Below are 130079 nucleotides of genomic sequence, written 5' to 3'. Positions count from 1 at the left end.
TCTCTGGCAAACGTTGACTGAGAAGAGATGGACCTGGTTTTGGGGAGTCTGGTGGTGTGAAGTTAAGATAGTGTGGAACAGTCAAGAAACCTTGGTTAAGTAATTTGATAGTGGAAGATAAACATGCAAAGTTTATAGAAGTTTTTTAAGTGCTCTTTTTAAAAAAAATTTTAAATTTTTATGCAGTGCCCAGTGCCTCACACATTCTGGGTAAGTGCTCTGCCTCTGAGCCCCAGCCCCAGCCCTTCTAAGTGTTCTTAAAACGGAAAAAAAAGACTGTCAGCTTCATAATAATGGACGATATCCTGTTTGTTTCAGGGAAGAGGGTTAGGGAAACAGATTTGCATTAACCAACCATTTATTACAAACAGCTGTGAAAAACCACAGTCCTTGCAAAACTCTTAAAAAGGGGAAGGTGGGGGAATTGAGATCTTTGTTTTCACACCTAGTCTTCTGCTGCTCAGGAAGGAAGATGAGACTCAGCAGCTCATTGCTTTTCTTCTCTTAGTGGGATTGTTTGCTCCTCATTGGTTTCTTTCAGGATGCTCACTCTGCATCTTAAGCTTGTCAGTGAGTGAATGGACTCTTCTTTTTTTTCTTTTAAAGTAGCTAAATAAGTTGTTTTGTGGTAGCTTTTGAGTGTTTCCTCTGCTAAATATTATGTTGAAATTCCAATGGTCTGGTCGCTGCAGAAAGTTTGGAAGAAAGCCTTCATCTCATTTGCAGATGGCAAGGAGGGAGCCTGCATAGACAGGTCCCAAAGGAAAAGAGCAGCACAGGGGTGAAGGCAGTGGAGCAGGATCTACTTGGCAGGCAGGAGGATCTGTTTTGCTCAGATACAAGACTGAACAGCAGAGGACTTGTGCCTGAAAGAGCAAGTGGTCTCTGGCAAACAGTTGGGTTCTATGGATGTTGGTGTGACTGGCTTTCTGACTCCGTCACTGATGCAGCAAATCAGAAAGTGTTCCTGTGGTTGCTGCTGAGGGCTGGCACCTTCAGAGGAGGGTCTCTAACGGTTTGACATTACTCCCTGGTGCTGCCTGAGTTAGTGTCTGTGAGCAGAATTTGGGAGATTAAATGAGATAACATGAAAAGACTGCAAAAGTGAGATAATGTAACTCCTTAATTTCTCTTTGTATCTCCTCTCTGTTCTTTTCACAAACTGACATGATGTGAAACAACAGGATGTAAATCTGGTCTTCCTGATTTTTAGATTCATGATCTTTTTTTTTTTTTTTCTTTTTTTTTTTTGTGTGTGTGTTACTGAGAATTGGATCCAGGGTTGCTCTACCACTGAGCTTCATCCCCAATCCTTTTAATTTAATTTAATTTTATTTTTGGGGGTGTTACCAGGGATTGAACTTGGAGGCACTCGACCCACTGAGCCACATACTCAGCCCTTTTTTGTATTTAGTCAGGGTCTCACTGAGTTGCTTAGGGCCTTGCTCTTGCTGAGCCTGGCTTTGAACTCACAGTCCTCCTGCCTCAGCCTCCCAAGCCACTGGGATTACAGGTGTGTGCCACCCGTGCTCTTTTATTGTATTTTGAGACAGGGTGTCACTAAGTTGCCCAGGCTGGCCTGGAACTTGGAATCCTCCTGCCTTGGTCTCCCAAGTTGCTGGGGTTGATAGGCGTGCACCATCACGCCAGGCCGTAATCATGGTTTTGCCTGTAAACGACCAGGACCATCGACTGACAGCATCTCAGAAGTCAAGGTTGAAAGGGAGCTCCCTCATCCAGTCCCATCAGCGCTCATTCTGCTGACTTGAGAGGTTAACTAGAAATCACATTTAACGAAGAATTTACACATAACTTTGAAGCAGTTCATAAGTCAAATAAACATACTCTGAGCGAGTGGTGGACTGTCCTTCCTGTCTGCAGCTGTCTTTAGGCTCCACTCTGGGTGTTAGGCGACAGGAGCCGCGGCCGGTGTTTATTTCAGCTGCCTCTGCGTGCTCTGAGCTGGGCAGAGGGACCTGTCTTCATCTGCTCCAAGCAGTAGTTGCCATGTGGCTCTTTGGACCTTGGGAACCCATCTGCTTTCTCCTTCTTCTGTGAGAGAGGACTTGGGCACGCCTGTTCCAACATGTTTAAGCATGTAAGAAGGTGCTGGTGGATCTGGGAAGAGCCCGCGCTCCAAGTGGCAGAACCCTGGGTCAGTCCCCAGTGCCCGCAAGCCACAAAACAAGGGGAGGATGGGTGAGTCAGAGCTGAGTGTGAGTGGAGGAGACTAAATGTTTGCCTGATCACTGTGAATGACCATTTGGATGAAAAATGTTCCATACAGTAGAAGTGTTTCCATAATGTTTTGGTCTAACAGAAGAAGATACCTGTCACTCTCACGTCACCTGTAACACCAAAAATTATGTTGTTCTTCAAGGTGCAGCTGATGTGTCAAAGCAATGGAGTAGAGTTGCTAATTTTTAACATTACACTTGTTTGATTTGGGCATAACTTGTTTGAGGGATGTTTAAATAAAGGAGGTTTGATCGGAAAGTTTGCTTTGTAGGTAAGGACTGGAAAGTAAGCCCAATTGAGACTAGTTTTGGTTTTGAAATGAGAAGACTCTGCCTCCTTTAGTGAGAGCTTATTCCTGGGCAGAGGATACAGGGGGCAGGGCAAAAGCCCAGAAGATTCAACCAAATCCCATTTTCACCTTCGCGAAGGGCTTTCCCCCAGAAAAAGAATGCAAAATCTGAAGCGGAACAGTTGTTAGTAAGGAGACTGCTCAGTCCATGTTCTTCTGTCACCGCTCCCCTTCTTTCCCATGGGAAATGTCTACAGGAGCTGGGTCCTGATGGGCTCCTTTAAAATTGCTCTGTGAAGGACTTCAGTACCTGCTTATCACAACCCAGCCTAACTGTCAGTAGGCAGGATGTTCTGAGTGACTTAAATCAGAGCAAATAATTTTTTTAAAATGCATGTATTCTTTCTGGTATTTCTGCTAAATTGAGCGCATACTCAGAGCAGGTGCAAGATAACTGACTTCTGAGGAGATCTCTGGAAGGAGGGACGTGCTGCCCATTATAGGATGCAGTAGTAGCCACCTAGGCAGATTCTGGTTGGCGGGCAAAGGGGGTAGGAATCAGGAAGCCTGCTTCCCTCCTTTTCAAGACACCTGGCCAAGACCTCAGGCAGGTCTCCGCCTCCCAGCTCTGTCTTGCTTTCATGTGGATGACTTGTCTGCCCTCCCGGGTTTATTCACCCAGCAGCTACCATCACAGCTTGTCAGGGCTGGGCACCGTTAGGTCCCGAGAGTGGTCCTTAAGAGTCTCCGAGTCCTCCGAGGGGATAATGTGTCCAATGAACTTGTTACAGTGGCAGCAAGTGTCCTGCGGCAGTGGGAGTGATGACCCAGGACAGTGTGGGCAACAGGACCCTGCCAGCAGGGGCCCGGTGGGGAGTGGCAGGGGACCCCAGGGGTCGGCGCGGGACTATGAGGTCAGTGTTCTAAGATAACCCATGGAAACCAGACATTAATAAGGAGGAAGCGAATTTACAACTCAAGTTTCTTTGCTTTGAGCTAGAATTATATCAAACCTTAGAAAATAATTATGGTTATTTCTTTCCAGGAATCCTGAATATTTAATTAACTCTTAAAATATTTCCTATAAAGATGGACTATTTCATGAGAAGCAATGTTTTTGGCAAATGAAATATTTGAAGACAAGGGGCAAAATATAATAAGCAAAGGAACTTTGTGGAAAGGTAGAGCCTGGGCTGCAACCGCAGGTGAGGAGGTGCAGGCAGAGCCAGGACCCTGGGGTGCTGCTGCAGGTGAGGAGGTGCAGGCAGAGCCAGGCCCCTGGGGTGCTGCTGCAGGTGAGGAGGTGCAGGCAGGGCCCAGGCCCCTGGGGTGCAGCTGCAGGTGAGGAGGTGCAGGCAGGGCCAGGCCCCTGGTGTTTAGCTGCAGGTGAGGAGGTGCAGGCAGGGCCAGGCCCCTGGGGTTTAGCTGCAGGTGAGGAGGTGCAGGCAGGGCCAGGACCCTGGGGTGCTGCTGCAGGTGAGGAGGTGCAGGCAGGGCCAGGACCCTGGGGTGCTGCTGCAGGTGAGGAGGTGCAGGCAGAGCCAGGCCCCTGGGGTGCTGCTGCAGGTGAGGAGGTGCAGGCAGAGCCAGGACCCTGGGGTTTAGCTGCAGGTGAGGAAGTGCAGGCAGAGCCAGGCCCCTGGGGTGCAGGCAGAGCAGCCCCTGGGTGCAGCTGCAGGTGAGGAGGTGCAGGCAGAGCCAGGACCCTGGGTGCTGCCGCAGGTGAGGAGGTGCAGGCAGAGCCAGGCCCCTGGGGTGCTGCCGCAGGTGAGGAGGTGCAGGCAGGGCCAGGCCCCTGGGGTGCTGCCGCAGGTGAGGAGGTGCAGGCAGAGCCAGGACCCTGGGGTGCAGCTGCAGGTGAGGAGGTGCAGGCAGAGCCAGGCCCCTGGGGTTTAGCTGCAGGTGAGGAGGTGCAGGCAGAGCCAGGCCCCTGGGGTGCAGCTGCAGGTGAGGAGGTGCAGGCAGAGCCAGGACCCTGGGGTGCAGCTGCAGGTGAGGAAGTGCAGGCAGAGCCAGGCCCCTGGGGTGCAGCTGCAGGTGAGGAGGTGCAGGCAGAGCCAGGACCCTGGGGTGCTGCCGCAGGTGAGGAGGTGCAGGCAGAGCCAGGCCCCCTGGGGTGCAGCCGCAGGTGAGGAGGTGCAGGCAGGGCCAGGCCCCTGGGTGCTGCCCGCAGGTGAGGAGGTGCAGGCAGGGCCAGGCCCCTGGGGTGCAGCTGCAGGTGAGGAGGTGCAGGCAGGGCCAGGACCCTGGGGTGCAGCTGCAGGTGAGGAGGTGCAGGCAGGGCCAGGCCCCTGGGGTGCAGCTGCAGGTGAGGAGGTGCAGGGAGAGGAGGGTGCCTGGCAGGAGGGGCACCGGAGCCAGGCTGAAGGGCTTCCTGACCCAGGGAAGCAGCTCTTAGGCAAGCAGTGGGTTCTCGGGTCTCTGCTGGAGGAGCAGAGGAGCAGGGTGCGTTGCAGCCTCTAGGATGCCCTTGCCAGTGAGACTGTTCTCCCCAGGGTGGTGGGATGAAGCAGGAAGAGGTTTAAGAGCAGCTTTGGGATGAGTCTCAAGCACAGGCTGGTGTGTTGCTGGTGAGTGGAGGGCACAGGCACAGTGGCCATCCCGTGACCGTGTGGGTGACGGGGTGCACAGCCGTGCTGTCTGGGAGGAGGAGGTCCTGGTGGAGCAGCTTCGTTCCTGAGCGTGCCTGCTGTGACCGGTCCAGGGGAGGGGCGGGTGGTGCACTGGGACCGTGTGGGTTTGGAGAGGCGAAGCTGTGGGCCTGGACCTCCGGGAGGAAGATGCAGGACGGATCGTGGCGGTCCCTCTGCCATGGACTGCTCCTACAGAGCAGGGAGGAAGGCTGTCCTGAGTGAGGGGCTGGCCAGCCCTGCGTCAGCCTCAGCGTCTGGGGACGCAGACGGGATGGGCGTGGATCTGGCCAAGGGGCTCCCTGAGAGCCTGTGCTGAGAGGAGCTTGGAAGATCCCGAACAGCACTCGCTGTGGAACCATCGGGCCAAAGCCTTGGTGAACCACGGCTGAGAAATGGACGTTTCCAAAGCAGCTACCGAAGAACCTGTTCCGGGTCATGAATTTCTTCTCCTTTTTCTTCTTCCTCCAGCCCCTCTTGGTGTGGACGACCCCCCTGGGGTGTTAGGGTGTCCTCCAGCCCCTCCTGGGATGGGACCTGTGACCTGATAGTTTTGAATGAGCTCTGCAGATCATTCGTGGTCAGGCAGGTTTGAGCTGTACTGGGACGGGGGCGTCGCGGTGTTTTACCCGTGAGAATACAGGTGGAGTGAACCTGGAGAGCCGGCGGGGCCAGGGCGGTGCACCGGGGCCGACCGGGCCCGCGCCTCCCTCCGTGCCCCGCGGGCTCCGTGCCCTGGCCCTTCAGTCCTGAGGAGGCGAGGTTCCCGCTTGCCGGCCTGCACCTCCCTCCGCGCCCTGGCCCTCAGTCCCGAGGAGGTGAGGTTTCCCGCTTGCCGGCCTGCGCCTCCCTCCGCGCCCTGGCCCTCAGTCCCGAGGAGGTGAGGTGTCCCGAGGAGGTGAGGTTTCCCGCTTGCTTCTGCGCCTCCCTCCGCGCCCTGGCCCTCAGTCCCGAGGAGGCGAGGTTTCCCGCTTGCCGGCCTGCGCCTCCCTCCGCGCCCTGGCCCTCAGTCCCGAGGAGGTGAGGTGTCCCGAGGAGGTGAGGTTTCCCGCTTGCTTCTGCGCCTCCCTCCGCGCCCTGGCCCTTCTGTCCCGAGGAGGTGAGGTTTCCTGCTTGCTTCTGCCCTGGGCCTGCGGAGCTGAATGGCGTGCTCTCCCTCTGCTGACCCTGCGTTCCTGCTGACCCTGTGTCTTATTGCTGGCCTCTCGCCCTGCTTTTTTAAGCAATGTCTACTTACGCTTTCCTCAGTCTCTGCCAGTGAGCGTCCCTCTCTTGGGCTGTGATCGGTGGCCCACACGGTGGCCGGTCTGTACTGTCAGCCGCTGCAGCAGGGGATGCTCCCTCGGGACACTGGGTGGGAAGGACCGTGGTGAACTCGAGCTGGCCTGCAGTGCGCAGGCTGGCCAGGTGAGAGGGTGAAGAGGGGTGTGGTTGGACCCGGCAGCTGGTTAGGGGTCCCTGCTACTCAGGTGAAGAGCGGCCGGAACAATGAAGGGAACCCATGCAAATCCAGGAGCCGTGGCGTGAAGACATGACGCGCTGAGTTGCTCCTGCCCACGTCTGTTTTGAACTCACTCAAGCTCGCACCACTGTTATTCTCTCATGTTATCCAAACAGGATGGTTAGTGAAAGCTCGTTTATGTTAAGAAGTGGAATAGTCAGCATACCCTGTGATGGTGTTCCAGTACCCTCGAGTGTGTTAAGAGGTGGTCTAGGTACACGTGGCTCGCTCCTGGCGGTTTTCTTGTTTGTCTCTGTTTTGAAGTAGACTCGTCATTCTTGAGTGGACTTTGCGCTCACGGCTGGCCGCGCTCAGGAAGACGCGGCTGAGCGGAGCACCCCCGGCCCTCCTGTGCGGGTCTCACGCAGACACCTGTCCAGCAACCCTCAGGTTCTCAGGGGGCGACGCCGCCTGACAGCAGCTTCGTTTCAGTGGAGACTTGTTGCTGTTGTTCAGCGGTTTACTGGCAGTTTGAGGTCTTTGACAGAAAACTAGACGTTTCCACCATGGGACTGGGCAGGAGCCGGCCTCACCCCCGGCTGCTGGCTTGCTCAGGTGTGTCAGGTGGCGTGTCTGAGGCTCCTCGTCTTCCTGGAAGCATCCTCCTCCCCCTCCTCCAGTCCCGCGGGTTTCTTTGCACAGGAGTGCGTGTGGGGCGCGGGGAGCTGGCTTTTTCCTGCCTGTCGCCTGAGATCGAAAGATTGTCGAGGGACCAGGGCTTCACTTTTGCGAAGGAGACTAAGAGCTACCTTTAGGAAATTTCAAAGTGAGAATGAGCATGCAGTTGGAAATGAAGTGGTGATTCCGTGTCCCGCTTGGTGGACGGCTCTTTGATGGGCTCCCGTTGTGACTCAGACCTGTCTTTCTGACTGCATCCAGTCAGTGGACGGGAGCGTGCCGTCCCTGTGGTCTGCCCAGCAGCAGGGCCACGCATGCATGGAACTCGTGTGTTCTTTAAGGCAGACGTGTGTGCCAGTGGGTTCCAGAGTAACCGAGCACTCGCCCGCCGTGACTCAGCAGAGGATGGTGGAGGCCTGCTCTGGCTCCCGCTGTGTGAGCGCCGGTCATGTGAAGCCCGTGGTAACCACGCATGATGTGTTGGAAGAATTCTGGGAACCGTCCGGGGTGCTGGCTGGGATGTCAACCTGCAGAAGCTTGTTGGCGACCTGAAGGGGCAGGCGATTAGAGGTGTCCAGCGCCCCCAGGGAGAGGCCTGGGGCCAGAGAGAGAGCCAGGCGCGACCAGCGTTTGGATGTATTTAATGCCACGAGGCTGGATCAGATCACCAAGAAATCACATGTAGGTAGGACCTGTTTTAAGAGAGAAAAAGGATGAAGAGGAACCCAAAAATGAGACCTAGAAAGAATAGCATAAAATTGAGTCTAAAAAAAATAAAAGTCAGGAGCACGGGTATCCTGGAAGCCCCTCTGAAGGTGTGTTTCGTGGAGGGCAGAGGGTCTGGTCCGGTCCCCCAGGTTTTGCCACGGGACTCCGGGGGACTCCTCAGGAACTGCTGGGCAGGAGGGTAGGGCAGCGACCTGTTGGGGTGGTTCAAGGACGGTGTGGCCCAGTGGTGGAGCACCTGCCTCGCACCCAGGAGGCACTGGGGTCAAGCCCAGCACCCCATGAACAACTAAATAAACAAAATAAAGGTATTATGTCTGTCCACAACTAAAGATATTTTAAAAAAAGAAGTGGTTCAAGACTGGAGGGAGGGGTGGACGTAGTGACGGCTCTGTAGCGGAGGCTGGTGGCCTGGGAGAGGGAGGCCCTGGCAGGAGGGCACTGTGGTCGGGCAGAGGTGCCGACAGCCGTGGACCCTGCAGGCCCCTCACTGTGGGAGGGTGGTCGGAGGCCTGGCCCACCTGCTGGTGGACGGACAGATCCCGTTCGGGAAGCACGCTCCTGGGAGTGCCACTCTCCTCGGTCAGAGTGGCGAGCTCCGCGGAGCTGGGGGCAGAAGTTCGAGAGGGGGACTGAGTTAAGCTTGTCCCGGGTCGCGCGGGACACGGGAAGTGTGTCCTGATTGAGTGGCGTCACCGCAGCCTCTTCCAGGTTAGTGGTCAGCATGGACGGCTTTCCACCAGCCACATTCGGCAGGGCCCAGGGTTGAGGCTGAGGAAGCTGGCCTCAGCCAGGGCCGGAGGGCTGCGGGGGAGCCAGGGCAGGATGGGCGAGGACACAGGACCGTGGCTGTGGGGCCAGGAGACGGGAGTGAGCTGGACGGAGGCGTCGCTGCTGGACGCTGCTCGCCATCTCGGAGGGCAGGGAGGGTGCTGCTGGTAGTGCCCTGGTCCACTCTGACCTCCGCAGTGGCTGAGGCAAGGTGGACAGAGGCCGAGAACCCACAGGCCCGCAAGGTGGTGGCAGTAAATGGGCAGCAGACCCCCTGCAGCAGGGGCTGGTGATCTTGGTGGCTCGCGACTCTGGGAGGGCTGGTGCTGTGGTAGTCCGAGCCCGAGGTCTCCAGCGGGGAGTGGAGGACCGGGGCCTAGAAACGGCCGGAGGTGCAGGAGTACACACCTGCCCATCATGCCCGGTCGGGCCTTGGGAACGGAGTGCTCTGCTCCCCAGGGAGGCGGGGTCCTTGGGGAAAGCCCGTTTCTATGTGAGCAGGAAGATCTGCGGAGGTGTGGGAGGACGGTTCAGGGCAGGGCTTTGGGAGGCAGGGAAGGGAGGCGGCGAGGACAGCAGGCTGGGGAGTTCCCATGGGACTCGGGTATGGAGGAGGGTGACTGTGAACAGCCGGAGGGCACGTGGAAGTCGTGCCCTGTCTACAGACCATGGTGGTGGACTCCGGTATGGAGGAGGGTGACTGTGAACAGCCGGAGGGCACGTGGAAGTCGTGCCCTGTCTACACACCGTGGTGGTGGACTCCGGTATGGAGGAGGGTGACTGTGAACAGCCGGAGGGCACGTGGAAGTCGTGCCCTGTCTACACACCGTGGTGGTGGACTCCGGTATGGAGGAGGGTGACTGTGAACAGCCGGAGGGCACGTGGAAGTCGTGCCCTGTCTACAGACCGTGGTGGTGGACTCCGGTATGGAGGAGGGTGACTGTGAACAGCCGGAGGGCACGTGGAAGTCGTGCCCTGTCTACAGACCGTGGTGGTGGACTCCGGTATGGAGGAGGGTGACTGTGAACAGCCGGAGGGCACGTGGAAGTCGTGCCCTGTCTACAGACCGTGGTGGTGGACTCCGGTATGGAGGAGGGTGACTGTGAACAGCCGGAGGGCACGTGGAAGTCGTGCCCTGTCTACAGACCATGGTGGTGGACTCCGGTATGGAGGAGGGTGACTGTGAACAGCCGGAGGGCACGTGGAAGTCATCCCCTGTCTACAGACCGTGGTGGTGGACTCGGGTATGGAGGAGGGTGACTGTGAACAGCCGGAGGGCACGTGGAGGTCGTCCCCTGTCTACACACCGTGGTGGTGGGCTCGGGTATGGAGGAGGGGTGACTGTGAACAGCCGGAGGGCACGTGGAAGTCGTGCCCTGTCTACAGACCGTGGTGATGGACTCGGGTATGGAGGAGGGTGACTGTGAACAGCCGGAGGGCACGTGGAAGTCGTCCCCTGTCTACAGACTGTGGTGGTGGACTCGGTATGGAGGAGGGTGACTGTGAACAGCCGGAGGGCACGTGGAAGTCGTCCCCTGTCTACACACCGTGGTGGTGGGCTCGGGTATGGAGGAGGGTGACTGTGAACAGCCGGAGGGCACGTGGAAGTCGTGCCCTGTCTACAGACCATGGTGGTGGACTCCGGTATGGAGGAGGGTGACTGTGAACAGCCGGAGGGCACGTGGAAGTCATCCCCTGTCTACAGACCGTGGTGGTGGACTCGGGTATGGAGGAGGGTGACTGTGAACAGCCGGAGGGCACGTGGAAGTCGTCCCCTGTCTACACACCGTGGTGGTGGGCTCGGGTATGGAGGAGGGTGACTGTGAACAGCCGGAGGGCACGTGGAAGTCGTGCCCTGTCTACAGACCGTGGTGATGGACTCGGGTATGGAGGAGGGTGACTGTGAACAGCCGGAGGGCACGTGGAAGTCGTCCCCTGTCTACAGACTGTGGTGGTGGACTCGGGTATGGAGGGAGGGTGACTGTGAACAGCCGGAGGGCACGTGGAAGTCGTCCCCTGTCTACACACCGTGGTGGTGGGCTCGGGTATGGAGGAGGGTGACTGTGAACAGCCGGAGGGCACGTGGAAGTCGTGCCCTCTCTACAGACCGTGGTGGTGGACTCGGGTATGGAGGAGGGTGACTGTGAACAGCCGGAGGGCACGTGGATGTCGTCCCCTGTCTACACACCATGGTGGTGGACTCGGGTATGGAGGAGGGTGACTGTGAACAGCCGGAGGGCACGTGGAAGTCGTGCCCTGTCTACAGATTGTGGTGGTGGACTCGGGTATGGAGGAGGGTGACTGTGAACAGCCGGAGGGCACGTGGAAGTCGTGCCCTGTCTACAGATTGTGGTGGTGGACTCGGGTATGGAAGGAGGGTGACAGTGAACAGCCGGAGGGCACGTGGAAGTCGTGCCCTGTCTACACACCGTGGTGGTGGGCTCGGGTATGGAGGAGGGTGACTGTGAACAGCCGGAGGGCACGTGGAAGTCGTGCCCTGTCTACAGACCGTGGTGGTGGACTCGGGTATGGAAGGAGGGTGACTGTGAACAGCCGGAGGGCACGTGGAAGTCGTGCCCTGTCTACACACCGTGGTGGTGGCAGGACTTGGAAGTGGGCTCCCGTCTCTCCTCTCCCCAGAGGGTCCTGGGCAGGGACCGGAGGTTCCTTCAGGGACTTGAAGCCCAGCCTCTTAGGCAGCTTTCTGATGTTGTCCTGTCTACCTTTAAATCGACAGGTCCCTGGTGATCATCAGCACTCTAGATGGTCGGATTGCTGCCTTGGACGCTGAGAATCGCGGTAAAAAGCAGTGGGATCTGGACGTGGGATCCGGGGCCCTGGTCTCGTCCAGCCTCAGTAAGCCCGAGGTAAGACGCTTCCTTCCGCCTCAGCTGCAGGCCTGGTGGTGGCGAGACGGTGCTGGCCTGGCCTATAGCGCTGACCCAGGTTTGAGGCCAGGCTGCTCTGTGGGCGGCACCTGGTGGGCAGTCCTCAGCTCTCCTTGCTTCAGCCACAGCACCTGCTGCTGAGGAAGGGCCGGGCCTCGGGTGAGGAGGTAGAGTGCCCGAGGAGCGCGGTGCGCCCGTCAGCGCAGCGTGCCTTCTGAGCTGTGGCGCAGGCGGCACTTAGCCTGAGGTCCCTGGAAGGAGACAGATGCAGAGTGGGGCCTGAGCTTTTCCAGCCAGAAGTTCGTGCTGCAGGGCGCGTGATCACCGTTCCCCACGTTCCCCCTCAAGCGCGTGTCCTGGTTGTGTCTCTTGAAACTCGGGACAAGTTGGTTTCTTGCAGAAAGTTCATACTTGCTGGTTCTCAGCTCTGCAGCTGCCCAGGTGGTGAGTGCAGATCCGAAGGCACTGCCCACAGCTGCTCCCACGCAGGCTCCGCGACCCCAGGGCTTGGCGTCCGTGTGGGTGCTGGGCACCGCCTGCCTGGAGGGGGTGTTCCCTGTGCAGGGTCAGATCCTTTCAGGAGCCTCATCCCCACCATTTAAATCATGTAAGGAAACCCAGCCTTTGAGCTGTGACTGCGCGGAGACACTGCCCGTTTCACAGAACGCGCTCAGTCCTCAACCAGGGAAGGGCTGCGGGCACGCTCCCGGGCTGGTCTTCTCCTCCAGTGTTAACCAGCACTGAGCTTGGGAAGGCCGAGCTGAGTGGTGCAGGCGGAACTTTCTGATGGAAATGTCACCAGCCACCCGTGTGTCATGACGACTTCCCTGCACCCCAGAAAACCCGCCTGGCCTCTCCTCTGCTGCACCAGCAGAGCCCAGGACAGCAGCACGGCCACATTTCCCGCCGGCTGCGTGCGGAGCCCGGGCTGGTCGCAGCATGCTGACGTGCCTGCTGGGGATAGCAAGCGTCTGTACTCTGAATTATCAGTGCAGACAGAGGTCTGGTTACGAATCACTTAAAGCAGTCCAGTATCGAGTGGCAGGCAGGGGAGTCTGCTGCAGCCGAACCTCGTCCGCTTGCGTTCTGCTGGTTCTGCTTAGGTGTGCACGTTCTGCTTTGTTTTTTAAGCTAGACGTAAAGGCCGGTCAGCGGAATGAGAAGACTGTAAGTACTTACGTCCCAGGTAATTTCAGTGTATTGTGGTGGTGCAGAGCATGTGCATGTGCACAAATTGAAACACACACACACACACACACACACACACAGACAGGTGAGCTGCTGGTCTGCAAAGCAGGACGGGAGTGGCTGGGATAACTCAGCCCGCTGAGTGTGTTGGACTCTAAGCAGCCAGTCGAGCTCAGAGGCTTTCTTACAAAGGGCCAGCGAGTAGCCGTTGGTAAGCTGCGTCCAGCTTCCCAGCTGGGTTACGGAGGCTCTCCTGCCCTCGTGTCCCCCGCCCTCCCATCCCAGCCACCTCCCCCTTGGACGCACGCCTCGACCCGCTGAATCGAGCCTGTTTACCAGGCACGCTGTGCACCTTACAGCTACAAATGGAAAGCTCACCAGCCACTTTCATACAAGAATCCTGAGACCACTTTGCATTTTCCAGATTTAAATTTTCTGTGTCACAGGAAAAATAAATAGCAATTCTGAAGACATCGGCCTCCTGTGACCGCCTGATGGCTTGGAACGTTCCTCCGGGGGCGTGTCTGGGTGGTCTGGGGGCCGCGTTGCCTGGGAGGTTCCTGCAGGCGCTCCAGCCTCCAACCCTGCGCCTGGGTCCCACTGACTGCAGCTCCCGGCCGTCCTCCGGCTGGGGCATTGCTCCCGTTTCGTAAAAGCAGAAAGCTGAGGCTCGAAGCCGGAGGCCTACGATGCGCAGGGACAGCCCGGGCTGGCCAGGCTGTGTGGAGCCGGCCTGCTCTGGAGCCGTCCCACGCGGCCACAGCCCCTTCACGGGCCCAGGCTGCTCAGACCCTTCAGGGCCCTTCTGTGCCCTGAAAATTCATCCAAGGCTCCCAAGAGCTTTTTTATCCATGGATTATTCTGTTTGTAAGATTAAAAATTAAAATGAATTTCCAAAAGATTTACTGATTTATTAATAAATAACATCTGTTACATGATAACATAAATAACATTTTTATCAAGAATAACTATTTTCCAGTATGAAAATATATAATGGGAGAAGTGGGATTGTTTTAAATATTTGCAAATCTCTTTAATTTCTGGTGTAACAGAAGACTAGATTTTTGCATCTGCTTCAGGGTTAGTTGTGTCTCATTGTTGTTCCGATTGAATCATATGAAGGGAAGCTCAGCCCTGAGTGTCTGACGTAGCTGGAGAAGGGAGGAGCGTTTCAGCAGCCTTCTCAAATGGGGCGGGTGGTCCTTTTAGACGCCACCCTGAACAAGCAGAAGCTTCTCAAGGGTCGGTTCTCCTGTGCATCTGCGACTGTAGCAGTGAGGGTTTTGTGCTGTGCTACGTGAGCATCCTCGTCTGTCTAGCCTTTTACTAGGCCTGCATGATTTTCCGGCATTGTTTGGAAAGCACGTGTTCACTGAGGTACATAGATCTGCAAGTGTTGACTGTTTCCTCACAGGGTGTCCAGAGGTCTTGTTATTACTGACTGCACCAGAAGAATCTTATTTATTTTTTACTGTTACGGTGCTGGGGATTGACCCCCCGGCCTCTGCGCGCTGAACAAGTGTCTGTCTCTGAGCTGTGTGGGAGCCCCAGGGACGCCTTGGAGGGCTGAGAGTTCTCAGCTTGACATGGCAGACACAAACTTACAGCAGTCAGAATCGCACGTAAAAACTTGAATGTTCTTTAAACTGAGAGTCTTCTTGATTCATTTCTGAGGAAGTGTCTGCCGTATACCGGTCCCATAATCATTGTTGTCTCCAACGCCTGTCGGGTGCGAGAGGAGCTCCAGGAACAGGATCCCAGCCCCGCCCAGCCCTGCCCAGCTCAACTCTGTCCAGCTCAGTCCAGCCCTGTCCAGTCTCAGCCCCTGCCCGGGCCTGTCCAGCTCAACTCTGTCCAGCTCAGTCCAGCCCTGTCCAGTCCCAGCCCCTGCTCGGGCCTGTCCAGCTCAACTCTGTCCAGCTCAGTCCAGCCCTGTCCAGCTCAGCCCAGCCCTGTCCAATCCCAGCCCCTGCCCGGGTCTGTCCAGCTCAACTCTGTCCAGCTCAGCCCAGCCCTGTCCAGTCTCAGCCCCTGCCCGGGCCTGTCCAGCTCAACTCTGTCCAGCTCAGTCCAGCCCTGTCCAGTCCCAGCCCCTGCCCGGGCCTGTCCAGCTCAGTCCAGCCCTGTCCAGTCCCAGCCCCTGCCCGGGCCTGTCCAGCTCAACTCTGTCCAGCTCAGCCCAGCCCTGTCCATCCTCAGCCCCAGCCCCATACAGCCCCAGCCCCTGCCCAGGCCTGTCCAGCTCAACTCTGTCTAGCTCCGCCCAGCCCTGTCCATCCTCAGCCCCAGCCCCATACAGCCCCAGCCCAGACCTGTCCAGCTCAACTCTGTCCAGCTCCACCCAGCCCTGTTTGGCCACAGCCCTGTCCAGCCCCTGCCCTGCCCTGCCCAGCTGTCTGTGCCCAGAAGCCAGCGCTGTTAGCCAGCACTGCCTACCGTCAGTGCGGACAGCCACAGCGTAAGGGGCAGTAGTGGCTCATCATGAAACTGACCCTCTGCGCCCCTCCAGGAGGACCTCACTCTGAGAAGTGCTGACCCGGCTGTCAGGCACTGAGGACACCTGTGAGGCTGTGAACACAGCAGGAGGGGAGCGCGTGTACCTGAGTTACCTGTGCTCGGTGAGGAACCGCTGTCCACATCCGGGAGTCGTGTTCAAAGCGGAAGACACCATGGGCACGGCCAGGAGCTGCCCTGACCCGGAGGAATAGAGAGAGGACACGTTCCAGACCTCCTGGAACAGGTTCCTGAAGCCCCGGGCCTGCCCGGCGACTGATTTCCTGTCTGAAGCCCGTTGTTGGGCTGGAAGGGATCGCCAGGGCAGGGGCAGGAAGATGGCCGTTGGGGTGCAGCAGTACCTGGGGGGGGACACAGAGACCATGGCTCCCTCGACACCCACCGCTTCCCGTCGCTTCCAGCAAGAGAGGTCTGCAGTTGCTGAGGCGACTTGTCCATCTAAGAGAAGCTGGAGGACGAGGGATTCAGCGTTTAAGGTGTTGATCAAGCAGCTGCTGGAGGGGCCCTCGGGCGTCCACTGGAGAAGCAAAAGCAGCAGGCTGTGTGTCCTCCGTCCTGCAGGATGCCTGGATCCGGGGGCTCCTGTGCCCGTCTCGATGCCTCCGGCACCTCACTCTGTGAGCTGGCTAGATCTTTTCATCCAGTGCAGCTTCGCGCTCCTCCTCTGTAAGATCACAAGGTTGGGCTAGATCTCTAAAGATCGCTCTGAATCAGGTGTGGTCACGTTTCCTAGGGGAGTCTTGCACGGAGCCTCTTATGGGGCTTTTAAAATAAAGAAGGCATGAACTCGTTTGAATCTCCTGGCCCGCTGGCTTGCTCTGACGCCGTTCTGGATCCAGAGGCGCAGGGAAGGTCGTCTGCTGCTTTCCTGGGGTTTCGGGCCTGTCCGTGACAGCTCCCGGGCGGGGAGACAGCTCTTCAAGGACAGGTCTTGCCTCGCGTGGGAGGGGGGGTGCTGGGGCTCAGCTCCCTTGCCACTCTGCTGTTGGCAGGGTGTCCACAGACGCCCTCAAGGGTCTTTGTGCAGAGTGGAACCCGCGCTAGCACGTGAGCGTCGGGGCGCCACGGCCCCAAGGTCCGTCCCTGCGCGCCGCGGATGTGCCCTGGCTACCAGGCCTCGTAATTTCTGTCAGTTAATGGCAGCTAAGGGTTCTGCCTTTCGTTTTCAGCAGCCCCGCTGAGGTGGAATCTGTTCTGCTTTTCTCTGATGCTTTACATGCACGTCCAACCTTGAAGACGCACTGGTGATGTTTGGCTCTGGTTTCTCGGATTGTCTTGAAATTTTGTTTTATAAGGTGTCAGTATAAGTTTTCCTGGGGGGTCTCTGGGTGACCTTTGCATCACACTTCTAATCTGTGTAGATAAAGTCCTTGAACTGCCTCCTTTATGTCTTGCAACACACTTACAAGTGCAGACCTTCTTGTCTCAGAATCTTTGTAAAGAATGCTGTTGTGCGGGTATAACTCATGCTCAGGCGAGACCCTCGTTCTTTCACTAGAGACTCCACCTTTGTTCCTGTTTTTTCTGTTCAGATGCCCGTCTTTCCTCCTGGAAAGAACAAGCCACTCTGCTGGAAGTCCACCCCTGGAGCTTGGGGTGGCTTTATCGGGCATGCTTCTGCTTCCCAGGGGCACGCCTCTGTTCCAGGCAGGTGCACAGGCACCCAGGCCTGTCCCCCGCTCTGCCCCGCACGGTGCCTCTGAAGTGGCCCCTTTGTGTTTGCTGACGTGTCCGTTGGCAGATCTTGGGGTGCTGACTGAAAGAGGATCTGCCGTCACTTTGAGGATTCTCCACCTGTGCTGAAGTCCTTTTGCATTTTTCCATTTGCACACTGAACTGTGTCATCTGAGAGCACTTTATTTTGAAGAATGTCAATTATGTAGCAAGCCAATATTTCAATAATTGCTTGGGTTAATTGCTTTTCTTTTAATTACAGACATGAGACGGTGCTTAGATTTGATTTTGTTTTGTGAGTCCCTTGGCAGGGCTGAGAGCAGAGCAGGGCTGTGACCTAAGCCAGTTTATTCTAGCATGCGCGCTGCCCGGTGGGAAGTCGACTTGACCCTCTGTTTTTGAGAAGCAGAGTCTTCGTGCACATCCTTTGTCTAACTTCACAAATGTGTCTTCATCCAGGCAAAGGCAGAGATGGCTGTTAAATCAGTGTGCTCTCACTGTAGGTGTGCAGGGTTCGTTTCAAAAGCTAGTCTGGTGCTTTCCTCCAGCTCTTCTCTGGGTCGACCAAGGCGAGGAAGGAGAACCGGTGCCCTCCTACCTCCCTGCTCTTCGTTCTTGAGCAGTGATTCCCAGCCTTGAAGATGATACGCACTGGCTGGTTCTGGGCTCCTCCTGTGTCCCGTTAGGCTGTCTCTGGGGATGTGTTCTGGTGGCGCTGCAAGCTGAGCCCTGCTGTCAGGTGCGCCCCCTGGTGGTCAGCCAGACGCCCTTCCCTTCCCTGACCCTGGGTCGTCAGCCTTGTATTCTCCCCATCAGTCATTCTGGCGTTTCCAGGGAAACAGAAACAGTATTTCCACAGCTTTCCTGGACCTGAGTAGCCAATCCTGCCCCTGTTTGTGTCATCGGCTCACCGGGGTTCAGGGCTGCTGTTTTATGTCCCATACAGCATATCCTCTTTGGAGAATTGAAATATGCAGAAATTCACCTGTGACTTCTCTTTGGTGTTGGTTTTCCTTAGTGATTGATGAAGTCTTTCACAGTTCTTCAGAGCTTTGGTGTTAGTATCAAAGAAGCGTGTTCTGGCTGATAAGAGATTTTTTAAAATTATTTTTTGTCGTCAATGGAAATTAGTGCTGAGATTTGAACCCAGTGCCTCACACATGCTAGGCAAATGCTCTACCACTGAACACCACCCACCCTAGAGATTTCCGATAAATCACAACCTGCTGTCCATTTGATATGTCTAATTGTGTATTGGTTTTGAGGCCTTGTTTTCTGCTGTTGAGCTGGGGTCTTGCCGTGTTGCCCAGGCTGGCCTCAAACTCCGTCCCACCCTCCGGCCTCAGCCTCCCAGGACAGGCTTGTTTCTATGTCACGACTCCACAGTTGGGAAAGAGCTGGTTGGACATGACTAAGCTTCCCGTCTCTTCTCCCCTTAGATGTGCCTTTGCAGCAGCTCTTTGAGAACTAAAAAGCTTTAATTATTTCTGAAACTTGGTATGAACGAGCCACGTTTCTCCTGAAGTGTCCTTGTGGATGATAGAGCGAGGCCTGTGGTGAATCACAGGTGGTCAGACGTTTCCAAGTTAGAGCTCGTACTTACCACGCGTGCACCAGAGTGCAGTCACCTTAGGAGTCAGAAGAGCAGCCCCGGCCACGCCTGCTGAGCCCTGCTTACCGTCCTTGGCCTGCACGGTGATGTCCAGCCTGTTCTTAGCCCTTAACGTGCCTTGTGAGGCACGTGTTCCCGTCCACCCCGTCCTTCAGGTAGAAGGCCGGGCTCAGAGTGGAGGAGGTGGGGGAGGTGGAGAGCCAGGCTCTCTGGTCTGCACACCCACCTCCCCTCCCCTGCCCCTGCTCACCGGTTCCCACTCGCTCTGCTGTAGCTGTGATTCTGTGCCTGCTGTATCAGGCGCGCCGTGCGGCCCGGGCCTCACCTGCGTGGTGGACAGCCCAGCACATGGCCCAGGCCCTGCCCGGCACACCCTGAGCCAGCTCATCCCGGGTGGTGCTAGTGTGGCCAGCGAGAGGCCTGTGAGCGCCAGGCACACAGCGTGGGACCACCCGAGCAGAGGGACCAGAGCCCGCCAGGACAGCTGCACACCCTGACTGGGCCCCACCTGTCCACCTGCCCTCCCCCACAGCCCCGTCTCCGCATCTGCTCTCAGGGCCACCTCTGACTGCCCCACAGGTGGGACACTGAAAGGCCAAAGGAGAATTTAGTGGTGAGTGAGGAACAGGACTAGAGAGGAAGATGGCCACTGTCACAGTGACCGTTGGAGCCCCGACCCTTCAGAGTGACAGTGAGCCCCGACCCTTCAGATGTGACCGTGAGCCCCGACCCTTCAGTGACCGTGAGCCCCGACCCTTCAGAGTGACCGTGAGCCCCGACCCTTCAGAGTGACCGTGAGCCCCGACCTTTCAGTGACCGTGAGCCCCGACCCTTCAGAGTGACCGTGAGCCCCGACCCTTCAGAAGTGACCGTGAGCCCGACCCTCAAAGTGACCGTTAGCCCAACCCTTCAGGTGACCGTGAGCCCGACCCTTCAGAGTGACCGTGAGCCCCTACCCTTCAGGACCGTGAGCCCCGACCCTTCAGAGTGACCGTGAGCCCCGACCCTTCAGTGTGACCGTGAGCCCCGACCCTTCAGTGACCCGTGATCCCCGACCCTTCAGAGTGACCGTGAGCCCCGACCCTTCAGTGTGACCGTGACCCCGACCCTTCAGTGACCGGTGAGCCCCGACCCTTCAGAGTGACCGACCCCGACCCTTCAGTGACCGTGAGCCCCGACCCTTCAGTGACCGTGAGCCCCGACCCTTCAGAGTGACCGTGAGCCCGACCCTTCAGTGACCGTGAGCCCCGACCCTTCAGAGTGACCGTGAGCCCCGACCCTTCAGAGTGACCGTGAGCCCCGACCCTTCAGAGTGACCGTGAGCCCCGACCCTTCAGAGTGACCGTGAGCCCCGACCCTTCAGAGTGACCGTGAGCCCCGACCCTTCAGAGTGACCGTGAGCCCCGACCCTTCAGAGTGACCGTGAGCCCCGACCCTTCAGTGACCGTGAGCCCCGACCCTTCAGAGTGACTGTGAGCCCCGACCCTTCAGAGTGACCGTGAGCCCCGACCCTTCAGTGACCGTGAGCCCCGACCCTTCAGAGTGACCGTGAGCCCAGACTCAGTGTGTTAAAGTGGCGTCCAACCCCTGGGTCTCGGGCTCCGGTGGGGAGATGGAGGCCCACGTAGAAGAGGCCGTGTCGTGGGATTGAGAACATCCTCGCCTTGAAAGAAGGGGTGAGAGGAGTACTGAGGCCAGGCCAGGGCCAGCGCTCTCAGGGGAGAGGGTGAAGAGAGGGCTGGGGGGTTCTGGCAGGTGCTGCGGATCTCCAGGCTGGGTGGTTCTGTTGGGTGCTATGGATCTCCAGGCTGGGTGGTTCTGTTGGGTGCTGTGGATCTCCGGGCTGTGTTGTTCTGTTGGGTGCTGCGGATCTCTGGGCTGGGTGGTTCTGTTGGGTGCTGCAGGTCTCTGGGCTGGGTGGTTCTGTTGGGTGCTGTGGATCTCTGGGCTGGTTGGTTCTGGTGGAGTGCTGCGAATCTCCGGGCTGTGTTGTTCTGTTGGGTGCTGCGGATCTCTGGGCTGGGTGGTTCTGTTGGGTGCTGTGGGTCTCCGGGCTGGGTGGTTCTGTTGGGTGCTGTGGATCTCCAGGCTGGGTGGTTCTGTTGGGTGCTGCGGATCTCCTGCCCGGGTGGGTGCTGGTGGGATTTCGTGGGCGCTTGCTTTCCTCCAGGCTTCTAACTGCTGCTCGGTGTGCGTACGTGTACGTTCTTGAACCACGAGCGTGTCCACTGGAGGTCGCTAACGGGCTGTGACAGGTGCGGGCTCCCTGAGACCACCCTCGATGCATCAGTGCTTCATGGAAAGTCTCAGCCAAAGAAAGTGTGAATTCCTTGCATCTGATTGTGGACAAACCAGGACCTGCCAGGAGGCCTGTTGATACCCAGTGGTGAGAGCGCCAGCCAGTACTGGGTGCCTTCTGAAGTGGCTGTGGAGGCTGTCACGGGAGCCAGGGAGGAAGGCGGGAGATCCTGTCCACCAGCCAGGCCAAGGGGAGGAGGGGAGGCGAGCCGGCAGCCCGGCGGGTCCCGCTTCCTGCACCGTGTTGCCCACGGCCTCAGTGTGCAGCACAGCCTGCCGATGGGAGGACCCTCCTAGGGCGGGGGTTTCAGATACCAGGGCGCCGGTCAGGGCTTCTGTGGAGCTCCGTGGGCATGGTTGGCACCTCCCGCATTAGCAAGGCTGGGTTCTTGTTGTTCCTTGGGTGGCCTGATCCTGTAAGGCTGGGTTCTTGTTGTTCCTCGGGTGGCCCGTTGCTGTGAGGCTGGGTTCTTGTTGTTCCTTGGACCCTTGGGTTGCCCGTTGCTGGAAGGCTGGGTTCTTGTTGTTCCTTGGGTGGCCTGATCCTGTAAGGCTGGGTCCTTGTTGTTCCTTGGGTCGCCCGTTGCTGTAAGGCTGGGTTCCTGTTGCTCCTTGGGTGGCCTGATCCTGTAAGGCTGGGTTCCTGTTGTTCCTTGGGTGGCCTGATCCTGTAAGGCTGGGTTCCTGTTGTTCCTTGGGTTGCCCGTTGCTGTAAGGCTGGGTTCCTGTTGTTCCTTGGGTCGCCCGTTGCTGTAAGGCTGGGTTCCTGTTGTTCCTTGGGTCGCCCGTTGCTGTAAGGCTGGATTCTTGTTGTTCCTTGGGTCGCCCGTTGCTGGAAGGCTGGGTTCTTGTTGTTCCTTGGGTGGCCTGATCCTGTAAGGCTGGGTTCCTGTTGTTCCTTGGGTCGCCGGTTGCTGTAAGGCTGGGTTCTTGTTGTTCCTTGGGTGGCCTGATCCTGTAAGGCTGGGTTCCTGTTGTTCCTTGGGTCGCCCGTTGCTGTAAGGCTGGGTTCTTGTTGTTCCTTGGGTGGCCTGATCCTGTAAGGCTGGGTTCCTGTTGTTCCTCGGGTCGCCCGTTGCTGTGAGGCTGGGTTCTTGTTGCTCCTCGGGTCGCCCGTTGCTGTAAGGCTGGGTTCTTGTTGTTCCTTGGGTCGCCCGTTGCTGTGAGGCTGGGTTCTTGTTGTTCCTTGGGTCGCCCGTTGCTGTAAGGCTGGGTTCTTGTTGTTCCTTGGGTCGCCCGTTGCTGTGAGGCTGGGTTCCTGTTGTTCCTTGGGTCGCCCGTTGCTGTGAGGCTGGGTTCCTGTTGTTCCTTGGGTCGCCCGTTGCTGTAAGGCTGGGTTCTTGTTGTTCCTTGGGTGGCCTGATCCTGTAAGGCTGGGTTCTTGTTGTTCCTTGGGTCGCCCGTTGCTGTAAGGCTGGGTTCCTGTTGCTCCTCGGGTTGCCCGATCCTGTAAGACTGGGTTCTTGTTGTTCCTCGGGTGGCCCGATCCTGTAAGGCTGGGTTCTTGTTGTTCCTTGGGTCACCCGTTGCTGTAAGGCTGGGTTCTTGTTGTTCCTCGGACCCTTGGGTTGCCCGTTGCTGTGAGGCTGGGTTCTTGTTGTTCCTCGGACCCTTGGGTTGCCCGTTGCTGTGAGGCTGGGTTCTTGTTCCTCGGGTCACCCGTTCCTGTAAGGCTGGGTTCTTGTTGTTCCTCGGACCCTTGGGTGGCCCGTTGCTGTGAGGCTGGGTTATTGTTGTTCCTCGGACCCTTGGGTCACCCGTTGCTGTAAGGCTGGGTTCTTGTTGTTCCTTGGACCCTTGGGTGGCCCGTTGCTGTGAGGCTGGGTTCTTGTTGTTCCTCGGACCCTTGGGTCGCCCGTTGCTGGAAGGCTGGGTTCTTGTTGTTCCTTGGGTCGCCCGTTGCTGTAAGGCTGGGTTCCTGTTGTTCCTTTGGTCGCCCGATCCTGTAAGGCTGGGTTCTTGTTGTTCCTTGGGTCGCCCGTTGCTGGAAGGCTGGGTTCTTGTTGTTCCTTGGGTCGCCCGATCCTGTAAGGCTGGGTTCCTGTTGTTCCTTGGGTCGCCCGTTGCTGTAAGGCTGGGTTCCTGTTGTTCCTTGGGTCGCCCGTTGCTGGAAGGCTGGGTTCTTGTTGTTCCTTGGGTCGCCCGATCCTGTAAGGCTGGGTTCTTGTTCTTCCTTGGGTCGCCCGTTGCTGTAAGGCTGGGTTCTTGTTGTTCCTTGGGTCGCCCGTTGCTGTAAGGCTGGGTTCTTGTTGTTCCTTGGGTCGCCCGTTGCTGGAAGGCTGGGTTCTTGTTGTTCCTTGGGTCGCCCGATCCTGTAAGGCTGGGTTCTTGTTCTTCCTTGGGTCGCCCGTTGCTGTAAGGCTGGGTTCTTGTTGTTCCTTGGGTCGCCCGATCCTGTAAGGCTGGGTTCTTGTTCTTCCTTGGGTCGCCCGTTGCTGTAAGGCTGGGTTCTTGTTGTTCCTTGGGTCGCCCGTTGCTGGAAGGCTGGGTTCTTGTTGTTCCTTGGGTCACCCGTTGCTGTAAGGCTGGGTCCTTGTTGTTCCTTGGGTCGCCCGTTGCTGTAAGGCTGGGTTCCTGTTGTTCCTCGGGTGGCCTGATCCTGTAAGGCTGGGTTCCTGTTGTTCCTCGGGTGGCCCGATCCTGTAAGGCTGGGTTCCTGTTGTTCCTCGGGTGGCCTGATCCTGTAAGGCTGGGTTCCTGTTGCTCCTCGGGTGGCCTGATCCTGTAAGGCTGGGTTCTTGTTGCTCCTCGGGTGGCCCGATCCTGTAAGACTGGGTTCCTGTTGTTCCTCGGTTGGCCCGATCCTGTAAGGCTGGGTTCCTGTTGCTCCTCGGGTCGCCCGATCCTGTAAGGCTGGGTTCCTGTTGCTCCTCGGGTCGCCCGATCCTGTAAGGCTGGGTTCTTGTTGTTCCTTGGGTGGCCCGATCCTGTAAGGCTGGGTTCCTGTTATTCCTCGGGTGGCCCGATCCTGTAAGGCTGGGTTCCTGTTGTTCCTCGGGTCGCCCGTTCCTGTAAGGCTGGGTTCCTGTTGCTCCTTGGGTCGCCCGATCCTGTAAGGCTGGGTTCTTGTTATTCCTTGGGTTGCCCGTTGCTTAAGGCTGGGTTCTTGTTGTTCCCTGGGTGGCCTGATCCTGTAAGGCTGGGTTCTTGTTGTTCCTTGGGTCGCCCGTTGCTGTAAGGCTGGGTTCCTGTTGCTCCTCGGGTCGCCCGATCCTGTAAGGCTGGGTTCTTGTTGTTCCTCGGGTGGCCCGATCCTGTAAGGCTGGGTTCTTGTTGTTCCTTGGGTCGCCTGTTGCTGTAAGGTTGGGTTCTTGTTGTTCCTCGGACCCTTGGGTTGCCCGTTGCTGTGAGGCTAGGTTCTTGTTGTTCCTCGGACCCTTGGGTTGCCCGTTGCTGTGAGGCTAGGTTCTTGTTGTTCCTCGGACCCTTGGGTTGCCCGTTGCTGTGAGGCTGGGTTCTTGTTGTTCCTCGGGTGGCCCGATCCTGTAAGGCTGGGTTCTTGTTGTTCCTCGGACCCTTGGGTGGCCCGTTGCTGTGAGGCTAGGTTCTTGTTGTTCCTCGGGTCGCCCGTTGCTGTGAGGTTGGGTTCTTGTTGTTCCTCGGGTCACCCGTTGCTGTGAGGCTGGGTTCTTGTTGTTCCTCGGACCCTTGGGTCACCCGTTGCTGTAAGGCTGGGTTCTTGTTGTTCCTCGGACCCTTGGGTGGCCCGTTGCTGTGAGGCTGGGTTCTTGTTGTTCCTCGGACCCTTGGGTCGCCCGTTGCTGGAAGGCTGGGTTCTTATTGTTCCTTGGGTCGCCCGTTGCTGTAAGACTGGGTTCTTGTTGTTCTTTGGGTCGCCCGATCCTGTAAGGCTGGGTTCTTGTTGTTCCTTGGGTCGCCCGTTGCTGTAAGGCTGGGTTCTTGTTGTTCCTCGGGTGGCCTGATCCTGTAAGGCTGGGTTCCTGTTGCTCCTCGGGTGGCCCGATCCTGTAAGGCTGGGTTCCTGTTGTTCCTCGGGTTGCCCGTTCCTGTAAGGCTGGGTTCTTGTTGTTCCTTGGGTCGCCCTTTGCTGTAAGGCTGGGTTCCTGTTGCTCCTCGGGTCGCCCGATCCTGTAAGGCTGGGTTCCTGTTGCTCCTCGGGCCGCCCGTTCCTGTAAGGCTGGGTTCTTGTTGTTCCTCGGGTGGCCCGATCCTGTAAGGCTGGGTTCTTGTTGTTCCTCGGGTGGCCCGATCCTGTAAGGCTGGGTTCTTGTTGTTCCTTGGGTCGCCTTTTGCTGTAAGGTTGGGTTCTTGTTGTTCCTCGGACCCTTGGGTCACCCGTTCCTGTAAGGCTGGGTTCTTGTTGTTCCTCGGACCCTTGGGTCACCCGTTGCTGTAAGGCTGGGTTCTTGTTGTTCCTTGGACCCTTGGGTCACCCGTTGCTGTAAGGCTGGGTTCTTGTTGTTCCTCGGACCCTTGGGTTGCCCGTTGCTGGAAGGCTGGGTTCTTGTTGTTCCTTGGGTCGCCCGTTGCTGTAAGGCTGGGTTCCTGTTGTTCCTCGGGTCGCCCGATCCTGTAAGGCTGGGTTCCTGTTGTTCCTCGTGTCGCCCGATCCTGTAAGGCTGGGTTCTTGTTGTTCCTTGGGTCGCCCGATCCTGTAAGGCTGGGTTCTTGTTGCTCCTTGGGTCGCCCGATCCTGTAAGGCTGGGTTCTTGTTGCTCCTTGGGTCGCCCGATCCTGTAAGGCTGGGTTCTTGTTGCTCCTTGGGTCGCCCGATCCTGTAAGGCTGGGTTCTTGTTGCTCCTTGGGTCGCCCGATCCTGTAAGGCTGGGTTCCTGTTGTTCCTCGGGTCGCCCGATCCTGTAAGGCTGGGTCTTGCCCTTCCCTGGGCCCTCGTGGTGTCCATCCCTGCGGTGGCCTGTGGGGGCTCCCTGAAGTCTCGGGTGGACAGGGAGTGTGCCCAGCAGCTGGGTGGAGGTATCTTCCTCCGCTCCTGGTGGTCTGTTCTGACTCCCGCAGGGTCAACGCCTGGTGGCCCTTCTCTTACCCCATTTCCTTCGTTCCTTTTGACTCTCGGTGCTGCCTAGCTTGTGCCTGAATTGACTTCGGTCCCCTCAGAACCAGCCGCCGCCCCTTTCCTGGCCTCTGGGGAGCGCTCTGGTCTCGGGCTCCTTCTGCACCCAGCGCGGGGCCTCCACGTCTCCTGCCAGGGGCCAGCTGGCCATGTCCCCCGAGGGCTGCAGTACTCGGAGCGGGGCGACAATGGTGAGGGCTGAGGCCTCGAGGCCTCCTCGGCGTGTCCTGGTGGAGTCCAGGACTGACCAGCGCTGACCACGGGCTGCCTGCTCCAGCAGCCGCTCACTGGCACGTCCTGGGCACCACCCTCCCTGTGGGTCCTCCCGCCTCTCTCTGCGCCTTGTCTGCCAGGATCTGAGCAGCCTCCTCCCACCACGCCCCCCACGATGGCCTGCCTCTCCTCAGGCCCTGAGCAGTGGGGTCAGCCGCCGTGGACTGACCCTCCCAAACTGGGAGGCAGAATAAGCTCTACGTCGTTAGGTGTTTTGGTCTCAGCAGCAGAAAGCTGAGGAACGGCCATGTGTCCTGTGCTGCGGTCCACGAACACTCCCGTGGGGATATGCAGTCGTGTGGTTTGTGCCCGTAAAACTGTCCCTTCCCACACAGTGACCGGGCTGGCTCCGGGCTGTGGTCTGTGGTTTGTAGACCTGTAAAATAGCAGGAAGTACATACAGCAGCCGTGAAGTGTTCTCGCCCCAAACACCGAGCTGGTCAGGTCCCAGGTCCAGGACTCCCTGCCCGTGTTGGGAAATACAGGGAACAGAGCAAGGAGTCAGGGGACGGGCGTGCTCAGCCCTGACCGAGGGGCAGCCTGTAGGATAGGCAGTCTGGTTTCTCAGCGTGTGGGTGCGTGTGAGGCAGGGTGAGGTGTGCGGGGCCTGGGGAGCCCGCGGCAGCGGGTAGGGCGCTGGTCTCCTCCGCTCTGTTAGCAGGAGCACTTGTCCTTTTCTTGATTGAGGTTCCTGCACTCTGACCTCAGGTAGAGCCCTGACCGCATGCCCCTGCTGTGCGGAGCTCACTGCGCCACCTGCCTCCTTCAGGAGCAGAGGTTAAATGGCTTCCTTGAACTGCTTGGTGGCTGCACAGAGAGCCTCCAGGTCTGCGGGTCTGCGCATGCCAGCCATGGGGCTGTTCCTGAGACCCGGACAGGGGAGAACAGAGAACAAACAGAATGGAAAGCGCTACTCTCTTAAACGGCCGAGGGGAAGAAGGAGCCCATCATCAGTGTGCGATGCGGAGCCGCCAGTCAGAGCAGCCTCCGCTGCAGGGAGGCCTGTGCAGGGGCGGAGACTCCCCGCTCTGCAGCCTGCATCTTTTCCTACCACGAGGGTGACTCATGCCTTTGCCTGGCGGTGAGGTAATGCCATTGTGAGGCTGATGTCATCCTACCTGAGCGGCATGCATACGCTGGCTTCTCAGGCCCTCAAGGAAAAACACCATCTGCTTCCACGTGTGCGGGTGGAGGTCAGCAGCCGGTGAGTCATCACCAGCCAGTGAGCGCCCAGCAGCACCCTCAGAGTGGCCCTCTGAGTCACAGCCCAGAAACGGGACGTGCCGCCCAGGACCGAATCTTCCTCCCTGTTGTTGTTTTGTGCTTTGCACTTGGTTATTGCTGCTGAAGACTGAACTTCTAGAATGATTTTCTCAACATGGTCAGTCCTGTTGAACTTTCTTGGTTGTTTAAACCACATTCTTTTTCTTGGTCCAGGGATTGAACCCAGGGGTGCTTAACCATGAGCCACATCCCAGCCCTTTTTGTGTTTTATTTTCAGACAGGGTCTCATGAAGTTGCTGAGGCTGGCTTTGAGCTCTCGCTCCTCCTCCCTCAGCCTCCCGAGCTGCGGGGTGTACAGGCGTGCCCACTGTACCCGACTTAAACCACACTCTTAAAATCAAAGCAAGTCTTCTTTTACTTTTGGAGGTGCATAGATCAATCTTAAAGCAGAACTTGTTTCAGTCCACGTTGGTGTGACAGTTGTGCTTTGTACCTACGAGCCACAGTGTTCCCTGGGGACCAGCTGCTGCTCTGCAGGAGTCAGTGGAGGAAGCAAGTCCAAATAAGCACCATCTCTCGCTGCAGACCCACCAAGCCCTTTCCCCCTTCGAAGAGTGATAGGTGGAAAAACCTAGTGTCCAGAATCCTGGTGAGCCTTCAATTTATAGTCTTCTGCTGTGGTCACAGAGCCCTGCAGGCTCTTGAACACCTTTATCTGCAACCTCCCAACTTGGAAATGGGTTCAAAGTACAAAAGTTACAGAAATAAAAGTGGAGCCACAGACCCACCTGCCCCAGCCAGGTACGTGGGGGCCCTGTGCTCTGGCTGACCTTCTGGATCTCTGCTCTACACACATTTGAAGAGAAGTTACATGTCCACCTTGTGCCAGCTGCACACCTGTGATCCCAGCTACTCAGGAGGCTAAGGCAGGAGGATCACAAGTTCCAGACCAGCCTCAGCAACTTAGCGAGACCCATTCTGAAAATAAAATAAAAAGGACTGGGGATGTGGCTCAGTGGATGAGCACATGGGTCTAATCCCAGGACAAAAACAGAAAAGGACGCCTCCCACTGTCCTGTAGCCCCTGTCCTCCCCACTGTCCTGTAGCCCCTGTCCCTCCCCACTGTCCTGGCCCCTGTCCCTCCCACTGTCCTGGCCCCTGTCCCTCCCCACTGTCCTCACCTGTCCCTCCCACTGTCCTCACCTGTCCCTCCCCACTCTCCTGGCCCCTGTCCATCCCCACTCTCCTGGCCCCTGTCCCTCCCCACTGTCCTGGCCCCTGTCGCTCCCCACTGTCCTCACCTGTCCCTCCCACTGTCCTCACCTGTCCCTCCCACTGTCCTGGCCCCTGTCCCTCCCACTGTCCTCACCTGTCCCTCCCACTGTCCTCACCTGTCCCTCCCACTGTCCTGGCCCCTGTCCCTCCCACTGTCCTCACCTGTCCCTCCCACTGTCCTCACCTGCCCCTCCCACTGTCCTGGCCCCTGTCCCTCCCACTGTCCTCACCTGTCCCTCCCACTGTCCTCACCTGTCCCTCCCACTGTCCTGGCCCCTGTCCCTCCCACTGTCCTGGCCCCTGTCCCTCCCACTGTCCTGGCCCCTGTCCCTCCCACTGTCCTCACCTGTCCCTCCCCACTGTCCTGGCCCCTGTCCCTCCCACTGTCCTCACCTGTCCCTCCCACTGTCCTCACCTGTCCCTCCCACTGTCCTGGCCCCTGTCCCTCCCACTGTCCTGGCCCCTGTCCTTCCCCACTGTCCTCACCTGTCCCTCCCACTGTCCTCACCTGTCCCTCCCACTGTCCTGGCCCCTGTCCCTCCCACTGTCCGGGCCCCTGTCCCTCCCACTGTCCTCACCTGTCCCTCCCACTGTCCTCACCTGTCCCTCCCACTGTCCTGGCCCCTGTCCCTCCCCACTGTCCTCACCTGTCCCTCCCACTGTCCTCACCTGTCCCTCCCACTGTCCTGGCCCCTGTCCCTCCCCACTGTCCTCACCTGTCCCTCCCACTGTCCTCACCTGTCCCTCCCCACTGTCCTGGCCCCTGTCCCTCCCACTGTCCTCACCTGTCCCTCCCCACTGTCCTGACCTGTCCCTCCCCACTGTCCTGGCCCCTGTCCCTCCCACTGTCCTCACCTGTCCCTCCCACTGTCCTCACCTGTCCCTCCCACTGTCCTGGCCCCTGTCCCTCCCACTGTCCTGGCCCCTGTCCCTCCCCACTGTCCTCACCTGTCCCTCCCACTGTCCTCACCTGTCCCTCCCCACTGTCCTGGCCCCTGTCCCTCCCACTGTCCTCACCTGTCCCTCCCCACTGTCCTGACCTGTCCCTCCCCACTGTCCTGGCCCCTGTCCCTCCCACTGTCCTCACCTGTCCCTCCCACTGTCCTCACCTGTCCCTCCCACTGTCCTGGCCCCTGTCCCTCCCACTGTCCTGGCCCCTGTCCCTCCCCACTGTCCTCACCTGTCCCTCCCACTGTCCTCACCTGTCCCTCCCACTGTCCTGGCCCCTGTCCCTCCCACTGTCCGGGCCCCTGTCCCTCCCACTGTCCTCACCTGTCCCTCCCACTGTCCTCACCTGTCCCTCCCACTGTCCTGGCCCCTGTCCCTCCCCACTGTCCTCACCTGTCCCTCCCACTGTCCTCACTTGTCCCTCCCACTGTCCTGGCCCCTGTCCCTCCCCACTGTCCTCACCTGTCCCTCCCACTGTCCTCACCTGTCCCTCCCCACTGTCCTGGCCCCTGTCCCTCCCACTGTCCTCACCTGTCCCTCCCCACTGTCCTGACCTGTCCCTCCCCACTGTCCTGGCCCCTGTCCCTCCCACTGTCCTCACCTGTCCCTCCCACTGTCCTCACCTGTCCCTCCCACTGTCCTGGCCCCTGTCCCTCCCACTGTCCTGGCCCCTGTCCCTCCCCACTGTCCTCACCTGTCCCTCCCACTGTCCTCACCTGTCCCTCCCCACTGTCCTGGCCCCTGTCCCTCCCACTGTCCTCACCTGTCCCTCCCCACTGTCCTGACCTGTCCCTCCCCACTGTCCTGGCCCCTGTCCCTCCCACTGTCCTCACCTGTCCCTCCCACTGTCCTCACCTGTCCCTCCCACTGTCCTGGCCCCTGTCCCTCCCACTGTCCTGGCCCCTGTCCCTCCCCACTGTCCTCACCTGTCCCTCCCACTGTCCTCACCTGTCCCTCCCACTGTCCTGGCCCCTGTCCCTCCCCACTGTCCTCACCTGTCCCTCCCACTGTCCTCACCTGTCCCTCCCACTGTCCTCACCTGTCCCTCCCACTGTCCTCACCTGTCCCTCCCACTGTCCTGGCCCCTGTCCCTCCCCACTGTCCTCACCTGTCCCTCCCACTGTCCTCACCTGTCCTTCCCACTGTCCTCACCTGTCCCTCCCACTGTCCTCACCTGTCCCTCCCCACTGTCCTCACCTGTCCCTCCCACTGTCCTCACCTGTCCCTCCCACTGTCCTCACCTGTCCCTCCCACTGTCCTCACCTGCCCCTCCCACTGTCCTGACCTGTCCCTCCCACTATCCTCACCTGTCCCTCCCCACTGTCCTCACCTGTCCCTCCCCACTGTCCTCACCTGTCCCTCCCACTGTCCTGACCTGTCCCTCCCACTGTCCTCACCTGTCCCTCCCACTGTCCTCACCTGCCCCTCCCACTGTCCTGACCTGTCCCTCCCACTATCCTCACCTGTCCCTCCCCACTGTCCTCACCTGTCCCTCCCACTGTCCTGACCTGTCCCTCCCACTGTCCTCACCTGTCCCTCCCCACTGTCCTCACCTGTCCCTCCCAGTGTCCTGACCTGTCCCTCCCACTATCCTCACCTGTCCCTCCCCACTGTCCTCACCTGTCCCTCCCACTGTCCTGACCTGTCCCTCCCACTGTCCTCACCTGTCCCTCCCCACTGTCCTGACCTGTCCCTCCCACTGTCCTCACCTGTCCCTCCCACTGTCCTCACCTGCCCCTCCCACTGTCCTGACCTGTCCCTCCCACTATCCTCACCTGTCCCTCCCCACTGTCCTCACCCGCCCCTCCCACTGTCCTGACCTGTCCCTCCCACTATCCTCACCTGTCCCTCCCACTGTCCTCACCTGTCCCTCCCACTGTCCTCACCTGTCCCTCCCACTGTCCTCACCTGTCCCTCCCACTGTCCTCACCTGTCCCTCCCACTGTCCTCACCTGTCCCTCCCACTGTCCTGGCCCCTGTCCCTCCCACTGTCCTCACCTGTCCCTCCCACTGTCCTGGCCCCTGTCCCTCCCACTGTCCTCACCTGTCCCTCCCCACTGTCCTCACCTGTCCCTCCCACTGTCCTGGCCCCAGTCCCTCCCACTGTCCTCACCTGTCCCTCCCACTGTCCTCACCTGTCCCTCCCACTGTCCTCACCTGTCCCTCCCACTGTCCTGGCCCCTGTCCCTCCCACTGTCCTCACCTGTCCCTCCCCACTGTCCTGGCCCCTGTCCCTCCCACTGTCCTCACCTGTCCCTCCCCACTGTCCTGACCTGTCCCTCCCCACTGTCCTGGCCCCTGTCCCTCCCACTGTCCTGGCCCCTGTCCCTCCCACTGTCCTCACCTGTCCCTCCCACTGTCCTGGCCCCTGTCCCTCCCACTGTCCTGGCCCCTGTCCCTCCCCACTGTCCTCACCTGTCCCTCCCACTGTCCTCACCTGTCCCTCCCACTGTCCTGGCCCCTGTCCCTCCCACTGTCCTGACCTGTCCCTCCCCACTGTCCTCACCTGTCCCTCCCCACTGTCCTCGCCTGTCCCTCCCACTGTCCTCACCTGTCCCTCCCACTGTCCTCACCTGTCCCTCCCACTGTCCTCACCTGTCCCTCCCCACTGTCCTCACCTGTCCCTCCCCACTGTCCTCACCTGTCCCTCCCACTGTCCTCACCTGTCCCTCCCACTGTCCTCACCTGTCCCTCCCACTGTCCTGACCCCTGTACCTCCCACTGTCCTCACCTGTCCCTCCCACTGTCCTGGCCCCTGTCCCTCCCCACTGTCCTGGCCCCTGTCCCTCCCACTGTCCTCACCTGTCCCTCCCCACTGTCCTCACCTGTCCCTCCCACTGTCCTCACCTGTCCCTCCCCACTGTCCTCACCTGTCCCTCCCACTGTCCTGGCCCCTGTCCCTCCCCACTGTCCTCACCTGTCCCTCCCCACTGTCCTCACCTGTCCCTCCCACTGTCCTCACCTGTCCCTCCCCACTGTCCTCACCTGTCCCTCCCACTGTCCTCACCTGTCCCTCCCACTGTCCTCACCTGTCCCTCCCACTGTCCTCACCTGCCCCTCCCACTGTCCTGACCTGTCCCTCCCACTATCCTCACCTGTCCCTCCCCACTGTCCTCACCTGTCCCTCCCCACTGTCCTCACCTGTCCCTCCCACTGTCCTCACCTGTCCCTCCCACTGTCCTCACCTGTCCCTCCCACTGTCCTCACCTGCCCCTCCCACTGTCCTGACCTGTCCCTCCCACTATCCTCACCTGTCCCTCCCCACTGTCCTCACCTGTCCCTCCCACTGTCCTGACCTGTCCCTCCCACTGTCCTCACCTGTCCCTCCCCACTGTCCTCACCTGTCCCTCCCACTGTCCTCACCCGCCCCTCCCACTGTCCTGACCTGTCCCTCCCACTATCCTCACCTGTCCCTCCCCACTGTCCTCACCTGTCCCTCCCACTGTCCTGACCTGCCCCTCCCACTGTCCTCACCTGTCCCTCCCCACTGTCCTCACCTGTCCCTCCCACTGTCCTCACCCGCCCCTCCCACTGTCCTGACCTGTCCCTCCCACTATCCTCACCTGTCCCTCCCCACTGTCCTCACCTGACCCTCCCACTGTCCTCACCTGCCCCTCCCACTGTCCTCACCTGTCCCTCCCACTGTCCTCACCTGTCCCTCCCACTGTCCTCACCTGTCCCTCCCACTGTCCTCACCTGTCCCTCCCACTGTCCTCACCTGTCCCTCCCCACTGTCCTCACCTGTCCCTCCCCACTGTCCTCACCTGTCCCTCCCACTGTCCTCACCTGCCCCTCCCACTGTCCTGACCTGTCCCTCCCACTGTCCTCACCTGTCCCTCCCACTGTCCTGACCTATCCCTCCCACTATCCTCACCTGTCCCTCCCCACTCTCCTCACCTGTCCCTCCCACTGTCCTGACCTGTCCCTCCCACTGTCCTGACCTGTCCCTCCCACTATCCTCACCTGTCCCTCCCACTATCCTCACCTGTCCCTCCCACTGTCCTGACCTGTCCCTCCCACTGTCCTCACCTGCCCCACCCACTGTCCTGACCTGTCCCTCCCACTGTCCTCACCTGTCCCTCCCACTGTCCTCACCTGTCCCTCCCACTGTCCTCACCTGTCCCTCCCACTGTCCTCACCTGTCCCTCCCACTGTCCTCACCTGTCCCTCCCACTGTCCTCAACTGTCCCTCCCACTGTCCTGACCTGTCCCTCCCACTGTCCTCACCTGTCCCTCCCCACTGTCCTCACCTGTCCCTCCCACTGTCCTCAACTGTCCCTCCCACTGTCCTCAACTGTCCCTCCCACTGTCCTGACCTGTCCCTCCCACTATCCTCACCTGTCCCTCCCCACTGTCCTCACCTGTCCCTCCCACTGTCCTCACCTGTCCCTCCCACTGTCCTGACCTGTCCCTCCCACTGTCCTCACCTGTCCCTCCCACTGTCCTCACCTGTCCCTCCCCACTGTCCTCACCTGTCCCTCCCACTGTCCTGACCTGTCCCTCCCACTGTCCTCACCTGTCCCTCCCCACTGTCCTCACCTGTCCCTCCCACTGTCCTCACCTGTCCCTCCCACTGTCCTCACCTGTCCCTCCCCACTGTCCTCACCTGTCCCTCCCACTGTCCTGACCTGTCCCTCCCACTGTCCTCACCTGTCCCTCCCACTGTCCTCACCTGCCCCTCCCAGTGTCCTGACCTGTCCCTCCCACTATTCTCACCTGTCCCTCCCACTGTCCTCACCTGTCCCTCCCCACTATCCTCACCTGTCCCTCCCACTGTCCTCACCTGTCCCTCCCACTGTCCTGGCCCCTGTCCCTCCCACTGTCCTCACCTGTCCCTCCCACTGTCCTGGCCCCTGTCCCTCCCACTGTCCTCACCTGTCCCTCCCACTGTCCTGGCCCCTGTCCCTCCCACTGTCCTGGCCCCTGTCCCTCCCACTGTCCTCACCTGTCCCTCCCACTGTCCTGGCCCCTGTCCCTCCCACTGTCCTCACCTGTCCCTCCCACTGTCCTCACCTGTCCCTCCCACTGTCCTCACCTGTCCCTCCCACTGTCCTCACCTGTCCCTCCCCACTGTCCTCACCTGTCCCTCCCACTGTCCTCACCTGTCCCTCCCACTGTCCTGGCCCCTGTCCCTCCCACTGTCCTCACCTGTCCCTCCCACTGTCCTCACCTGTCCCTCCCACTGTCCTCACCTGTCCCTCCCACTGTCCTCACCTGTCCCTCCCACTGTCCTCACCTGTCCCTCCCCACTATCCTCACCTGTACCTCCCACTGTCCTCACCTGTCCCTCCCACTGTCCTCACCTGTCCCTCCCACTGTCCTCACCTGTCCCTCCCCACTATCCTCACCTGTCCCTCCCACTATCCTCACCTGTCCCTCCCACTGTCCTCACCTGTCCCTCCCACTGTCCTCACCTGTCCCTCCCACTGTCCTCACCTGTCCCTCCCCACTATCCTCACCTGTCCCTCCCACTGTCCTCACCTGTCCCTCCCACTGTCCTCACCTGTCCCTCCCACTGTCCTCACCTGTCCCTCCCACTGTCCTGGCCCCTGTCCGTCCCACTGTCCTCACCTGTCCCTCCCACTGTCCTGGCCCCTGTCCCTCCCACTGTCCTGGCCCCTGTCCCTCCCACTGTCCTCACCTGTCCCTCCCCACTGTCCTGGCCCCTGTCCCTCCCACTGTCCTGGCCCCTGTCCCTCCACACTGTCCTCACCTGTCCCTCCCACTGTCCTCACCTGTCCCTCCCCACTGTCCTCACCTGTCCCTCCCCACTGTCCTCACCTGTCCCTCCCACTGTCCTCACCTGTCCCTCCCACTGTCCTCACCTGTCCCTCCCCACTGTCCTCACCTGTCCCTCCCACTGTCCTCACCTGTCCCTCCCACTGTCCTCACCTGTCCCTCCCCACTGTCCTCACCTGTCCCTCCCCACTGTCCTCACCTGTCCCTCCCACTGTCCTCACCTGTCCCTCCCACTGTCCTGACCTGTCCCTCCCACTATCCTCACCTGCCCCTCCCACTGTCCTCACCTGTCCCTCCCACTGTCCTGGCCCCTGTCCCTCCCACTGTCCTCACCTGTCCCTCCCACTGTCCTCACCTGTCCCTCCCACTGTCCTCACCTGTCCCTCCCACTGTCCTCACCTGTCCCTCCCACTGTCCTCACCTGTCCCTCCCCACTGTCCTCACCTGTCCCTTCCCACTGTCCTCACCTGTCCCTCCCCACTGTCCTCACCTGTCCCTCCCCACTGTCCTCACCTGTCCCTCCCCACTGTCCTCACCTGTCCCTCCCACTGTCCTCACCTGCCCCTCCCACTGTCCTGACCTGTCCCTCCCACTGTCCTCACCTGTCCCTCCCCACTGTCCTCACCTGTCCCTCCCCACTGTCCTCACCTGCCCCTCCCACTGTCCTGACCTGTCCCTCCCACTGTCCTCACCTGTCCCTCCCACTGTCCTCACCTGTCCCTCCCACTGTCCTCACCTGCCCCTCCCACTGTCCTCACCTGTCCCTCCCACTGTCCTCACCTGTCCCTCCCACTGTCCTCACCTGTCCCTCCCACTGTCCTCACCTGTCCCTCCCACTGTCCTCACCTGCCCCTCCCACTGTCCTGACCTGTCCCTCCCACTATCCTCACCTGTCCCTCCCCACTGTCCTCACCTGTCCCTCCCCACTGTCCTCACCTGTCCCTCCCACTGTCCTCACCTGCCCCTCCCACTGTCCTGACCTGCCCCTCCCACTGTCCTCACCTGTCCCTCCCACTGTCCTCACCTGTCCCTCCCACTGTCCTCACCTGTCCCTCCCACTGTCCTCACCTGCCCCTCCCAGTGTCCTGACCTGTCCCTCCCACTGTCCTCACCTGTCCCTCCCACTGTCCTCACCTGTCCCTCCCCACTGTCCTCACCTGTCCCTCCCCACTGTCCTGGCCCCTGTCCCTCCCACTGTCCTCACCTGTCCCTCCCCACTGTCCTCACCTGTCCCTCCCACTGTCCTGGCCCCTGTCCCTCCCACTGTCCTCACCTGTCCCTCCCACTGTCCTCACCTGTCCCTCCCACTGTCCTCACCTGTCCCTCCCACTGTCCTCACCTGTCCCTCCCACTGTCCTCACCTGTCCCTCCCCACTGTCCTCACCTGTCCCTCCCCACTGTCCTGGCCCCTGTCCCTCCCACTGTCCTCACCTGTCCCTCCCACTGTCCTCACCTGTCCCTCCCACTGTCCTCACCTGTCCCTCCCACTGTCCTCACCTGTCCCTCCCCACTGTCCTCACCTGTCCCTCCCACTGTCCTGGCACCTGTCCCTCCCCACTGTCCTCACCTGTCCCTCCCACTGTCCTCACCTGTCCCTCCCACTGTCCTCACCTGTCCCTCCCACTGTCCTCACCTGTCCCTCCCACTGTCCTGACCTGTCCCTCCCCACTCTCCTCACCTGTCCCTCCCCACTGTCCTCACCTGTCCCTCCCACTCTCCTCACCTGTCCCTCCCACTGTCCTCACCTGTCCCTCCCACTGTCCTCACCTGCCCCTCCCACTGTCCTGGCCCCTGTCCCTCCCACTGTCCTCACCTGTCCCTCCCACTGTCCTCACCTGTCCCTCCCACTGTCCTCACCTGTCCCTCCCCACTGTCCTCACCTGTCCCTCCCCACTGTCCTCACCTGCCCCTCCCACTGTCCTCACCTGTCCCTCCCACTGTCCTCACCTGTCCCTCCCACTGTCCTCACCTGCCCCTCCCACTGTCCTCACCTGCCCCTCCCACTGTCCTCACCTGTCCCTCCCACTGTCCTCACCTGTCCCTCCCACTGTCCTCACCTGTCCCTCCCACTGTCCTCACCTGTCCCTCCCACTGTCCTCACCTGCCCCTCCCACTGTCCTGACCTGTCCCTCCCACTGTCCTCACCTGTCCCTCCCCACTGTCCTCACCTGTCCCTCCCCACTGTCCTCACCTGTCCCTCCCACTGTCCTCACCTGCCCCTCCCACTGTCCTCACCTGTCCCTCCCACTGTCCTCACCTGTCCCTCCCACTGTCCTCACCTGCCCCTCCCAGTGTCCTGACCTGTCCCTCCCACTATCCTCACCTGTCCCTCCCACTGTCCTCACCTGTCCCTCCCCACTGTCCTCACCTGCCCCTCCCCACTGTCCTGGCCCCTGTCCCTCCCACTGTCCTCACCTGTCCCTCCCACTGTCCTCACCTGTCCCTCCCCACTGTCCTCACCTGTCCCTCCCACTGTCCTGGCCCCTGTCCCTCCCACTGTCCTCACCTGTCCCTCCCCACTGTCCTGGCCCCTGTCCCTCCCACTGTCCTCACCTGTCCCTCCCACTGTCCTCACCTGTCCCTCCCACTGTCCTCACCTGTCCCTCCCACTGTCCTCACCTGTCCCTCCCACTGTCCTCACCTGTCCCTCCCACTGTCCTCACCTGTCCCTCCCCACTGTCCTCACCTGTCCCTCCCACTGTCCTGGCACCTGTCCCTCCCCACTGTCCTCACCTGTCCCTCCCACTGTCCTCACCTGTCCCTCCCACTGTCCTCACCTGTCCCTCCCCACTCTCCTCACCTGTCCCTCCCCACTCTCCTCACCTGTCCCTCCCCACTGTCCTCACCTGTCCCTCCCACTGTCCTCACCTGTCCCTCCCACTGTCCTCACCTGTCCCTCCCACTGTCCTCACCTGTCCCTCCCACTGTCCTCACCTGCCCCTCCCACTGTCCTGGCCCCTGTCCCTCCCACTCTCCTCACCTGTCCTTCCCACTGTCCTCACCTGCCCCTCCCACTGTCCTGGCCCCTGTCCCTCCCACTGTCCTCACCTGTCCCTCCCACTGTCCTCACCTGTCCCTCCCACTGTCCTCACCTGCCCCTCCCACTGTCCTGACCTGTCCCTCCCACTATCCTCACCTGTCCCTCCCCACTGTCCTCACCTGTCCCTCCCACTATCCTCACCTGTCCCTCCCCACTGTCCTCACCTGTCCCTCCCCACTGTCCTGGCCCCTGTCCCTCCCACTGTCCTCACCTGTCCCTCCCACTGTCCTCACCTGTCCCTCCCACTGTCCTCACCTGTCCCTCCCCACTGTCCTCACCTGTCCCTCCCCACTGTCCTCACCTGTCCCTCCCACTGTCCTCACCTGTCCCTCCCACTGTCCTGGCCCCTGTCCCTCCCACTGTCCTCACCTGTCCCTCCCACTGTCCTGGCCCCTGTCCCTCCCACTGTCCTCACCTGTCCCTCCCACTGTCCTGGCCCCTGTCCCTCCCACTGTCCTGGCCCCTGTCCCTCCCACTGTCCTCACCTGTCCCTCCCACTGTCCTGGCCCCTGTCCCTCCCAGTGTCCTCACCTGTCCCTCCCACTGTCCTGGCCCCTGTCCCTCCCACTGTCCTCACCTGTCCCTCCCACTGTCCTCACCTGTCCCTCCCACTGTCCTGGCCCCTGTCCCTCCCACTGTCCTCACCTGTCCCTCCCACTGTCCTCACCTGTCCCTCCCACTGTCCTCACCTGTCCCTCCCACTGTCCTCACCTGTCCCTCCCACTGTCCTCACCTGTCCCTCCCACTGTCCTCACCTGTCCCTCCCACTGTCCTCACCTGTCCCTCCCACTGTCCTCACCTGTCCCTCCCCACTGTCCTGGCCCCTGTCCCTCCCACTGTCCTCACCTGTCCCTCCCACTATCCTCACCTGTCCCTCCCCACTGTCCTGGCCCCTGTCCCTCCCACTGTCCTCACCTGTCCCTCCCCACTGTCCTCACCTGTCCCTCCCCACTGTCCTCACCTGTCCCTCCCCACTGTCCTCACCTGTCCCTCCCACTGTCCTGACCTGTCCCTCCCACTGTCCTCACCTGTCCCTCCCACTGTCCTCACCTGTCCCTCCCACTGTCCTCACCTGTCCCTCCCCACTGTCCTGGCCTGTCCCTCCCCACTCCCTTGCGTGGCCCTTTCTTCTGGACGGAGCCTGTTTCCTGGTCGCTGACCTGCCCAGCAGGACCCCCGCTCTCCTGCCCTGGCCTCACCTGCCCGCTGTTCTTGTCCTCGTGCCTCCGTGTCAGGGCCTCCTGGTGGCAGGGTCCCAGATCCAGTGTGGTGGTCAGTGGGGCCACCCTCAGGCCGCCCTCTGCCAGCCCCAGCCACTGCTGTCTTAGTACCACTGACGCAAGCACTCCGTGGACAGCCCCATGTCCTGGTCCCCGTGCGTTTGCCTGCATGTCCACTGTGCCGCCCCCTCTTGATGCCCGAGTCCAGCCTCTCTGGTCTCTCCCGATCCCCAGACTGCCGGCGATGGGCCTCCCTGACCCTTGTTTAAGTGGGAAGGACCCCGAGCGGTGCAGCAGGATGCCGGTGACCATGCCTGGCCGAGCTGGTAGAGGAGCCAGTGACAGCAGGCTGGGCCCCAGGTCACACGACTTCCCTGCACCCGAGTCTGCGGCCGTGATGGGCCTGGATAAAACAGGCCTGGCACACACTGTGCGTCACCCCTGGGAACCACGCTGCCGCTGCTGAGGTAGAGGCTGCGGAGCTGTGGCAGCCTCCTGGCCTCCTGGGCTCCCGGACTCTCTTGGCAGCTGGTCATGATGGCAGTTTGAGGAAGTCGCGTCCTGGCTGCTGTGGTGTGCACACTGGGGGCTCCTGCCAGGTCTTCAGGGCACTGGGCGGGTGGGCTGCGGGCTCCTGTGCTGCTCAGGAGCTCAGGTGCCATGCCTCAGGTCATGGCCCACGGGCCAGTGGGTGTGGCTGTGGCCCCAGCCCCAGGGCTGGGGCAGGAGGATTTCAAGCTAGCGGCCAGCTCAGATACTTGGCGAGACCCTGTCTGGCTAGGAGCCGGGCTGCAGCTCGGTGGCCGGCACTTGCCCAGTGAGCCCTGGGTTCTCCCCAGCACCGGAGAGAAAAGAAAAAAAGACGACCTTTTCAAAGCGGGCTTCCCTTTTAGGTGTTCGGGAATAAGATGATCATTCCTTCCCTGGACGGGGACCTGTTCCAGTGGGACCGGGACCGGGAGAGCATGGAGACGGTTCCTTTCACCGTGGAATCTCTCCTGGAAGCTTCCTACAAGTTCGGAGACGACGTAGTTCTGGTTGGAGGAAAATCTCTCACGACATATGGACTCAGTGCGTACAGTGGGAAGGTGAGTGGCAGTCTCCTGACCAGCTCACCCGTCCAGGTGGCCTGGCTGTCCCCTGAGGACAGCATGGCTGTCACAGGAGAACTGGAAATAGAGAGTAGAGGCTCAGACGCCCTGCGGCTGGAAGGACAGGGTCGGGATCAGCAGGAGGGCAGGTAGTGGCCGTGGTCCTGCGTGTCCTGCTCCGTGTGCAGACATCGTTTTCCAAGTGTGAGGTCCCGGCAGCGTTCCTGGGGCCCCCGTGGCTCCACGTTTTGACGGCTGAGTAGCCTCCACAGGGCATAGTGACATGATGTCGGGAGCAGTGGCTGGCTGGGTCCCCTAGAGCGCCACACTCCCTCGTGAGTGTCCTGGGACTGCCAAGGTGGACAGGACGCCCCTAGGAGGCAGCGATCCAGCCGATGCTTCTCGGTGCTGGACACCGTCTCCCCGTCTCCCCGTCTCCCCGACCCCCATTGCCTTGTCGTCGCAGCCTGGCCTCCCTGACATCTCTCTTTGCAGTTGCGGTACATCTGTTCTGCCCTGGGCTGTCGCCGATGGGACAGCGATGAGCTGGAGGAGGAGGAGGAGGACATCCTGCTCCTGCAGCGCACCCAGAAGACCGTGCGGGCAGTGGGACCTCGCAGCGGCAGTGAGAAGTGGGTGCCGGGCGGTGGCCTGGTCTGCGTGTAGTCGGGAAGTGGCGTGGTCTGTGAGGGCGGTGTCCTGGTCTGTGAGGGTGTGGCGTGGTCTGTGGGCGTGTCCTGGTCTGTGAGGGTGTGTCCTGGTCTGTGAGGGTGTGGCGTGGTTTGTGGGCGTGTCCTGGTCTGTGAGGGTGTGGCGTGGTTTGTGGGCGTGTCCTGGTCTGTGAGGGTGTGTCCTGGTCTGTGAGGGTGTGGCGTGGTTTGTGGGCGTGTCCTGGTCTGTGAGGGTGTGTCCTGGTCTGTGAGGGTGTGGTGTGGTTTGTGGGCGTGTCCTGGTCTGTGAGGGTGTGTCCTGGTCTGTGAGGGTGTGTCCTGGTCTGTGAGGGTGTGGCGTGGTTTGTGGGCGTGTCCTGGTCTGTGAGGGTGTGTCCTGGTCTGTGAGGGTGTGGTCTGGTCTGTGAGGGTGGGCCTGGACTGTGAGGGTGTGAGGGTGTGAGGGTGTGGCCTGGTCTGTGAGGGTTTGTCCTGGTCTGTGATGGTGTGTCCTAGTCTGTGAGGGTGTGGCCTGGTCTGTGGGCGTGTCCTGGTCTGTGAGGGTGTGGCCCAGTCCGCGAGGGTGTGGCGTGGTCTGTGGGAGTGCCCTGTCTGCGAGGGTGTGGCGTGGTCTGTGGCCGCATCCTGGTCTGTGGCCACGTCCTGGTCTGTGAGGGTGTGGCCCAGTCTGCGAGGGTGTGGCGTGGTCTGTGGGAGTGTCCTGTCTGCGAGGGTGTGGCGTGGTCTGTGGGCGTGTCCTGTCTGTGAGGGTGTGGCCCGGTCTGTGAGGGTGTGGCCTGGTCTGTGAGAGTGTCCTGTCTGCGAGGGTGTGGCGTGGTCTGTGGGCGTGTCCTGTCTGTGAGGGTGTGGCCCGGTCTGTGAGGGTGTGACGTGGTCTGTGGGCGTGTCCTGTCTGTGAGGGTGTGGCCTGGTCTGTGGGTGTGTCCTGTCTGTGAGGGTGTGGCCTGGTCTGTGGGAGTGTCCTGTCTGCGAGGGTGTAGCATGGTCTGTGGGCGTGTCCTGGTCTGTGAGGGTGTGGCCCGGTCTGCGAGGGTGTGGCCTGGTCTGTGGGCGTGTCCTGGTCTGTGAGGGTGTAGCCCGGTCTGCGAGGGTGAGGCGTGGTCTGTGGGCGTGTCCTGGTCTGTGAGGGTGTGGCCCGGTCTGTGAGGATGTGGTCTGGTCTGTGTGGTGCCCGGCGCTGGGCAGTGGCCTGGTCCTTGTGGCGCCGGGCGGTGGCCTGGTCTGTGTAAACCTCGGCCAGGACGCCAGCTCCTTGGTAGAGGCTCTGTGACCCCTGTTGCCCTTGAAGTCCACCACGCTCCTGAGGGAAATGCGGGGCTCCCGCTCATCCAGGCTGGCCTGGACCTCGCCCGGGCTGCAGGCCGGTGGCCGCGTAGGAGCGCGTCTTAGCTTGAGGACGTTGTTTGAAGCAGCCTCGGTGGCAGGAGCCAGGAGCTGGGCGGTCAGTTGGGCTTGGGCCTGGCGCCCCCACAGCTCCATCCAGCAGGTGGCTTCCTGGCTGGTCGCAGCCCAGCTGTAGGATGACCGTCCTCCTCTGAGCTCCAACTCCTGCGTGATCGGTTCCTTCTATTCCTTCTTTGCGGGCTTCTGGCCCGTCCAAACAGCAGTTAGCGAGGTCCCGTTTGTCCTCTCTGCCTCCAAGGGCCCTCAGTCGCTGCCTTGCAGGAAAGGGTGAGAGCTGGCTGCAGCCCGTCGGGAGGACCCTGGCGCTGCAGGCCAGGCCTCCTTCTGGGAGGTCGGGCATCGGCTCGCCCGTTTTGGGCTCGTCCACAGTGGGTGGGTTTCCGCTCCCGTGCTGCGCTGGTCACACGGAGGCACTGACCTCTGCCCACGGTCAGCTGTGCTGGTGGCTGGGAGGCTGCATGGCCTCGCGTTGGGGCGGCTCTATTGGGCTAAGGAGGGCCTCCTGGCTTGCAGGTGGCAGCGTACTGGACCTCTGAGGGACTCCTGCACAGCCGGCTCCTCCCCAGAGCAGGGTCAGGACGCCCTCCTGCGACTTGTGGCGGGCAGCGGCAGAGCACCCCTTTCCAGAGTGCTGGCTGGGTTTTGGTTATTGGTGGTGGTTTTTGGATTTTTAGTTAATACTAACTTTGATCATTTAATTAGAATGGTGCCTCTGAGGTTTATTTACTTCTTATTTGTTCTTTTTAGATTTACATGACAGTAGAGTGTTTTGACATCTTGGCTGGTTCTCCTCTTCACAAAATTGTGCATTTGCTTCTTGGGTTTCGGGAGAGTTCTGTGTTGTTTGGTTCCTGTATTTAAGCGTGAATTTCTAAAACACACCTTTGTAAATTTAAGGTGGAATTTCAGTGTTGGCCACTTTGAACTTCGGTATATTCCAGACATGGAAACTAGAGCCGGATTTATTGAAAGCAACTTTAGACCCAGTGGAAACAAAGAAGAGTCTAAGATTATTTCAGATGTGGACGAGCAGGAAGCCGCCATGCTGGACACGGTGATAAAGGTCTCGGTGGCCGACTGGAAGGTCGTGGCGTTCAGTAAGAAGGGAGGACACCTGGAGTGGGAGCACCAGGTACCCAGAGCCCCGGCTGGACGTCTGCCCTGGCCGGCGGCCACCTGCGGGGGAGGGAACAGCAGCTCCAGGTGGCCCTCTGGTCTCACCCCTGGTCTCCTCCGTCCTGCTCAGTTCTGCACTCCGATCGCGTCGGCCTGGCTGGTCAGGGACGGCAAAGTCATCCCCATCAGCCTCTTTGACGACACGAGTTACGCGTCCCCAGATGAGGGGTCCGAGGACGAGGAGGACATCGTGGAAGCTGCCCGAGGGGCCACGGAGAGCAGCGTGTACCTGGGTGAGTGAGCGGCTTCCCACCTCCGATGGCGCCCGGGGGCAGCCCTGAGTGCTCTGCGCTGTGCGTGCAGCTCCGAGACCTCTGACTGCACTCCCACCTTCCTTTCATCCGAGACCTGTCCTGGAAAGTCGCAGAGACGGTCTCGCTGTGTCATGGTGAAGTTCCTCACCAGCCCGAGTCAGCCCGTCTGCTCCCACCTGAAAGTCAGGGTAATCCCAGCAGCTTGGGAGGCTGAGGCAGGAGTATGCCGAGTTCATAGCCAGCCTGGGTGACTTGGTGAGGCCCTGTCTCTAAATAAAATATTTAAAAGGTGATATGGCTCAGTGACTCGGTGGCCCTGGGTTCAATCCTCCATATCAAAAAAAAATTAGGATTTTGTTTTTCTTTCATGTGTCCATATAATTAATCTGAAAAACAAAAACATATGGGGTGCTTCTGGGTAACTGAAAAAACCTTTAGGCGTGCCAGGCACGGAGGTGCATCCTGCAATCCCAGCAGCTCAGGAGGCTGAGGCAGAAGGATGGCCTCAGCAACTTAGTGAGGCCCTAAGCAACTCAGTGAGACGCAGTCTCTAAATAAAATACAAAGAAGTGCTGGCTCAATGGTTAAGTGCCCCTGATGAGTTCAGTCTCTGGTACAAAAAAAAAGAAAAGAAAAAGCCTTTAGGGACTTAAAAATCAGCATACTATAGTGACATGGCCACATCAATGTTTGTAGCAGCTCAATTCACAATAGCTAAGCTATTGTCCTAGGTGTCCTTTGACAGATGAAGGATAAAGAAATCATGGTACATACGCAGAATGGAATGTTACTCAGCCACAGAGAAAAACGAAATCATGGCCTTTGCTGGGAAATGGATGGGACTGGAGAATATCATCCTAAGTGAAATAAGCTGATCCTAAGAGGCCAAGAGCTGAATGTCACTCCAGTACGCAGATGCTGACTCACAACATGGAGGGTGGGAAGAGCAGAGGTTCAGTGGATTAGACAAGGGGCAGTGGGGGACCGGGAAGGGGCAGACAGGATGAATTGGACATCATTGTCCTGTGTTCACGTATGAGCACACGACCAGGGTAAGCACACCAGGTCCAAGCACAGAGTGGGACACCACACTCCACGTGTGCATGGAGTGTCAGGATACAGCCCGTGGGCTGGCGTGTGAGAGGACAGCAGCAACAAAAACCCAGTGGAGTCGTAGGAAAGGAATGGGAGGGAGGGAAGAGGAAGTACTGGGGACTGAATCAGCCGATTACCTCAGAGCTTTTGTGGATACGCCAGGATGAGTCCTAATGTTATGTACCACTAAAAAGAACCAGTACAAAAGCAAGAGTTATCTATTTTGGAAAAAAAGAGCCTTTAGTAAGTTTTGAGAACTCTATTTTTCTTGCGGTGCTGGGGATCGAACTCAGGACCTTGTACTTGCAAGCACTCTACCAGCTGAGCTGTATCCCTAGCCCCCTAGTTTCGAGAACTCTTGACTCTGATTGCTTGAAGTAGTGAGGGTCAGTAAATGCTTGTAAAATCAACAGTGCTGCTGTGTGCACTGCCTCAGTCCAGTAAATGCCACACGTAGGGTGACGGCTTCGGGCTGGACGTCCACAGCTTGCTCCTAGTTGGTCGGGACGTCCAGCAGGGACGTCCTGGTTCTGGACTTCCTGTTGCAGGGCTCTCCTGGGATTTCTGGAGATGTGCTCTGATTCAGCGAGAAGCACTGTGCAGGGCCTGTGCCCACTCTCCCATTTTTCTTGGGAATTGTGGAGTCAAATTTAAGGCTTCTGCCATCTTTCTTCTTTGAAGATTGCTGTGTAGCATGCAGACACCTGGAACTGAGCTGATTTTGTAAATCAAAGTGAATCTCTTAAAAACATCGTTGGCCTGATGGACAGTGTTCTGGTTGGTTCAGGAATGTACAGAGGCCAGCTGTACCTGCAGTCCTCAGTCCGGATTTCAGAAAAGTTTCCTGCAAATCCCAAGGCCTTGGAATCTGTCAGTAGTGGAAATGAGATCATTCCTTTGCCAACAATCAAGTGGAAACCCTTAATCCGTAAGTGAATTACACACTTTATAAATACTGTTAAAGTACTGAGTACATTCTGTCTTTACTCTAATTTTGAATATTGCAGAGATGAGTTATTATATACCATATATTTTACCAGTAATTGGGAAGGCATTTCAGCTGTTGACAGTGAATTTTAACGATCATTTAGTTGTTTCTATAGAAGTAAGTGTTAATAAACTCTTTCTCTGAGAAAAACTCGAATTCACTGACTATGCCAAACTAATGCTTAGCTCTTAAAGTATTTATATTAAGAATATTCGGGTAAAAGATCTGCTGGTGGTCACACAGACCCATAATGACCTGAGCTCAGGTGACAGGTGCCTCCCTTTATCACCTCTGTGCCTTCCTCGAGTCTCTGCTGCTCACCGCAGGAGTTCGGTGCTTCTGCAGATGGCGTGCCTTTGCAGGCAGGAACCCCGGGCCCTGTGTGACTTGCGTCCGCATGTGAGCTCACTCGGTGACTGGGCACGTGCGTTTCCATCAGTGCATAGCAGTCGACATTTTCTCTTCCTGCAGATTCTCCTTCCAGAACTCCTGTCTTGGTAGGCTCTGACGAATTCGACAAGTGTCTGAGTAATGATAAGTTTTCTCACGAAGAGTACAGCAACGGTGCACTCTCAGTCCTTCAGTACCCCTATGGTAGGTGCGATTTCTCCTGGGTGGAAGATGCAGTTGCATTTGGCTTATTCAAGGACTTGAGATTAGTTAATAGAATTAAAATGAAGGGAGGTTGATTGGAGCATAGAAAAATATTTTGGGCCCAGCACAGTGGTACATGCCTATAATTCTAGCTACTTGGGAGGCTGAGGCAGGAGGATCACAAGTTCGAGGTCAACCTGGGCAGTTTAGTGAGCTCCTGCCTCAAAATTAAAAATAAAATAAAAGGGACTGGGGATGAAGCTCAGTGGCAGAATGTCCCTGCGTTCAATCCTAGTACGCTTCCCCCCCCCCAAAAAAAAAATCTCGGAGGAAGACCAAGCACTGATTCTTGCATTGAAATGATTGGATTAATTAGTAATGAGGTCATGAATAGGGAGGCCCTTAAATTTTTTGCTAATATTATTATTTAATATAAAGAAAATTTAAGATGCTTATGTCACAAAGGAAAATGCCTATATTTAAGGAAAATTAAGGGTGGGGTATGTACTTAGTGGTAGAGCGCTTGCCCACCACGCATCAGACCTTGGGTTCGATCCCCGCGAGAAGGAAAAAGTAAGGCAAAGGAAGGTGTGTGACAGAGAGACGCCCGTCTTGGTCCCCCTTAAGATCCTAAACCCCTTTCCATGTTCCCTGGAGATAACGGTTACTACCTGCCGTACTACAAGAGGGAGCGCAGCAAGCGGAGCACGCAGATCACCGTCCGGTTCCTGGACAGCCCCAGCTACCCGAAGAACATGCGCAGGAAGGACCCCGTTCTCCTCCTGCACTGGTGGAAGGAGATCGTGGGGACCATTCTGTTCTGCATCGCAGCGACCACGTTCATCGTGCGCAGACTCTTCCACCCTCAGCTGCACCGGGTGAGCCGGCAGCGCACGGTGGTGCTGTGGGCGGGGGCGGGGGCGGACGGCGGGTTTCACCCTCAAGTCCCGGCGGCCTGCACCGCCTGGCCGCGAGGAGGCGCTGCGGGGACGCGTTGCCGGCCTTGCATGGTGGGTGCCCCAGGCCGCGCGCTCTGGCCGCCTGTGCTTCGTCCCGCAGGCCCAGGGCACGGGAAGCCGAAGGCTGGCAGTAAGCCCTCGGCAACACCATTGCCACCGTGGGACCTTGTCCTGTGCCGCTGACGCTGGCTGCTCTGGTCACACACACACACACACACACACACACACTGCTCTGGTCACACACACACACACACACACACACACACACTGCTCTGGTCTCACACACACACACACACACACACTGCTCTGGTCTCACACACACACACACTGCTCTGGTCTCACACACATACACACACACACACACTGCTCTGGTCTCACACACACACACACACACTGCTCTGGTCTCACACACACACACACACACACACACACACTGCTCTGGTCACACACACACACACACACTGCTCTGGTCACACACACACACACACACACTGCTCTGGTCTCACACACACACACACACACACACACACTGCTCTGGTCACACACACACACACACTGCTCTGGTCTCACACACACACACACACACACTGCTCTGCTCTCTCTCACACACACACACACACACACACACACTGCTCTGGTCACACACACACACACACACACACTGCTCTGGTCTCACACACACACACACACACACACACTGCTCTGGTCACACACACACACACACACACACACACTGCTTTGGTCACACACACACACACACTGCTCTGGTCTCTCTCACACACACACACACACACTGCTCTGGTCACACACACACACACACACACACTGCTCTGGTCACACACACACACACACACACACTGCTCTGGTCTCTCTCTCACACACACACACACACACACTGCTCTGGTCACACACACACACACACACACTGCTCTGGTCTCTCTCTCACACACACACACACTGCTCTGGTCACACACACACACACACACACTGCTCTGGTCACACACACACACACACACACACTGCTCTGGTCACACACACACACACACACACACACACTGCTCTGGTCTCTCACACACACACACACACACACACACACACACTGCTCTGGTCTCTCTCTCACACACACACACACACACACTGCTCTGGTCTCTCACACACACACACACACACACACACACTGCTCTGGTCTCACACACACACACACACACACACTGCTCTGGTCTCTCTCACACACACACACACACACACACTGCTCTGGTCTCTCTCACACACACACACACACACACACACACACACTGCTCTGGTCACACACACACACACACTGCTTTGGTCACACACACACACACACACACACACACACCACCGCTTGCCGGCCGGCTGCTCCCTGCCCCTGCGGTGGCTCTCCTGCAGAGATCTGGATGATCTTTTTAATGCAGTGGGCATCTCCAGCCCTTGCCCTCTGGCACCCCACTGGGCACCTTGCACCTCCCTAGGCACACCTTCCCCTGCTGGGGACCTGGTCCTGGGATCCCGTTCTCTAGAGCAGCTCCCAGCAGGAGCCACCAGGAACCCCGGGGAGCAGGCCTCAGGCTGCCTGTTCACACGAATGGCCAGCCACAGCCTTCTGCTCAGCCGTGCCATCACCAGGGCCAGTTGCTCTCTCATCAGTCACCAGTCCTGCCTCAGCCTTCCTCCTGCATGTCCCAAAATTGTCATCTTCTCCATCTCCCTATTTCCGGTTCTCTGGAACACACACACACACACACACACACTGAAATTGCTCTCCCTGGTCACTCGGCCCGGTCCTCTCCTGGCTGCGGTCGAGTGCACGGTCCACACCTGACTCTCAGCTTTAAAACCCTGGGTATGGGGGCTGGGGCTGGGCTCAGGGGTGAGCGCTTGCCTGGCACGTGTGAGGCCCTGGCCTGAATCCTCGGCACCACGTAAGAATAGATAAATAAATGGAAACCAAGCCTGGTTAGGAACCCTCGTGGCTGTCAGGGTAAGGACTGGCCTTTCTGTAAGGTTTCGCCGCCTGCTCCACCTGCTACACACTTCTTCACCAGTGCCCGTCCCTCCCTGTCCAATTTTCCCTCCCTCCGGGAGCTACTGCCTCTGACCCGCCTCCTCTCCTGTCCTGCCCTGCTGACCCTGCAGTCCCTAAGCGTCCTGGGCCTTCCTACCTCCTGGCTGAGTGGGCTCCCTGCCTCTGGGACGACACGCCACCTTGCTGAGCGGAGTGTGTAGGTGACGCCGGCTGCCCTGGTGCTGACAGCTCAGTGCTGGAAGACTTGGTGACTGAGACCGGGGGCCACAGTGGTCCCCTGACCACAGTGCTGCCGCATCCTCTGGATCTGGAGGGAGGTTGATGAGGAGAGTGCCCAGCTCAGGGTGCTGTGGCCAGAGGCACTTGGTGAAGCCACGACAGAAGGAGAGTGCCCAGCCCAGGGTGCTGTGGCCAGAGGCACTTGGTGAAGCCACGACAGAAGGAGAGTGCCCAGCCCGGGGTGCTGTGGCCAGAGGCACTTGGTGAAGCCACGACAGAAGGAGAGTGCCCAGCCCGGGGTGCTGTGGCCAGAGGCACTTGGTGAAGCCACGACAGAATTAGCTGGGAAAGAGGAGTCTGTCTGTCCGAGAGTCTGTCCACACCCATGTGCACTTTATCCCTAGTCTCCTCACGTGTTACGTGTTAGCACACACGGGATGCACCCTCGTGGTACAGAAAGCCGCACGGAGGCCAGTGGATGGCTCTTGGAAAGGAGCTTATTTTTTAAACGTGGTGAAGGGAAGAGCTGAGTGTGGTGCTTTTGTGGTGGTTTTGTTTTCTGAGTCCGTGTGTGTTTTGGTGCTCTTACAACCTGAGACCGTACTGACTGGAGCTCAGGTCATCCTGGTAGTGACTTTCTTTCTTACCTTATCAGCAAAGGAAGGAATCTGAAACTCAGTGTCAAACTGAAAATAAGTATGACTGCACAAGTGACCAGGCCGGTGCCAGGAGCCGAGGCGACGCGAAGAGCTCAGGATACGTGTCTCGGTGAGTGTGCGCACAGCAGCAGGCGGTGGGGCAGACGGTGGCCGCTGGACCCCAGGCCTGAGCTCAGGGTCTTGTTAGCTGTGTTTAAAAGTGTGGCTCTGCAGGCCAGGCAGGCAGACCTGATCCTCAGGTGCCAGGGCTTGGAACCCACTCTGCCCCAGGGTGGAGATGGGGCAGTGGCTCTGCAGGCCAGGCAGGCAGACCTGATCCTCAGGTGCTGCCAGGGCTTGGAACCCACTCTGCCCCAGGGTGGAGGTGAGGCGGGTGGCTCTGCAGGCCAGGCAGGCAGACCTAATCCTCAGGTGCTGCCAGGACTTGGAACCCACTCTGCCCCAGGGTGGAGATGGGGCAGTGGCTCTGCAGGCCAGGCAGGCAGACCTGATCCTCAGGTGCCAGGGCTTGGAACCCACTCTGCCCCAGGGTGGAGGTGAGGCAGTGGCTCTGCAAGCCAGGCAGGCAGACCTGATCCTCAGGTGCCAGGGCTTGGAACCCACTCTGCCCCAGGGTGGAGGTGGGGCAGTGGCTCTGCAGGCCAGGCAGGCAGACCTGATCCTCAGGTGCCAGGGCTTGGAACCCACTCTGCCCCAGGGTGGAGGTGGGGCAGTGGCTCTGCAGGCCAGGCAGGCAGACCTGATCCTCAGGTGCCAGGGCTTGGAACCCACTCTGCCCCAGGGTGGAGGTGGGGCAGTGGCTCTGCAGGCCAGGCAGGCAGACCTGATCCTCAGGTGCTGCCAGGGCTTGGAACCCACTCTGCCCCAGGGTGGAGGTGAGGCAGTGGCTCTGCAGGCCAGGCAGGCAGACCTGATCCTCAGGTGCCAGGGCTGTGAACCCACTCTGCCCCAGGGTGGAGGTGAGGCAGTGGCTCTGCAGGCCAGGCAGGCAGACCTGATCCTCAGGTGCCAGGGCTTGGAACCCACTCTGCCCCAGGGTGGAGATGGGGCAGTGGCTCTGCAGGCCAGGCAGGCAGACCTGATCCTCAGGTGCCAGGGCTTGGAACCCACTCTGCCCCAGGGTGGAGGTGAGGCAGTGGCTCTGCAGGCCAGGCAGGCAGACCTGATCCTCAGGTGCTGCCAGGACTTGGAACCCACTCTGCCCCAGGGTGGAGGTGGGGCAGTGGCTCTGCAGGCCAGGCAGGCAGACCTGATCCTCAGGTGCCAGGGCTGTGAACCCACTCTGCCCCAGGGTGGAGGTGGGGCAGTGGCTCTGCAGGCCAGGCAGGCAGACCTGATCCTCAGGTGCTGCCAGGGCTTGGAACCCACTCTGCCCCAGGGTGGAGGTGAGGCAGTGGCTCTGCAGGCCAGGCAGGCAGACCTGATCCTCAGGTGCCAGGGCTTGGAACCCGCTCTGCCCCAGGGTGGAGGTGGGGCAGTGGCTCTGCAGGCCAGGCAGGCAGACCTGATCCTCAGGTGCCAGGGCTGTGAACCCGCTCTGCCCCAGGGTGGAGGTGAGGCAGTGACTCTGCAGGCCAGGCAGGCAGACCTGATCCTCAGGTGCCAGGGCTTGGAACCCACTCTGCCCCAGGGTGGAGATGGGGCAGTGGCTCTGCAGGCCAGGCAGGCAGACCTGATCCTCAGGTGCCAGGGCTTGGAACCCACTCTGCCCCAGGGTGGAGGTGGGGCAGTGGCTCTGCAGGCCAGGCAGGCAGACCTGATCCTCAGGTGCCAGGGCTTGGAACCCACTCTGCCCCAGGGTGGAGATGGGGCAGTGGCTCTGCAGGCCAGGCAGGCAGACCTGATCCTCAGGTGCCAGGGCTTGGAACCTGCTCTGCCCCAGGGTGGAGATGGGGCAGTGGCTCTGCAGGCCAGGCAGGCAGACCTGATCCTCAGGTGCCAGGGCTTGGAACCCGCTCTGCCCCAGGGTGGAGGTGGGGCAGTGGCTCTGCAGGCCAGGCAGGCAGACCTGATCCTCAGGTGCCAGGGCTGTGAACCCGCTCTGCCCCAGGGTGGAGGTGGGGCAGTGGCTCTGCAGGCCAGGCAGGCAGACCTGATCCTCAGGTGCCAGGGCTTGGAACCCACTCTGCCCCAGAGTGGAGATGGGGCAGTGGCTCTGCAGGCCAGGCAGGCAGACCTGATCCTCAGGTGCTGCCAGGGCTGTGAACCCGCTCTGCCCCAGGGTGGAGGTGGGGCAGTGGCTCTGCAGGCCAGGCAGGCAGACCTGATCCTCAGGTGCCAGGGCTGTGAACCCGCTCTGCCCCAGGGTGGAGGTGGGGCAGTGGCTCTGCAGGCCAGGCAGGCAGACCTGATCCTCAGGTGCTGCCAGGGCTGTGAACCCACTCTGCCCCAGGGTGGAGGTGAGGCAGTGGCTCTGCAGGCCAGGCAGGCAGACCTGATCCTCAGGTGCCAGGGCTTGGAACCCGCTCTGCCCCAGGGTGGAGGTGGGGCAGTGGCTCTGCAGGCCAGGCAGGCAGACCTGATCCTCAGGTGCCAGGGCTTGGAACCCACTCTGCCCCAGGGTGGAGGTGAGGCAGTGGCTCTGCAGGCCAGGCAGGCAGACCTGATCCTCAGGTGCCAGGGCTTGGAACCCACTCTGCCCCAGGGTGGAGGTGGGGCAGTGGCTCTGCAGGCCAGGCAGGCAGACCTGATCCTCAGGTGCCAGGGCTTGGAACCCACTCTGCCCCAGGGTGGAGGTGAGGCAGTGGCTCTGCAGGCCAGGCAGGCAGACCTGATCCTCAGGTGCCAGGGCTTGGAACCCACTCTGCCCCAGGGTGGAGGTGGGGCAGTGGCTCTGCAGGCCAGGCAGGCAGACCTGATCCTCAGGTGCCAGGGCTTGGAACCCGCTCTGCCCCAGGGTGGAGGTGGGGCAGTTTGGGATTTCAGTCTTTCTTTGAGTTCTGAAGTCTCTGTCTTGGGGATCGGCTTGGTGATCACCGTATGTGTTAGAATAGGAGGGACATCTCCAGATGCTCCTTTAACTCTGTTGCTCATTTCACCTTTCATTCTGTCTGCAGTAGGAAGGAGACTGGGGGGAATGCTAATCGATCAGGTGCTTTTAAAAGCAGCAGAGGAGATTAGCAGAAGCGGGGGCGCGGCGGTAAGACCACCGAATTCCATGGACACGGTTGACCCGGTGACACACAGTTGGCCTGGGCCAGTCTTGTACCCTTGCTGATGCAGATGCTGGCCGCAGGTCTGTGGCCCCAGCGCCTGCACAGTGGGAGGAGAAGGAGGGCCCCTCGCACTGCACCCCCGAGCCAGCAGGGCGGTGCGCAGGACAGTGTTGACCGGCGAGAGCGTGTGCCCTGTGCAGCTGCGGCTTCCAGGCGAGGACCGAGTCCCTGGGATCACCCAAGGCACAGCCGTGCCCTGGGGCGGACGCTGGCTGCGGTGGTTGAAGGGAGTGTGGTCAACAAGGTCACATCCGGGTCAACTCTTGGATCCCGAGAGCAAGATATTTAGAGGCGGGGCGGGGAGGGGAGAGCTTGGCATGGTGTCCTGCAGGCCTGCAGCAACCTTCAGCTTCGTCAGCTGTGAGGCGTTAACAGGGCGCTGCTGGGCAACGCAACCCTGGGGGCCCTTGTCCGCGATGTCCTCAGCACTGCTGAGCAGCAAGGTCTGCTTCGGTCCTCATCGTTCGGCCTGGCCATTCATCAGCTGGGACCTTAGACAAGATGACGCTTACACTCTTAGGTCTGTGACCACCTGTGACAGACGCGATCTGGAGGGTAGCTCTGTGCCCCAGAATAGGGCGGGAGCGGTGGGCCCTGGCTTCCAGGCGCAGGCTATAGGAGACTCCTGGACTGCTATTTGTAGGAGTGCAGATCATCACTCTGATTCTCTGGAAGCTAATTGGCCCAGGGAGGGTTGGGATCTGCAGCTTCTCCTCCTTCATGCCAAGTTCTAAGCAGCTGAGGCAGCTACTAAATTAGTATGGACTCACTTTCTGGAGCAGCACCTCACCTGGTCAGGGACCGTGCAGCCCCTGAGGCTGGAACGATTTCCACAGCCTGTGTGCCTTCACTGCACACGTCATCAGACCTTGACTTTCTGGAAAGACAAACACGAAGGCCTTCCCACACTCCTGACCCTGTGGTGCTGGTGAGACAAGAGTTCAATAACTGCACCTCAGCTCAGGTCTGACGGGCTCAGGGCCCCGTGGGACCACAGGCAGGTCCAGGAGAGCTTTCCAGAGCAGTGAGAAGACGGAAAGGAGGAAGGACGGGGTTCACCAGGTGCCCAGCAGCCCGCAGGCAGAGCAGTGAGCCCAGCACTGACTGCAGGAGTGAGTGACAGCGACAGCTCATGGGCACCTGTGCTGAGCACCTGGACTCGAGGCAGCACTGCCCACCAAGGCTTTGGCTCCTGAAGATTTCTGGCCAAAAAAGTACTTGAAGCCAGGCCTGGGGGTGCAGCCTATAATCCCAGTGGCCCGGGAGGCTGAGGCAGGAGGATCACAAGTTCAAAGCCAGCCTCAGCAATTAACAAGGCCCTAAGCTACTCAGTGAGACCCAGGCTCTAAATAAAATATTAAAAAGGGCTGTGTATGTGGCTCAGGGGGTGAGCACCCCTGGGTTCAATCCCCAGTACAAATAAATAAATAAATAAAAAGTACTTGAATAGGATTGACTGTATTTTTTTCCATAACATTTACATGTAATGAAATAAGATTAAAATACATTTACATTGAGCATAAAATGGAGAACATAGAAGTTTAGAGAATTAAGAATGTGGTGTTTTGGTAGATGATAGAAAGTATGGTGTACGACACATCAGAAATACATTTTCCATAGGAATGGGTGATTAATGAGAGCTTCCCAATTAAACAGCTTTTTCATTTTTGGCTTTTTTTCCCTAGAAAATATATAAGGTTTTGTTTGTTTCATTTACATGAACAGAAGAGCTACAAATGCAATTCATAGAATCCAGACTCCACTACTTATTAGAGGAGTTTGCTGGGCCCACGCGTCTTTGTGGATCACGACTGGACTGCTCCTCACCGCACGGCGAGCTGGTGAGCAGCTGCCAGCTTCCTAAGCCAGCCCTTCTGTCTCTCCAGCTACCTGGCAGACTTCGAGCCTGTTCAGTGCCTGGGCCGGGGCGGCTTCGGCGTCGTCTTCGAGGCTAGAAACAAGGTGGATGACTGCAACTACGCCATCAAGAGGATCCGGCTGCCCAACAGGTAGTGGCGCTCGCGGGCCCGGGCAGCCTGGGAGCTGACTCCCGGGCAGGGCGTCCCTCCTGGGCTCCTGACCACTGGAGAGAGCTCAGCGGGCTCGGGCAGCCTGGGAGCTGACTCCCGGGCAGGGCGTCCCTCCTGGGCTCCTGACCACTCAGCGGGCTCGGGCAGCCTGGGAGCTGACTCCCGGGCAGTGCGTCCCTCCTGGGCTCCTGACCACTGGAGAGAGCTCAGCGGGCTCGGGCAGCCTGGGAGCTGACTCCCGGGCAGGGCGTCCCTCCTGGGCTCTTGACCACTGGAGAGAGCTCAGCGGGCTCTGGCAGCCTGGGAGCTGACTCCCGGGCAGAGCGTCTGGAGAGACAAGCGGTCCTGGCGGCCAGTCTTGGCTGCAGGCTGCTGGGCAGCCAGCTGCAGGGCTGTGACCCATCCTGAGGGCTTTGCACCTGCTCGGGAAGCCTGCTGTGGACTCACCCCCAGGACGGGTGGTGACCGTAGGCTTTAACAGAGCACAGCCTCTGAAACACCTCTGGCCAGGGGCGTAGCCCAGTTGGTAGAGCACTCACCTCACCTACCATGTGCAGGACCCTGGGTTCCATCCCAGCACCACTAAAAAAACTAGCAAACAGGGAAAGTATTAATTAAGGGCTGGGGCTGTGGCTCACTGGTGGAGCACTTGCCTAGCGTGCGTGAGGCCCTGGGTTTGATCCTCAGCATCACATAAAAATAAAGGTATTGTGTCCACCTAAAAAGAAAAGAAAAGTATTCAGAACACTTGGCCACCACGAACGTTCAGTCTTCCTTTGATTTCTCCCGTTATCAGTTTACCAACAGGCAGTTTGGTCTGTGGCTTCCTTCGTGATGGCCTCAGCATTTCCCAGGTTGCTAAGAACATCGTCTATGGTGATACATTTTTAGCCTGTCAAAAGGCTCGATTTGAGTGAGGCGACAGTTGTGTTGGTAGTACTTACTTCCGGAAGGAAAAGAAACGCTAAGTAGATGCCAGTGCGTTTTGAAATGCAGGATTCACTGCACAGCTTTGCAAAATCATCCCCTGGGCTGACGCATCTGCCCCTCATTTCGGATCCCAGGGGGATGTCTGTTGTATCATTCCGCTTCCGTTACTGGATCTGAGTATTTCTGCAGATGTGGGCGGCGCTGAGCGTCTTCTCTCTGTTCCAGGGAATTGGCTAGAGAGAAGGTCATGCGGGAGGTGAAAGCCCTGGCCAAGCTGGAGCACCCGGGCATCGTCAGGTACTTCAACGCCTGGCTGGAGGCGCCACCCGAGGAGTGGCAGGAGAAGATGGACGAAGTGTGGCTCAAGGACGAGAGGTGAGGGCCTGGAGCTCACGCACTCTTCTGGCTGGTTTTTTGCTCACTTCTATAAGTTCAGGGGGTCTTGTTTTTTTAAGAAAACAGTAGAGTTCTGTGCTTGGGTTTGGAAAATTCTCTTGCCACCTGTTAAATGAGACTTCTTTTTTCAAATTTTGAGTCAAGAGTTCCCTTTGCATTGCGATTCAGGGATTCATGGCTCTCTTTGCAACCTGAGGCATTAGCTGCTTTTCTTTCCCTCCATTCTTTTATTAAAAACTTTTTTATTTAGTTTTTCTCTGTGCAGTTAACAATTTACAAATCCCTTTTAAATAGTTTTGAACTATTTGTAGTAAAAAAAAAAAGCCACATAAACATAGTGGCCTGAAGACATTTCCACGGTAGCTGCGACGAGCTGTAGGAAGGGGGGCCCTTTATAAACTGCGGGAGAGGAACAGGTACCAGGTGTGGTGCACACTGGAATCCCAGCAGCTCTGGAGGCTGAGACAAGAGTGTCGAAAGTCTGAGGCCAGCCTGGGAACTTACAAATAGAAAGGTCTGGGGGATGTGGCTCAGTGGTTAAGGGCCCTAGTTCAACCCCTGGTTCAACAACAACAAGAAAACAACCAAACCAGAACAGCAAGCGAGGCGCGTGCAGGTAGCGTCCCCACACCAGGTGAGACTCCCCTCGCTTCCCACCCAGGTCCCTGTTAAGCACACTGTAGATTCCAAGTAGCTAACCCGGGGAGGGGCCCAGTGCAGACAGTGCTGGGCCTTGGCCAGGGCTGCAGAGCCGGGAGTCCTGTCCTTGGCCTCCTCAGTGCCCAGGCCTGCGCTGCTCTGACCGTCTGTGGGCTGTGCGGGCCTGGCGCCCCTCCAGGCCCGGCGGGGGCAGGTGCGGCTCAGACCCTGGTGAGTGCTCATCCGCCTGTTTCTCCCACTCGCAGCACAGAGTGGCCGCTCAGCTCGCCCAGCCTGCTGGACGCACCCTCGGTTAAAATTCGCAGAATGGACCCTTTCTCCTCAAAAGAGCATGTCGAAGTCATCGCTCCTTCGCCGCAGAGAAGCGCGTCTTTCTCAGTGGGCATCTCCTGCGGCCAGACCAGCTCTTCTGAGAGCCGGTTCTCTCCTCTGGAGTTCTCGGACGTGGATCTCGGCGACGCCCGAGGGTCGGGGGCTGCGCCGAGCGGCCGCGAGGACCACCTCCTCGCGGACCGGGGTGTGGAGGGCGGCCCTGCCGGCGGCAGTGGCGGGGGGCACCCCGTCGTGCCCCGTCCCTCGGAGGCGCGCCCCGCCGCGAGGCCGGGGGAGCGGACCTCCTCCTCCATCGTCTTCGAGGACTCCGGCTGCGACAACGCATCCAGCGGGGAAGGGCGCGGGACGCAGCGACTGCGCATCGGCAGCCTCCTTGCGCACAGAGTGGCAGCTTTCCAGTGCTCCGGCAGCAGGTCATCTCCCGAAGCCACCCTGTCCGTCTCTCCCCCAAGACCGACCACGCTCAGCTTGGATCTCTCCAGGAGCACGGCGGAGAAACTGCAGCCCAGCTCCCCGAAGGTGTATCTGTACATCCAGATGCAGCTGTGCAGGAAGGAGACCCTCAAGGACTGGCTGAACCGCCGCTGCACCTTGGAGGAGAGGGAGCGCGGCGCGTGCCTGCACATCTTCCTGCAGATTGCCGAGGCCGTGGAGTTCCTGCACGGCAAGGGCCTCATGCACAGGGACCTCAAGGTCGGTGTCTGGAGGCCGCAGGATCTAGCTGCCTCGCCTGGGGTTCCCGGGGGGCCTGCGAACGGGCAGGTGCGAGGCACCGAGGGGGCGCAGTGGCGCCCGGCGGCTGGAGAGCCTCAGGCGGCCACCCTCCACCCTGGAATGCGTTCCTGCGGCCTGCCGGAGCAGGTGTTCCCCAGACTGTGGGGGAAGAGGCGCACTGCCCCCCAGCTGTACCCGCCTTGCATGGCTCTGCGTGACCGCTGCACACGTGCCCCTGCGGCCCCGGGAGGGACCCCCGTGGAAGGAGGAGTCTGTTCACCGGCCAGCTCTGAGTGGGGCACCTGTTTCTTGACGAGGGAACTCTGGGGGAGAAGCTGGGTGTAGAGGGGCAGGACACGCTGGCCAGGTGACCAGAGCCTGCAGCCGGCCATTGCTTTGGTGGCCGAGTGTTAGTTAGGTGGCGGAGCAGCGCAGCATGCGTGCTTGCCGGGATTGCTTCCTGAACCAAGCCGCGTTTCCCTAGTGTTTCTGGAAGAATCCACAAGTTTTATTTACTTTCTGCCTCGTTCCACATGCTCATAGTAGTCGACAGTAGGTGTATGAACATTTGAAATTTAAAATATTTTATTAGAAATATTTTTCTAATGAGATGGCTTAAATTCCTAATAGGTTTAATTTTATTTTGAGTAATAGACTTTAGCTGCAAGCACCAAAGTAGCTATTGGGACAAATGTAATTTTCTTCTGAAGTCAGCAGTAGGTTTTAACATTCCTGAATGAATTCTAAGAATTGGGAGATAATAGGAATAAAAATTAGAAAGAGTTCCCACTTCAGTACAGTCGTTGGTTAGATGTAGTCCCCATGCGCAGTGACTTAGATGGGTCCAGGATGGCTCTGCCCTGCGTCAGGAGTCCAGAGTGGAGGCTGGAGTGGAGGGGCAGCCTACAGAGGGAGGCCCTTGGACCTGAGGAGGCCACCAGCTGGCTCACACACAGGTGCTCCTTTTTTGTGTGTGCTGGAGGTTGACCTCAGAGGCACTCTGAGCCACATCCCCAGCTGAGTTGCTGAGGCTGGCTTTGAATTTACAGTCCTCCTGCTTCAGCCTCCTGAGCCATTGGGATTACAGGTGTGTGCCACCACGCCGCCTGCCCTCCCACAGCCACACAAGCCCAGCAAGTTGAAAGACAGTTTCATTTTCAGTAACAATGAACATTCTTCTGATTTTATACTGTCGACAAGATGCTGGTGACTAGTTGCTTAATGCTACAGTGTTGTCTAAAGATTTTTTTGTGTTTGTATGTGCACCAGAAAAATAGCCAAGAAGTTAATCTGCCTGCCCCTAGTCTTGGACTCTGTCCCTGGCCTCCCAGTTCCTCAGATACAGTGTTCTGTGCCTCCAGGAGAGGTCCTGGGGAGGTCCTGGGGTCCTTCCACTTGGTCCACCCAGGGTGCAGACCCATCCCCGAAGGCTCTCCTGGCAGGGAATGGGATTCCACGGAGGGTTCGGCCCCCCGGGTTGCTGTGCTCAGGACTCCCTGGGAGGCACAGAGGTGAGCGCACAGCTACTGGAAAGCCAGGAGCCGCCAGGGAGGGTCGGAATGGGAGGGTGCAGGGAGGGGCAGCGTCCGCGTGGCCTCTGGCACGGGTCGTGTGCAGAGCTGCCTGCCGGTGTTGCCTGTAAGTCTGCAGGGTCGTTTACACACAGTCACTTCGTTGCTTCAAAGTCAAGATCTCACCCTTGCGCAGTGGCGGCTGGAAATCAGGAAGGACTCGCCGTCTTCCCACAGCCGCTGCTGCAGCTCAGGGACTCCCTTGCGCCTGACCTGCGAGGGAGGAAAGGGTGCACTTGGTGCTGGCACCTTGCGTGGAGGAGCCCCTGGGCCGTGGGCCAGCTGTGCCAGCTCAGAACTCAGTGCAGGGTAGTCCTGCAGCGCTGCGCGAGGGGCGGGGCTCCCTTCCCTCCGGGCGGGTCGCCTGTGTCCCGCGCTCAGGCACCAGCGGAAGGATTCGACTCTGGAGTGCTTAGCCACCACCAAGCAAGGACGGGCTAAGTGGGCCGCAGGGAAGCACAGGCCCTGGGGCCCTGCCACTGCCAGCCGGGTGGCCTCCGTTCCACTCCGCGATGGACCCACAGCCGCGGGTTCTGTGGCGGGGACCGCTCGCGCTGGTCCTGGCAGCGTCGTCCTGGCTGCCCGCAGGTTGAGGACTGAGCACACTGAGCCCTCAGGAGTGGCTCCCTCGGGGTGCGAACTGACGCTCAGTGAGTCCCAGGGCGTGTGCCACAGCAGCCGGGCGGCTGCCTTCCAGCCAGCAGCGCTGTTCGGGGTCGGGCCCGCCGCTCCTCCCCGCGCTCACTCCAGCGCCGCCTCCGCATGTCTTGCAGCCTTCCAACATATTCTTCACAGTGGACGACGTGGTCAAGGTGGGAGACTTCGGGTTAGTGACTGCGATGGACCAGGACGAGGACGAGCGGACGGTCCTGACCCCGATGCCAGCCTACGCCACACACACGGGACAAGTGGGGACCAAGCTGTACATGAGCCCAGAGCAGGTGAGTCCCTCCGTCCCCACCGCCTGCAGTACTGTAGTCTGACACCCAGGAGTGCAGGCAGCCCAGCACCGGGCAACCTGGGGTGGGTCTAGAACACCACCCGGGCAGCCCTCGCCCCTGAGCCTGAGCTTGCCTGCAGCAAGGCCGCCCAAAGCGACCCCCTGCCCGGCCTGAGTCCTGGCGGTCCTGGCTCGGCTGCCCTCTGGTGCGCGTGGCAGGATGTGGGTGACTGAACCCCCTGCCCGGCCTGAGTCCTGGCGGTCCTGGCTCGGCTGCCCTCTGGTGGCCGTGGCAGGACGTGGGTGGCTGGAACAGTGGGCTGGGGTGCTTGGTCTGCAGAGGGCAGGACTGCAAGCTGGATGGGGCCCAAGCTGTGGCCGTCAGGACTCGGGAGCTTCAGCGGCCAGAGCTGGTGCCCACCAGGCTGCTGCAGGCACAGGCTCATCTGTGCCTGGCGCCCAGGCTCGTCCTTCCGGGAGAACCCACGCCTTCTCTCACAGAAGTTTATCTAGCAGTGTTTTCCACAGTAGGAATTAAAGCTGAAAAATTTATGAAGCTTTATTCATTCCATTGAGATATTCAGCCCATCACATCTTGAGATACTTTTATGAAAAAATATTTTCCAAAACAAAAATCAGATGAGTGGCATTTGTTTAAATTTTTGCAAATCTCTTTAAAATCTGACTCATAAAAGCTAGATTCCATAATTTTAATGCACCAATAAAATATGGGAGAAAAAAGCTAGATTGTCATATCTGCTTTTGCATTTAGTCCATTGCCATGTGGTTTTTGGCTGAAGTATATGAAGAAAATGTGACCTCACACAGATGAGTAGATGGAAGAGGAAGCACTGTTGGTTTTTTTTTTTTTTTTTTTTGGTATTGGGGATTGAACCCAGGGACACTTGACCACTGAGCCACATCTCCAGCCCTTTTTCATATTTGACTTAGAGACAGGGTCTCACTGAGTTGCTTGGCACCTCACTGTTGCTGAGGCTGGCTTTGACTTGAGATCCTCCTGCCTCAGCCTCCCAAGCTGCTGGGATTACAGGTGTGCACCACCGCATCAAGCAAGCGATAGTTGCAGAAATAGCTGAGAACCCACACCTTTTTCTAACAGAAAATGACTTTTCTTAAGTTATTTACAAGTGGTACAACGTGTGTAATCCCAGCTACTCGGGAGGTTGAGGCAGGAGGATCACAAGTGCAAGGAAGCTTGGGACACTTGTGAGACCCCGTGGCTCAGTGGTAAAATGCCCTGGGTTCAACCCCAGGTTCCAAAAAGGAAAAGTCATTCACACAGTGTACGCTCAGGCCGCACTTTGTACTGTCAGTTTAACGTTCTGGGTCCACCGTGGACTTTAAGGGAGTCTCCACCTGCGCGTGGTTCTGTAGTGCTCTCCCGACTTTGGAAATGATTGGGTCCCTAAGCGATGCCACTTTTTCACAGTCGGTCACACTTCATCACACAGTGCAAGAAAGTCACCCTGGTCGCCATCACGGGCGTCTAGCCAGAAAAGCTTCGAGTGCCAGGCAGCCAGGGAGCTCCCGGGGCGGCTGCAGATTCTCACAGAGCTCGTTTCAGCGAGAGCCAACTCCCGCACAGCAGCAGACGCTGCCGGTGCTTCTTGAAGTATTGCCACACGTTGCTCATCCCGAAGGAAACGCTTGTCACATAGTAGGCCACGCAACTGGTTTGCCCCTGCTCCTGCCTTCAGCGCTGAGACTGTGGCTCATGTGGCCAGCCAGTGCCCCTCTCCACACATCCGAGAGCAGAAGCGCTTGCTCAGTAGCTTCCAGTCGGCCGCACGGGTATTAAAAAGGCGTGCATTCCCAGGTCGGGATTTAATGCGGTCCCTCATGCTCACTGCTCAGAAAGGACCTTCTGATGAGACCTGGCTTCTTGGTGTACATCTTCACCCGTGAGTGCATGGCACTGAGGGCTGTCATTACCGCTGATCCCCTCGGCTGAGGTCGCAAGTCAAAGGCAGATGTGTGCGTGTTAGGGTAAGAATGGGATTGACCTGCAGATCTCCACAAGGGGTGCTGGGGCCCCCAGGGCCCGTGGCCTGCACTTTGAGAACCAGTGGATTTGATCACACCAGAGGCCAAACAGGAACTGCCTTTGAGGAGCAGAACTTTGTTCTTATGCTACTGTACTTGAAGTGTCTGACTCATTCATGTTATTCAAATTCTAATTTTTCAAGTCTTAAATACTTTGAATGAAAGAGTGTTTTCAAGAACAAGGTATTTAGATGGATTTCAAGGACAGGGAGAGTGGAGTAAGCGTTTGGCTGTGGCTGGGAGCTGGTTCTCTGCAGCGCCAGCCCTGGAAGACAGTGGGGCGAAAGGGTCTGTGGCCCAGGAGCGACTTGGCCCTGAACTCGCTTGTGTGCTGAGAAATCAGGTATTTCTAGCTGGGAAGAGTTTAAAGGCCAGGTGCAGGTGGGTGTGCAGGTGGGGTCTGGGCAGCTGAGGAAGAAGCCCTGGAAGGAGGCCCAAGGACGGGCCAGGGCGTGCGTCCCACTTTAGGGCTGCAGAGACGCCTCTGTGTTGAAAGCAGACACTGACTGTCTCTGATCTCAGTGCAGTAACCAAAGGTGGGGAGGTTTGCTCTGATTTGGGTTTTGGTTTGTTTTTTATTTTTAATTTATTTTGTTTTCCATTCTGATTTTTGCTAGCTGACAACCATCCTACATAACTATCAGACTAATGACTAAGTAAAATCACTCAAAATATTAAGAAAATAATGAAAGAAGTGAGAAGCATTGAATCCACCAGGTTCTCCGTGGAGATGAGCTATCCACAGGCCTCGCCCAGCGCACTGTTGTGTGGGGTGCAAGCCCCGCCCAGCGCACTGTGGTGTGGGGTGCAGGCCTCACCCTGCACGCTGTCCTGTTGGGTGGAGGCTCCGCCCAGCGCACTGTTGTGTGGGGTGCAGGCCCCTCCCAGCGCGCTGTCGTGTTGGGTGGAGGCCCCGCCCAGCGCAATGTGGTGAGGGGTGCAGGCCCCGCCCAGCACGCTGTCGTGTTGGGTGCAGGCCCCGCCCAGCGCACTGTTGTGTGGGGTGCAGGCCTTGCCCAGGCCAGTGTCGTGTCCGGTGCAGGCTCCAGGCAGGCCACGCTGCCCAGCAGCGGGGGCAGGAACTGCAGAACACCCTCCTGGCGAGTGTAGGTGTGAATGAAAAAGAATCCCCTTAGCATACCTAATTAAGTGGAAGAAAAACAAATAAATTTGAAAGGATACAGCAAGATTTTAATTTATAAATAAGAGCCTGTTATACATATTTTGATTGTTTTCTACCAAAGTATCTAACTTAATAGAAGAAGAAATCTGTTAGTCCAGGTAACTGAACAGTCCTGGTTAAACGATGTGGCTAGGACCTGATGAAAAGAAAGAGCTGTGGAGTATCAGTATGCCGTCAACTCACATTGTAGCCAGAGGGAAAAGAGCGGAAAAAACTGACTGTCCGTGATCACTGGGGACGTAGAACAGATTCTCACTTGCTTTTCTGCAGTTTGTAGTTCATCGGCCTCCATCGGAATTAATACATCAGATTTTTAGTAGCATTTTAAAAAATTCTTATTTACGAGGTTGGAGATGATACTTTTTTGTTTTTTGTGCTGGGAATTGAGCCCAGGGGCAACCTCCAGAGTTGCTGGGGATACAAGAATGTGCCACTGCCCCGTGATAATTCCTCATTTTTTAGGTGCTTTGAAAATTACTTTTCATGTGTTCATTAGGTTTTTAAATATATATATTTCATAGCATTTAAAATAATAAGTATAATCAATAATGCTTTCTTTCATATTATGTGTTAATCTGTCCTTTATGTAGGACTGTGGAAAACAATAAAGAAAAAGCAAGTGACCGAGGGCTGGGGTGTGGCTAGCCCAGGGCGGAGAGCAGCCTTGGAGAACAGGGGTCTCCGTGCTAAGTCTCAGACATCAGCAGTGGTTAGCCATTCCTCCTGCGCGCGTGTGCATACGTATGTGTACGTGCATCTTACATGTTTATACTGCGTTTAGGAAGACAGAATTGGATTCTGTTCCATAACATTGTGAATACATTTAAAATGCGAGCACTTCCTGTGTTATCAGGCAATCTTAGGAAGTGCCCCGGCTGCTGGCGGTCACTGAAGGTCTGTTCTGGACATCTTAGCTACTGGATGTTTGTTGTTGGAACCGTCACCCGGGCATCTTGCATCCAAACCTGTGTCATTTCCACCTGCCCCCAGGTGGACGGGTCAGATGGGTCCTGGAGTGGCCGTGAACCTGCCCTGCCTGGTTGCTACTCGGAGTTGGTGTCCGCTCGTGTCATTGGATGCTGCAGCAGGTGCCCCGTGTGCCCTGGAAGCATTGCTTCCCACTTGTCTCCTGTAGGGCCCCCCAGGCCAGGGCAGGTTCCCACCACTACCCTCACTTAGAGGGGAGGAGGTGCCGGCCTGGGGACTTTCTGCTGCTCTCCCCAGGAGGCCAGGTCACACCACCCTTGGTGAGGGGAATCTGCAAAGCCCTCTTCAGCCAGACCTTCCGCCCCCAGGAGCAAGGCTGGGAGCATTTCAAATCCCGCCCTCCTCTGGCCCTTTCCAAATGCCAAGCCTCAGGCCCAAAGAAATTTCCACCAGTCCCGGGCTCTGGAGTCGCCAGGAGGTCACTTTCCATTTGAATGAGGTCTTCTTGGGTGGAGCTGCCCGCTTTGATTCCGGTCCTGCGAGCTGTTTGTGCAGGGTCCTGAGCCTGCTGAATGCGGGGAATGCAAAAGCAGCCATGCCCCTGGGGTCTTTCTCGCTAGCTGAGAAGTCGGGATATGCACAGGAGAAGTGCGGCTGCGGCTGTGGGTAATTAAGCTCCTAATGAAGGCTGACCACAGGCAATGAATGGCGTGGAGTAATGGAGATGTTTTCATAAAAATGGGTGAGGACAGAGGTGGTTGGAAATGGGAGATTTGCTCGAGATAGCGTCTGCTTTGAAAATCCTCACCTGGGGCGGCGGAGGCTCGGGCTGCTCCGCAGCCGGCTCCAGGGTTCTGCGGCCTCCCTGATGCATATCTCCGGCGGCGGGCTTTCCTCTGTAGTGCTGAGTGGGGCGATTACCCCTGGTGTGCGGCGGGAGCAGGGATTACCCTGCGCGATTTCCACCCTGCACTTCTGAGTAAACACTGGGATCAGAATGAAGTGACCCGTCCTGTCCTCTCTGCTAATTAAAGCCTTCTCTGTGTGGGTTTCAGATTCGTGGGAACAGCTACTCTCATAAAGTGGACATCTTTTCTCTGGGCCTGATTCTGTTTGAATTGCTGTACCCATTCAGCACTCAGATGGAGAGAGTTCGGGTGAGTGTCCCCATCCTCAAAAAAAAAGACTGAAAAAGGAAACGAGATTTACAGAAAGTTTTAGAAGAGGATTAAGCTGTACTTGTTGCCAGCAGACTAGTTAATAGGAGCAGAAGAGGTCAGGTGAGCGACTCGGCGTTCTCCATGTTTGCTTCCATGTAAAGCTTAGTCTTCAAAATCTTTTCTTTGGGTTGTTGGTCCTGGGTTGGGGCCTCAGTTCTTCAGGCCTCGTCAGAGTCTCGCTCTCAGTACATCTGTGGGGTGTGCCAGGCAAGCCGGACCGGGAGGGAGGGGGCACGTGCAGAGAGCAGTTCTCCAGAGGACAAAGGGTGCACTCTGTACGCGGCAGAACCAGCAGGCGGCCTGATCTGGGGGTTTTGTTTGCTTTTTCCTTCTTAGAACAAGCCAGAGCCCCTCGGAGTGGTGAAGGCCCTGTCGCGGCCTCCATCCCTCCCTCCTCCCTCCTGGCCCTGTGCTCTTTACCATGGTCCCTGGGGCTCCCTGTTTCCCAGGCGGGCCCTTATCACCATATCCTAGTGGGTGGGCTTCAGAGCTCTCGGCCGGGCCTTGAGGAAGAGGGGTGGTTCTCGTTTAGCACCACAGGGCTCCCCTCACCTGGACGGGCCCTCCAGGCTTTCTGTAGGGTAAACGGAGAGAAAGGGAATAAAAAGAGTAACATTGCCCAGCACCACAAGAAGGGCCTTCCAGGTGCCAGAGAGGGACCAGGAACCAGAGGGTGTCAGCACCAGCAGAGCCCTGAGCCCTCAGAGGGCCCAGAACGGGCTGGGGCTGGCTTCCAGGCCCAAGATCCATGCAGACCTAGACAGGCCGCCCTCAGGCCCTGCCAGCTGCGGGTGGGGGCCCTTTAGTCAGTTTTTATACTGAACTTTCAAAAAATAATCAACGAGTAGCTCAGAGAACACCCTCAGGACAGCGCCAGGCGCCGCCAGCCCTGGGCTCAGTCCCAGACGCGGGATCGAGCTGAGGCCCGCGGTCAGAGTGCTTTTTAAGATGGTACTTCTCTTTCCCTTTAGACCTTGACTGATGTAAGGAATCTCAAATTTCCACCGCTGTTCACCCAGAAGTACCCTCGGGAGGTGAGTGCGATTCTCGTCCCTTATTTCCTTAGTCACATTTAGAACCTTAGCAGTCGGCCGGCAGTTTCCTCAGCTCTCAGAGGAGGAAGGCAAAGCTCTGGAGAAGACGGGGGCCCAGCCTCCCCAGAGGCCTCCCTGCCGGCCGCTGGGCTGAAGTGTCCACCCCGTGTAACTCGCCGCGAGGGAGTTGAGTAAATTGGACAGTGCATGTTATCAAATGGGAAAGACCAGCATCAGGTAAGTCCAGTGGCGAAGCACTGCACTAGAGCCGACTCATGCTTCACTGGCCGCGCTGACCTAGGAGGCCACGTCCTGATAGAAACTGTCATCGTACCTTGTGCAAGTTGATGACTGTTCGCAGGCTGGTTCCTTAAAAAGGGTCCAAGCCAGGCATGGCGGCACAGGCCCTGACCCAGCTGCTTGGGAAGTGGAGGCTGGAGAGTGCGGGTTTGCGCCCTCTGACAGGGCGGGGTGCCTCGCAGAGCTCTTGCCGGGCCCACAGGCCCTGGGCTCAGCGCCCAACCGCCCTCTGCACCGGGGCGGCCGTCACAGCGCCGCTCTGTTTCAGTTCGCAGTGGTCCAGGACATGCTCTCTCCCTGCCCCACGGAGCGGCCTGAAGCCACGGACATCATTGAAGACGGGGTGTTCGAGGACCTGGCCGTCCCGGGGAAGACCCTGCTCAGACAGCGGTCTCGCTCCTTGAGTTCCTCGGGGGCCAGGCAGCCCAGGCAGCCCAGCAGTTAGCCGCGCCCGCCGTGGGCCACCGCCTCCTCCCTCGGGGGCCGTCCACTGCCCTCACTCCATTTTACATTGGCCTGCACGTTCTGCACCACACTCCGCGGGGTCCGGTCACATCACTGTGGCTGGACCTGAGGAGAGGCCGTCTGAAAGGCCGAGCTCCGCGCTCCGCTGGCCGAGCTCGCCTTGGCCCAGAGGTGGGCGTCCGAGAGACAGATCCAAAGTGGGAGTGTTTCTGCAGCCCGGCCGCTCTGCAGTGACGGTTGCTCTAGAAACGTGCTTTCTAGAGGTGGCACCATTGCGAAGCCGATTCCTAGAAGGCCGACTCCACCCCTGTCCTGCGGGCAGACGGGGCACCGCTGGGGGACAGCTGGCTCTGTCACCTGACGTCCTGCTGGCTGCTCCTCACGTGGCTCTAGGGAGGGCTGAGGCTTCCTGTGTTGTCACCTGCAGTAAAGGGAAATGACGCTTTTACGTACATGGGCCACAAGTGCTGGTTCGGGAAGGAAAAGAGCTATAGTAAGAAATGAATTCCTATCGCAACTAACTTCTTCAATCGAGGACTAAACCTGATCATGCCGCATACGTAAGCTTCTAGGTTGCCAGGTCCCCCAGGTGATTATAGATACGTTCAATCATCTCTCGTTAACGTGTTTTTATTTTCCCCTGTAAATATGTTTATTTTTTATTTATCAAAATTCTGAAATCAATCCATTTGGGTTGGTGGTGTACAGAACGCACATAAGTGTGTTAACTATTGTGACTTCTTTCAAGTCTAAATGATTTAATAAAACTTTTTTAAAATACTTATGGTTAACTTTTTTTCAACTTTTTTTATTTAAAAAATTTTTTTTTCACACACGTATGTGGGGTAATGTCTGTCTCATCCTTCCGTCCTTCCCGTTCCCACCGCCCCTCCAGAGTTCCTTCATTCTTCCCTACCCACCCCCCAGCGTGGATCAGCATCCACTTACCAGAGAAAACATTTGGCCTTTGGTTTTGGGGCATTGGCTTGTCTCACTTAGCGTGATCTTCTCTAGGTCCATCCACTTACCTGCAAACGCCATGATTTCTTTAAGGCTGAGTAATATTCCATGGTATATATATATATATACCACATTTTCTTTATCCATTCATCAATCGAAGGGCATCTCGGTTGGTTCCACGATCTGGCTATTGTGAGTTGAGCTGCTGTGAACATTGATGTGGCTGCATCTCTGTAGTATGCTGATTTTAAGTCCCTTGGGTATAGGCCGAGGAGTGGGGTAGCTGGGCCAAATGGTGGGTCCATTCCAGGTTTTCTTAGGAATCTCCACACTGCTTTCCAGAGAGGCTGTGGTTGGCTCTTACTTGGGGGAGTTAGCCCTACAGTGGTAGACTTCCTAATTTCCAGGTTAGGATCATAGGCGTACATAACCCTGCCATCAAGAAAAGCATCTCTTCCCTGATTTTCCAAAGACCTGGCAGGTCCTCTCACAATTCTCAGGATTCGGTATCAAGCGACATCTGTGCGGTGCCCACCTGGGTCAGGGCCTGGACGTCTGGAAAGGACCTTACCCTGGAGGGGTCCCCATGGAGAAGGGCTGTGGCAATCCTTCCACACCTAATCGTTCAGGGCTTTTTTTTGCGCAGGGGATTGAACCCAGGAATGCTGTACCGCTGAGCCACATCCCTAGCTCTTCCTGTTTTGAGATGGGGCCTTGCTAAGTTGCCCAGGCTGGCTTTGAATTTGCCATCCTCCTGCCTCAGCCTCCTGAGCCTCGGGGATTACAGTCACGCACCACTGCACCCGGCTGTTCGGGGCTTTTATCGTGAGGGGATATTGAACTTTACCAAGTGCCTTGATCCTTCATTCTGTTGATGTGACGATGTGTAGGGTTATTGATTTGCACGTGCCAGTCATCCTGTGTCTGGAATGCGGCTGACGTGATCATGGTGTATCGTCTATTTGATGTGCTGCTGAACTTGATGTGCTGGTATCTCGTTGAGTCTCGTGTCTGTGTTCATCAGGATGTCGGTTTGTGGTGGTCTTCGTGGTGTCCTTGTCCAGCTTTGGTAACAGGGCAGTACCGCCTTGGAAGGAGTTGGAGGGGTTCCCTTTCAGTCTGTGGAGCGGTCTGAAAAGCACGTGTTCTTCCAGAGTCTGGCAGAATTCAGCAGCCACACCACCTGTGTCAGGGACTAAAAGGAAATTCTTCTCTTAAGAACAGCCTGACCTTTACAGAGAAATAGTCTGAGGAACACCTTGTGGTTGGCCAGTTCATATGGCGCGCCCCTCCCCCCTCCCGGCTAATAGTTCTGACGATATGGCGCCATCCCTGCTTCTCTTCCGGGATTTTACCTTCCCGCTAGCGCGAACTTGCACCCTCTCAGGAGCCCAGTAGCAGAACACAGCCACCCAGCCTGCGCCTGTCACACCCCTCAGCACATAAATACCTGTGTGAACAATAAACATTTGCAGCTTGATCAGAACTCCTTCTTGCTGTCACTCCCTGTGTCTCTTGTCCCTTCATTCCTTCTCTCTTAGGTTCGCCGTCCTCGTTGATGTCCTGCGGGTCGGGACACATCTGTGGGCCTGGCTTGTCTCTGTTGGGAGACTTTTTATTACAGATTCAATCACATTGCTTGTTACTGGGCCATGCAGCCTGGTTTTTTTGTTGTTGTTGTTGCTGGGTTTTTTTTAATATGCTCTTGGTATAATTTTGGTAGGTCACATGTCCAGAAATTTGCCCATTTCTTCTAGATTATCTAATTTGTTAGTGTAAAGTCTTTCAAAATAATCCCTAATGATCCTCTTTGGATTTCTGTGGGATCAGTGGTAATGTTCCCTTATTCCTCTCTAATTTTATTTACAGGCCCTTCTGTCTCTCTTTTCAGTTAATCTAGCTGAAGGTTTTATTCACCTTTTCACAGAACCAATTCTTTGTTTTATCGATGCTTCACATTGTTCTTTTACACTCTATTTCATTTGCTTTTGCTGTGGTCCTTATTGTTTCTTTCCTCCTTCTAATTTTGGGTTTGGTTTGCCCTTGCTTTTCTAAGACCTCGAAAGGCATCATTAGGTTGTGTATTTGAAATTTATTGTTTTGATATAGGCACATATTGCTGTGTGTCAGGGACCCAGTGGGTTGTGGCTGGAGCTGGGCAAACTGTCTCAGCTGAGGTGCTCGTGGGAAGGAGAGTGGACACAACGTGGGCTGTGTCTCGTCGGCCTGGGCACGTCCTGTCTCCATTTCCACTTGTTTCAAGGAGTTCTTCACGTTCCCTTCTGGCTTCCTCAGGGACTGCGTTCGAAAGTGTGTTGTTCCGTGTCCGTGTGTTTCACATATTCTAGAGTTTCTCTTGCGGTTGATTTCTGGTCTTATTCCTCAACATGGCAACAGCAATCCACCACGAGTCCATAGCCAAGGTCACAGTGATGGGAACTGAGACCGCGCCCTCCAGAGTCGAGGACGAGAGTCTGGAGGCTCTTATTCAATTACTGCTGGAAATGTCAGGCAGATTAGTTAGGCAAGGAGGGAGTCGGACTGTCCCTGTTGGCAGATGATTGGACCTGATACGCGGAAAACCCTAAAGACTCCACCGGAAGACTACTGGAACTGATAAACAAGTTCCAAAAAGTGGCAGGATACAAAATCGACATGCAGAAATCAGTAGCTCTTCTATACTCCAATAATGAATTTGATGGGGACAAAACAAGAACAGCAATCGCATTTACCATAGCCACAAATAAAATAAAGTACCTAGGAATAAACTGAACTAAGGAAGAGAAAGATCTCCACAAACAAAACTACAAAACTAGAGAAAGAAACTGAAGACCTCCCATGTTCATGGGCTGGAAGAATTAAGAGTTAAAATGTCCATACTATCTAAAGCAATTTGCAGACGCCATGCAGTCCCCGTCAGTATGCCAGTGAGGTTCTTCAGAGGCCTGCAAACAGTCCTACAGTTCTTACGGAAGAATAAGAGACGCAGAATAGCCAAAGTGAGCACAAAGAGAAAGCGGAGGCACCCCCACACCTGTCCCGGCCTCGACATCACGGAAGCCAGGCGTGCGTCCCAGGCACGCACACAGTCCAGCTAAGGCTCAGGTAGGAAGACTGTAGGTTGGAGCCCAACCTGACCACATCTCAGAAGAGAGAGAAGAAGAAGCTGGGTACAGTGTAGCACCCCTGCAAACCAGTGGCCCGGGAGGCTGAGGCAGGAGGAGCCGGAGTCCAAGTCGAAGCCAGCCTCAGCAACTCCACAAGACCCTGTTTCTAAATAAAATAAAAAAAAGGGCTGGGATGTGGCTCAGTGGCTAAGCACCCCTGGGTCAATCCCGGTACCTCAAAAAAGAAAAAGAAACTGCTCCCCCCAAAAAAACCAGACACATAAAGTGATGGAGCAGAACAGAGAAGCCAGAAATAAACCTGCACATCTTTACCAAGGTTCTCAACAAATGTGCCAAAACATGCGCATGAGGAAGGCACCTTTCAACAAGTGGTGCTGGGAAAACAAGGTCTCCATGTGCAAAACAAACGACCGCTCTCCCTCACTCTGCAGAAGTCACCTCAAAATGGAACAGAGACCTAAGTAAGACCTGGAACTCTGAAGCCACAGGGTGAAACGGGCCACTCCCAGACAAGGGCACAGGAGATAGAAGCAAGATCACAAATGGGGTCCCAGCAGATCACAGAGCTGCTGCACAGAGAAGAGTCGATCAGTCTGCAGCATGCGGGGTCATTGCCAGCCACTCACCTGACAGAGGGTCAATATCCAGAATGTGTGAAGAGCTCAAGAAATTCAGGACAAGCAATCCAATTTCCAAAATGGGCAAATAATCTGAATGGACCCTTCAAAAGAAGAAATACAGAAGACCAATAGATCTATGCAAAAATGCTCAATATCACTAGCTATCAGAGAAAAACAGATCAACGATGATCGCCTAGTGTTCTAGAGGCCTTGGGCTCCGCCTCTAGTACGAGAAAAGACTATATATAAAGTACAGTGAGAGGCCCTCTCACCTCAGAATGGCTGTTACATTACAAAAACAAGAAATGCTGGCAAGGAGAATACACCCTCACCCTCTGCTGGTGGGCTGTCGATTAGTGCTGCCACTATGGAAAACAACATGGAGTTTCTCCCAAAACAGAAACAGAAATTCCATACGAGCCCGCTCTTCCACTCCGGTATTCACCTGAAGGAAATACAAGAGACACCTGCATGCCCATGGTTGTGGCCACACTATTCCCAAGAGCTAAGCTACAAAATCAACCCAGGTGCCTGTCAACAGACAAGTTGACGTAGCAAATATGGTATAGATATGCACTGGAATATTATACAGCTTTAAAGAAGAATGAAATCCTATTGGCTGCAGGAAAAAGGATGGATCTGGAGGTCATTGTCATGTGTAAGAAGCCAGACACAGAAAAATAAGCACTGCATGTTCTGTCTTATATGTAAAAACATGCAAAAGAAAAAAGTCAACCCGAAACTGAATGTTGTGATGACTTTGGACTGGGAAGAGGAGGGAAAAGTGAGTGGACACCATCATCGCAGAAGGTGCTGTGCATGAAAATACCACAGTGAGCCCATGAATGTGTGCAATCGGTGTGTTAACGAAAAAGGAAAAATAAAGGAGCTAAACAGTCCACATAATTAAAAGCTTTTTGAGAAGAACGTGCTGGCGCGGTGCTGCAGCCTGTAACGCAGCTACTGGAGGGCCGAGGCCAGCCTGGGTAACTAGGGAGGCCCTCTCACAGAGTGAAGAGCTCTGGGGCGTAGCTCGGTGGTAGGCCCGGGGGATCAATCCCAGTGGAAAGAAATGCTCCGGATGCTGAACGCAGATGAAGTCGCAGGTCCTGGACATCTCGGGAAGGAGACTTGGTCCCGACGGCCGGGAGCTCCGCACCACCGGCTCAGTGCTGGCCCCAAGCCCCCAGAGCCGGACAGGCCGCCTGCCCGGCGCCCCGCCTCCCAGAGGCCCGAGAGCCGTGGGCACTCGCAGCCTTCGCTCCCTGACCTCCCCGTGGCCTCTCCAACTCAGCTGTGTTTCTGCACATTCCCCCGAGGGAGTGGAGGCGGAACCACCAGCCCCAGGCGGCGGTCTTCTCCGGGACTGGGGTGCCCTCTGGACCGCCGGAGCACGCTGTCCCCACAAGCAGAGGCCGAGGCTCTCCTGCGGGACACTCCCTGGAGACTCGCCCTGGAGACTTGGCCTGCAGCTGCCCGGCCTGCCACCGGGCGGCTCCCTCGGCTGTTCCCTCGGCTGTTCCCTCGGCTGCTCCGGAGACGCGCGGCGGCGAAGCTGAGAACGTCCTCCCACCCCCAGGTCCCGCGACCCCGCACCTCTGACCCACGAGACCCTGTGACCCCGCATCTCCCACCCCCGAGGCCCCCGCGACCCCGCACCTCCCACCCCCGAGGGCCCCGCGACCCCGCGACCCCGCACCTCCCACCCCCAAGGGCCCCGCGACCCCGCACCTCCCACCCCCGAGGTCCCCGCGACCCCCGCACCTCCCACCCCCGAGGGCCCCGCGACCCCGCGACCCCGCACCTCCCACTCCTAAGGCCCCCGCGACCCCGCACCTCCCACCCCCGAGGTCCCCGCGACCCCCGCACCTCCCACCCTCCAGGCCCCGCGACCCCGCACCTCCCACTCCTAAGGCCCCCGCGACCCCGCACCCGGCACCTCAACGCAGCTGACCTGAAGGAGGCGCAGGTGGCAGGATTCGACCACACCCGTAACGCGTTTGCTTGAACTGCTTTTCAGTCCCTCGGGGACAATGGCTTAGGACAAGAAGGCAGGACTTCACCTCCCGCCACCCTGGGCCGTCCTCTCGGGCAGAGTAGCCGGCTCCCCGCTGACGCTTCCTTCTGTTCTGGGAGACCAAGCCGAGGTGGGGGAGGAGAGAACTGCCCAGGCAGTGGCTCGGGCGGTGGGGCGGACAGGGGTGGACAGAGGTAGACCAATGCAAGAGGAAAGCAGGACCCTAGAACCAGTCCCGCACAGGGGAGGACAAGCCAGCTCCTGAGCTTTGTTGGGAACGTCCATGGAATCAGGGAGGCTGTGTCTGGGGTAGAAGGTGGCAAGTGCCCCTTTGGAGGGTGGCGGGTTTCCCAGGATTCTGTGTAGAAGTGGGGCTTTCAGTGGGAAGCCAAAGAAGGCTCCTGAGCTGAGGAGGGCGTGGTGACCGATTTTAAAGTCAGCATGGCAGTGAGGAGGAGGGCTGCCCAGAGGGAGGAGGAGAGCCAGGAGCCAGGAGCCAGGTTGGAGGGCACCCCTCAGCCTGAGCCCAGAGGCCTGCCAGGGGGAGACACCCCTGCTGACAGCCGGGCGCCCATCCCACAGCCCAGGGGGCGCTCTGTGACGCTCCTGGTGTGGAGTCGTGAATTCCCGTAGGAAGAACCACCAACTCCTGGGTGCTGTTAGCTCTGAGGGCACCAGAGAACAGCCTCAGGTCGGGAGCCCGGTGCCGCTCTCCTGAGCCCCGGGGAACGTGGGTGGCACTGGAGAGGGGAGTGCAGCCTCGGCAGGACGGAACTCAGTGCCACCCTGGAGGAGCTGGGAGCTTCACTACACAGGGGCAGAGGGCCCGGCACAGAGCAGAATGGAGGAGAAAGCTGTTCTGTCTCCTACAGGGTCTCCTGGGGGCGCGGTGGTGGTGGTAGGGGTCTCAGGGGTGGTGGTAGGGGTCTCAGTGTGGCTCAGGGGTGGTGGTAGGGGTCTCCTGGCTGTGGCTCAGTGGTGGTGGTAGGGGTCTCCTGGGTGTGGCTCGGTGCTGGTGGTAGGGGTCTCAGTGTGGCTCAGGGGTGGTGGTAGGGGTCTCCTGGGTGTGGCTCAGGGGTGGTGGTAGGGGTCTCCTGGCTGTGGCTCGGTGGTGGTGGTAGGGGTCTCAGTGTGGCTCAGGGGTGGTGGTAGGGGTCTCCTGGGTGTGGCTCAGGGGTGGTGGTAGGGGTCTCTGGCTCGCTGGTGGTGGTAGGGGTCTCTGTGGCTCGCTGGTGGTGGTAGGGGTCTCTGTGGCTCGCTGGTGGTGGTAGGGGTCTCAGTGTGGCTCGGTGCTGGTGGTAGGGGTCTCAGTGTGGCTCAGGGGTGGTGGTAGGGGTCTCAGTGTGGCTCAGGGGTGGTGGTAGGGGTCAGTGTGGCTCGGTGGTGGTGGTAGGGGTCTCAGTGTGGCTCAGGGGTGGTGGTAGGGGTCAGTGTGGCTCGGTGGAGAGCGCTGGCCAGCCCCAGCACCACAGCCACACCCACACCCGAGGGCCCTCCTGAGGACCTCAGAGCAGCCTGATGAGTGAGTGGGTCGGGGAAGCCCCTCTGATATTAAGTGACTGTTGCAGCAGAGGTGTCGGCAGCACAAGTGGAATTACTCGAGGGTTTATTAATGACAAATTCGATTAGTGGCACGTTTGAATTTAGAGATGTGTGACCAGTGTGACTGTGACCCAAGCCAAAAAGCTTCTGAGCCTGTGCCTGTGGGGTTTTTCCAGGGGCCTGAGGTTTTTAAGGGACCCACCTGCAAATGCTCCCGGCTTGCCTTGGGGACGCTGGGAGGAGGTGCTGATTTCATGTGCATCTCAGTCAGTCTGACTTCTTTCCAAGGGTGTGACCTTTTTGCAGTTAGTAATTTGGGGGGCGGGGTGCTGGGAACTGAATAATTTTGCGACTTTTTTTTGTTGGTGGTGGTGCTGGGGGTTGAACGGGGCCTGGACCATGGTGAGCACATGCGTGCTCTGCCACTGAGCCCCATCGCAGTATCTTTAAGACATCAGGAAAAGGACAGCATAAGCAGCACTTAGGACGACATTCCCGTGGACCTCAGCTTCTCCAGTTTGCGTTCTGCTGTACAGAAGAACTTAGTGCGGTCTCCTCGCATTCTGGCACAAACTCTGCCAAGCAGAGGATTCTCACTGCTGTTTTACATGTGAGGAGACAGCCTACCATAATTCAAAGAGCTACACTAACGGACAGGAAGCGCACACTAATCTACCACTTTATTTGCACAACTTCTCTGGACTCTCTGCCATCTGGAGGGCATTTTAGAGGAGTTTGGACAGCAGCCTGGGGTACCTCTTGCTGATTTGGTGCACTCTGTTCTGCTTCCTGCACCGAGGATAGCATGTTGTGGGGATTAAACATTGACGGGTTCAAACTTCAGCACAGAATCTGGGAAATAGCTGGAAGTTGATCAGGAGAGGGGGAACGGAACTCACAGCTTGCTTCCTCGACTCAGGTCGTGGAGGGCGATGCTGAGGCTGGGGGACACACCAGGAGCGAGGAGTCAGGCGACACACTGTGTGCACCTCAGAAGGCGGCAGACCCGGGGCTGCCCCAGGGAACCCCAGGGGTGGAAAGGAGGACAACTGCATGGTCGGCGGGGTGGAGAGACGCCCATGTGCCGGTCCTCCGCGCCCGGGCTGCGCTCTGGCCCAGGGTAGTTGGTGTGGAGCCGAGCGGGAGACGGAGCTCGGCCGGCGCCCATGCCAGGTGCCCAGGAAAGGCTGGCACCCGCGGTCCCCGCGGGGCCTTGGGACGCAGACCGTGGCCTCCAGCGCCACCACGATGACTTGGGGGCGCTGCTGCGGGGCGAGAGCCACGGGGGCTGGTGCTCAGGCGGGCTCTCCCGGGTCGGGGTCGCGGGGCGCAGCTGGCGGGCGTACCCGTCCCGGGCGGTGCGTGCGCAGGACGGAGTCTGGCTGAGCCCGGGATCGACCCATGGGCGGAATCGGCACCTCGGGTGAGTTGGTGAGAAATGATCATAATAATGAAATGAAAGGCGAAGGAAAGCGGCAGATCTGAAAGACGGGCCTGTGTGCGCCATGAAGGGCGGATGGAGGAGCCTCTCCCCGGTTCTTCGAAGCGCGACTGAAACGCCTTTTTATGAGTTTTTGTTGTTGTTGTTGTTGTTGTTGTTGTTGTTTTCCAACTGTACCTGTCTAACTTAGAAAGGGTCCCTGGACACAGCAGTTCCGCATTTGAGGTCCACCGTTTGATCTACAGGTGTGAACGGTGCTGTCCGGAGAGGACAGGCAAGCGCGGGATTGGTGGTGTTGTGTGCGGTTTTGTTGATGTGATTTACCACCCTCGAGCTGCTGGGAGACTGGAACCGGGAGCGAAGGGGCTCCAGCGAGGTCCATGCCTGGGCCCTCCAGGGCCCTGACCCCCTTTCCAAGTGTGAGTCCTTCACCTGCAGGAATCACCGGGTGTGCACATTCCCTCCAGGGGAGCTTTAAGGATGGTGCCCTAGACCAGCCTTTTGGTGGTGGGGGGTGGTGGTGGTGGTCCTGGGCACTGAACTCAGGGGCACTTGACCCCTGAGCGACATCCCCGGCACCCGCCCCCACCACCGTTGCTGGTCTGGGACTTGCCATCCTCCTGCATGGAAGGGACTACAGGCCTGTGGCATGTGCCCAGCTTAGAACTGACCTTCTAAAGATCCGTTCCAGGTGACTCCAAGGTACCGCTTCTTGATCCTAACAGTGCGTTAGAATACCCAGATCGTTAAGAAATGCCAGACGCGGGGCTCAGAGTCAGGGCGCTTGCTTGGCATGCCTGCGGCGTGGTCAACCCCAGCACCACACACAGACACTCCCAGGCTCAGTTCAGCCCTTCCCATCTCCGCCTGTGGCTGCACAGCCCAGGCACCAGGCTCTTCAGAGTCTATTATTTTGTACTGGGGATCAAAGCCACAACCTTAGCCAGGTGTGCTGGTGCAGGCCTGTAATGCCAGTGGCCAGAGAGGCTGAGGCAGGAGGGTCACATGTTCAAAGCCGGCCTCAGTGGTTTAGCAAGACCCTGTCTCTGAATAAAATCCAAAAAAAAAAAAAAAGGATTTTTAAAATAGCTTAGTGACTAAGCTACATCAGGTTCAAACCCTGGTACCAAAAAACAAAAATAAAAACAAAACTAAACTGAAACCACGGCCCTGTGCACGTGGAGCACACTCTGCCACTAAGCCACCTCCAGCCCACGGATGAGTTAGGGCTGAGTCCGAAGTGCCACAGGCCTTGCGACCCACACAGGGCTTCGGTTAGCACACCAGAAAACTTGATTGGTGGGGAGAATCTAGCCGAGCCCAGGCCCAGGAAGAAGGTCCTCAAGGGCAGGAGCGTCGTGGAAGGGAAGAGGCCCTGCGCCAGGCCTGCGGCCGTGCTCCAGGAGAGCCCCGTGCGCTCCATAGCCAGGTGCTCTGCACCCACGACCGCGGCCCGTCCCCAGCTCCACAGCCAGCCGCACGGCCTGCCTTCCACCAGCACACCGCCTGCGTCCGCTCTGACCCCGTGCGGGACGACAGACCTCCGCGTCCTGTCTGTCTGCGTCTTTCCCCAGTGCTTATCGTGGTGCTGGGACTGAGCCCACAGCAGTGTGCACTGCCACCGGCGTCTCCCCAGCCCGTGGCTTATGACCCTGGGGTTCCACCCTGCTCTCCCTCACCGGCTGTGGACGGTGATTCTGTGCCTCAGTCCTCTCATCTTAACGGGGAAGGAGGGTGGTGCCTGTCTTCACAGACTGTGGAGAGCAGCGGGCGCCTCCACCGCAGATGTTGGCAGCACTTCCCTCACAGCAGGAGAGCCCCCGCCCCGGGATGTGCCCTGGTTCCCTGCAGTGAGGACGCCGAGCAGCTCTTGGCACCTGAAGGCACTCTCTCCAGGGCACTGTACTGGAGAGGCGGTGCCCGCTGCGGTCTCCTGGCGGCGAGGATGGGCAGGCGTCTGTCTTCACATGCCACCCAGGGATGCGCATGCAGTGTAGCCACGGAAGGGGAGTGGGTGCCCTGGGTTAGAGAGCCCTGACGTCCCTCTGCCCTGAAGGTCTGCCCCTCAGGTGGAGGAGTGTTTCAGGGTCAGTTCTTAAGGCAGAAGGAGCACATGGTTACAGTGTCCATCAGCGGGAGGAGGCAGTGAAGGGAGCCCCTCCCTGAGCCCTCCCCTTCCCAGGCACCCTGGCCTGCAGTCCTGGTGTGTGCTTTCAGACCCAGGAGGTGGGCGGGCCCTGGCCTGCAGTCCTGGTGTGTGCTTTCAGAGGCAGGCAGGTGGGCGGGCCCTGGCCTGCAGTCCTGGTGTGTGCTTTCAGAGGCAGGCAGGTGGGCGGGCCCTGGCCTGCAGTCCTGGTGTGTGCTTTCAGACCCAGGTGGGCGGGCCCTGGCCTGCAGTCCTGGTGTGTGCTTTCAGACCCAGGCAGGTAGGCGGGCCCTGGCCTGCAGTCCTGGTGTGTGCTTTCAGAGGCAGGCAGGTGGGCAGTTCCTGGCCTGCAGTCCTGGTGTGTGCTTTCAGAGGCGGGTGGGCGGGCCCTGGCCTGCAGTCCTGGTGTGTGCTTTCAGAGGCAGGCAGGTGGGCGGGCCCTGGCCTGCAGTCCTGGTGTGTGCTTTCAGAGGCAGGCAGGTGGGCAGTTCCTGGCCTGCAGTCCTGGTGTGTGCTTTCAGAGGCGGGTGGGCGGGCCTTGGCCTGCAGTCCTGGTGTGTGCTTTCAGAGGCAGGCAAGTGGGCGGGCCCTGGCCTGCAGTCCTGGTGTGTGCTTTCAGAGGCGGGTGGACAGGTGCAGGCAGCCCTCTGTACCTTGCTGTCTGCTCTGGTCCATGACTGAGCCTCTCTGTACACAGCGCCTGCACTGAGCCCAGCTGAGGACACGTGGCTGACACCAGAACCACACTCGCCTGTGTGTGCAGGCACTAAGTGTGTCTCTGCCCAAGCAGATTGCTAGGAGGACGACCTGGCTGAGGGTCAGTGGTTGACCCTCCAGACAGCGGTATGATTTAGCCCTGGCAATGGCGGGCAGCTGGCGCTCTGCCTTTGCCAGTCCTGTGGTGAACTCTTGAGTCTCCTCTGGTCTGATATGGTGGACGTTTTGGCTTTCGAAGTGTCGTCCTCCCATATACCTCAGTCCCCTGTGTTTCCGTTTCCGCGGACGCTCTGCCTCTTCGCCCAGTCTGACTCCGTCCACCTGGACCTGGATCACCCCTGGGCCAGCCTTTCCATGCGTGCGTGCTGCCTCCCTGACAGTCACTAGTTACAGATCAACTGTCACGATGTCCTGGTCCTTGTGTCCAGTGACTTATTTTACTTAACAGTGACGCTAAGAGCAGGCACAGTGGCAGTTCAGAGGTGACAGACCTGAAACAAGGAAGCAAAGGCTCAGACAAGGGGGTCCTCTTCACCCCAGTCTGTTGTCCTCACCTCAGTCCACGCCTCCACCCCAGGGCCTGGACTGTGCTGGTCACTGCCTGCTGCGGCCTTTGTACCCTGGTCTTCTCTCCACCCAGGGGACAAAGCCATCCTGCTAAGACGGAGCCGGGGCTTGCCGCTCCTCCGTTGTCCACTTCCACCAGCTCCCATCTACCTGGCTCACCTGTCCCAGGAAAACTCGAGGGGACCTGGGCCCTCTGGGGACTGATCTGCGAGCGAGGGCCCTCGGCCGCCCTCTCGCTCCTTGCCATGGGCGCCCCTTCCCCAGCGGAGCTCCGCGCCCCTGCGCAGCGATGCGGAGCCTCGCCCTCCGCTCTCAGCTTCTCGGTTCGCGGTTCGCGTGTTCCTTCCAACACACCACGCTTTCCTTCAGATGGTGGCCAGTTCCGGAGTGGAATGGAGTCCCTGCATTCTCATTTTTTTTGAGTTTTTGCCCCGTGGCAGCACTTAGAATTTGCTGGCAAATAGATCTCAGATGAATATTTGCCAGGTGAGCCCGTGGTCGAGTTAGAGGCACTTCCGCTGCTGCACCGTTGATCGCGGTGCTGGAGGTGGAGCCCGGGCCGCCCGCCCAGGGGAGTGGCCTCCGCGGAGCCGCTCCGCGCTGCTCATCAGAAACCAGGCCCAGGGGCTTGAAGGTAAGGCCAGCAGTCCTGCCGGGGAATAGTTTTATTTATTTTGAGATGGGGTCTCACTAGGTCGCTGAGGCTGGTCTCTAGCTGCAGTCCTCCTGCCCCAACCTCCCAGGTAGCTGATTATAGGTTAACATCACCAACATGGTCTTTTTCCCTTGCGTGTAAGGGAATCAAATGATTTTGTCATTCATGTTGCCATTATTTTCCTAGTTTGGGTTTGCTCTGTGATTCTATTTAGGTTTTTTTTTCCAATGCAGAAATTTTGATTATTATGTATACAACATTTAATTTTTTAATTCGTGGTTTCTGGATTTTATGCACATGAAAAACTTTTGTGTATATGTGTGTACATATATATATATATAATTTTGTGCTAAAAGATACATAGAACACGTGCTGTTTTCCCTGTGCCCTTTGGTGACCTTGAGCACATTCATGCTTTGCACAACTGGTGTTCTGGCTCCCTGCTGAGGCCCTGCTGCCTCTGAGCACTGACCTCCTTCCGCCACCTTCCACTGTGTCCACGAGTTGGGCTTCTGTTCTAGGCCGTGAATTCAAGGAGCATAGCTACCCTCAGTGTTTGGAGGTGAGCAGACGTTCTGGGCGTGGGATGTTTCCTGCTGGCCCGGACCTGCCCGCCCCTGCGCCCACCCTGCAGTGGTAAGCTCGTCTCCAGCGGGACCGACCGGCCTGTGCCAGACGGCCAGGAGCTCGGGCAGCTGTGCCTCCACTGGCCTGGGTGAAGTGTGGCTGCCCAGGGCCGCCTCCTGACCTCGCCATGGAGCTGAGGAACCAGCCTTCACTGGGGCGCCCGCGAGCGGTGGGCAGGGGGACGCTGAACCCATGGAGGGCGTGCTGCAAGGGAAACCTGGAGGCTGAACCCACTGGCCCCTCGGTCAGCGTCCCCTGTGGAGTGGGTGAGAAGTCCCAGGCCCCAGGGACAAGAGGAGCGCAGGTACCTCGGGGCGCCATGCAGGGAGCCAGGCTTCTGCAGCCCGCTGGGCAAGGTCCTCGTGGACCAGGAGAGGGCAGGGCATAGCCGGCGACACCTGGCACAGTGGACACAGTGGGTGCTGGGCAGTAGGTGGCCTGCCAGCAAGGCAGCGATGGAGTCGGTGCCTTCTCTGCCTCTCAGAGGTGGGAGGGACGCCCGCCTTTCTCAAGGGCGGCTCCTGTCCTGCCTTTCTGCACCGGGAGGGGCAGGGCCGTCCACTGCCTGCGGTTCGGGTCTGGCCTGGCTCCGTGCGGGGGCCTCCCAGGCCCCTGCCTGCCGGGAGGGCCTGTGGCAGAGAGCGGCAGCCCCGCGGAGCTGCCCTCCTTCCACACGCAAGGAAGCTGAGGGCAGAGGGAGAGAAGCCCAGCTGCAGATCCCAGCGGTGGGGCGGTCCGCACGTGGGCCTACCCAGGCCGTGACCCTGCGTGGCCGTGCCCTCCGCCCAGCTCGCCCTACGTCCAGGGAGGTCGGGAGCTCTGGAGCACGCCTGAGGCTCCTGGCCTTCCCTGCCCCAGCCGTGAACTGGGCGAGGTGCCGACCGGAAGGGTGTGTGGGCCGTGCAGCCTCCTCCCCCTGTGGACAGGACAGTCCTGGACCAGGCCAGAGCCGGCATGAGGCAGCCCGGGGTGGAAAGACACCTCAAGCCCAGTTTGGGGTTACCACGATCCTCCTTTCTCCCCAAAGACTGCTTCCATCACTAGGAGACGGCGGTCAGTGGACGAAGTTGCAGGCCGAACCGCGACGTCTGCCAAGGAACGTGGCCTTGTAGCTGCCGTCCTGAGCTTCTGTGTCCACCTGCAGCCCTGGAGGCCAGGGCCCCGAGGGCAGAAGAGCGCTGGGCGTGTGGGCCAGGCCAGCGTGCCTGGGTTCCCTCGTTACGGCCACCTGGCTGTTTCTGCCGTGCCGAGGTCTCCACCACAGGGCTGCCTGGTGGTGCCCAGGAGCTGCGCTGCCCAGTGACGGGCAGCCTCAGGACAGCACCCCGAGTCCGCCGAGTACCCCCGAGTCCGCGGTGATACGGGCAGGTCGTTTCTGGAGCACACCCCTTCACACTTGCGTACTGCACGTGTTTGCACACGCCCCTCCAAGCAAGGAGCCCTCTGACGAGGCTGGGCGGCGGGCGGCGGGGGACAACACGGGTGCTGGGGGTTCTGCAGCGCCTCATGTCACCACCACCATGCGTATCTGCACGACCGTGGAGACAACCTTCTCCCACCCTGTCTCAGGCCGTTTTCTGTGGCTATAGGGAGACACCAGAGGCCTGATAATTTATAAAGACGAGACGTTCACTTGGCACACAGTGCTGGAGGCAGGGACGGCGAGAACGCGGTGCCCGGCGTCCGGCAGGGCCACCTTGCTGCGTCACGGGAGGACAGCGCCGGCGCCAGCTTGGGTCTCCTCTTCCCGCAAGGCTGCGGCTGCCCCATCAGATCCCATTACTGCCCATCACAGGCCAGCGACGGGGAGCCTGGGACCAAGCTGGGCGTGCGTGGACGGGAGCGGCCGCCTCAGACGCCCCAGGCTTCGTGGCAGGCCTCGGGGCCGTGACACGGTGGCCCGACCCTGCCCTGCACGTGAGGAGGCGCGTCCTGGGCAGGGGGGCGGGCGGCACCCAGGGACGGTCTGTCTCCTTGGACTCTTTCCCTTTTATTTCCGATATCCCTCTGGGTCCCCAAGGGCAGAGCACTGGGCACAAGGTCCCCGCATGTCCTCGCCATTCCTACTGGTAAAATGGCAGGAGGGGTCCCCACCGATACAGGACGGGGACCTTGAGCATTTGGTGAGGAGGACAGGGACAGGGACAGCCGGGCAGCAGAAGGTAGCCCGTGCCCTCCTCTGCCACCGGCTGGTGTTGGAGCTCCAGGAGGCACGGGAAGCGGGCCACCTGGGGAAGCCTGTTGGGGTCGCCCTGGGCCAGGCAGAGGGCAGGGGAAGCCGGGTACACCCAGGGGCAGATGCTGAACAGTACACAGCGCGGCGTGGACTCCACACGGGCCGCAGAGTCCTGTGGGGGGAAGAAGCCGGGCAGGCCCAGGTCCCTGGCGGTCATGTGGGGTCTTTCAAAGGCAGGGAAGCCGTCCTCCAGCTTGGGGTTGAGGCTGGCCACAGGCCTGTAGAACTCTTTGTAGCGGAGCTGGGCGTCCAGCTTGTCCTGCTGTGGAGAGAGAGCACAGGGCGAGGGGGAGGCCGGGGAGGCCGGGGAGGCCGGGGAGCCCTGCAGGGTCCCCGACAAGGCGCTTTTCCTTCTTCCTAAAAGTTCTAAGTGCCTCCGGAGTCGGGGCAGGTAAGAAGGGGACACGGGGAGAAGGCAGAGCATGGAAGCCTGCCCGGCGCCCGAGGAGCCCTGGACACCAGGCCCTCCGCCTCTCTAGACCCTGCGCGCTGACCACCTGTGGGCACGGCCTCCTGACCACTGGACTCCACACCCTCACTGCAGTCCACTCTGCTTGTGGGACAGGGTCTGGGGACCCGCCCTCTGCCTCTCTAGACCCTGCGCGCTGACCACCTGTGGGCACGGCCTCCTGACCACTGGACTCCACACCCTCACTGCAGTCCACTCTGCTTGTGGGACAGGGTCTGGGGACCCGCCCTCTGCCTCTCTAGACCCTGCGCGCTGACCACCTGTGGGCACGGCCTCCTGACCACTGGACTCCACACCCTCACTGCAGTCCACTCTGCTTGTGGGACAGGGTCTGGGGACCCGCCCTCTGCCTCTCTAGACCCTGCGCGCTGACCACCTGTGGGCACGGCCTCCTGACCACTGGACTCCACACCCTCACTGCAGTCCACTCTGCTTGTGGGAAGGGTCCCGGGACGTGTGCCTTGGTCTTATTTCTGTGGTGCTCGGGAGAGGAGGGCTTCCCCCGTCAGAAGAGGCCACGAGAGACGCGCTGAGAACTCCTGCTCACCGAGGGTGAAGCCAGCCTCCGAGGCGCATCCTGCCGAGTGCAGGGTGGACAGGGGCGGCCAGCGCCTCCGGGGAAGTCCTGACCATCCCCAGCAGACACACACGGCCTCCGAGCCTGGCCTGCTGGCACGGGGTGGTGTTTTCGGCCAGCGTCTCAAGGGCCACCTCGGGAAGGCAGGTGGCCTGGGTGGCGAGCCGCCTGGTGCCCGGGCCGTGCGCTCCTACCTCCTGTGGGGTGACCCTGGAGTATCTGTGCTTCCCGTAGGGCTGGTAGTGGACCATGTAGGAGCTCTGGTACGTGTCCAGGTCCACGGGGGCCTGCAGGAAGGCGACGGGGAGACCTGTCTTGCCGCCCTTGCACTCGAGCCACCGAGGACCTCTGGTCGCAGGACAAGGGCCCGCTCTGGGGCTGGCAGGGCGCCTGACCCGACGCCGCCTTGCCACCGCCCGCCCGCGTCCAGCCGCTCTTCTCCCCGGGGCCTGGCTCGCTGCTGCTCCGGATGGAAACCCGGCTCTCTCCTCTCCAGCCCCAAACTCCCAGCGCCCCCAGGACCCGGCTCAGTGCCCCTTCCCCAGGTCTCCCTCCCGGGCTCCGTCCTCCGCCTCCCAAGCATGAGCCTTCCCTTCTGCCCTGAGAGCAGACCCACATCCCTCCAGGTGGCCCTGCTGCGCTGCCTTGTGAGGATCTGAAGACAACATGAGGCGGGGCCGTGGGCATCTCTGCAGCCCTGCCCAGGTGCCCGCGCACCGTGGGTGCCTCATAGATGCACGCTGGGTAAACAGTGGACCCCAGAATGCCGTAAGTGCTCAGCTGCCCAGTGCCTGTCACGAAGACATGAGAACAAGCACCTCTGTCCAGCGAGGGAGGGAGCCTCCCTGGGCACCACTCACCTGTCCGGGGTGCGCCGCGCGTGCCATGTCCAAGGCCCTGGGGGGACACGTTGGTTAGCCGTGGCGACCCGACATCTGTCCTGGTCCTCCTCGTGCGTCCCCCACCTCCCTCTATGCCCCGGCACAGAGCCACCATCCAGGGCTGGCGCACAGGGGCCCCGGGCCGGAGGGCAGCTGCGGACTCGGGACCCTTGAAGCATCAGGTGCAGCTCTCCCACAGGAAAGCGGGCAGTGGGCAGGCGTGTGCGGGACTGTCGCACCCCTGCAGGGAGCGTGCGCCCTGAGCGCCTGTTGTCTGCCAATGCCATGGTGTGGATCCCTCACCAAGGCTCGGCAGTTGCCAGCTACGTCACTGAGCCGGACTGCGGGACGTGCACACGCAGGCCCTGGGGCCAGGTCCCCGCGCCCGCTTCCACGGCCCCGGCTGGAGCCCAGGGGAGCTGCCCCACGCTAGGTCCCAGTCTTGCTGAGCCGCCCAGGCTGGCTTGAACCTGTGCTCCCGCTCAGCCTCCTGCTCAGCCTCCCGCCTGGCTGGGATCACGGCCGCGTCACCCCGCTCAGCACGCTGTGGCTGGCAGGAGGTGGGGGTGCAGCTCGGCTGGCCCGCTGGGTCCCTCCCAGGCAGACAGCTGTGGTCCTGGGGCGGGACCCCTTCCCGCAGGCACCTACCCTCCTGCCTCGCACAGCGGTGTTCCTGCCCTCGTAGCCCCAGCGTCCCCGGGGCAGGGAGAGCTGCTGTGCTGTCCCACGTCACACCTGTCCCTGAGGTCCTGGGGGCTGCTGCGGTCACAGGCCGGCCATTGTGATGTGCAGCCCCGCCCCCGCACATCTTCAGAGGGGCCCTGGGGTGGCTGCACAGCCGGGCCAGCAGGAACCCTGGCAGCACTGAGTGGCACCAGGGGCAAGCGCTCCCCGGCAGGCAGTGCACAGGCACGGCGTGCAGGGAGGGGGGTGGTCTGTGGCTCAGGGACTGTCACCTGCCTCAGAATCCCACCTCTGTCGCACACAGCAGGATGGATAAGATCAGAAAAGCAAACAACACAGAAACAACAGGAGCCGCTGAGGGTGCTGGGCCAGCAAAGCCTCTGCTCGTTGCTGGCGATGACACGGTGGTGCTGCCGCTGCGGAAGAGTTTGGTGCTTTCTCCAAGGTTGAACCCAGAGTCACCATGAGATCTGGCCATTTCACATCTTGTTATTGATCAAACGGTGGCAAGTGGGGACTCAAACAGACAACGAGTATAGCAGTGTTCAAGGCAGCATGATTCACTATGCTCAAACACCCCCAGCTGATCCTCCGAATGGGGCACATACCTACGTGGAATATTACGCAGCCTTGAAGGAGAGTTTGACACGTGCTGCAACATGCATAAACTTGAAAATACTATGCTTAGTGGAAAAAAGAGCAGTCACGAAAAGGTGAATGGGGTCTGATTCCACTTAATTGAGGTACCTAGATGAGCCAGATCCACAGAGGCAGTAGAAGGGCTGCCAGGAACTGGGGAAAGGAAAAACGGGAGAGAGGTTCCCATGGGCATGGAATTTCACTTGGGAAGATGGGAAGTTCCAGGAAGGGGTAGTGGATGGTTGCACAACTCTGACTGTGCTTAGTGCCTGGGCACTGTCATTGAAAATGGCTGAAATGGCTGGGCACAGTGGGCACCAAGGCACACAGGGCATGGTGGGCACAGAGGGCTCGTGGACACGGCTCTGCACACCTGCAGACCAGCAACTGGGGAGGCTGAGACAGGACGGTGGCAAGTTGGAGGCCGTCCTGGGTAACTAAGGTAGACCCTGCCTCAAAATAGAACACGCGGGGTCGGGGAGGCCCTCGGTGGTGGAGCAGCCCGGGTTCAGTCCCCGTACAAAACAGTAGAGTAGAGAATATGGATGGATGTGGTTCAAGGATGCAAGACGACGTGGCGGGGTCAACGCCCAGCGCCACCAAGCGCTGGACTCAACGGCCCCTCGGCCCGCCTCGCCCTCCTCCGCAGGATACTCGCCTCTAAATCTACATTTTAAAAAAATTGATGAAATAAGGAAGACTAAGGCGAAAATCATGTCGGCTACCCTCCCGGCTCCTGGCTTGGTATGCCGCAGGAGCTTAATTGTTGTTTGAACGCACCGAGGCGCTGCAGGAAGGAGAGCCGGCCCAGCCCGGCTGCAGACTCGCAGTTCGCGGGTGGGACCGCGGGGAAATCCCTCCCCGAGGGAGGCGGCCTCAGGTCTTCGGGCGCGTATGAAGCGGATTGCGATCCATTTCCGGAGGCCGCAGCCGGGATTCGGCGGCCTAGCCTCTAATTATCGCGCCGCCGCAGAGCGCGGACCTGCCGGGGCTCCGCGGCTCCCGAGCACCGTCCCCTCCCGAGCGGCCGCCTCTGCAGGGACCCGCCGCGCAGGAGCCCGGGACAAGCGAACCGAAGGCCGACCCTGGAGGCCAGCGAGCCTCAGCCCGCCGCACAGCGGGAGGACCTGGAGCCAGCCTGCTGGGGACCGCGGGCCACCGGTCTCCCTGTGGGCGGGCAAACACCGGGCAGCGCGGGCTCAGCTTTCGGGTCGCCCTGGGCCAGCGAGGCCGCCTCATCCTCTGCAGTTGGGGGCAGGGGCTCGCCAGGAGTCCTCCACCCACGGCCTGGGGCGCATCTTAAAATCCAGACCTGCCGCCGCCTTCCCAGCTCGGGAGCCACCTGGCAGCAGCCTCTTTGGCCTTCCTGGCTTTCACGGGGAGAGGAAGCGTGGCCGGTGGCCCGGCGTCTACAGCGGGGAGCGAGGCCCAGAGCCGCCCAGAGGCCGGACGGTGCGCAGGGGGGACCCGCGAAATGGTCCCAGCTCGGGGTCTTTAGCTTCGCCGTTCAACACACACTTACCGCGCCCCCTTCTCCACGGGGACACGTCCAGCCCCGTATCCGACGTTTCCTCCCCTGAGAGACGAGCTATGATAAAGTGCGGCCTTAAGTTGGGCGCCGGAGCCGACAGGGCACAGCCCGCAGTAAAGTGGAACAGCAGTGCGAGGCGCTGCTACGCGAAGCGCTGCGTCCCTAAGGAAAGCCCTGGAAGACTTAGGGGTTGCATGCTTTCGGAATTTTCCAGAAGTGATGGTAACCGCCTGGGGAAAGTAGCTGTCGATAAGGAGGGACAGCCTTGCTGACCTCGAAGGCCTTAGGAGACCAGTCATGGTGCTACCCCCGCAGGGCCAGGGCTTGTTGGCAGGATGACAAAACATGCCACCCACAAGGTTCCTGCCACCCAGCGCTTCACAGGCTGTGGAGGGAGACTGGACAACTGCAGGGAAGGGGCCAGAGCCCAGCGTCCTGCGGACGGAGACCCCGCACTGCAGAGCCTCCTCTATTCACACCTGGCCACCCGAGCCGGCTTCCCCACCTGTGGGCCGACCACCTCGGCTGCTTGTTTGCCCACCTCTTTCTGGACGGCTGGGACACTCCCAGGTGTGGTCACTACCCGCTGCTCTGCCAGAGTGAGTGAGCTTTCCCACTCCCCAGGAAAGCTCTGAACGGCCCCCAGCCTGCCAGACTAGACGGTCCCTGCAGAGGGGAACCGAGTCTCTGGTGGTTGGGGGTTTTTAAGGGTTGGGCTGGACTGGTCACTGAGGACATTCATTGCAGGCCAGGGAATGTGGACGTTCCCGGGAGGCTTTAGGGCCAGCTGGGTTTGCACCTGAACCAGTGCGGCTGGTGTCTGCGGGTAGGCTACTTACACCCTCCTCTCCATTTCCATGGGAAGTGGTAAAGTGGGGACAGAAACGTCAGCCTCGCAGGAGAACAGGGCCAGGTCCTGAGCCCCACGCCCGCGGTGGCCCGCACTCCGGGAACCGGGGCCGCGGGACCTTCCTTCACCGTAGGGTGAGGGGGACTTTTTAAAATTGGGGCTTGAGCTCAGGGAGCTCCACACTGAGCTACACCCTGTCCCCCTTTTATTATGATTATTTTGACACAGGCTTTCAGTAAGTTGCCCAGGTTGATCTCAAAATTGAGATCCTCCTGCCTCGGCCTCCTGAGTTGCTGGGATCACAGGTGTGGGCCACCCTGCCGGTGCAAACGGGAGCTGCTAAAGAGACCAGAGTGGGGGCCAGGCATGGTGGCGCACACCTGCAATCCCAGTGACCAGGGAGGCCGAGGCAGGAGGGTCACACGCTCCAGACCAGCCTGGGCAACTCAGGGAGACCCTGTCTGAAAATAGAGAAGCATAGGGCTGGAATGGGCTCCTCGGGAGAGCACCCTCTACCTTCAACCCCCAGTGCAAATTAAGTACGAAAGACAGCAGCAAGTCAGGAAGGGAAGGGACGGGTGGGGTGAGGTGCCCAGCACCGCTGTGCACGGAGGCCTGGCTGGACACGGGGCGGCCACGGGGCACAGAGCACAGCCTTCCTGCTGGGTGGGCCTCCGACAGCTGGGTGTGGACCGGCTACATTTGACCCTCACCCCAGCCTCAGACGGAGATCCTGTTCATCCTCCCTATTATGTAGACGAGGAGAATGAGGCCCAGGAAGGATGAGTGTTCACGTTCCCCAAGAAACAGAAGCAGGAGTGAGGACACAGATAAACAGAATTGCAGAGAACAGAGGAGAATGAGGAGAGAGGAGGGAGGCGGGGAGAGGTTTATCATAGAAATCGGCTCAGAGGATGGGTGCAGGGGCACACACCTGCAATTCCAGGGGCGAGGAGGCTGAGGCAGGAGGATCACAGGTTCAGAGCTAGACTCAGCAACTTAGTGAGACCCTGTCACACACACACACACACAGAAAAAAAAATCAAAAGGGTTGGGGATGTGGCTCAGTGGTTAAGCACCCTGGGTTTGATCCTCAGTATAAGAAAGAAGGGGAGGGGGAGAAGGGAGGAAGAGAGGGAGGAAGAAAAAGAAAGAAATTGGCTCACATGGTTGTAGAGGCTGAGAAGTCCGTCCCTCGAGCTGGAGAGCCAGGTAAAGAGGAGGTGTGAGGAAGATGGCGGACTAGAGGGAGGCTGCGTTCCTTGTCACTCCGTAACTCTGGTTTTAAGCAGAGGCTGTTTCTTGGTGAGGCAGTTTTTGCTGCTTATCAATCCCCTGCTGTTTACGCCATTTGTCTGCTGTGATGACCTGCAGTCTGACAGCATATCGACGCCTTTTTGAGTGCAGACTGCTCACTGTCAGATGCCTATCATCCGCCATTTGCCTGCCTCTCGCCTTCCATCGCCTGCCTTACACCTATCCATCACCCACTGCCTGAGGTTCACCTCCCGATCGTCCAACAATAGTTAGCAAACTGTTCGCCAATTGCCAGTGGAGTGCTAGCTGCCTGCTGTTGCCTGGAAGTTCCCTGTCACAGTACCTGCAGGTTTGATTACACGTGGCTGCTGCCATTTTGAGACAACAGCCAGGCCCCGTAGGACACCTGGCCAGACTGACTGAGCCCCGTCTCCAGGATCCCTCAGCCCGACGGATCACTCCCTGCCTCTGGGGCCCTCACATCAACTGACTGCTCCCTGCTGCCAGGACCCCAGATCGACTGATTGCACCCAGCCTCCAGGATCCTGCAACCACACAAAACACACCCCACCTCCAGGACCCCTGCCTGACCAACCGCATCTGGCCTCCAGGACCTCCAGCTGACCACGTCCACACCCCAAGCTGCAGCTCCCCATTTCCCAACACATTTGGAAGCCAGAGCAGCCATCTTGGATAATCCTGGAAGCCATAGCTCCGATCTTTAGGTGGGACAAATCCCATCCTGAGACGAATGCTGGAGACTTGAAGCTCATTGTCAGGTACCTCTCATGCACCAGGCTACTGAACTCTGGGAAGTTTCATTACTATATGACTGTTATACTGTAGATTTTCCTTTTTCTCCTTATTGAACAATTTTAAGTTTTATTTCTTTGCTTTTCTCACTCTCTTTTCCTTTTGTTTACCTGTTCCCTCAAGTCTCTCCCTTTTTGCATGCTAACATCCAATTTCTTTTGACTATACTCTCACCCTTTCTATTATCTACAACTTCTATATATTCTTTTCTTATATCATTAACAGTTACATCCTACATCCCTCTGCATCCTCCTTGTCCTCCATTAGAAACTGTAGATCTTATTGAAATCTATTTGTTATACTCAAGATAATAACTGAACTCATTCTGTTTATTATGACAATATTGTTAATGTTCTCATAGGGGCTATTTGGTCTAGGATTGCATAGTGTCTGAACTGGGCACTGCTAATATTGATCTCCCCTTAAAGAAAGGGTTTTGGAAACCTATAGGGCCTCTATAAGCCTATGGGGGGAAATCTGCAATACCCCAGATCTGCACAGCTAGAGGGGAAGATACATGAACAACATAAAAAACAAGGGAAGAAAATGATCCAAACAAATCTAGATTCTATATTAATAGAATCCAATGACAGTATGTTAGAAGAAATGTCAGAAAAGGAGTTCAGAATATGCATAATTAAAATGATTTGTGAGGCAAAGGATGAGATAAGAGAGCAAATGCAGGCAATGAATGATCACACCAATAAGCAGTTGAAAGAGCAACTGCAGGAAGAAAAAGACCATTTCAACAAAGAGAGATTCTAAAACAAACAAACAAAAAAAAAAAAACCCAGAAATTCTTGAAATGAAGGAAACCAAATAAAACACTCAATGGAAAGCATCACCAACAGACTAGACCACTTGGAAGACAGAACCTCAGACAATGAAGACAAAATATTTAATCTTGAAAATAAAGTTGCCCCAACAGAGAAGATGGTAAGAAATCATGAACAGAATCTCCAAGAACTATGGGGCATCATGAAAAGACCAAATTTAAGAATTATTGGGATTGAGGAAGGCACAGAGATACAAATCAAAGGAATGAACAACCTATTCAATGAAATAATATCAGAAAATTTCCCAAGCCTGAAGAATGAAATGGAAAATCAAATACAAGAGGCTTACAGACCACCAAATGCACAAAATCACAACAGAACCACACCAAGGCACAGTATAATGAAAATGCCTAACATTCAAAATAAAGATAGAATTTTGAAGGCCACGAGAGAAAAGCATCAGATTACATATAGGGGGAACCCAATATGGATATCCGCAGATTTCTCAGCCCAGACTCTAAAAGCTAGAAGGGCCTGGAACAACATGTTTCAAGCTCTGAAAGAACATGGTTGCCAACCAAGAATCCTACACCCAGCAAAACTAACCTTCAGATTTGAAGATGAAATAAAATCATTCCATGATAAACACAAGTTAAAACAATTTACAAATAGAAAGCCTGCACTACAGAATGTTCTCAACAAAATATTCCACGAGGAGGAAATGAAAAACAACAATGGAGGTCAGCAAAGGGAGGAACTACCTTAGAGAAAAACCACTCAAAGGAGAAACCAAGCCAACTTAAAAACCAAAAATAAGCCAAATGACTGGGAATACAAATCATATCTCAATAATAACCCTGAACGTTAATGACCTAAACTCATCAATCAAAAGACATAGACTGGCAGAATGGATTAAAAAGAAAGACCCAACAATATGCTGCCTGCAAGAGACTCATCTCATAGAAAAACACATCCACAGACTAAAGGTGAAAGGATGGGAAAAAACCTACCACGCACATGGACTCAGTAAGAAAGCAGGGGTTTCTATCCTTATATCAGATAAAGAGGACTTCAAGGGAAAGTTAGTCAGAAGGGATAAAGAAGGACATTTCATACTGCTTAAGGGAACCATAAATCAGGAAGACATAACAATAGTAAATATTTATGCCCCAAACAATGGTGCATCCCTGTACATCAAACAAATCCTTCTCAATTTCAGGAATCACATAGACCACAACACAATCATTCTGGGAGATTTTAACACACCACTGTCACCACTGGATAGATCTTCCAAACAAAAACCAACCAAAGAAACCATAGAACTCAATAACACAATCAATAACCTAGACTTAATAGACATATATAGAATATTCCATCCATCAACGAGCGGATTCACTTTCTTCTCAGCAGCACATGGAACCTTCTTGAAAATAGACCATATGTTATGCCACAAAGCAGCCCTTAGTAAATGCAAAAAAATAGAGATACTGCCCTGTGTTCTATCAGATCATAATGGACTGAGAGTAGAAATCAATGACAAAATAAAAAACAGAAATTACTCCAACACCTGGAGACTAAATAATATGCTATTGAATGAAACATGGATACAGAAAACATCAGGGAGGAGACAAAAAATTCTTAGAGGTCAATGAGAACAATGATACAACATATCAAAATCTCTGGGACACTAAGAAAGCGGTACTAAGAGGAAAATTCATTGCAAGGAGCGCATCCCAGAAAAGAATGAAAAGTCAACAACTAAATGACCTAACATTACAGCTCAAAGCCCTACAAAAAGAACCGAATAACAGAAAAAGTAGTAGAAGACAGGAAATAATTAAAATCAGAGCTGAAATCAATGAAATTGAAACAAAAGAAACAATTCAAAAAACTGACAAAATAACAAGTTGGTTCTTTGAAGAAGTAAACAAAATAGACAAACCCTTAGCCACACTAACAAAGAGAAGAGAGAAAACTCAAATTACTAAAATTCGTGATGAAAAAGGAAATATCACGACAGACACCACTGAGATACAGAACATAATGAGAAGCTACTTCAAAAATCTGTATTCCAACAAAATAGAAACTACTGAAGACATTGACAAATTTCTAGAGACATATGCTCCTCCCAAACTGAACCAGGAGGACATACGCAATTTAAACAGATCAATATCAAGCAAAGAAATAGAAGAAGCCATTAAAAATCTACCATCCAAGAAAAGTCCAGGACCGGAAGGATTCTCAGACAAGTTCTACAAGACCTTCAAAGAAGAACTCATTCCAATACTTCTCAAAGTATTCCAGGAAATAGAAAAGGAGGGTACCCTACCAAACTCATTCTATGAAGCTAATATGACCCTCACACCCAAACCAGGAAAAGACACATCAAGGAATAAAATTTTAGACCAATATCCTTGATGAATATAGATGCAAAGATCCTTAACAAAATATTGGCAAACCGTATCCAAAAACATATTAAGAAAATTGTGCACCACGATCAAGTGGGGTTCATCCCTGGAATGAAAGGATGGTTTAACATCCATAAATCAATAAGTGTAATCCATCATGTCGATAGAGGTAAGGATAAGAATCATATGGTTATTTCAATTGATGCAGAAAAAGCGTTTGACAAAATACAACAGCCCTTCATGCTCAAAACACTAGAAAAAATAGGGATAGTAGGAACATACCTGAACATTGAAAAAGCTATTTACGCTAAGCCCATGGCCAACATCATTCTTAATGGAGAAAAACTGAAACCATTCCCTTTAAAAACAGGAACAAGACAGGGATGTCCTCTTTCACCACTTCTATTCAACATTGTCCTCGAAACTCTAGCCAGAGCAATTAGACAAACTAAGGAAATTAAAGGGATACGAATAGGAAAAGAGGAACTTAAGCTGTCACTATTTGCTGATGACATGATTCTCTATTTAGAGGATCCAAAAAACTCCTCCAGAAAACTTCTAGACCTCATCAATGAATTCAGTAAAATAGCAGGCTATAAAATCAACATGCATAAATCTAAAACATTTTTATACGTAAGTGATGAACCATCTGAAAGGGAAATGAGGAAAACAACTCCATTTTCAATAGCCTCAAAAAATAAAATAAAATAAAATACTTGGGAATCAATCTAACCAAAGAGGTGAAAGATCTCTGCAATGAAAACTTCAAAACACTGAAGAAAGAAATTGAGGAAGACCTTAGAAGATGGAAAGATCTCCCATGTTGTTGGATAGGCAGAATTAATATTGTCAAAATAGCCATACTACCAAAGGTGCTATACAGATTTAACACAATTTCAATTAAAATCCCTATGACATTTCTTGTGTATGCTAGGTGAGCGCCCTCCAAGAGGAGCCATCTCTTCAGCTTCCCTATGACGTTTCTTATAGAAACAGAAAAAGCAATCATGAAATTCATGTGGAAGAACAAAAGACCCAAAATAGCCAAAGCAATCCTGGGCAGGAAGAGTGATCACAATACCAGAACTTAATCTCTACTATAGAGCAATAGTAACCAAAACGGCATGGTATTGGCACCAAAATAGGTAGACCAATGGTACAGAATAGAAGACATGGAGACATGGCCACATATGTACAATTTTCTCATACTAGACAAAGGTGCCAAAAACTCACAATGGAGAAAGATAGCCTCTTCAACAAATGGTGCTGGCAAAACTGGAAATCCATATGCAGTAAAATGAAACTAAACTCTATCTCTCATCCTGCACAAAACTCAACTCAAAATGGATCAAGGATCTAGGAATTGGACCTGAGACCCTTCACCAAATAGAAGAAAAAGTAGGCCTGAATCTCCATCATGTTGGCTTAGGACCAGATTTCCTTAACAAGACCCCCATAGCACAAGAAATAAAAGCAAGAATCAATGAATGGGATACATTCAAACTAAAAAGTTTTTCCTCAGCACAGGAAACAATCATCAATGTGAAAAGAGAGTCTACAGAGTGGGAGAAAAATCTTTTCCACACACACTTCAGGCAGAGCACTCATCTCCAAAGTTTATAAAGAACTTAAAAAACTTTATACCCAAAATACAAAGAACCCAATCAATAAATGGCTAAGGAAATGGGCAGACACTTCACAGAAGAAGATATACAGGTGATCAACAAATGCATGACAAAGTGCTCATCATCCCTATTAATTAGAGAAATGCAAATTAAAACCACCCTAAGATTTCATCTAACTCCAATTAGAATGGCTATTATCAAGAACACAAGCAATAATAAGTGTTGACGTGGATGTGGGGGAAAGAGGCACACGCATACATTGCTGGTGGAGTTGCAAATTGGTGCAGCCACTCTGGAAAGCAGTATGGAGATTCCTCAGAAAGCTTGGAATGGAACCACCATTTGACCCAGCTATCCCACTCCTCAGTTTATACCCAAAGGACTTAAAATCAGCATACAACAGAGATAAAGCCACATCAATGTTCATAGCAGCTCAATTCACAATAGCTAGAGTGTGGAACCAACTGAGATGCCCTTCAATTGACGAATGGATAAAGAAACTGTGGTATATATACACAATGGAATATTACTCAGTCATAAAGAAGAATAAGATTATTGCGTTTGCTGGTAAATGGATGGAGTTAGAAAATATCATGGTAAGTGAAATAGAAATGAAAAGTTGTGCCCCATTTGTGTGCAATGAATCAAAATGTGTCTATAACAATAAAAAAATATTTTAATAAAATTTTTTTTAAAAAAAGAGGCAGCGTGAAGCAGCCTGAGCCTGAAGCTGAGACCAGGAGCTCCAGGTCAAGGGCAGGAGGAGACCTTGCCCACAGAGACGGCACATCTGCCCTCTCTGCCTTCCTGCTCTCAGGGCCCTTGCGGGTTGGCTGTGCCTGCCTGCCCACCGGGGGAAGGTGGCCTCTTTATCTGACCCACAGATCCAAAGGCCATCTCTCTGGAAAGGCCCTTGTGGACACAACCAGAAACAAAGCTCTACCAGCTGCCTGCCCTCCCTTCGCCCAGGCAAGACGACGCAGAATCAACCATGAAAATAAATGACCTGCTCATGGTCACTCACAGCCAGTGACGGAAGCCAGACTCCAGCCTCAGCTGACCAGTGGGTCACAGGGCCTCTCTGCACCTGGTGAAAAAGAGGGTGGACTCTGAAGGAGCAACCTGCAGGCTGGAAACCGGGGACAGCCTGTGTTAAACACTGTCCTTCCGTCCCCAGGAAGGGAGTCTCCAGATCTGGAAGCTGGAATGGACGGCCCAATCCTCCTGTGCAGCATCAGCCGTTCCATGGAGTGTCCACACCAAAGACCAAAGACGTGGTGGTGACCACGGAGGACGGAGACCACAGTGGGACTCCCCCATTATCACCGCTCAGCGGAGAGGATGGAGGACACTGTTCAAGACGGACACAGCAGCGACAGCGGGGCCTCTCCTGCCTGGCGGGAAGGACGTGGGAGGAGACTCGGGGGAGCCCGTCCTGCCTCCCAGGTGCAGCGTCCGGGGACAGGAGCAAACCACCTTCTGCTGGTTCAGGCCAGGAGTGGGGTAAATACTGGCACCCCTTCTCCAGGGCAGCTGGCGGAGCCTCCAGACGGGTCAGTGCCCCCTTCTCCAGGGCAGCTGGCGGAGCCTCCAGACGGGCCAGTGCGCAGTTCTCCAGGGCAGCTGGCGGAGCCTCCAGACGGGTCAGTGCCCAGTTCTCCAGGGCAGCTGGCGGAGCCTCCAGACGGGTCAGTGCCCCCTTCTCCAGGGCAGCTGGCGGAGCCTCCAGACGGGTCAGTGCCCAGTTCTCCAGGGCAGCTGGCGGAGCCTCCAGACGGGTCAGTGCCCAGTTCTCCAGGGCAGCTGGCGGAGCCTCCGGACGGGTCAGTGCCCCGTTCTCCAGGGCAGCTGGCGGAGCCTCCAGACGGGTCAGTGCCCAGTTCTCCAGGGCAGCTGGTGGAGCCTCCAGACAGGCCAGTGCCCCGTTCTCCAGGGCAGCTGGCGGAGCCTCTGGACAGGCCGGTGCCCCGTTCTCCAGGGCAGCTGGCGGAGCCTCTGGACAGGCCGGTGCCCCGTTCTCCAGGGCAGCTGGCGGAGCCTCTGGACAGGCCGGTGCCCCCTTCTCCAGGGCAGCTGGCGGAGCCTCCAGACGGGCTGGTGCCCAGTTCTCCAGGGCAGCTGGTGGAGCCTCTGGACGGGCGGGCTGTCCCCTTGGACCTTGCGATTGCGTTTCTAGAAGCGTCTCACACCAGCGGTCACTCCCTGGAGCAGCATGGCGTGGCTTGAAGTGGCCAATGCGTGCCTGGACCCAGATCTACGTCAGCAGAAAGTGGCCGCACAGACGCGGTGTGGACACAGGAGGAAGCGTCAGTGTCTCTCTGCAGAGAACAAGGCCTTCGAGGGGCGAGATGGAAAGTCCGTCCATGTGAGAAGCACGTGTGTGGGGCATGAAAGCAACGTGGACGCTCGTGGAGGTAGCCGGCTCCTGGCCTGTGCCTGAAGCCAGGAAACGGATCGGAGGCCCAGCCCGGAGGCCCTTACCCTTGGAGACCGGAGGTGCCCGCCAGGAGCACTCTTGACTGTCGCTGGCCGCGGCGGCTGCTGTGATGCCCGTTGAGAGCAGGGCCGGGGGCTGGCAGCTGGACATGGCCCCTGGGAGCTCCTGCTGGCCTGCGATCACTGAAACCTGTCGGCTGAGCCGATCTCGTCCCTCTGCCAACTTCCCTAAGTCCTTTCAGATGCTTTTGGGACGTCTGTCCAGGTCAGTGCTGGGTTGGCCACCAAGACGTTGAAAGCCCCAGGTGATCAGTGAGCCCTCCCTCCTCCTCACCCTGCTGACCCGGCGCTGCCCGCGTAATCTCTGAGCGCATCTCCCTCATGCATCACGCTGGCCCCAAGTGGGCAGCAGCTGTCCCGGGACGCGCTGACAGACGGGCAGTCACCGCGAGGTCAGCCCTGGTCCTCGGGCACAAGCCTGCAGTGGAGGTTGGGGAGGAGGTGGACTCTTCGGGATGATCTGGGATCCTAACGCGCTGTCCTGGTCCCTCTGGTGCGGCTGCTAAGAGCACAGAATCCCAAGGTCCGGCTCCAGATCTTCCAAGTCGGACTCTCGCTGGGCAGGTGGGAGGAGGGACAGAAATCAGCATTTTGAACAAGTGCTGAGGGAATTCTTTTGTGCCCTGGAGTTTGGCACTGAGGGAGGCCTGGGCGGTGTCTTTCAGGACCCATTATGTCTGATCGTATCTGCGTGGAGCGTGTCACCCGCTGTCAGAGACCCTCCATTCTATTAGGCTGGCGTAGAAAACAAGCAGACGTGAGCAGGGGTCGCCTTACAAGGACCCCGTGCACTCCAGCGACCTCGACACAACTCCAGAAACCTCAGCAGCAGTGTTGAAAACTGAGACAACGGCACCCGTGAACGCCTTCACTGAGCCCCGTGTTTGAAAACCTTTAAAAACAGCTGGACATGACGACGTGTCCTCAGCTCCCGGAGACTGCCCACCTGTGTCCGTCTGTAGCACGTCCTGCCCACGGGCACAAACATATTTTTTCTCTATTCTTCTTACCAAAATCTTGAGTGTACCTTGTCGTTAATCGAAGCCCGTGAACTGCCCGTGTGCAGCAGCACCTGGAAGCTTCCCGCTCCCTCCACCTGGGAATGTTCATTGAGCAGCTGCTTCACGCCACGCACGGAAAGAGAGCAAAGCTGCCCCCGCTCTGCAATCCCCCAGGGTCGTGGGTGTGCGTGCGCGTGACCGACACGGGAGTGACTGCGTAAGGGCCGTAGTGATGGAGAAGACACGGGGCCATGGCTGCTCCTGGTGGCGGCTGTGGCCCGGGGACACGCGTTAAGGCTGCTTCCCCTTGTGTTTTGAGGTGCTGAGGACTGCACGCGGGCCGTGCTCTAGGGTCAGGCTACATCCCAGCCCTCGGGCTTCACTCGGAGCTCTGCCGTTATCAGTGTGACTCCCGAGCGGTTCCGCAGCTCCAGTGTCTTACGGGGAAGACAGATACAACGAATACACACATCAGGAGGCTGAGGCAGGAGGATCGCACGTTCAAGACCAGCCTCGGCCATTCAGTGAGTGCACGCAGGGGCACAGTGACCGGGTGCAGAATAGCGACCTCTGTTTGAGTCGTCGATTGCTAAGGGTGGGGTCCATCCCGGTGGCCTCACAGCGTCCATTCCGTCCTGTTGCCAGGGCACAGCAGTTAGGCTGTTAGGGTGGAAGGGACACCACACCAGCTAACAGACAGAGTCTGCCTAGCCCAGGAGGAAACCACGGCGTGCCTCGGCACCACCTGGAGGCCCAGGGCCGAGCCCCACCCTCAGGGTGGAAAGCCCAGCTTCTGGTCCTGAGTTTGTGGCTCTAGACCCCCAGAGACGCTGGTACGGGAGACCGTACTTTGAGTAGCGCTGGTCTACACCTTCCGTTCCTGTGCCTTGTGAGTAGGCGGGCTGGCTCCTGGATCCGGGTTGCAGGACGCCCCTCTCCACCGTGCACAGCAAGCTGCTGTGGCTTGGGGCCACCTCACACCTGTGAGCAAAGCAGAGGCCAGCCTCAGCTGGGACAGTTCTAGAAGAGACGGTCACAGAGATGGATAGAACCTTAGCTCAACGTGCGGGAAGCCAGGTCCATGGTTAGTTACTGAGGATTCCGGTTCTATTGTTGCTTAGAACAGCTTATGTTGAATTTTCTGTTACTTGCAACCAAATATTCCCAATATGTCTGCCACCCTGTGAGAGTCACACCACCTTCATCCCCTCAATACTCCACTCTGGGTCTGAGCCTGGCACAGGGCCGCTGCTCAGCGAATCTCTCTGTGCAAGGAGGTCCACTCTCTCCTCACAGGTCCAGGGTGGCCTCTGCCAGGGGCCTCAGAGCAGTCCAGAGCCGGCCGGCCCGTGCCTCCCCTCTGGTCTCTGTCCTGCCCCCTACTCTGTCTCCTGTGCTGACATGGCCGGCTTGTTTCAGGCAGGCGCCAAGCACCAGGGGGCTTGTGAGTCCACGTGCCACCTCTCAGGCGACCCGCTTGCGAATGCGCCAAGTTCCCCTCCAGTTGTAGCGGGAGGATGGCGCACGCCTGTCATCCCAGCAGCTCGGGAGGCTGAGGCAGGAGGACTGCAAGTTCAAGGTCAGCCTTAGCAACGTAGTGAGGCCCTCAGCAACTCAGGGAGACCCTGTCTCAAAATAAAACACAGAGAGGGCTGGAGACGTAACAAAGCAAAAACAAACCAAAAAAGACTGATTTCCACGGAGGACTTTGCTCTGCAAGGGGAGCTGCGGTGTCGTTACCGCTGGCTGCGTGGGGCCGGGCCTCACCCTCGGCACGCCCGCCCGGGCGCCCCATCCTGTTGGGCTCCTCTGCCGCGACCGCGCCCTGGACTGGGGCGTCTCTGCCCTGGTTTCCTCCGGCTGTGGGAGGGAATCGCTGCGGACGTGGCGGCCCAAACAGAAAACGAGTCCACTCGCGATTCTGGAAGCCGGAACTCAGGAGGCAGCCAGCCTCGCTGCCGGGGCTCCAGGGACGCTCCAGCCTCTTCAGCTCGGGTGTGGGCAGATGCCCCCGGTCCCTGCAGCCCAGTTCCAGCAGGGACACAGAGGAGGAGCGGCGAGGGAGGTCATCCAGGAGGGCGCGAGGAGAGAGGAGCCCGAGGCCACCTTGCCCAGGCAGCGCTCCCTGCGCCTGGAAGGGACAGTGCCCGTCTGTTTTTAAGCGATCATTGGTCACTCGCACGATGGACTTTACAGCAGCAAGAGGGAGCAGGTGTTGGTACGGCAACCGGGCCTGAGGCTGAGGAGGGCAAGGCCAGTCGCGCAGGCCGCCCGCTGTGGCATTCTGTCCACACCGGGCTCTCTAGGTGGCAAGTCCGGGGACCAGAGCGTCTGGGGCTTGGGGTCCGGGCGGGAGGAGACTGGGCGACGGTAGAGGCAGCGCAGGGGAGAGGGCAGACAGGTGAGGGTTCCCTTTTATTTTTATTTCCCTGAGATGCTGGAGATGGAGCCCAAGGCCTCAGTAGGCAGACCACTGATCTACCACTGAGCGACAGGCCTGGTTCTTTTTCACTTTGAGTCAGAGTCTTGCTAATTGTGGAGGCTGGCCTCAAACTTGTGCTCCTCCTGCCTCAGCCTCTGGAATCACGGGATCACAGGTGTGCGCCTCACTCGCACCAGTTCCACATGGTTGTGCTGGAGGCTGTGTGAGCTCACACCACGGGGAAACTGCAGAGCTCGCACACCCGGTGTAAACCTGAGCGGTAAGAGATCTGAAGGAGCTGGGGGGGCGAGCCCGCCTCAGCCTCCTGTGCGGGTGGCTGGCTCCTGAAAGCTGGGTGGAGAGCTGCACGGAGCGGCGAGGCCCTCCGCCTTCCTGCTGCTTCCTGTGAGTCTGGAAGCATTTTGAAAACAAGAAGCTCTTTAAGACGCTCACTCTGGGTGGGCAGAGGAGCGGCTGTGGGGAGCCGGCCTGTGACGGTGGACTCGGTGGGGCCGGGAGGCCTGGGGAGGGAGGGCTCCGTGCGGAGGGAGCGGTTGGAGGGAGGCCAACCTCCCTCCGAGACCTTAGTGCCGGCGGTGGGCGTGCTCGGCGGTGGGCGTGCCCGGCGGTGGGCGTGCTCGGCGGTGGAGGGCCGGGCACTGGAGGGAAGTCGCCAGCAGTGCTGCCCATGGCGAGGGGAAACGAGGGGCCGGCCCAACGGGTGAGGCCGACGGACGTGAGTTGTACGTTATGAAAAGGTTCCTCCAAAACAAAAAGACACACATACAAATATCTTAGCGGGGTACAGATATGAACCCAGGAAGGGCTTCACCAAGGAGTCACATCTCCAGCCCTTTTTAAAATTTATATTTAGAGACAAGTTCTCAATAAGTTGCTTAGGGCCTCACTAAGTTGCTGAGGCTGAACTCAGCAACTTGTGATCCTCCTGCCTCAGCCTCCCCAGCTGCTGAGATTACAGGCAGTCATCACTGTGCCGGCTACAAATAGTCTCAATACATTAAGATTTATTGCTGGGCACAGGGGTGCTCTCCTGTTATCCGAGCAGCTGGGGAGGCTGAGGCAGGAGGATCACAGTTCTAAGCCAGCTTGATAACTAGTGAGGCCCTAAGCAGCTTAGCAAGACCCTGTCACAAAATAAAAAGTAAAAAAGGCTGGAGATGTGGCTCAGTGGTGGAGTGTCCCTGCGTTCCATCCCCAGAACCAGGAAGAAAAAAAAAAAAAGAAAAGAAAAGAAAAAAGAAAGCTTTAAGGCATGTGTGTAACTTCTACCCAGGTTAAGAAACGAGGCCCTGCAATTCCTCACCCCGGGGTCCCCTGGATCACAAGTCCTTCCCCGAGTCACCCTGCCCTGATTTTCACGGTAACCGCACCCTTGGTTTTCTTTCTCGTTCGCCACGGGGTGAGTAGAAATGCCTAGGCTGTCCGGGTGGACGTTTGACTCCAGGGGCCGCAGCCTCCCCCGCAGCCTCCCCCGCAGACTCGGCTCTCAGAGGCCCCGCCCCAGAGCCGCGCAGGCCCCGCCTCTCCAGGCGGGCGAGGCCCGCAGCCGGCTGCACCTCTCAGACGTGGGCTCAGGGTGTCACCCAGGCGAGGCCCCTGCTGCTACATCAGGGCCCTCACTGGCCAGAGAGGCAGAGCGGAGCCGTGCGCTGCAGCAAGAGGCAGGGAGTCCCGCAGACCTCAGCCTCCTCCTCGGAAACCTCTCCACAGCTCCTGGGGCAGACCTCAGCGCCCAGGGGGAGGGCAGGCTGCGGGCTGTTTCCTCGGCGCACCGCTGGGGCCCCTCCTGCGGACGGCGCCTCCTCCGCGGCTTCCTCCCCACTCACCCGTGTGGCCTGGGGCTCTGCAGTGCCACAGCCCCGCGTCCCTGGCACTCGGCCCACAGGCACCGGCCCAGCCTCTTACCCTGCCTGCTGACCACGACCCCTGTGCCGGGCAGCCTAGCAAGCCGTGGTTGTGCGCCCCACGCAGGGCAGGCGAGGCCCTGAGGCTGCTGCTGAGCTGGCAGGTGGTGATCTGAGTGAGATCTGTCCGCAACTCGAGGACCGAAAGGTGACCTGAAGGCAACTCTCCCGATCCCCCGGTTGACAGGTTTTGCGTTTTAAGTCGGGGTGCTACCGAGGAACTGTAAGGCAAGAGTCGTGGGCAGGTGAGTCGGCTCTTCCACTCACAGGCGACGCAGCTGCTCGAATTCGTTGTGATTTATTCCAGTCAGCGACGCGTGGCGGTGGAACGCACGGGACACTTCACATACGTGGAGCATGAGCTCTCCTCCTCTGGTTGTGGTGATGCAGACTCACATCCGCCAGGCACCCATGTATGCGCACGGGGAAATGTGTCCACTCATTCTACTGTCCTTCCTACCCGCTCCCGCCCCTCCTGCACTCCCCTCGCTGATAGAAAGCCCCTCTGCTCTCCCCTAGCCCCCACTCCCTAATCCTGAATTAGCATCCTCACGACAGAGAAGACATTCCACCTTTGGTTTTTGGGGATTGGCTGATTTCACTTAGCATATTTTCCAGTTCGATCCATTTACCTGCAAGTGACATAATTTCATTCTTCTTCAAGGCTGAGTAATAAATATTCCACTGTGTGTATATACATATCACGGTTTATCCATTCGCCTGTTGAAGGGCACACAGGCTGGTTCCATAGCTTAGCTACTGTGAACTGAGCTGTGAACATTGATGTGGCTGCATCACTGTTATACGCTGATTTTAAGTCCTTTGGGTATAAACCGAGGAGTGGGATAGCTGGGTCAAATGGTGGGTCCATTCCAAGCTTTCTGAGGAATCTCCACACTGCTTTCCAGAGTGGCCACACCAATCTGCAGTCCCACCAGCAACGTATGAGGGACCCTTCCCCCACGTCCTCACCAACACTTACTGTTACTGGTATTCTTGATAATCGCCATTCTGACTGGAACCAGCTGCAGCTTAGCGTGGAAATGTTTTTAAAAGGTCAGTATTTGAACTGGGGACATTCCCTCTCTCCCTCTCCCTCCCTCTCTCTCCCTCCCTCTCTCTTCACCTTTCTCCATCTCTTTCCTTCTCTCTCCCGCTTTCCCATTCTCTCAGAGAGGGAGGGAGAGAGAGGGAGAGAGAGGGAGAGAGATGGCAGCACAGGCTCCCTGCAGAACACGCTCAGACTGAGGACCGCTGCCCTGGGCCAGGCCTGTCCACCCCTGGATGGCAGGAGGGCTCCCTGCAGAACATGCTCAGACTGAGGACCACTGCCCTGGGCCAGGCCTGCCCACCCCTGGATGGCAGGAGGGCTCCCTGCAGAACACGCTCAGACTGAGGACCACTGCCCTGGGCCAGGCCTGCCCACCCCTGGACGGCAGGAGGGCTTCCTGCAGAACACACTCAGACTGAGGACCACTGCCCTGGGCCAGGCCTGCCCACCCCTGGACGGCAGGAGGGCTCCCTGCAGAACACGCTCAGACTGAGGACCACTGCCCTGGGCCAGGCCTGCCCACCCCTGGATGGCAGGAGGGCTCCCTGCAGAACACGCTCAGACTGAGGACCACTGCCCTGGGCCAGGCCTGCCCACCCCTGGACGGCAGGAGGGCTCCCTGCAGAACACGCTCAGACTGAGGACCACTGCCCTGGGCCAGGCCTGCCCACCCCTGGACGGCAGGAGGGCTCCCTGCAGAACACGCTCAGACTGAGGACCACTGCCCTGGGCCAGGCCTGCCCACCTCTGGACGGCAGCACAGGCTCCCTGCAGAACACGCTCAGACTGAGGACCACTGCCCCGGGCCAGGCCTGTCCACCCCTGGACGGCAGGAGGGCTCCCTGCAGAACACGCTCAGCCCTGAGCAGGTCCAGGGCCGCAGCCCAGGCTGCACCAGGGTGCCTCAGGGCGGCTGCACCGGCTGAAGCACAGGCTGGTGACAACCCAGTCCCCTCTCCTGGCTGCCCCTGGCCGGGCCTGGCGTTCAGCAGGCTGCGCTGCGTGTCATGGGGCCTGGTGTGCCGTCAGTTGATGGGCAGGCACCTCTCCTGATCCCTAAGGCCACTGGACTTGCATTGAAATCAGGGTGCTCGGGACGAGTGGTGACGGCACAGCCCCCATCTCCTCCCCCGTCACTTGGCGAGAGTCGCGTCTGCATAGTCCACATCCCTATCAGCAATCCTCACCACGACGCTGTCAAAGGCCAGCACTCCACTTGTACAGACGAGGAAACTGAAGGCCAGAGACTTGGCTGCCTTGCCCAAGGTCACACAGCCAGGAAGTGGCTCTGACCTGTTTGGCTAAGAAGTCCGCGCTCTTTCAGCTGCTGTGTGGCCTTCCTGGCCTTGGCCTCCATTGACCAGCGTTTATGGTGTCCTGGGTGCAGATGGAGACGCTCACTTCATCCTGGAGTGGGTGCCGGACTCACCCGTCCTCTACACTTGGAGCTGACAAAGAAGACGCTCAGGCAAACCCAGCAGAGACTGGTTCAGACTGACATTTCTAATGGGGCCACACAATCCCTTTTAGAATATGGAAGGAGTTCGGTATTTAAAGAGATAAAAGGGAAAAACCTAAAACCTAAGCAAGCAGTGAGCCTCCGGTTCTGAGCCGTGTCGGGCCTGCACCCAGGGCTGAAGCTGCTGTGGTCCCTTCCGGCAGGAACGACGGCTCCCCAGGTGCCTGCCCCCTGAGTGCTGCCCGGGGAGGTAACATAAGCCCAGGTGGAACATGAGCCTGGCCAGCGGCTCCCGGCCGGTGCTGACAGACGGGCAGCCGGGAGCTGCCGGCGCAGATGAGCCACCTCTCCCTTTGATCTGTGCCTGGGCTGAGGAGCGGCAGGGACCTTGGGGTCGTGGGAGAAGAGGGCCGGGGGACGTCCGCGCGCCTTGAAGTGCCAAGTGTTTGTTTCCCGTCTTCTCATCTCGCTTCCTCTGGGTGAAATCGACCCTCTACGTTGCTTGATGAAAGTCCCTGGCATTCCTCAGCTGCACGTCCCACGCCCCAAGCGTCCCTCGCGAAGCCACCGCTTCCTACGGCTTCCGCCGCTGAGCAGCATGGAACCCCAGGGTCTGAGACCTGCCTGGCGTTCTTGGAGACCTGGGGACGCTTCTTTTTAATGTAGAGCAGTCTTGTCTCGTCCGCTGTTGGGGGTGCTGGAGGTGGAGGCCAGAGCGGGCGTGGGCCAGGCAGCGCCCTGCCACCGAGGGTCACCCGGCTCCGCGGGGTGACGTTGCCTTTTGCAGAACAAACGCAGCGCGTCTGTCCTCTGGAAACCGGAGTCGCGGGCGTGTGAACTAGCAGCGGGCCCTCTGGCCCGTCCCTTCTTTGCCGCTCTGTGACTCTCTCCAGGAATGAGAGAGATTCTGCAGACCACATGCAGCAAAAAAGGGCTTTCATCTGTTCAGGAGCCGGGAGCGCTGAGGCGGGCGACCTGGGACCCAGCGTCCCCGGGCCTCCTGCCACGGCAGCCCGGGCACGCCGGGATCCTCTCGTGCTGCCCCAGCTGCAGGGCCCTGGGCCTGGAGTCCAGTCACCAGGCAGGAGGGAGGTGAGCGGGCGGCAGAGCCACGCTGACGGGGATTCTCACTCCGCCTTGTCGGTGGACCACGAGGGCTCTTACCCAGCTTGTCCCAGTCGGAGATCCTGGAACCTGGCAGAGTCTCCGCTGGGATCTTTCCAGACCCAAGGACGACAGGCCAGTTCTCCGGACTCAGGGCTTCCGGCTCCCAGCTTGTGGAATAGGCATTTGCCACTTTGGGAGGCGACACGGATCCACGCAGGCAGCTGCTCCTCGTAGACCTAAAGCCAGAAGTTTCTCTGTGGCACGCCGCCATCCGTCTGTGCCGGCTGTGTGAACACCGGTTCTCAGGCCCTGGCGACAGCTCCAGGCTTCATGCAGAGGAGAGCAGGTGTCTGGGCCGTGCGGGCAGCAAGGGTTCCTGGGTTCTTCCAGGCACGGAGGAGCAGAGCTGTGGTCCCAGCAGCTCAGGAGGCTGAGCCTGGAGGATCCCAAGTTTAAGGCCAGCCTCAGCAACTTAGCGAGGCCCTAAGCAATTTAGTGAGACCCTATCTCTAAATAAAAGATAAAAAGGGCTGGGGTGTGGCTCAGTGGTTATGCACCCCTGGGTTCCATCCCCAAAAGGAAGAAAATGAGCAGAAGATGAGACTGGTTCCCATTCAGGAGAAGCGGCAAGATTCCTCAGAGGGGAGTCCGGGCCCCCGGGCCTCCTCGCCACCACCCACGGTCACTTTCAGAGGAAGCTGGGGGGAGCGACCCCCAGGGGCACTTTGGACAAGCTGAGGACCCTCACAACGTGTCCCCTGTGATATCGTGGGGCAGTAGCCACATGCTCTTCTGGAAATTGGGAAAATACCCACTTTCTCTCCCCGGCTTCCAAAGCTCTTCACGGTAGGTCACCGTCCCCGTGCTCGCTGGGTCTCTGTCCACGGGAGGCTTTGACCGATGGACACCTGGAATCCAGTGCAACTTCTCCTCTTCACGTTCGGTGACCTGAAGCAGGTGGTGGCTTTTAAGTGGCCTTGTGCTCAGTGCTGTGCAGACCCCAGGGCAGGGGGTGTCCAATAAATGCAGGCCAAGGAAGTGAGTCAGAACCACCTCCATAAGCAGGCTCCTGGGTGTCCAGGTGCTTCTTCGGGTGCATCCAGAAGCTGGGCGGTATCAGGCCCATGGGGGTTTCTTGCATTTCGGGAATGGAGGGAGCGTCCCTCTCATTTTAAGAGGAATTCCCATGCTAGGTGTGGTGGTGCATGCCTATAATCTCAGTGACTCAGGAGGCTAAGGCAGGAGGATTGAAATTTTGAGGCCAGCCTCAGCAATTTAGCAAGGCCCTAAGCAACTTAGTAAGACCCTGTCTCAAAGTCAAAAGTAAAAAGGGCTGGGGCTGCGGCTCAGTCACGAGCCCTCTGAGTTCACACCCCGTACCACACGCAGAAGAAAGAGAAAGAGTGTCGGCCCCCTGCTGGACAGAAAGACCTCGGCCTCGTCCAGCCTCCCACCCTCAGCCTCATCTTCAGTCTCTCCCTGCCAGTGAAGATCCCTTCTGCGACCCCTGCCATCTCTTTTGACCTCCACACGCTTCCGTTTGAGCGAATCTGATTCTTCAGCCGTACCACCCAGAGAGCGCCCACCGTCTGAATGAATCCTCTATGGTGGGCGCAGTTCAAGGCCACCTCCTCCAGGTGCCTCCCTGGCTGCCCAGACTTTCCCTGCCAGTCTCCTGCCTGAAGTAGGCTGAGGCTGACAGAGACCACCCGGCACAGGAGATGCTGCTCCATCTTTGGGGCCCGCGGTCGACTGACAGTCACGAGTATCTCGCACAATCACAACGCAGGCGCTTCCTCTGCCTCTCTCATCCCTACGGGGCCGTGGACCAGGCTCGGGCGGCCAGGCCAGCACTGACCACAAGCCAGGCTGAGCCCTGGGAGGAGCAGAGCCGCGCCTCCCTCCTGCAGCCCCGCGACCCCTGCTTCTCGCTTCTGCTCCTCCTGTGACTCCGGCTTCTGGGGTGGGGGTGAGGCCGTGAGGGACTGGAAACCAGTTCCCAGGGTGGGATCTGCCTCCAGCTCCTGGAGGAGCGGAGAGGCAGGCGCAGGGGACAGTTAGGAGGCCCAGAGCAGCTGAGCAGGGCGAGCCGCTGGAGGGGAGGAAGCAGGGCACGCTCCAGGGAGACACCAGCCTGAGCAAAAAGAAAAGGAGAGGCAGAAATCCGCTCTGCTTGGAATTTCCACACCAACTCACCACCATGAAAAGAGGGAAAAGCTTCCAAAAGATGCCGGGCAACACGCACCCCTCCCCGGGGACTGCGCACCTACGGCCACGGCAGCGTGGGTGGTCGTTTTGCTTTTGGTTTTGGGTGCTGGGGACTGGGGACACTTGACCACTGAGCCACATCCCCAGCCCTGTTTATTTCTTGTTTTGAGACAGGGTCTCACTAAGTCGCTTAGGGCCTTGCTAAGTTGCTGAGGCTGACCTTGAACTTGTGATCCTCCTGCCTCAGCCTCCCGAGCTGCAGGGATTACAGGCGTGTGCCACTGTGCCTGGCAGACATGTACATCTTTAAAACCTTTGTCTTCATCTGATTTGGGTGCATTTGGGTAGCTGCCTTCTTCCCCCATTTCTTGGTAACACAGATCCTGCTAAAGCATGGAGAGCTACCCTGAAAAAATAATTTTGTCTCCTTAAAGGACCCGCTTCTGCCAGTGGATCTTGGCTTTGGCTTCATGGACATTGACCCGTGCTGCTGTCCAGCTGAGAGTAGGAAGGCAGACCCCAGTACACTTGTTCAGCAGTGTTGGTGACCTAAAAAAAAAAGGGAAAAACAGATGGTGCAGCCAGCGGGAACTGTCCCGCGGGCCTCCGGCTGGGATCTGAGGTCCCCACATCAAGGGAGGCACCACGTGAGCTGCAGGGCCAGGTGCAGGTGCTGTGAAGCTCCCGGGCAGCCCAGCAAGGCTGGAGCCCAGGAAGGCTGGAGGTCCCAGGAAGGCTGGAGGTCCCAGCAAGGCTGGAGCCCAGGAAGGCTGGAGGTCCCAGGAAGGCTGGAGCCCAGGAAGGCTGGAGGTCCCAGGAAGGCTGGAGGTCCCAGGAAGGCTGGAGCCCAGGAAGGCTGGAGGTCCCAGGAAGGCTGGAGCCCAGGAAGGCTGGAGGTCCCAGGAAGGCTGGAGGTCCCAGGAAGGCCGGAGCCCGGGACCCTGACTGTGTGAACTCATTTGAACAAATGCAGACAAATAACACTCCAAGAATGCTGTGCAGCTTCTGAAAACACCTTACTCCTTCGGGCTCAGCCCCTTCCACCAAATTCAACTCTGTATTCTTTTTTTCAGGCAAAAGAGCTACTCTGAAGTCTGATGTGTCAGCCTAGGGTAGACCCCTGGATTCCGCTGTTAGAAGGTGGAGACTGTCAGATTCGATCACAATGACTGCACGGCCTACCAGGACCCGCATAGACAGGCAGACACGAGAACTCAGGGCAAGAGTTCAGAGAGATGAATAAACCGTGCGAGCTGGAAAACAACTGGAATGGCACACTCATATCCAAGCAGCTTTCAGAGGAGAGACGACCACTAGGGACAAAGAGGGCCATCTCATGACCACAAAAGCAGCAGGAAGAACCAACAACACCACACACTTCCGCACTAAACATCAAGCCTTCAAATACGCGGAGGCAAAGCAGAGAATTCCAAGAAGAAACAGACAAACCAGGGCTAGCCCGAGATTCGGGTCAGGAGTGCGGCTCGGCGGTAGTGTTATCCCGACACCGGAGGCCCTCGGTTCCGTCTGCAGAGGGGCTGGTATTTCAACACTCCTCTATCACTACTCCGCAAAACCGGTGGATTCGGTCCTTACCGAGGGCCGGGCAGCAGGACAGCTGCTCCAGCAGACCTTTGTGGAACTCTATCCAACAAATGCAGTGCGCACATTCTTTTCAAATCCTCACAGACCGTGTTCTGGGCCATAAAAGAAATCTCCATAAATTCTAAAGACTCGAATCATATGAAGCATATTCTCTGATTGCAATGGAATTAAATTAGAAATAAAATCAACTCTCTCTGAACACTGAGGTGAGTGTGTCACTAGAGGACGCTGCTTCTCATTCCCTTGGGTATAAACCAAGGAGTAGGGTAACGGGGTCAAATGGTGGTTGCACTCCAAGTTTTCTGACAAATAAATGGATTTAAAAATGTGATATATATATATATATATATATATATATATTTATATACAGGGTCTCGCTGAGTTGCTTAGGGTCTTGCTAAGTAGCTGAGGCTGGCCTTGAACTTGTGATCCTCCTGCCCAGGCCTCCCGAGTCACTGAGATGTCAGGTGTGCACCGTCCTGCCTGAGTAAAATCATTTTCCTACACTTAAAAGGCGTGTGCACACACACACACACACACACACACACACACACACACACCTACCTCTCTCCATGGCATAATCAATATAGCCCATCTGTCCTATAAAACAGGATCATAATTTTGCTGTGTTTAGGAGATACTATTTAACACAAAGATATTAACATGCTATTCACTCCAGAGCGCCAGACAACTGAGAAAAAAGACACTCAGAATCCTCCCTTACACAAATCGCTGGGGACGACTTTTACCAATGCCAACCCATTTCAGGGGAGATGACACCGAATTGAGAAAAACCCATGATTTGAAACTTGGTTGGACGCAGGGCACAGTGGTGCACACCTGTGATCCCAGCAACTCGGGAGGCTGAGCAGGAGGATGGCGAGTTCAAAGCAGCCTCAGCAAAAGCGAGGTGCTAAGCACCTCAGTGAGACCCCATCTCTAAATAAAATACAGAATAGGGCTGGGCATGCGGCTCGGGGGCTCAGAGCCCCTGAGGCCAATCCCACTACCCAAAGATGAGTAAATAAGTAAATGGAATTCGGTTGGAGGTTTGGATGATTCTGTCGTTTCCCACCAATTCTAATTTGCCACCCTTATCTCCAAAACTTCACGTAGACTTCTGAGGTGCAGATTTGGACTAGAAATCCGTTCCTGGTTCTCAGAACACAGGCATCTTGTGGAGGCAGCTTGGGATTTGCACAGGGGTCTGTGGGGGCACAGCTTCCTTTTTATTCTGAGAATTCGGGACGTGTTTGCGGCCAGCTCCTGTGTGAGTGTGTCACCCCCGAAGCTTGTCGTTCCAGAACGTGCCAACGACAGTGGCGTCACCGCAGGAGGAAGGCTCTCGGGTCACCTTATAAATGGACCCAGGCTCCGGGAAGGGCTGCAGGGCAGGCCTCTGCTGAGTGGGAGATGGTCTCACCTAGATCAAAGGTGAGCCAGGCCTGGCAGGCACCTGTCAGCAGGTGAGGGGGCGGGAGGCGCCCGAGGGGTCGCGCCCTCCAGCTTCATCCTTACGCCAGGTGACAGGGTCATCCAGAGCTCTTTATTTACGGTTCTCGGAGGCCGGACGGGCAAGCCTCCTGAGGAAGAGGGATGGCGGGCTGGCCCGTCCCTGGCCTGGCCGATGACAGACGGAGGGCCTCCAGCTTTGAGAAAGCCCCGCGTGTTGTGCATGCGCCCTAATGTCCCCTCTGTCCCCCTGTGGGGGAGTGTGCGTCCCCGCCCTTCTCTGCCACCTGGAAGGACCTTCGGCACCACCCACGCTGCCCCTGAGGGACGAGTGGGAGGCGCTGGGCCCCAAGCGCACCCGCGGCCGGCTGGCTCCTGGCAGGGACAGCCTGACAACGATGCGGGGCCACCGAGCTGCCCCCCGGAGGACCAGGGATTGCAGCATCCACACAGCGAGCCCACGCTCGGCCACGCGGATACCAGTGACGTCTGGGCACGGTGCTCGGACCCTGAGTCCAGCTGAGAACGCCCGCATCGCCCCAAAAGACCTCCGCACCCCTGGCCCTGCGTCTGCCTGTCCTGCGCATCCCCGAGATGGACTCCTGCGGCTGGTCTGGAACCTCAGGCTGCCAGGCTTCTCCGTGGTCACGGAGGCCTTGGCACTTCGGTCCCTGACTGGGGACTGAGCCAGGGCCCTGCGTGGGCCAGGCTGGCGGTGCCACTGAGCTACGCTCTCAGCTCCCTGCCTTCCCGTTATCATGGCTGTGCTTTTTTGTACCCACTGGTCAGTTGACGGCACGTGGGCTGGTTCCTCAGGTGGGGAAATCCCTGGGGAGTTTGAGGACTTTCCTCTTTCCCTCCCTCCCAGAAGCATACTTTACAGTCTGCCTGGTCCTTAGGGTGTGGCTGCTTTCTGTTTTGTTTTGGGTGCTGGGGATTGAACCCAGGGCACTCAACCACTGAGCCACCTCCCAGCCCTTTTATATTTAGAGACAGGGCCTCGCTGAGTTGAGGAGGCTGGCCTTGGACTCCCCATCCTCCTGCTCCAGCCTCCAGAGCTGCTGCCATTCAGGCGCGACCCCGGCGCCCGGCTAGCTTCACCTCTGCAGGACTTCCGACTGCAGGTCAAGCTGTAGGCACTCTTGCTGGCGACAGTCGTGCCCGCCGCGTGTGGCACTGGCCCCTAGCCTTCTTGCTCTGTCACCCCGGGCTGCCTGGTCCCCAGGTGCTGCGGTCCCCGTGGCGGGGCAGGAAGACACTGTGGAAGGTCACTCTCATTCTGACCGTGTCTTGGCCAGTATTTCGTGGAAGGGGTGGTGCAGCTACAGAGTGACGTGGGTCGTACCCGCCCCTTGCTGACCCTCCCCAAGGGCCTCACCGGACCCGGTGAGAGGCAGACAGGGCACAGAAGCCAGAGAGGCTAGCAACTGAGACCCTCGTCCTTAACTGCTCCTGCCTCCGTTTCCTCACCTGTGCAGCAGAAGGCACTAGTGGGGGGTTCAGTGGCCTGCGGCTGAGGTCCCGGTCACTCAGGAGGCTGAGGCAGGAGGATCACGGAATCTCAGGGTTCACAGCCAGCCTGGGCAACACAGTGAGACCCTGTCCCTAAGGACAAAAAGGAAAAGAACGAGATACATATACATATAATAAAGGGAAACGATAAGACGATGGCAGAAGCCGCCCTCCTCGTGGCAGAGTTAGATGTGCTGGGAGCAGGTGGCAGAAGGAAGGCCACACCGTGAGCAAGCCGGGCAGCCATTCCTGCCGGCCCGAGTACGTTTCCAACCCCCGATTCGTTCACAACACCACTTCACGATCTCACAGTCGGGACCAGAAGTCCTGGAGTCAACTGCCGCGATCCCTGGGGGCTCCGGGGAGAATCCGGGCCGGGCCATTCCGGCCTCTCTGCCTGCCTTCCTCTGTGGCCTCCGCCTCTCCAGAGCATCCCTCCAACCACCGCTCTGTGACTGCTTTTTCTGACTGACCCTCTGGCTTCCTCTCCTAGGGACTCTGGATACATGGACCCTGCCAGCAGCCTGGGAAGCTCTCCCATCTCAAGACCCTGCACTCAATCACTTAAAAAAAATAAAAATAAAAATTCGGTGTCCTCACAGCGTCCAGAGGAGGATGTGGATTTTTTTTGTGTGTGTGGGGGAGGGATTGTTTTGCCGACCACGTCTCTCTTGCCAGCTGGTGGGAACATCGTCTCTCTGCGTCACGTGGAGGCGGATGACACTCGGTGCTTGGTAAATGCAGGATGATTTACCTAGACGTTGATGAGATGTCTAATTGACATGAATGTCTTATTGGTGTAAATCATGCTGTGAGAATTTCATTTGGTCCTCAACTGACAGGTAAAATACTCTTACGCTTCTTATATACCAGCTTATCAAAGATGATTGTTTATAACAGGCTGTGCAGAGTTGGTTTTAATAAGTCAATTCTCTAGAATATTTTGTTTTACTTGTAGGTGGACACAATACCTTTATTTTACTTTTATTGCTGAGGACTATTGGAACCCAGGGCCCCCCGCATGCTAAGCAAGTGCCCTGCACTGAACCACAGCCCCAGCCGCTAACAAGTAAGTTCAATGGTGAAGTGGCTGTGTGGTGTTAGCACTCTGATCTTTGCAATTTCCAGAAATACACTGGATTCCCTGGAGGCTGAACAGGAACAAATGTCAGAGAGGCCAGAAAGTGAGCATCCGCGCCTCAGAATGAGCCCCCGGCCCTTGTGCCCGTGAAGATACTCCTGCCACCAGGTTCTGCAGCCGGCTCCTCGCCCGCCTGCCAAGCGAGCCCAGGAGCCGAAGCCAGCGTGCCAAGCCACCAGGCCGCCAGGCACTCCTTCAGAGAAAGTCACGCCTGTGGAATAATAAAAGCAAGACCTTCTCAAAGCCTTCCCAGTTCAAAATGACACCTTCTCAGTCAAAGACCAACGTCCCAGCTTCTTATTTTATCGTGAACTAATTAAAAAAAAAAAAAAAAAGAGCTGAGGGTGAGTTGCTTTGATCAGCGCGGCCCCGGGTGGTGCTGGGCTCTCGTACGGGATTAAGTATCTGCTTGCTGCCATCCAAGGCGGATGTGTTCCAAGACCCGTGGGGTTGCCTGAGAGGCCGGGTCGATCTGGACCCCGCACACTGACTCATGTGCACGTGCGCCTATCGCTCTCCCCAGGCAGTTAACTTTACCAGTAGGCACAATAAGAAATCAACGGCAGATCGTAGGACACAACGAGGATAAGGAGACGCCACAGGAAGGGTTAGTCGTCCTTCCTCCAGTACCGCAGGTTGAGCCCAGCGGTCTCCGACCTCCGGTCGGTGGCTGGGGAGCTCACCAGAGAGGCAGGCCTCGCCTCTTCTGTGAGAAGCCAGAGTTTGCAGCGGATCCTGTGCCTGACGCGGTCTTGCTCATCAGGACTCTGGCACCCAGAACCGGCTGGGTGGTGACTGAGGACGGCCCTGGCGGGTCCCCTTGAAGCCTGTCAGCAGCACTGTGCAGAAAACAGCCGGTCTTCCCTCTGCGCCCGAGGCAGGTTTCAGGCCGAGCCTCCCGGGCAGCTGCCGCGTCTCAAGGGGAGCCGGCGGCCGGGGACGGGGACGCAGGGAGAACTGCGTGCCAGCAAGCGGACCCCAGGTGGGTGGGGTTCACTTCCAGCTCTTCATTTCTAGATTTAAGATCACCTTTGGTGTGACAGTCACCTCTCTGGCCTGCAACCTTGAGGGACAAGCTGGCCAGCGAGGCGCGGCTGGGTAGTCGGAAGGCCAAGCTCCCGCTCTCTGCACCCCGTTAGTCCAGGAGGCCTGGCTCTGTTACCAGGCAGCCCGAGCCCCTGCTTCAGGCAATCCTCTTCCTCGGCTGGAAAACGGCCCTGCCCGGGGCCCTCCCAACGCCAGAACCCTGAGGCTGGACTCCCGCAACCAGCTCCAGCTGCAGCTGGTGAGGGGCCCTCAGTGGACAGGGAGCCCGCTGTTCCCCATCTGTGTGAACGAGGGCGACCGCCCAGGGGGCTTCATCCCCGAGATGAGAAGACACAGCTGTGGGGCCTGAGGAGGGGCGGAGGGAGGGGGAGGGAGGAGGCTGAGCCGGTGGGAGGCTCTGAGGCCGGGAGGCCAGCCAGCCTGGACCCGGGGCGCTCCAGGTCTCCGAGGCCAGTTCCCGAGCTCACAGTCCGCTCTCCTTTCCACGGCTCTCCCAGAAACCTGCTCTTCTAGCTCAGGAAGAACGTAAAGAGATGCCACCGACCCCAAGTCTCTCGCCGTCTGGGAACGATAGGAAACGCGTCTGACAGGTGTCACAGGTCTCCTTGTCGAGGGCGGGGACGCTGCCTCTCAGGAAAGGCCGGCGGGGGTTTCTTTGGGAGAGCAGCAGAGCTCTGCGGGCACAGGAGAGGAAGCTGAGATCCTCTCTCCTGACGGCAGTTGGCAAGAGCCACCAGGCGCCTGGGCCGCCCTCTCTGGTTTCCTCCCTCCCTTCCTCCCACCCTCTGAAGCTGAGGCACTGGAGAGCCACACACACGAGCAGGGGGGTCCTCGTGAAGTGCCTTCAGGTCCCCACGGGAAGGCATGCAAGCTCTTGGTTGGCCGGACTAGACAACGGAGCTCACGTGGGTCCAAAACGAAAGGTGCGTCCCAGTCGGACTGTCACCCAGGCGCTAGGCACCCACCCACCAGGACACTTGTCAAGTGCCACGCGTCAGGGCACGAAGTGTCCTCAGGAGATGGGAGCGGCTCGGGTGGGGCCCGGCGCGGTCACAGGGCCCTGGCGGGGCACCCCCCACGCACCCCATAGGAGGGAACACGGCAGCCTGGTCCCCGTGAAGCCACTCCTCACACGGATCCTCACTTTTAGATCAGCAGCGATAGTCTGTGAAGGTCTGACGGGGACTTCGCTTCAGAAAGCTGAACGCAGTCACGGAGCCGTAAGGTCACTTCCCAGAAGAGGCGGGAGCCAGCGTGTGGAGCCAGCGTGTGGAGCCAGCGTGAGGAGCCAGCGTGTGGAGCCAGTGTGTGGAGCCAGCGTGAGGAGCCAGCGTGAGGAGCCAGCATGTGGAGCCAGCGTGAGGAGCCAGCGTGTGGAGCCAGCGTGTGGAGCCAGTGTGTGGAGCCAGTGTGTGGAGCCAGCGTGTGGAGCCAGTGTGTGGAGCCAGCGTGAGGAGCCAGCGTGTGGAGCCAGCGTGTGGAGCCAGCGTGTGGAGCCAGTGTGTGGAGCCAGCGTGAGGAGCCAGCGTGTGGAGTCAGCAGTCGTCACCTGCTAAGGGTTCGGCCGCTCTGAAGGGACCAGAGTGAGGCAGGTGCGTCCCCAGCACCCCGCCCCAGGGGCTTCCCGACTGGCCTGGCCTGTTCTGGCCAGCCGTCCCTGCGTGGCAGCCCGTCCCCAGGGCTGCTTCTGGCCCTGCTGACCGGCCTCTCCCCGCCCTCCTCTCCTGTGCAAGTGCCCCTGGAGGGTGGGCCGAGGGCCTGCCCTGCTGTGCCCAGCTGGACGAGACCCAGTGGGCCCTAAGCAGCTCAGTGAGACCTGTCTCTAAATAAACTACTAAATAGGGCTGGGATGTGGCTCAGTGGCCAAGTGCCCCCGAGTTCGATCCCCAATACCCCCTTCAAAAAAAGAAGAAGAGGAGGAGGAGGAGGAGGAGGAGGAGGAGGAGGAGAAGCTAACTGGTCACATGTGCCTGTAACACCCACCATTCAGAGGCCAAGGCAGGAGGATTGCAAGTTCAAGGCCAGCCTGGGCAACTTAACCAGATCCTGTCTCAAAATAAAAAACAAAAGGGGCTGGGGGTGCGGCTCAGTGGGGAGCCCCTGGGCTCAACCCCACGACCCCTCGGCTTTCCACTCCGTCACCTTCAATCTCAACAGCTCAGGGTTGCCATCTGCAGTCTCCGGAGAAGAACGTCAGGACGCAGGCGAGTCCCCTGGGCTGGGGGTCCTGATCCCTAAGGCTGAGAGGCGGCCACGCCAGACCCTGCCCACCACGGACACCAGGCGCCGGAACCGCTGCTGTCTGCCAGGAGCCGCTGCCCGGCCTCTGCTCCCGAGGGCGGGTCCGCCCAGGGCCAGCCAGCTGTGTCCCCTGCGGGCTCACTCCGCCTCACCCTCCCTCTCTCCTCGGAATGAGATTCCTTTCCTACCCAGAACCACTCTTCCTTCTTTTTCCCTCGAAATCTACATTGACGCATTGACAGGACGCGCTGGCTCCCTGGCCATTCCCAGGCCCCGCCCCTCGCGGGGCTCCGCCCTGTCCGGCTGCTCCACCCGCCTGCTGGCCCTGGCTGTCCATCGTGGCCACCGGGTGCAGCCGGCCTCCCACCGCTGGAGAACAGAGTCCTTGATCCTGACACCCCTCCCAAGCCTCCCCGACCTGGGAATCGCTGCTTTCTCGTTTATTGACGTGTGTGTAGAAACATTTCCCTTCTTTTCAAAGTCTTTCAAAGTTTTATTTGTTTTGTTTGGTTCTATTTTGCAGTGCTGGGGTTGAACCCAGAGGTGCTTCACCACTGAGCCACATCCCCAGCCCTTTTTATTTATTTTATTTTTCCTTTTTATTTTGAGACAGGATCTCACTAGTTGCTGAGGCTGGCCTCAAATGTGAGATCCTCCTGACTCAGCCTCCTGAGTTTCTGGGTTGGCAGGTGTGCACCACCACATCTGGTTTTCAAAAGAGCTAAATAATGCTTGAGGATGATGCTCCCAAACTCAACAGGTGGAGGGGGAGGTTACGAAGTGTAGGGGGCGGGGCCGGGGGCAGCTTAGTCTAAAGTTTGCATTTAGCATGTGCAAAGCCCTGGGTTTAATCCTCAACACCAGAAGAAAATTAAGAAGTACCCAGCCTGAGGCGTCTCGCCCAGGGATTCAGGCTCTCTAACCCTGGGGCTGGCGTCGGGTGGAGCCAAGCTCCCTGGGTGGCTCCACAGAGGACTGGGAGGCACAGTCTGGAAAATTCCATGGGCTGCCCCTCCAGTGGCAGCCCTGGTGGGGAGGGGCCAGCCAAGTAGAACTGGAGTCAGGAAGAGCCAGAGTCCAGGCCGTCCCAGCAGCAACGCCATCGCCATCGTCATCGTCATCATCGCCAAAAACGTCCGGGGGTGTGGTGGCACATGCCTGTGACCCCAGCGGCTCCGGAGGCTGAGGCAGGAGGATCAAGGCCAGCCAAAGCAACTTAGCAAGACCCTCAGCAAATCAGTAGGACCCAGTCTCAAAATAAAAATAAAGACTGGTGATTTAGCTCAGTGATAAAGTGCCCCTGGGTTCAATCCCAGTACTGGAAAGAAGAAAGGGACATATTGGAGAAAGTGTGGGATTTTGATGCATCTTCAGTTGACAAGGGAGCCCAAGGGGAGCCCAAGGGGCTAGGAGGTCAAACACTGGAAGTTAAACAGGTCACTGGATCCTCCCCTCTGCCGTGGGAGGGGCGGGCAGGGACTGACTTCTTTGCACTGAAGCTCCATACCTGTCTTTTCAAGATAGGAGAATTAAGTCTTTGAAGAAGAAAATGTCTATCTTCAGAGATCTGGCGCGTGACTGCCTGAAGATTTGCAAATTAGCATCTCTTTAGATAAGTCTGGGCATTTGAAAGCCCAATTTATTCTTAAAAGAAAGCTGGTTTCAGTTTCCCCAGGCATGATAAAGGGCCCTTGGGGCTGGAAGCCTGGGCTGGGGGTCCCTTGGCTGGGGTCCTACTTGGGGAGTGAGCCCTTCTTGTCTGAGCCCTGTGGCGACAAGCATGCACTGTTTACCACCTCAGCCTGGAACCAGAGCCCGGCCGCCATGCTGGGGAGGCTCCGGAACATGTCAGCAACCTGCTCAGCTCACCTGGAGCACTTGCACCTGGTCAGCTCACCTGCAGCACTTGCACCTGGTCAGCTCACCTGCAGCACTTGCACCTGGTCAGCTCACCTGGAGCACTTGCACCTGGTCACCTCACCTGGAGCACTAGCACCTGGTCACCTCACCTGGAGCACTTGCACCTGGTCAGCTCACCTGGAGCACTTGCACCTGGTCAGCTCACCTGGAGCACTTGCGGCAGCGTTGCCCAGAGCCTGAAGAAGGCTCCACAGCGTGGGCGGGTTTCACGAGCGTCGTCCCTGCACAGCAATGCAGGAACAAGAAACCCTTCCTCCGTCCCTGCCTGGATATCCTCTTGATTAAATCTGCAGTAGATCCGAAGGATTACTTCGGACAGCTTCTTGAAGCAAAGATTGACCGGAGAGAAGCCGTTTCCATTCCCACGCAGACACTTAGGAGCTACAAATCTTCATGCTGGTTAAAAAGGCCCCCAAAAATGAATTTATTTTACTAATGTGAAATTTAATCTTTATTTGAAAATAAACATCATAAAATTGAACATCACTTTGTTAGTAAACTGATCATACTAGTCCTATACTTAGGGAAAATTGTATTTTTCAGGTTTGATTCTTTGTTAATTGAGTTTGCTATTATTTGTAATATATTACTTCTTTTTATTTATTTATTTATTTATTTTGGGGGACTGGGGATTGAGCTCAGGGGCACTTGACCATTAAGCTGCATCCCCAGCCCTATTTTGTATTTTCTTTAGAGACAGTTCTCACTGAGCTGCTCAGGGCCTCGCTAAGTTGCTGAGGCTGGCTTTGAACTCACCATCCTCCTGCCTCGGCCTCCCGAGCAGCTGGGATTACAGGTGTGCACCACTGCACCTGGCTAAACCATACTTTTTGTAAACATAAGATGACCCGGGGACTAGGGGCATAGCTCAGGGTAGAGGACTTGCCTCGCAGCCTAGTATAGGCAAGGCCCTGGGTTTGAGCCCCAGCACCTTGGAAAAAAAAAGTGACCCAAAAACCAACCTTTAAAAATAGGTTAAATGCAAAATACTGCCCAAGAGGCAGGGAGGGAACCAGCTTAGAAAGGATGCTGGCCACAGAGCACCGGTACACGCCGCGCGGGCAGGCTCCGCGGGCAGGCTCCCCGGGTAGGCCATGAGGAGCACCAGGCAGGCCACGGGGCAGACCCGGCTGTTCTGAAGACTCCAAGACAGTCATCGAAGTGCAGAGTGCGGGGCCACGTGGACAGCACGTCCTCTCCCTTCACTACAGAAAGTTCTGCTCGCAGTACTGGAACCAGGAGCCCTGCATTCCCGGCCACCACCAAGCCATCCCCAGGCCTTCATTTCATTTCGAGGCAGGATCTCGCTCAACCACCCAGGCTGGCCTTGCACTTGCCACTCGCCCGCCTCGGCCTCCTGAACGGCCAGGATCAGGGGCCTGCCCACAGCTCCTGGCTCGTTTCTACGTCTGTGATGCCCGTAACTGCAGCTGTGCGCCTCAAAAGCACTGTGGCTGGAGGAAGCCATCGGAGGCCGAGGACAAGTGGCCGCCTTCGCCGAGAGGGACCCGAGCAGCCAGCGGGTAGGGGGCAGTGAGGGGGACTCTTCCTGTCCATTCCATACCATTCCGTGCTTCTTAACTTACTCAAGTAACAACCAAGAGCCGGGCACACTCTTCCCTGGCCTGCTGGGTGGGTGACGCGCGGGACCCACCGATTCCAGAGCGTTTTTCAGGCTGACCAGGTCCTGACCACAGCACCGAGTCCCAGCCTGGGTTCCACAGTCGGCCCCCCGGGCTCAGCCCAGGGCACCTCACGAGTTGGGGACAGTTAAGTCATGTGGCCTCCCCATGCCCACTGCTCCGTGTCCTTCCTGTCCTGCAGGATGGAGAAAACAGGTGAGGAGCTGAGCTCAGGGCCACCTGGAATGCCAGCTTTAAAGGTGGCACTGTCCTTTCTTGGAGAGAGCCAGCGTGGCGGGTGGCTGGACTGGAGAGGGGCTGCTGGCACCGAGGGGCCAGGGTGTTGCATGAGGCAGCGGGGGGACCATGGCCCACTCAGCAAGATGGCAGGCTTGAGGGACAAGAAGACCCTGGAGCAGAGGACGGAGGCTGAGGGAGAGGGGACCGAGGACGGAGGGGTGGGGGGAAGGGCTGCAGGTGGCTCGCTGGCTGGGCTCGGCCCCAGTGCCAGACACAAAAGTGACAGATAAAACAAGAGGCAGGAGAAGGAACGCCAGGGGAATGGCGAGCCAGGAGGACAGCAGCCCACCAGCCCTGAGCCGGGAGGTGAGCCCCCTCAGCAGAAGTCGCGAGGGAGGGTCCTGGGGCCAGGACCTGCTCTGGACAGGGAGTCCCTGCAGGCAAAGCTCTCCAGGAGAGCTACAGACACACGGGGAGGCTGGGAGGCTGATCTGGAGCAGCAAACAGTGTGAGAAGGTAGCCGGGAAAGTTCAAGAATGGGCTGATCAGTCGGGCGTGGAGGCCACACCTGTAATCCCAGCACTCAGGAGGTGGAGGCAGGAGGATAGAAAGTTCAAGGCCAGCCTCAGCAATATAGTGAGACCCAGCACTCAGGAGGTGGAGGCAGGAGGATAGAAAGTTCAAGGCCAGCCTCAGCAATATAGTGAGACCTGAAGCAATTTAGCAAGACCCTGTCTCAAAATAAAGATAAAGAGAGTTGGGGTGTAGCTCAGTGGTGGAGGCCCTGGGTTCCATCCCCAGCAGGGGTGGGTGGGGAGGGGAGACAGGGGCTCCTCAGCTGGGGCCTGGCAGGGAGCATTCCCGGGACAGGGAGGGGAGCAGGATGGGGAAGGGCAGAGTTCAGGCAGGGCAGCCGCTCAGGAATCCGCTCAGTCCAGGGGCTGCCGGAGACCCCTGGGGGCTGATCCCCCTTCTTATTTTCTGAGTTAAGTACCTGAATCTTCCATGGCTCCTCAGATGCTTCAGGCTCCTCGGGTCCTTCAGATCCACCTTTCTGCTAGACTCTCTGGCCTGACCGACGTGGAGGAGGGGGCCGGGGCTGGGGTCTGCAGGGGCACGGCGGCCACACGGTGCTTCTGACGCTCTGGGGCTCCCTGGCCTTCCTGCTTCCCGGTGGCTGAGGGGTGATGAGTCAGCGTGAGGCCTAGAAGGGAAAGGGATTCTTGGAGCAGACCCCTCGTCCCACCCGGGGAGAGCGCGCTGTCCCCAGGGAGGGCCGCCTCCGTCCCGGGGCTTAGCGAAGCCCGTGGACGTTCCAGGAGTCACAGCTGGGGCGGCCTCAGCGGACAGGGAGGGCAGAGCTGCCGGCCCCTCTGCAGGTCCCCGCGCTGCCCGGCCACCCGGGTCGGGACGTAGCTGCTGTGTCAGGGCGGCTGGCTCCGGGCACCCGGCGCTGCCTGGCCTTCTCTTCTCCCACCCTTCCCATCCCCACTTGGGGCAGTTCACTGGATTTTCTTCCTCTTCTGACTTCGTGCTTCATAAAGGCCGCACTTCCTTACATCTTACAGGAAATCTAGAAATTCCTAAAGCCTCTACTCCGTGAGTCTGGCGTGATTTATTTTCAGAGCTGGGCTCTCGCCACCCCAGTCTGGGAAATGCTTCAACTCTTTTTTGCTACAGAAATTTCCCCAGGTTGCATCTAGGGTTTTTGCTTGTTTTGTGTGCATGGTTACACACCCTGAATGGGTCTGTTCGTACTCCAATGTGGCATTTGTCATCCAGTAATTCAAGGGACACTGATTTTTTAAAAGTGGTGTTTGGGCTGGGCCTGGTGCATGCCTATAATCCCAGAGACTCAGGAGGCTAAAGCAGGAGGATGGCAAATTCAAGGCTAGCCTCAGTACTTAGTGAAACCCTGTCTCTAAACAAAAAATTAAAAAATAAAAAGGGTTGGGGATGTGGCTCAGAGATTAAGCTCCCTGGGAGGGAGGGAGGGAGGGAAAGAAAGAGAGAGAGGAAGGAAAGAAGGAAGGAAGGAAGGAAGGAAGGAAGGGAGGGAGGGAGGGAGGGGAAAAAAAGGAAAGGAGAGAGACAGGAAGGAAGGAAGGAAGAAAGAAAGAAAGAAAGAAAGAAAGAAAGAAAGAAAGAAAGAGGGAGGGAGGGGGAGGGAGGGAGGGAGGGAGGAAGAGAGGGAGGGAGGTGGGGGAGGGGAGGGGAGGATTAAAGATCATTGATTCAGTTTCTGGTCACCTGAAGAGGTAGGGTCACACACTGAGGGCCGTGCCAAGAAGAAGGCAGGTAGGTGACACGGGGCTTCCTCCTCCCACTGGTCTCCTGCTGCTGTGCAGTGAGCCAGGACTGAGTGCACAGGGACTCAAGGGCACTTCCCTACTTTCCAACGTTCTGCCGACCTTTCCCTCCTCTGGAAATGCGGAGCAATGCTAGCAAACACTGACAGGATGACTTTTCTGGGATGCTGCTGACGAACAAGTGCGATCAATTTTACATTCCATTACAGTATTTGTAAAATGGCCCCACTCTTTTAAATTTACTGTTGTTCAGCAACGTCAAAGACACAGCGAGAATAGTACCCAATGGTAGTGGAAAATGGTATTTTCTTGGGGTTAAGTAATTTCCCAAAATATTTTATTTTGCAGTGATGAAAACATGTAACAGCCTATATTTTTCACTGATATAAATCCATCAATCAATTTTCTTTATTATATATATTATATATATTATATCTTGTGAACAGCAATGGAACAAAACTGAACAAAAGGTTATTTCAGGGAACTTGCATTTGAAGCACATTTTTTTATCTCGTTAATTTTTTTGAGTACCTAAAATGCCTTTTAAATTTGTTTATTTTTTTAAAATAGGGATTTATTTGTTTGTTTGTTGTTTGCTTAGGTGGTGCTAGGGATTGAGCCTAAGGACACACCTCACACATGCTAGGCAAGCACTCTACCACGGAGCTACATCCCTAGCCTTTTTATTTTGAGATTGGGTCTTGCTGAATTGCCTTGTCTAACCCCAAATTTTCAATCCTCCTGCCTCAGTCTCCTGAGTCACTAGAATTACTGGCATGTGTCATACCAGACCAAAAGCATTACTTTAATGTTGTCATTAAATAACTCAGGGCATGACCCAAACTAGTTTTAAGTTTATATAATTAAAATGTAATTGAAAATATAGAAATGTAACTTCCAGTTCTCTAGAGGGGGTGCCCTCCCACATCCTTACAGATGTGTGCTGTAAGGGAAGCAAAGAGTCGCTAGGTGGCTCTGTCCTTTCTAAATAAAACTAAAGTCTGCAAAAGATACAGTTAGGAAACAAAGTATCGCTACTCAGTAGAACCTTTAATCAAAACAATAAACCATAATCTCCAAGTATGGCCTCTCATTCAGAATAATTTGGAGCTACTGGGTTAAGAATTAGACCCTAAAGGAAACCTTCAAAACTGCAAAGTCTGTATGGGTAAGCAATTTGCTAAAAGATAAGGGAAGGTATTGTCTTCCTAAAAGCAACAATTTCTAAAGGGGAGATGACTTCAAAGCTTTAGTAATTTTCTGCCATGCAGGCAACTTTTCTTTTGAACCTTCTCTTTTCAGCTTAGAACTTTATAACTTAAGAACAAATATTAAATTGGGGCATTAGAATATCAAGAAGTGCTTTCCAATTTCCTGCAAATAGTTGTAATCCTTAACATCGCAGGAGAAATCTCAAAACCAAACCAAACGACTTTGTTTCAGGCCATTTGGGGGGGGGGGGGGCGGATCACCATGTTTATCTACATTAAGAACACATTCAGATCCTTAAATCAAAATGTGATTCAGACAAACACTATTCCTTTCCACAGTATTTGGTAGGAGATTTAAAGAAATTGTGTGTTCTAGAGTCAAGGATTCTTTTCTGGTGCCAAAAGAGATGACTAGTTACTTTTGAAGTGAGATTTACATTCTCCGCAATGAAGCCTGCTAAGTAAATATCTCTGAATTTCATTTTTTTAAGAGGAAAGTACTAAAGTAGTAATGAACTTTATCATGAAAATAAATGCCCTGCTATGTGGGCGGGTGGGGGTCTAATGAACACACTTTCTGAACTGTTAGCCCACAATGTCATACTTCCCCCCCAAAAAGTTTTTCCCTCCGCATCGCTCTTAAAGGAGAACCTCGTGCTTGGGAGTAGATTCAGGGACACTTTGCACTGGAAGACACCATCTTCTTGCTGTTTGGAGCAATAAGTAATGCTTGCGAGCAACGTGGGGTCGCCACCGTATTTCATCGAATGTTTTTTCTAGGCTGGAGCCCGATGTGAAAACAGAATAAGTGAATGCGAGTCACACAATTAGACAAGATCTGTAAATGAACACTTGTGCCGCACTTAAATCTCTTCAAACTTAAACCTTCGGCTTCAAAAGGCTAATTCCGAGGCCACTCGGAAGGTCTGAGAACTTCGCCGTTTTTAAGACAACGAAACCACAGCGAAGTTCGAACAAACCGGACCAAAAGCGAGCAAGCGCTTCCCGGAGCGACGGGACCCCGAATTCGGCGGCTCGGGTGGCAGGATCGGGGGAGCCCGCCCGCCGCAGGTGCCGGGAAGCGCCCCGCTGGCGCGCGAGGGCTGAGACCCCGAGGCCGCCGGCACCCGACGCGCCAGGCTCGGGCTGCAGGCGGGAGAGGCCAGGGCTGCGCGCAGGTGGCCCGAGCGCCGGGCGACCCGCGCCTCCCGGAGTGCGCCTTCGCCGCCTTCCCGGAACTCGGCGCCCGCGGCCGGCGCGGGGAGGACGGCGGGCGCCGCTCACCTGGGGCCGGGGGCGCGGCCGCGGGCGGCGCGGGGCGGGGCGCGGGGCGGGCCGGGGGCGTGGGGAGCGCGGCGGGCGCGGGGCGGCGCTATAAGGGCGGCTGGCCCGCTCCGCCCGCACCTGCCCACCTGCCCGGGAGCGGGCGCCGCGCGCCGGCCGGGGCGGCCGCAGAGGGATGCTCTCGCCCGGGCGCCGGGACCCGCCGCGCTCCCCGCTCGCCGCGGCCGCGCCGCACCCGCGCCCGGCCGCCGACATGGCGCTCTACTGCGGCGACGGCTTCGGCGTGTACCCGCAGCCCGGCCTGCCCGCCGCCGCCCCGGGCGCGCCCCCGGCCGCCAGGGCGCCCTACGCGCTGGCCGACTACGCGGCGCCGCCGGCCGCCGCCAACCCCTACCTGTGGCTCAACGGGCCCGGCGCGGGCGGCCCGCCCGCCGCCGCCGCCTACCTGGGCGCCCCGCCGCCGCCGCCGCCGCCCGGGGCCGCGGCCGGGCCCTTCCTGCAGCCGCCGCCCGCCGCCGGCTCCTTCGCGTGCGCACAGCGGCCCTTCGCGCAGCCCGCGCCCGCCGCGCCCGCCTCGCCCGCGGGGCCCGCGGCGCCCGGGGAGCTGGGCTGGCTGTCCATGGCCAGCCGCGAGGACCTGATGAAGATGGTGCGGCCGCCCTACTCGTACTCGGCTCTCATCGCCATGGCCATCCAGAGCGCGCCCGAGCGCAAGCTCACGCTCAGCCACATCTACCAGTTCGTGGCCGACAGCTTCCCCTTCTACCAGCGCAGCAAGGCCGGCTGGCAGAACTCCATCCGCCACAACCTGTCGCTCAACGA

General features: G+C 57.6%; 3 protein-coding genes across 4 annotated transcripts in view; 2 read left to right on the top strand and 1 right to left on the bottom strand.

The window, feature by feature from the left end:
- The first annotated feature begins 11510 nt into the window (after positions 1-11510).
- Eif2ak3 (eukaryotic translation initiation factor 2 alpha kinase 3) lies at positions 11511-69618 on the top strand. Of its 2 annotated transcripts, XM_047538006.1 has the most exons (16): positions 11511-11640; positions 40593-40787; positions 41286-41422; positions 43763-43997; positions 44112-44274; positions 46178-46318; positions 46850-46972; positions 47630-47850; positions 50853-50965; positions 55958-56080; positions 57257-57406; positions 58333-59113; positions 61479-61646; positions 66875-66976; positions 68011-68073; positions 68642-69618. In XM_047538006.1, exons 2-16 carry the CDS (start codon positions 40608-40610, stop codon positions 68816-68818), a joined length of 2877 nt encoding a protein of 958 aa, XP_047393962.1. In that variant the 5' UTR covers positions 11511-11640; positions 40593-40607; the 3' UTR covers positions 68819-69618. The 2 variants fall into 2 exon arrangements, with proteins under 2 accessions (XP_047393962.1, XP_047393963.1); XM_047538007.1 differs by lacking the exon at positions 11511-11640 and having other exon boundaries at positions 40622-40787; positions 43807-43997.
- Positions 69619-85321: 15703 nt separating this feature from the next.
- Tex37 (testis expressed 37) lies at positions 85322-87708 on the bottom strand. Its single transcript, XM_047538005.1, has 3 exons — positions 87401-87708; positions 86735-86888; positions 85322-85756 (listed from the first exon to the last, which is right to left on the bottom strand). Exons 1-3 carry the CDS (start codon positions 87706-87708, stop codon positions 85322-85324), a joined length of 897 nt encoding a protein of 298 aa, XP_047393961.1.
- Positions 87709-129510: 41802 nt separating this feature from the next.
- Foxi3 (forkhead box I3) overlaps positions 129511-130079 on the top strand; it is a 3997-nt gene continuing 3428 nt past the window's right edge. The window contains exon 1 of the mRNA XM_047538008.1: positions 129511-130079. This exon is cut by the window's right edge and continues 38 nt beyond it. Coding sequence (XP_047393964.1) covers positions 129511-130079 — 569 coding nt within the window.

Source organism: Sciurus carolinensis, unplaced genomic scaffold (assembly GCF_902686445.1).
Source record: "Sciurus carolinensis unplaced genomic scaffold, mSciCar1.2, whole genome shotgun sequence".
Lineage (NCBI taxonomy): Eukaryota > Metazoa > Chordata > Mammalia > Rodentia > Sciuridae > Sciurus > Sciurus carolinensis.
The sequence above is the reverse complement of the archived record's forward strand: the minus strand, read 5'-3'. Positions and strand labels throughout refer to the sequence as shown.

What these genes read in the sequence shown, in the direction of transcription:
- Eif2ak3 (XM_047538006.1), top strand. Translation starts at nt 40,608, where the DNA reads ATGATCATTCCTTCCCTGGACGGGGACCTGTTCCAGTGGGACCGGGAC. An exon ending in CAAGTGGAAACCCTTAATCC is followed by an intron (nt 46,319 to 46,849) that starts GTAAGTGAATTA and finishes CTCTTCCTGCAG; the next exon opens with ATTCTCCTTCCAGAACTCCT. An exon ending in AGGATCCGGCTGCCCAACAG is followed by an intron (nt 56,081 to 57,256) that starts GTAGTGGCGCTC and finishes TCTCTGTTCCAG; the next exon opens with GGAATTGGCTAGAGAGAAGG.
- Tex37 (XM_047538005.1), bottom strand. Translation starts at nt 87,708, where the DNA reads ATGGCATTGGCAGACAACAGGCGCTCAGGGCGCACGCTCCCTGCAGGG. An exon ending in GCGCGGCGCACCCCGGACAG is followed by an intron (nt 86,889 to 87,400) that starts GTGAGTGGTGCC and finishes TCCTGCGACCAG; the next exon opens with AGGTCCTCGGTGGCTCGAGT. An exon ending in CCAGGGTCACCCCACAGGAG is followed by an intron (nt 85,757 to 86,734) that starts GTAGGAGCGCAC and finishes CTCTCTCCACAG; the next exon opens with CAGGACAAGCTGGACGCCCA.